At 49.4% G+C, this 142,473-nt stretch overlaps 2 protein-coding genes across 11 annotated transcripts in view; one reads left to right on the forward strand and one right to left on the reverse strand.

The window, feature by feature from the left end:
* RPS14 (ribosomal protein S14) overlaps positions 1–2,595 on the reverse strand; it is a 4,304-nt gene extending 1,709 nt beyond the window's left edge. Inside the window, exons 1-3 of one of the 3 annotated variants that reach the window (XM_036845376.1) lie at positions 2,441–2,595; positions 1,418–1,568; positions 754–915 (exon numbers count right to left, since the gene is read on the reverse strand). In XM_036845376.1, coding sequence (XP_036701271.1) covers positions 754–915; positions 1,418–1,566 — 311 coding nt within the window. In that variant the 5' untranslated portion in view covers positions 1,567–1,568; positions 2,441–2,595. Of the gene's footprint in view, positions 1–753; positions 916–1,417; positions 1,569–2,237 lie in introns of all 3 variants that reach the window. The other 2 variants (XM_036845377.1, XM_036845378.1) reach the window with 2 other exon arrangements.
* An 18,663-nt stretch (positions 2,596–21,258) lies between these two features.
* On the forward strand, positions 21,259–101,375 carry NDST1 (N-deacetylase and N-sulfotransferase 1). 8 transcript variants are annotated; one of them, XM_036845382.1, is made up of 16 exons: positions 27,513–27,648; positions 27,957–28,014; positions 56,892–57,794; positions 64,060–64,554; positions 67,405–67,492; positions 74,499–74,653; positions 75,304–75,489; positions 77,139–77,267; positions 78,892–79,074; positions 80,004–80,100; positions 81,318–81,441; positions 83,357–83,531; positions 86,214–86,384; positions 87,046–87,155; positions 88,849–88,951; positions 93,730–101,375. In XM_036845382.1, exons 3-16 carry the CDS (start codon positions 57,282–57,284, stop codon positions 93,847–93,849), a joined length of 2,649 nt encoding a protein of 882 aa, XP_036701277.1. In that variant the 5' UTR covers positions 27,513–27,648; positions 27,957–28,014; positions 56,892–57,281; the 3' UTR covers positions 93,850–101,375. The 8 variants fall into 8 exon arrangements, with proteins under 8 accessions (XP_036701280.1, XP_036701275.1, XP_036701277.1 ...); XM_036845385.1 differs by lacking the exons at positions 27,513–27,648; positions 27,957–28,014 and adding an exon at positions 21,259–21,392; XM_036845380.1 differs by lacking the exons at positions 27,513–27,648; positions 27,957–28,014 and adding an exon at positions 27,028–27,203.
* Positions 101,376–142,473: the final 41,098 nt, after the last annotated feature.

Raw genomic sequence — 142,473 nt, forward strand, 5'->3', positions numbered from 1 at the left:
CACCCCAAGACCTTTTCCTTCCAGTTGTTCCTGGCTGGTATACTCTCCCCTGTCCTTCCTTCACTGGACCGACTTCTAACACCACAACATTATGTCTTAGTTTAAACTTTATTACCAACCCATCCTTGACACATTTTTACTTCCCAGCACTTGCTGCAAAAAGAAACCACATGCTCCCCTGCTCTATACTGCTTAAAGCCTGACTCTCCACCAGCCTAAGAGCCACGTAGGAGGATGGAGACCATATCTACTTTCCCCCGTCACTCTCTTCTAGTACTTAGAACACAGTACCTCGTATGCTCTGAGTGCTCAATTAACACAGTAAGTTGGGGCAGGGGAGGGTGCAGGAACCAGTTACAGGCATATCTCATTTTACTGCACTTCACAGATAATGCCTTTTTTAAAAAACAAATTGAAGGCTTATGGCAACCCTTCATTGTCAGATGGTCAGAAATTTTTTTTAGCTATAAAGTATTCTTAACTTAAGGTTATGTGCACTGGGTTTTTCTTTTTTTTAAAGACATGATGCTACCGCACACTCAGTTGACTACATACAGTACAGTGTAAACGTAACTTTTATACATGCTGGGAAAACAAAAAATTCACATGACTTGCTTTACTGATATATTTGCTTTAATACAGTGGTCTGGAACCAAACCCACAGCATCTCTGAGGTATGCCTGTATTAATTATGTACACACCTAGGATGTCTCGCCCAAGCCCAGTGACCTCACTACCCAGTCCCAGCCTTACCTATTTCCTCCTGTGGCCCGGAGTTTGATGTGGAGGGCAGTGATGCCCAGCTCCTTGCACCTCTGGGCTACATCCTGGGCAGCCAACATGGCAGCATATGGAGATGACTCATCTCGGTCAGCCTTCACCTTCATCCCACCAGTTACACGGCAGATGGTTTCCCTGGGGACAAAAGCACAGGGTCCTTTCTTTCTTACCCAACAAGGATTCAGAGTGCATACCACATCCTAATGAGTAAAAAGCACTACTGCTCAGGTAGGGCAGAGAAGGAAGGTCAACTTGAACATGCATCCTGATCTGACAAGACTGCCATGGGCTCTGCCTTGATAGGGTTCAGATCCTAGATAACCAAACTCTGTATCGACGATTTACGTGTACTTTTACATTTAATCCTATTACTCCATGAGTAATTCCTCCTCATGTCACATACGAGGTCCCCATGCTGTAAGCCCGTAAAGGCACAAAATGTCTCCTTCTCTCTTAGAACTCCAGTACCTAGGAAATTACACCATCTGTGGACTCATCAACCAAGCACAGATCCTTATTTGAACATCTTACAACATTTATTTCAAGAGATCCCCTTAAACTGCCACCCAGTTCCAGGGTCATTTCTAACCCCAACCCTTGTTAATTGGGTCCTGGGCCTCTCCACCTAGGTACTCACTTGCCAGAAAGATCGGTGACATGGACGAAAGTGTCATTGAAGGATGCAAAAATGTGGCACACACCAAATACATTTTCTCCTTCGGCCACCTGAGGGCCAAGGCTGATGACCTGTTCTTCCTTCTTTTCTTTCCCCTTGCGAGGTGCCATTTCTTAAAGAAAGAAAAAAGAATCCCAGTGTTAACGACAGAAAACCCCAAGGTTTACTTCTCTGAGGACAACTGCTCCCCCGAGAAAGGTGCGCGGGACACGCGGGCACTTGCTCTCCCGCCCCACGCCGCGAACACGCCAGCGTTCAGGATTTCCAGGTGTCGCTTGTTGCAGGCTAACCCTGCGCTGCACCTCCCAACCCACCCTGGCGAGACTTGAGCGCCCCTCGTCTCGGCCTTCAGGGGCAATAGGCGCACGGTAGGTGCTCAGCAAACGCTGATGTTGGGGGAAATTAAGCCTTCCCCTAATTTCTGGCTTTGAGAAACCTGCCCTAAGCACCCAGAAATTAAAACGTGCCCGACTTAGCAGTCACTCAGGCTTAAGAAACACCTAACAAAGGAACGTTTTTTCTCCATTCCCCTCTAGAATCCTCACTACATCCCCACGGGATTCACGCGACGACTATTGCTACTTTCCAGTTCGAAAACAAACTAGCAATCAGGGGACCGGCCTGCGACCGCCCACGAAAAAGCTGGTGGGATAAAGGTGGGAGATCACACAACAAACTAAGTTTCCCGCTCCTTTCCCGCTCAACCACGCTGTGCTGCCGCTTAAGCGTAGGTGTGGTCGTGGCGCGGGGCCTATGCATTCGAGGCTAGACCCGAACTCACCCCTGCTTTACCGGCTTTTCCCTGAAGCAAGACCGCCGCCTCCCGAGACAGGGCGTGAACCAGAGTCTGGGTCGGCCCGCCGAGCTCCTCTCGCCCGGCACTTGGTTTGTCTTCCACGGAAAGATCCCAGCCCCGCGCCCCCGGCCCCGGCGGGCCCCCGTGCCGCAGGATGCCACCCGATTTTCCTCGCCCAGGGATCCTACCTACTTGTCTTCTCCAGAACCAGCCACCAGAAAGAGAGAGAGGGAGAGGGCGGGGCGACGGGTCACGCCCGTGTCCCCGGAAGTGTACGTCTGCGGTCACGGGGCGAGGCCGGCTCCCGGAAGACGCCGATTTTAGCGTTTCCAAGGAGATTAAAACGCCCTCGGGAATACGGCTTACTTAAAGGAGAGCCTAAAGAGGTAAGAGGCTGGGTGTCTTGGCGAGCGGGTCTGCTTCTAAGACTGCACGAAGCAGCCACACACAGTGGGTGAGGAAGGCCTGTGTCCTAAGATGGCGGCGACCGCGGCTAGACAGACTTCCCTGACCCTGAGCCTGGTCAGCCTGGGGGAGGCAGCGCCCCTGGTGGTGTGGAGGCGAACAACAACAACAAAACCACGGTGATCGTAGACTTCCAACTTCTGTGTACTTGGCAAAATAAGAATAAATTATTCAATACGTACCATTGTATACCAGCCTGGGATAAGCGATTCATATGCATTGCCTCATTTAATCCTCACCACATTATCAAATAGATGCTGTTTTGACTTCCTTTTTTTTTTTTTTTTAATTATTATTTATTTATTTATTTTATTATTTTTAGCTGTGTTGGGTCTTCGTTTCTGTGCGAGGGCTTTCTCTAGTTGTGGCAAGCGGGGGCCACTCTTCATTGTGGTGCGCGGGCCTCTCACTATCGCGGCCTCTCTTGTTGCAGAGCACAGGCTCCAGATGCGCAGGCTCAGTAGTTGTGGCTCACGGGCCCAGTTGCTCCGCGGCATGTGGGATCTTCCCAGACCAGGGCTCGAACCCGCGTCCCCTGCATTGGCAGGCGGACTGTCAACCACTGCGCCACCAGGGAAGCCCTGACTTCCTTTTTAAAGAAAGCGATTTTATTTTATTTTTAAAAATTTTATTGGAGTATAGTTGATTTACAATGTTGTGTTAGTTTCATGTGTACAGCAAAGTCATTCAGTTATACACATACATATATTCATTCTTTTTCAGATTCTTTTCTCATATAGGTTATCACAGAATACTGAATTCCCTGTGCTATACAGTAGGCCCGTGTTGCTTATCCATCTTATATATAGTAGTGTGTGTATGTTAATCCCAAACTCCTGATTTATCCCTACACCACCACGTTTCCCCTTTGGTAACCATAAGTTTGTTTTCGATGTCTGTAAGTCTGTTTCTGTTTTGTAAATAAGTTCATTTGTATCATTTTTTAAAAAATTAGTTTCCACATATGAGTGATAGCATATGATATTTGTCTTTCTCTGTATGACTTACTTCACTTAGTATGATAATCTCTATGTCATCCACGTTGATGCAAATGGCATTATTTCATTCTTTTTTTATGGCCGAGTAATACTCTGTTGTATGCACGTACCTCTTCTTCTTTATCCATTCCTCTGTCGAAGGTGGCTTCCATGTCGTGGTTATTGTAAATAGTGCTGCTATGAACATAGGGGTTCAGGTATCTTTTCGAATTATGGTTTTCTCCAGATATATATGCCCAGCAGTGGGATTGCTGGATCATATGGTAGTTCTGTTTCTAGTTTTTCTTTTTTTTTAATAAATTTATTTATTTTATTTATTTATTTTTGGCTGTGTTGGGTCTTTGTTGCAGTGCGCGGGCTTCTCATTGCAGTGGCTTCTCTCATTGTGGAGCATGGGCTCTAGGCGCATGGGCTTCAGTCGTTGTGGCCTGTGGGCTCAGTAGTTGTGGCGCACGGGCTTAGTTGCTCCGTGGCACCTGGAATCTTCTCGGACCAGGGCTCGAACCCGTGTCCCCTGCATTGGCAGGCAGATTCTTAACCATTGCACCACCAGGGAAGTCCGAGGCACTTCCTTTTTAAAAGAAAATAACCTTACAATATTTTTCCCTTATAGTATAAAAAAAATCCATGCTCATTATAAACAATCCACACAATACAGAAAAGTATATAGCAAAAAGAGTAAAAATCATCTCTAAATTTTTTCATCTAGAGATACCACTATTATCAAATTGGAGCATCATTCCAGAAATAACTTTCTATACTTATATCTATACCTATATTTTTAGTATATAATATATAATCTCATGTAAATGAAATTGTATTCTATATGCCATTTGGTAACTTTTTTTCTCACTCAACACTGTGGACATCCTCCCGTAACAACTAATAGAGATCTACAACATTTTTTTTACAGATATTTAAAATGTCAATTATTATTTTGAATATTACATGTATTCACACAAATTAAAAATTGCAGTTATCAAAAAGTATGTTTAGGGCTTCCCTGGTGGCGCAGTGGTTGAGAGTCTGCCTGCCAATGCAGGGGACACGGGTTCGAGCCCTGGTCTGGGAGGATCCGACATGCCGCGGAGCGACTGGGCCCGTGAGCCACAACTACTGAGCCTGCGCGTCTGGAGCCTGTGCTCCGCAACAAGAGAGGCCGCGACGGTGAGAGGCCCGCACACCGCGATGAAGAGTGGCCCCCACTTGCTGCAACTAGAGAGAGCCCTCGCACAGAAACGAAGACCCAACACAGCCAAAAAATAAATATGAATAAATAAATAAATTAAAAAAAAAAAAAGTATGTTTAAAAAAACCCTACTCCAAAAAGAACAAAAAAACCCCCAAAAACCCTACTCCTGTCATTTCTATCCCCAGCAACCCAATCCTCTTCTTTGCAAGCAACCAGGAATACCTGTATTGCATTGCTTTTTATTACTATATGATATTCCTCTCCATAGCTGTACCATTGTTTATTTAGTCAGTTCTCTATTGTAGGACATTTAAGTTATTTCCAGAATTTTCAAATATAAACAAAAGTGTCAGAAACACACTTGTGATATTCTTTCCTTGGGTAAACTGCCAGCAGTCAAAAGGAACATATATTTTAAGTTTTGATATTTGTTGCTAAACTGCCCTCCAGAAAGTTGATATCAATTTTCACTTCTGCTAAACTGAGAAACTAAATCTATTTCCTTGCTGTATTGTATTTATTCCATAATTAATAAGGTCAGACACCTCTTCATGGATTGTTTTGCGCATTTGCATCTCTCTTGTGAATTGTCTCTTTATATTCTTTGAAAGAAAAAACTTTTTTGTTCTCGAACACTGAGTTCCCCAGTAAAGGAGGTTTGTTAGCTGAGTCTGGAGCAGTGTGGAGTAAGTTCCTGCTTTGGATAAGAAGAGTCTTCTTTGACAGCCCTTTCTCTCATGTCCCATGTTTAATCTACCAGGAAATCCTGTTGGATCTACTTTCAAAATATAACCAAATGTTGAGCACTTCCTTCTCTCCCAACTAATGCCACCTTGGTCTCAGGTACCAATTATCTTTCACCTCTTAACTGTGACCCCCTGCTTCAACTTTAGCCCCTCATGCCACCCCCATTGAGAGACTATCCTCCACAGAGCATCCATACTGATCCTATTAAAACATGAGTCAGATTCTGTCAGTCCCCTGCTCAAAACCCTCCAAATGGCTTCAGTCAAAGCAAAAGCCAAAATCCTTACAATGACCTAAAGGCCTATATAATCTGCCCCCACCACCCGTTTTCTCTCATCATTACATCCCCTTGTCACCCACCCATCTCCCCTCACTAACTCTACTCCAGTCATACCAGCCTCCTTGCTCTTCCTAGAATATGTCAGTGGTGTTTCCACCTTTGGGCCTTTGCACATGCTGTTCCCTCTTCCAGTAATAATCTTCCCTTAGATTATCGCTAATAATGGAAAGGCTTGCTCCCTTGCCTCCTTCATGCCTCTGTTCAAATCTCTCCTCAACAAGGCTGTCCTGCCCTCTCTATTTAATTCTGCACCTGCCTCACCCCTTTCCTCAGACCCCTATACCCTTTACCTTGCTTGACTTCTTCTTCTTTCATAGTACTGGTCATCTTCTAACATAATAGGACATTTACTTAAGTACTACGTCTGCCTTTCCTGCCAGAATGTAAACTCCAAGTTGGTAGGGATCATTATCTGTTCTGGTCATCGATGTATCCCAAGTATCTAGAACAGTGCCAGATACCTACTAGGTGATCAGTAAGTATTTACTGAATGAATGAATCACCTATGAGGGGTGGTGGTAGATATGTTTCCTGTGCTCACAGAATTGATAGCGCATGGGGTTGGGTGGGATGGGAAAAACAGACAAGGCAACTGCGAAGTAAGAGCCCGCAGAAAGCGGCTCCTGCCATTCCTCCAGCCTGATCTCCCATCCCTCTTCCCTCACATACAGCGCCCCAGCTGTTTTTAATTCCTTCAACTCTCCAAGTGCCTTCCCAGCCCAGGACCTTTGTGTATACATGTTCCCCACCCAGACCATTCTTTTTGCCTTTGTTTAGGTAATTCCTACTCTGTTTTCAAGTCTTAACTTTGTGTCATTATTATTGTATCTCAGAGCTTGGCACTGAGTAAGTGCCCAATGAAGACATAAGTTTCAATATACATTTCTAAAAAAAATTAACTCCAGAGTCACCATGAGCTGGGGTGGGGAGGCCAAGGGTGGAGTAAATTTGGGGAGGGGGGGGCGGAGATTAGGTGTTCAGTCTTAGGCCTGAGTTTGAGATGTCTATTATGTATCTAAGTGGAGATGTCAAGGAGGTTTTGGGGGTATGAGTTTGGAAGTGAGGAGAGGGTCTCGGCTGGAGGTGTGAATTTGAGAGTCTTCAGCATCTAGATGGTATGAGACTGCTTGTGACCACCCAGGGGCTGAGTGCAGATAGAGAAGAGATACAAGGACGGAGCTTTAAAGTGTGGGGACAAGAAGGAGACAGCCAAGGAGAAAGCAGCGGGGAGCAGTGAGATGGGAGGAAAACCAAGAGAGGGGGTGTCCAGGAAGCCAGGTGAAGAAAGGGAATCAAGGAGGAGGGAGCAGGCAGATGTGTCCGCGTACTGAGAGGCAAAGTAAGATGAGGGCTGAGAATGACCACTTATGTAGCAGCTTGGAGGCCACTGGGGACCTTGGCAAGAGGTCAAGGTGTGTGTGGCAGGGGTCGGGGGAGGGGAGTGCAAAAGCTTGAATGGAGCAGATTCAAGAGAGAAAGGGAGGTATAGACAGCACTTGAGTTTTGCTGCGAAGGTGTGCAAAAGGGCAGAAGAATGAGGAAGCAGGATCAAGAGGCTCTTTTCTGTTTTCTGTTTTAAGATTGCATCAGTCACAGATATTTGTGTACCAATGGGAATGGTCTAGTAGAGAGTGAAAAAAGTTGATGATGGTGCCGTGTCCTTGAGCAGGAAGAGGTGACCCACTCTAGTGCACAGATGGAGGTAGCAGCTTTAGACAGGAGCGTGGATAGCACATCTGTGCAAACGGGGAGTAGGGAGATGCTGGAGGGTTAGCACACTTGGGAGTGGGAGCTTGAGAACGTTCTCGTCAGGGACGTAGGAAGCGAACAGCTGTGAGGCTGGGGGTGGGTGGATATTGAAGATTGAAGGTGGAGAGAAGGTTTGAAACCTCACCAAGAGCTAGGGGACTAGGGGGTGATTCCAGGGCAGCATTAAGGGCCCACCGGACGTTTTCTCCAGCCATGTTCTGCTGCATGGATGCAGGCATGGAGTAGGCAGAGGGCTGGATTTAACCAGGGTTGTGGTTTTTGCCAAGAGAAGACAACTTGAGAGAAGAACAGGGGATTGGAGGCTGAATGTACAGGAATGATTATCGCCACTGAGCAGGCACTGAAGCTGGGGTAACTGGGGTAGTGAGAGCGTCAAGGGGGTGAGGGGCAGCAGAAAGGTGGTGGGAACAATGGATTCGAGGTCCCATTGGGGTAAGGGATGGCTGAAGTCCAGGTACCAGCTGATACTTTGAGCTGGAGATCATGGACAGGGGACGTGAGATTGAGATAATGGTTTGGGGAGGAGTTTCAGACCATGGCAGTGAGTGGCTGACATGGGGGTGGGGGGACAGGATCATTAGGAACAGGTCAAGGGACCAGAGGCCAAGGTGATGGCAGCAGCATCTCTGTGAATATTGGAATGACCAAGAACTACAACAGGAACAAACTGATTGAGAGTGACACTGAGGCCAGGGGCAAGCCCTCAAAGACGGGAGCTGTGCCCCAGAGGCTGGTAGACATCTGCGCCCAGGTGAAGGCGTGGGTGCTGCAGGGTGGAGACAAGACTCAAAACGGGCATCCTTTAGGGAGGTGGGAACGCAGACAGCCTGAAAGGGACGGTGAGGAGCAAGGAGGACAACATGCCTGTGGTTTCTCCCTCCCTCTCTCCATTTTTTGTCCTGTCCATGGGCTATGGAAGAGAAAGGAGAAGCCACTGGGAGGCCTGCAGGGGAACGCAGCATCCTCAGGGGAGAGCGGGTTTCCTAGGGCAAGATGGAAGCGTTCAGAGAAAAGACTGAGAGAGTGGAGGTTCCACTGCAGGTGTTCTGGAATTCCTGAGGGCAGCAGAAGGCCTTAAGGCGTTGAGGAGTCCGACGGGAACTGGGGAGGGGCTGCCCAGGGCCCATAGGGACCGGAGTGCAGGACACAAGGGAGGCCCTAGGTGTGGCATGGAGGAGAGATGCAGTGTGAGATCAGTGACCCGACACACTGAAGTTGCTCCATGAATAGTGGTAGCAACAATAGCCCTCACATTGAACCCTTACGACAGACCAGAGCCGGTACTAAGTGAGTTGCGTATATCCTCTCATTGAATCCTCTCAATAACCCTGTAAGACAGAAATTTTTATCCCCCTCATTTTACAGCTAAGGAAACAAGCAGCCAACAGCCATCAGCAGTGGTGCCGGGATCGGAGCCCAGACAATCTGACTCCAGAGCCCCAATACTTTTAATCTCGGATCCAGACATTTTTTACGTATTTGTTGAGTGGATGAAGGGAGAACAGAGAATTGGCCTTGAGAAATCCAGACCCTTTCCTGCACCCTCAAGGACAACCTGGAAGGCCCCATACTTCCCATTCTTAGCAACAACTCATATTTTAATTTGCCCATGGGCTTCATCCCTTGGAAGGAAGTTCTGCATGAGGGAGCAAGGGGAGAGTGGGGAGAAGAAGCTGTGGCCCAGAGAGGGTGAGTTAGCTCACCAGAGAAACACAGCCAGAGGTCAGAGACTGACGGCAGCTCAGTGGGTGCTGGGGCTTGAAGATGGGGCCCAGCCTGAAGCAGCACTCTGAATCCTTCCTGGAACCCCTCAGTTTCCATCTTACACAGGCTGTGACCCACCTGCTGCAGATTTATTTTTATTTTTTTGCCACACCGCAGGGCTTGTGGGATTTTAGTTCCCCAGTCAGGGATTGAACCCAGGCCTTCGGCAGTGAGAGCCCAGAGTCCTAACCACTGGACCACCAGGGGATTCCCCTGCTTCGGATTTTTACAGAACTCACCCGCAGTCTGAGCTTATGGGCCCCAGACTCTCTCAGCACTTAGCATGCAGAGGGGAGCGTTACAGGGTCTGCTATCAATGTCTTTGTCTAAGGAGGAATGAGGGCAAGAAACACAGTGTGTGGATCTAGTTTAGCAACAGAGGGTGAGGAGGCCCATGGGGCAACCAAGGGCAGATTTAGCTTGGTCAGGGGCCTCTAGGCAGGTACCATTCAAGTAGAGGTGCAGAGTAGTAGTAGGGGTCAGCCAGGAGAGGGAGAAGAGGGTGGGGAGAGCTCCCAGGCTGAGATAAGAGGAAAACTTGGATTATTCAGGATCTTTTGTGGGAAGGTTCTGTATGGCTGGAGGGGAAGGAATGGTGGGAGGTGAGCTCGAAGACTGGGGAGGTGGGCCTTCAGCGGTTCAGGGTTAGGACTTTATGCAGTTGGGGAGAGGCTGAGGGCCCTGATGGGCAGCGCCTCTGTTCCTAGGCCTGGTTCTGCCTGGTAAGGACGGTCAGGGCAGGATCCCAGGGAGCTGCCCCACCCACCCTGAGGAGTGGAAGGGAGGGCTGGAATGCCGGCTCTCGCCTAGGTGCCCGCTAGATGGCGCCTGATCACCACGCTCCTGGGGGAAGGACAGGCCTTGGCTGGGGCTGGTACACTGGGGTGAGGAGGGCCGGGGAGTTAGCTTTGTAGTTTCTGAGCCCCAAGGTTGGCTAGGGAATGTAAGTGTAAGTGAGTGAGTGTGTGTGTGTAAATCTTCACTTCTGTCAGGACGTCCACCTGGGACGTGGTTGTGATGTGGCCTTGGTGTACATTCTCCCTTAGTGCCTCATCGCACCCCCAGGGGCTCAGATTATTATTCTCATTTTCCAGAGTGGGAAGCTGGGGCAGAAGAAGGTTGGGGTTGAGCCCAAGGTCGCTCGGCTGGTGCAGAGTGGAGTAAGTGGACAGAGATTGCCACCAGGCCTCCTAGGACGGATCTGGGCCCCTGTGCCCTTTGCCACATGGCAGGACCTACTTGTGAAGGACCTGCTCTGAGTCACCCCAAATGGAAGAACAGGACCCAACGGGCTGCTGGTACCAGGTTACAAATCCTGGGCATTTATCCATTTAGCATATTTGTTGAGCACCTACTATGTGCCAGGCACTGTGCTAGGCATTGGTGAGTGATAAAGCAATGAGTAGCGTAGACATGAAGGCACAGTCTAGTGGGGGAGACAGCCAGACATCATACAAGTAAGCCAGCTGACAACATTACAGATTATGGTAAGTGCTGTGGAAACAGGCGGACCCGAGAAGGTTATGGGGTGGGCTCACACTTAGAGGGGCAGGGACAGGACTTTGAGTGTGAGAAGTTGCAGACATGAGGCCAGCAGGAGAAACGGCGTTCGGGCAGAGGCGAAAGCTAGTGCAAAAGCTGCCAAGGTGGAAAAGAGCTGAGGGACCGCATGGAGGTGGGGGGCTGGCGAGGAGAGGGAAAAGAAATGAGATCATCCAGGCGGCCGGGAGCCTGGCGAATGAGGAGTGTGGGTTATAATCTACATACCGTGAGAAGGGAAAGGAGCTTTAAGCAGGGCACAGCATGGTGTGATTTGTGTAGTTCAAAGTCCACTCTGGCTTTGTTTAGAGATGCAGGTGAAGATGATCACGCAGGTGAGAGACGTTGATGGCTCGGAGCACGATGGCAACTGTGAAGGTGAAGGACGATATCTAGATTTGAGAGCGACTTTGGAAGTAGAGTCGGTAGGATTTTCATATGGATTGGATGCAGGGGTGAGGATGATTCCCGGTACCAAGCTTGAGCAATGGGTGGACAGTGGGGCCATTTCCCAAGGTGGGAGAGCCTGGGGAGGTCGTGATGTGGGTGGCGGGAGGGAACCAAGCTCAGGCCCTGTTATTTTTGAAGCCACCAATGTGACATCCTAGTAGAAAGATGGGGCAGGCAGTTGGGGCTCGTTGGAAAGGTCGAAAGCTGCTGATGTAACTTCAGGAGCCTCTAGATTGTATTTAATATCAAGGGATTGGATGAGCTCACTGAGCCCAAAGTCCAGGCAGCTCAGTAACGGGAGGTAGTGAGGGTCCCATCGCTGCAGGTGTGCGGGGGAGCCGGGCTGATGTCCCTCATGACTGCTAGAGAGCAGGAGGGGCCTCTTTGAGGGAGGTGCAATGAAATGGCCCCTGAAGGTACGAGAGACCAGGACTCCGGGTGGCCCTGAGGCCACGTGGAGGAGCTGGACATGCCGACTCTGCCTCTTTGCCTGGTGAGATCTTCCTTCCCAGTAGCACTTCCCCCACTGCCATCTGGCAGGGCCCAGAGACACAGACCCTGGGGTGGGACTGGGGGGAGGACAGCCTCTGGGGTGGGGCTGTAATTTCAGCTGGGAGCAGGGCTCCTGGGTTTCAGTGCCACCTGGTGTGAGGTTCCTCTTTCTAGCACCTCCCTCATGACTGTCTCTGCCGACATCCCCACCCTGCACTCCCCAACTGCAGCAACTGAGCCTCCCTCAAGGCCCAGGTAGTGTTCCCACCTGGAACGACACTGAGTCAGGTGACAGAGCATCCCGGGCGAGGGGGTGTAGGGTGCTAATTGGAAGGGGCTGCCAAATTTAATTAGTGGTTGTGAAGCCTTGAAACCTGCATCTGAGAGGCGCCCCCAGAGTTTCATCTTCAAAACCTCCCCACCAGCCTGGATGAAGGGACCAGGGAGGGGCCAGGTATTAATAGTAATTATTAGTTTCACTAATAAAGAGGAGAAATGGGATTATCATCAAGCCCAATGCATTCTCCCCTCTCTGTCTACCTCTTCTGTCCTTCCTCTGGCTCGATTTCCTTTCTCTTTCCACTTTTCCTCCTTCTTCCCCTCTCCTCCCTCCCTCTATCTTCTTTTCTTTTTCTCCAGGCCTTGCCTCTTCCGTCTGTCCTCATTTCAAGGCCTCAGGATCCGCCTGCCCATCTGGGTCTCATCAGCTTTCTGTGTCGGGATGTCTGGAGCACCAGGACATTCAGGGAGAACCCCTGTGCTTATCTGGGGTGCACAGGGAGGGTGCGGGGCAATGTTGCGGGGAGAGGGGGGTGGAAGGGTGTCTGTGTCCATTCATTCATTCATTCATTCATTCACTGTTTTACAAATAGTTATTGAACATCTACTATGTGCCAAGCACTGGCTTGGGCCCCTGGGATTCAGTGCTGACCAGGACAGACATGGCCCTGCTCTGGGGAGCTGACATTCTACCGGGGAAAATGGATAATAAACAGTAAACTGACAAGTACACTTGAGGTCACAGACTGATGCCCACTAGGAAGGGATAAACAGCAGATATGATGAAGAGCTAAGTGGGTGGCCACTTGAGGCTGGAGGACCAGGGAGGCATCCCTGAGGAGGTGGTGTTTGGGCTGAGAGCTGAATAATGAGAAGGACCTCATGAGAGAATGATTGAGAAAAGTGTTCAGGGCAGGGAGAACAGCCTTTGCAAAAGCCCTGAGGTGGAGAAGATCATGGACCTTGTGAGGATGTGAAAGGAGGATGGGGTGGCAGGAGGAGAGGTCCAGAGGGAGAGGCCAAGGTGAGCTGGGGTATGCAGGCCCCCTGTGCACTCACCCGGGCCTCATGCATCATTGAATGCTCTGCTGTCCCTGTCTTTGAATTCTTAATTTTTGAGCAAGGGGTTCTGCATTTCCATTTTGTACTGGGCCCCATCAATTATGTAGCTGTCCCTACTTGGGGAGGTGAGCAAAAGAAGTGAATGTCTTAAAAAAAAAAAATGGGAATGTCTGTGTGTAGAAATATGAAGGTATGAAGACTGGTGCGCTGGCATTTGGTAAATGAATGAAGGAAGGAAGGAATTTGTGTGCACACATGTGCGAGCTCATCTGTGAGGGTGTCACAGGGTCACATAGGCCTAGACCAGGTATGCTGCTCACACACAGACATGGCCCCAACATGTCCCAGAGTCCTGCAGTACCTGCTACATTTCCCAGAGCCCGTTGCCGGAGGGGCTCCCAGGGGCTATGTGCACCAGGCCCAAAGCAGCACCCTAAACAGGGGATGGTGAGGCCAGGCTTGCTCCAGGCCCTGTTTTGGGAAATAAGGTGACTCCTCTACCCCAGGTGGAGGTGGCCCTGTCTTTCCTGTAAGACCTGAGACTTTGGAGCCAGACAGATTTGAGTTCAAATCTCCTTCACACCCTGACTAGTGGATGCAAATAACTAGACTTTGGGCATGTGATTTGCTTCTCTGATCCTCAGTTTCCTCATCTGTAAAATGGGGATCACTACTTAGAATTTCTGAGAGGATTAAATGAGGTAATGAGAGGAAAGTTCTTGGCAGGGTCAGAGCTTGGTAAATATTTGCAATAATAATAATAGTTATTATAATCATACACTCTCTGGAGACTTGGGTAAACATTTGCTCCTGCCCCTAAATGTCTGCATAATCATGAACAAGTCACTTAATCCTCCTGGGCCACAGCTTCCTCTTCTGTTAAATTGGGGTGATAATAAACCTACTCATCTCTAACCAGGGTCGTCAGGGTGGTCCCACACATTCACTGTGGAGCCTCTTTGAGAACTGATGTGCCCATGTGAGTTGTTGGCACGTTCCCAACCCCCACCTCCCCCATCTTGGGGCAGGTTTTCTCCAAATATGCCCCCTCCACGGAGAGAAAATAGCCCCCCCTCCCCCGTTCTTGGCAGCACATAGAACCCAGTCCCTGGATTCCCAGCCCTGAGCTGTTGTCCTCACACTGGAAAGTCTGCCTGGGAGTGAACCTCAGGGTCAAGGTCTGAGGTTGGGCAAGGAAGAGGAAGGTCCACAGCTGGGGCAGGGGAGGGGGAGGATAAGCTAAAGGAAAACAAAGGAGCTGGAGCCCAAGTACCAGGTGGCCTTACTTCCTGCCTCCCTCTGGGCAGGAAGTAGCCAGAAAGCTGTGAGAATTAATCTCTGACAAAGGGCCGGGGTGACAGTCTTGGAGTGGGTAGAGTTCCCACTTCATCTCCCACATACACCCCCAAAGGCTGATTTGCAGGAGCCTCCAAAACCCATGGAAAGCCCTGAACAGCACCCCAGCACTAGCCCGGGAAGGGGAGCGCCCTCCGTGATAGGAGTCCTGGCCAGAGGAGCCTGGAAGGGAGAGCTAAAGGGGTCCTCGGCCATCGGCAAGCGAAGACCATGGGGTCTGGGGGCAGGAAGGCTGGGTCCACGTCTAGGTGCTACGGCAAACCAGCAATGTGACCACGGGGTTACTTAGCCTCTCTGTGCCTCAGTTTCCTCATCTGAAACATGGGGATAATAGTCACACCTTCTCAGAGTGTTGCTGGGAGAACTAGGTGCTCTTAAGGTTCTTAACAAAGCGTGACACATAGTGAGTGCTTCAGAAAGGTTACTTATTATTAAGGGCTTTCAAAAATGAGGCTACCCTGTGAGCTGTGACAGAATCTGTCAGATCTCCAGAGAGACTAGTTCAAAGCCTTCCCCTATATTTTGCTGTATTCTTGGCTGGCAAAAATCATTCATTCATTTGCTTATTCAAAAAATATTTATGGAGCATTTTTATGACAGCGAAGGATGGCAGATGGGGGCCCCCAAAACTGATCAGTTCTTGGAAGGGCATTTGAGCAAGAACTAACTATGGGCTTAGTTTATGTACACTCAGACGCCCACTGCCCTGGAGATGGGTATCAGCCAGTTCACCGCGGAGAGAGCCCAGCTGAAGTCACAGACACAAGATCACAGAGCTACTAACTAAGTAGCAGTGCTGGGACTCAACCCAGGCCCACCTCACTCCAAAGCTGATGCCTTTCCAAATCAGGATTCCAGGGCTACCTTCCTGCGGCACCCCCCTACCCCCCACCTCCGCGCCTCCACGTTGGCAGAGCCAGATCCCTAGAGGCCAAAGGTCGGACTGTTTTCTGCGGCCCTTTGTAGCAGGATTTTTGTCATTTCCTCTCTGGTTCTCCTGACCACGCAGAACAACCTTGGGGTTTTCCTCCGAGGGGAAACCCAGCCTGGAAGCAGCCCAGCCTGGAAAATATGGCTACGGGTAACTCCTGATCTTTGTCTCCTCAGCTGCAGAGCCTCTGGGTGCCTGGGAGTGGAGCAGGTTGGGGGGGCGGGGGTGGGGCGGGTGTACTCCCTGAATGGGTGCTGAGCCAATGATTCCCCAGGGGCCTAGACCCAGCCTCCCTCTGGCTCTATAGTCCGAGACAGGTCATAGCCCCACTCTGGGCCTCAGTTTCCCCACCTGTGAAAAGTGGGACAGTAACAAAGCTCCAGCACCAGGCCCTCTGCATGGCCTTCGTGCTGGGAGTTGATGGGCTGATGGCACATCCTCCCTCCCACCTTTCCTCTTGGGCTCTCATGAGGATAAATGGGACTGTGGCTGTGAAAGGACTTTGAAATAGAGGACAGAACTGGATACCAGCAGATGCAGAAGCTGATTGATGTCAACTGAGACCCTCCCCACCCAGCTCCAGCTTCTGCCTCACCCAGACTCCTGCCTGTGCCCCAGTGCCCATTCTCCGGACCCTTTGTAGGGCCTATGGGCCTGCCGCAGGGGGAGCCTGGGAAGAGCCTGGTTGGAAGCAGGACACTCCAGGCCTTGCACAAGCATCCCGAAGCCAAGAAGTCACCCCCTGGATACAACCCCTGTGGGGCCTTCCAGCAGCCTCGCTAACACCCTGCCATTCCAGGTTTGCGCCTTGACTTTCCCCACGGGCAGAGATGGAACGGGGAGTTTGAGAGTAGGAAGAGGAGGCCTGTGGCTAAGCAGGAGGCATCCTTCTGGCAGATCACAACACTCGACTTATGCCTGGGGGGGAAATCCCTTCTGCTTTTGGGCCGCATTTTCCCTATCTGCATTGTTCAGGCTATATCACAGGACCTCACAGTGAGCCTTCTGAGATGCAATGGGTGGGTCTCTGGGCCCTAGGCTCGAGCAGATGGAGACCAGTTCCATCCTCAGGGGCTTCCATCTGGGATTTGAACCACACTCCCCAGCTCTATCTGCTCCAGCAGCCCCCCCAGATGCTCTCCAGAGTGGACAGAAGCCAAGGCTGGGGGGCAGGGTCAGCCCCCCTCCCCAGGAGGACTCAGAGGCAGGAGTCCCACTGCCAGGCTGGTGCGCATGGATGGAGGAATGACGAGCGGGAGGGATGGTGGGAGAGGCAGCTCCACGTGGAGAGGCCAGCGCCCTGGGCACACGGGCACGCCCACCCCCTCTTCCACCGCCTGGGCCAGATGGTGGGGGCAGCTGAGGGGAGGGTTCCTTGCTCCCCTCTCCCCCAACCCAGGGGCTTTGAAGGGGCCTAGATTTCTTTCCACACAAAAGACACGTGGGGAGAAGCCTTATCCGCACGCAGACTTGGGGCAACATTTTAGTCTGGTGGAATCACAGTTGTAGCATTACAGAACATGAATATGCTGCAGAATTCTAGAATCTCAGAGGCACAGCATCCCAGAATTTCAGCAAAGTGAGTCATAGATTTTAGGTTTCCAAACTGTGCCATCCAACACTGTAGCCACTGGCCACATGTGGTTACTGAGCCCTTGATATGTGACTAGTCTGAATGGGATGAGCCGTACATGTAAAATACACAGTGGATTTTGAAGACTTGGTACAAAAGAAAGGATTTTAAACATCTCATTAATAATTTCTTTATATTAATTACACAGTGGACAGTGTAAAATACAAAGTGGACAGTGGATTTTGAAGACCTGGTATAAAAGAAAGAATTTTAAACATCTCATTAATAATTTCTTTATATTAATTACATGTCAAAATGATAATATTTTAAATATATTGGGTTAAATACAATGTATTACTAAAATGAATCTCACCTTTTTTTTTTTTTTGCTTTTAAAACATGGCTACTGGAAAATTTTTAATTTGATGTATTTCATTTCAGAATTTTAAATAGAATTTTAGAACCAGATTTTCAGATCTTTACATTGCTAGCTGACTTTGAGTCTTAGACACTAACTCTCAGAGCCTAAAAGAATCTAAGAAGAATTCTGATCCTTCTCCCACCCAATGCAGGGATCCTCTAGCCCACCCTGACCAGCACTGACCAGCCTCTGCCTACCCCTTCCCCCCACCTCCCCAGTGGAGAACTCACTGCCGCCATGGCTGCTGGGCTTTTGGAATGGTTAGAGCTTCTGGGTGTCAGGCGGGATCTGCTTCCTGCAGCTTCTTCCACCCTCACGGTTGGTTCCCAGAGCATCTTCCAGGGCCTCCCAGAACAGGTCTGCATCCTTCTCCCCATGAAAGGTGTGGAGTCTGAGTCCTGCCCCTCCCTCCCCTCCCCCCCAGGCCACTGTTCTACAGGCTGCAGGGTCTACCTCGACACCTGTTCCTACAGGTGAGCTTCAGGGAGCCTCCGCTCCAGATGCCCCTCTCTGCTTCCCCATCCCTCAGCAGAACTGTTCCTGGGACGGACCCCAATGACAAGAGTGAGGATCCTTCTAGCCTCTCCCAGTTTGTAGAGTATTCTGTTTGTCTGTCTGGGTAACTGGCCTGCACTGCGTGGTCTCTCGCCCAACCCTGTTCCCAGCTCTAGGAAGATGTGTGATGGGTGACTGCAGGTGCTAGGATGTGGGGTGACACAGGAATCAGCAGGTTGATTTAGGGTGCTTCAAATCTGCCTGTAGAATGCTGTTTTCAATTTTAAGAGATTGTGGGGAGGAAGAAGGAAGAGGCTTTCTTACTGACAGAGTCAGGAATTCCAAGGCAGTACTAAGTGGCAATGACTCACTCAGAGCACCTTAGCAATTCACAGGAGGAAGATCAGAGGTCAGTCAGGGAAGGCGTCCTGGAGGAAGTGGGACTGGAGCTGGGACTTGAAGGAAAGGAGAGGGTAGTTAGAGTTGTGAAGAGGTGGAGAGGAGGGCATTCTGGGCAGAAGGGATGCTGGGCACACATGGCCGGTACCCAGGCCTTGAGGGTCCCAGGCTGCCTGGAGTAGAGGGGTAAGAGGGCAGGCGGTAGGGCTGTGAGGGTGGGCTCAGCTGGCTGAGGGCAGCCTGGGAGTTGGCCTCTGGGGAGGGGTGTGTATGTACAATAGAGGGGGAACCCCAGTGAGCTATAGCGGAGTGCTGGATAAAACAACAGTAACAACTACAGCTATGCCAGGCATGGTGCTAAGTGGCTTCCTAATATTTCCTTTAATCTTCTCAGTAACCCTATGATGTAAGTACTATTATCCCCATTCTACAAATAAACAATTGAAGCCACATTAAGTGACAGTAAGTGAAGGCTGACCTTGGATTTCCACACAGAATAGTCTGGCTCCAAAGCTCTTAAGCAGTGGAAGGAGGGCAGGTTGGGGGAGAGGGGGGTGGGTGGGGTGAGTGGTGTGTGCAGCGGATGAGTGAATGAGTGTGACCATGTTACGTGTGAATGGGGGGCGGGTATCCCTGCCATTTCCCTCCTGCTTCCCTCCCCCAACCCCAGCTCCATCTCAGGACAGACCCAGCCCAGACAGGTCTGTGTGAAGAGGAGGCCTTGGAATGATAAGAATTTCCATGCCTGTTGGAGCAGATAGCCCCAGACAAGAGTCTGGCCACCATGCCAGTTCCAGAGCCAACTTCCCACTGGGGTCAACACTGCCCTTCCCCCCATATGCTGGCACATCTCCAAGGGCCCAGGAATGGTGTCTAGACTTGACCCTGGGAGTCCTTGCCTTACTGGTGCCACCTTCTTCTCAGCTTCTGATGCACACACAGCTGGGCAATGGGGAAGGGTCGTCGTAGCTCGGCTGCATCACTGGTGATGGGGGCAGGCCCCTGTTCCTCTCTGGGCCTCAGTGTCTCCATTTCTGTAAAAAGGCAGTTTGGATTGGTTCAGGAATCATAAACGAAGATGACAAGGTAGCCCAGGAGGAGAATGCAAACGAATGAGGTGGGCTGGGTATGTGTAAGGGGTGCGGGGACCCAGGAGAACTGGACAGCAATCTCCAGACCAGGTGCCGCGCTTTCTTTAACTAGAAAGTGGGGATTGTGGTGCCCACCGCCTACCCCATGGGAGTGGTGAGAATTAACTGGAATAATTGATGGGAATCTTGAGGAGAAATGTGCCCCCTGCCTTTGATGAATGTAATCTTTTGATCTGAGTCATGTTAAAAGGATTTAGCTCCAAGCTCATACAGCTCAATATCAAAAAAACAAACAATCCAATTTAAAAATGGGCAGAAGACCTAAATAGGCATTTCTCCAAAGATGACATACAGATGGTCGACAGGCACATGAAAAGATGCTCATCATCACTAATTATTAGAGAAATGCAAATCAAAGCCACAGTGAGGGATCACCTCACACCGGTCAGAATGGCCATCATGAAAAAGTCTACAAATAATAAATGCTGCAGAGGGTGTGGAGAAAAGGGAACACTCCTACACTGTTGGTGGGAATGTAAATTGGTGCAGCCACTATGGAAAACAGTATAGAGGTTCCTTAAAAAACTAAAATAAAAGTTACCATATAATCCAGCAATCTCACTCCTGGGTATATATCTGGAAAAAATGAAAACTCTAAATTAAAAAAGATACATGCACACCAATGTTCATAGCAGCACTATTTACAATAGCCAAGACATGGAAGCAACCTAAGTGTCCATCAACAGAGGACTGGATAAAGAAGATGTGGTATATATGCACAATGGAATATTACTCAGCCATAAAAAAGAACGAAATAATGCCATTTGCAGCAACATGGATGGACCTAGAGATTATCATACTAAATGAAGTAAGTCAGAAAGAGAAAGACAATTACCATATGATATCACTTATATGTGGAATCTAAAAAAATAATACAAATGAATCTGTATACAAAACAGAAACAGACTCACAGACATAGAAAATAAATTTATGGTTACCAAAGGGGAAAGGGTGAGGGAAGGATAAATTAGGAGTATAGGATTAACACATACACACTACTATACATAAAATATATAAGCAACAAGAATTTACTGTATAGCTCAGGGAAGCATATTCAATATTATTCTTATAATAACCTACAATGGAATATAATTTGAAAAATAATATATAACGGAATCACTTTGCTGTACACCTGAAACTAACACAATATTGTAAATCAACTTTACTTCAATTTTTTAAAAAAGGAGTTAGCTCCCGGTGGTCAAGTGAAGAGAACTGAAGAATGAGGAGGCCAGATAGTGGAGGAGTGGATGAGAAATGGCCTGGGGGTGAGGGCAAGGCCAGTGCAGAGCCCCTCTGGAGAGGTTTGGGAAAGAACAGTTCCGCCGCCGCCCTTAGCTTCTGCCCTCACATTAGGAGGGTTCTGGTCCCAGATTAGCAGGCTGGAACTGAGCCCCAGACCCTGCCTTGCCCTCAGAGGACTTGGAGCTTATTGCGGTAGTGTCATTTAGAGACCACACGCGCTTGTATTTTTCTTTTGCCAGGTTGTAATTAGTGCATCACAATGAACACAGTAAAAAGGGAAATTAACCGATTTACATTTGTTTGCAGAAGCTATTATCTTCTCTGTGTGAGGATTCTGAAGATCTTTCACCCTTCATCTCCGTTCTCTTGGTCAAGTTGAACCTTCCAGGGACTTGGAAGAATGCGGCCGGTGGTCTGAAATGGTGTTTAGCTGCAGCTCGGCTCTCTGATCAGCTGAGGGGATCTTCCACGGTTTGGCCAAACCTCCATTTTCTCATCTTTGGGGGTGGAAAAGCCTCATCATCATCAAATGGGGGTGAAAAAGCCTCCACTGTGAAAAATCCTCGGGACTGCTGTGGAGTCCCCAGGAATTGGTTTACAGAATGGGGAAATGCTTTAGAAAACACAGGAAGAGTGCTGCACGTGCAAGGGATTGTGCTAGCTGAGTCCTTGGCCCAGGCAGCTCCTGGGAGTGAGGAATGGGCTGGGGAAGGCGGGACACACATCCTTGGGTGGGTTCTGCCTGAAACAGGAAACCTGGCCCCAGAGACGGGACTGCTTTGGAAACCAGCTGCAAGTGCTCTTCAGACAGCAGCAGCATAGATGAAAATGGGGGTGCAACAGGGAAGGGTGGGCGAACCCTGTGGAAGCGGGGGAATAGGGCACAGAACCCAGGTGGTCCTGCACAGTTTGGAGACTCACTGCCCCTGGGCACTGGGAGGTGGGGTAATAGTACTAAGAAGTTAACCTTTGAGTTAGGGGGGCCTGGATTCGAAACCTCCTCTGCCACGGCTGTCTGGGTGACCTTGGGAAAGTTGCTTCACCTCTCTGAGCTACAACTCTCTGGGCTGCTCAATAACAAATGGCGGAAAGCAGGTAGCATGCACCAGAGTAAGCAATTATTTGCTGTTAATTACTCCCATTCCCCACCTCAGACACTCTTTGGTTGCTTTTCAGAACAGTTTATATCCATTGTCCATCTGAAGCATGGATAACCTGCCCATTTCACAGATTTTTCTCCTTCATTTGATTAACAGATATCAAGGTCTGCCAGGAAGCAAATAGTCCCTGTCCTTGAAGAACTGCCTGCGTGTGCATGTGTGTGTGTGTGTGTGTGTGTGAGAGAGAGAGAGAGAGAGAGGAGAGAGGAGAGAGGAAACTGTTACACCATGTGGTCAATGCTGTAATTACGGTGACCATGTTCTCCAAACCACAAATCAGGTCACATGGTCTGACAGAGGCTATTTTCTGCCTCCACTGAAGTCCAAACGTGAAATCACATGTAGTTACACATTCATTGAATCACCTTTTACTTTTTTAAGAAGCAAATGACATGAAATTTGGATTCTCTGTGACAAATCCCACCATAGTCCCAGAAAATCACTAGAGCCGTGACCAAGTCCCATAGAGATCCCTGGCAGGAACAGGAAGACTTCCCAGAGGAGGTTCTGCTTAAGTGGGGCCTTGAAGGCTGAATAGGAGGTCTCCAGGCAGGGAAAGAGGGGGTGATCTTAATGCCCTTGGGACAGGACCTACCTTTCCTGCTCTGTTATAGACAACCCTGCTAAGACCTGGGGGTAGGGGCTAAAGTAGGCAACAGTGTCTATTTTCATTTACTTTTCACTTTCCTGTTCCAAAGACCTCCTGGGAAGCAGAATTGTTTCAGGCCAGTATAACAACATGGTTACATTGCATCATATCTTCTGGTGCATTTACATGTTTGTCTCTGCAGTAGACCATACATTCCTTGAGGACAGGGGCCACATCTGTCATGTTCATCTCTGTATCCCTCTGCTTTTCCTCCCCCACCAGGATGGTGTGAGGAAAACTATAGGAGAGGTACTAATCAATGTCAAATGACTAAATGAATGAAGTACCATGGACGGGCATGTTGTACGGAGGCAGTGTTCTTTGTTTTGTGATGAATCTGTTGACTTTCATTTTATCTGTTTAGTTAGCAAATATGTGCTGGTTGCCTGCCCTGTGCCTAGCTCTGTGTGGGGTTCCAGAGCTCAGCTGTGTCCGAGACAAATGTGGTCCTGCTCACACACAGCTTACACTCTAGAGAGAGGCAGCCGACAAGTAACTACAAGAATGATGAAGAGGGATTGTGACATGTAGACCAGGAAGTGGTCTGGGTTAGGGACACAGGAAAAGCCCCAGGAGGAAATGAAATTTAACCTGATACCCGCAAAATAAAAATTAACCATTTAGCTAACATTTTAATAGTGCTTATCATGTGACAGACACCACTCTGAGGGCTTTACATGTTTAACTCATTTAATTCTCACAATTGTCCTAGGCAGTACAGACTATTATCCCATTTTAGAGATGTACACAGAAAGTTTGAAAAACTGACCCACAGGAACTTCCCTGCTGGCAAAGTGGTTAAGAATCCACCTGCTAATACAGGGGACATGGGTTCGAGCCCTGGTCCAGGAAGATCCCACATGCCGCGGGGCAACTAAGCCCGTGCGCCACAACTATTGAGCCTGCGCTCTAGAGCCTGCAAGCCACTACTACTGAGCCCGTGTGCCACAACTAATGAAGCCCGCACACCTAGGGCCCGTGCTCCGCAACAAGGGAAGCCACCACAATGAGAGGCCCACACACTGCAACAAAGAGTAGTCCCCACTCGCCACAACTAGAGAAAGCCTGCCTGCAGCAACAAAGACCCAACGAGCCAAAAAAAAAAAAGATAAATAAATAAATTTATTTTTAAAAAAATAAAAACTGGCCCACGGTCACACAGCTTGTAAGTGGCAGAGCCAGCATTCAAACCCAGGTAGTCCACGCTCTGAACGAGGAATTAGTCAGGTAAAGGGGAAGGCCAGGCATACCACTTAGGACAAGAGATAAGGCTGGACAACAAGGTGGGGAATTTATCCTGAGAGCAATGGGAAGGCATTGGTGGCTTTAAGTAAGAAATGGGCATGATTAGGTTGCATTAGAGGAGGCAAAGTTGGGGGGAGGGAGAGCAGTGAAGGGGCTGTTAACATGGGCCGAGGCAGAGACAAGATGTTGGCTTGGACTAGGGTGGTAGTGATGAAGGGATGGGGTTGGGTTAGAGAAGAAAACTGGAGGCGGAACCAATGGCCCTGGCTCATGGATGGCATGTGGGGACAGGGGCTGGTGACAGATTTCTGGACTGGACATGTGAACTGGACACATAGGAGGAGGGAGAGAAGCAGGTTTGGGTGGATGCAGGTTTGGAAGTTCAGCCTTTGGTTTACGGAGTTGGATAAAGGGGACCTTGGGGCAGCCAAGGAGCATGTCAAGTGGCCAGTGGGGAGGACACTGGACTGAGGAGGGGGTGTGGGCAGGGGAAGTTACCAGCACAAAGAAGGTCCCCAAAGCTCTGGGAGGTGTGGGTGGGTCCTGAGGGGATGGAGGAGCAGGGCACCTCGACAGTCTTCCTCAGAACCTCCCAAGGTATGGTTAGAAACGCGAGTCCTCAGCTTCACCTAGACCCATGGAGGCCAATGCCCAGGGTGGAGCCTGGGCCTTGCCTTTTTGCAGGCTTTCTGGGTAACAGTGAGCTGGAGGGCCTTGGGCCCAACTTGGTGAACGGTAACTGAAGACTTGAAAAGAGTAGGAAGAGCTGTCAGTGATGGGGAGTCACCCCAGCTCACAGCTGTCCCCCCTCCCCCCTGCCAATGCTTGGGACCTGCAACTCCATTGGTGAGATGCTGGCTCTCGCTCAGCTTGGGCAGAAGAATAGCTCCGTGACCTGACCGGCCTCCATTCCCCTCTACCCTCCCACAGCATCGTTCTTATTATCTCCTTCCCCTGCTTATAGCCTTCTCACTCCACCTGGCCCTCAGGATAATGTCCTTTCCTTTGGGCCCCTCATAGAAGGTCACCCATAAACTGCTCCTAACCCACCTCTCCAGTTTTCTTGCTCATTCTTTCCTTCCTGCTTCCTCTACCCTTCCCCCCACCCACCTCCATGCAACACTCAGCTTTTCCTGAACACTTTCCATGTGGCCTGTAACAGGTTGTTCCTTGTACTGGGAATGTCCGTATCCCCGCCCTGATCCCCTCCGGTCCCTCCAGATCCTGCTCAGAGGCTGCCTCCCCCCAAAGTTCCCTTGTTCTGCTCCCCTCTTATTGTGGGCCTTAGCACTTGCCCTGGGCCTCCCCAGCAGGCCCTCAGCTCAGCCAGCCTCTGGACACAGGGAGGGACATGCAGATCACCTCCAAACACACCCCGACACTTCTTGAGAGTGCAGACCCATGTCTCTTTCAACCCTGTATCTCTGTTACCGAGAACACAGTGCCTGGCACAGGGAAGATGCTACAGGACCTCATGTGGATGAAAATGGTCTTCTAAAGCAGAGATTAGCATAAGATTCTAGGGGCTTGTTTAACCTGCCCAAGACCCAGACAGTATTCAAGAACTTTAGATCATTGACCACAGGAACATAGATTATAATGAGAATTTGCTGGTGGATGTTGATTTCCCTGGCTAAATTGGTGGCATGGCTGGAGTATGCACTAGGAGGTCACAAGCCTATCTTTGAACATGGCCTGCAGTTTGGGCCTGTGATCACCACCTTTAGGCTTAGTCCTACTGACTACACTCCATGCAAAGCTGTCACATGGGCATGACTGGGAGTCCAGAGCCTGGTCTCATTCCCCAGCATCAACCTTGCTCAGGCCTCAGCGTCTTTCCTCCTCTGAGACATGAGTGGGCTGGCTGAAACCCCTTCCCCCCCTCCCCCCCAGCACAGGAGGTTACCCTTTAGGGGAATTGGGATGATTCTGTTCCTATTCTTGTATGTCAAGCTTGGCTTTTCTACCTCTCTTGGCTCTGCTTTGGTTGCTCATATTTTTTTTAAGCTTTGCTCCTACAATTAGGTAATCTTGAGCCTCTGAAGGTCCTTAGGAAACCACCAATCCATTGTTTTCCAAATTTGCTAGTCTCACCCCAGGCCCACAGAGCCAGGATCTCTAGGGTGGCCTGGTGATCTACATCATTAGCAAGCTCCTTATGGCTCACTAATCAACCAATCAACTAATGACCCAGTCCCTCATTACAGGCAGGCTCATAGATGGTAAAGAGCCCCACCTGGAACAGTCAGATCTGAGTGCAGGCTGGGGCTCTCAGCCACTTCAGAGACGCCCAGAAATCATTTTGTGTTTCTGGGCCTCGCTGTTCTCATCTGTGTAATGAGGATGACCAGTGTAATCTTGCCTAATTTGCAGGGTCCTTGAGATGGTTGCACTAGGGGTGGGAAACTGAGGCGCAGTGGGAGAAGAGATTTGCACAATGTCATCCACCTCTATCTGCCTGTTATGTGCCAGGCGCTGGGAATTCAGCTGGGAACAACTTGTTGGGGGAGATGACATTCTAGTAAACAATGCAACCAGTAAGTGAACCAGATAGTCACGAAAAAGGAAATAAAGGGGTTTTCGAGAGTAAGGGCAAAGGGGTAGGTGGGGCTGGGAAGGACTGCCCAGGAGGGGTCACTCCAGCAGAGACCTGATTGTTGGGGAGCCGTCTGAGGAGGCCCTGGAGGGTTGTCATCAGCCCAGTGTTGGTAGAGCCAGGAGGCCCCCTCGGGCCAGCCAGGGCGCTCCGAGGACCCTCGGAGGCACGGCGGGCGCGGGTCTTTGTCTCTCTCGGTCTCTCTGCAGCCTCTCCGACCCCCAGTGCTGTTCCCTCTTTGACCCCCGAATAACTTGTTGGCTTCCCCCGGGCTTTGTTTCCCCGGGGTCACCGCCTCCCGGACTCCCGGCAGCCGCCCCGGGCCCTCGTGGGTCCCGCATCTGACACCCCCTCCGGCCCCCGCCCCCTACCCGCTCTGAGACTGGGGTCAAAGGCAGCCTGCGTCACGTGGTCGCCGAGCAGCACCGAATCGGCCGGGAGAGCCGAGGGAGAATCCGGGTGGAAGCCGAGAAATCCAGCCCCGATAGCAGCGCCCGGTCCCGCCCCGGCCCCCGCCCCGGGGTGCTCGCCGCACGCCAGCCGGCCGCTCGGGCCTCCGGAGCCGATCTCCGGCCGGCACCCACCCTCCACCACGGGATCGAACCCCGCTCCCTCCGCCGACATTCGGGGAGGTAGGCGCCAGGGACTGAGGGGGTAAGGGGAGACAGGCTGGGGGCCCCTTGGCGCGCGGGTTCGCCCCTCTGTGCTCCGTGGGCCCGCGGGGAGCGAGGCGGCGCGCCCCAACTTCCAGTCTTCAGGGAGACCCCCACCTCCCACCGCGGGATGAGGGGGGAGGCTGCGCGCTGCCTCAGCGCAGTGCCGGGGACCGGGACTGGGGGCTGGGCACCGAGAGGGAGGGGGAGGGGGAGGGGGAGGAGAGCGGGCGGGAGGCGGGGCGGGCGGCGGCAGCGGCGGCTGCGGCGTGGAGCGGGGGTGGGAGCTGCGGGAGGCGGACGCGAAGGGGTTAAGTCCGGCCCGGGCCACTGCCCGGCAGCGCACACACGGCCCAGGGGACCCAGGCGTCCGGCGGCTCGCCGGGAGCGCCCCCTCCCCCGGGTGGCGCCCCAGCCGTGGCAGGTAAGAGGCTGGGAGGGCCGGGGCGGGCCAGTCCCCTGTCGCCGAGCCTGCGGGGCCCGAGCCGAGCTGGGCGTGCAGGCCGCGCGGGGCCCAAGCGGCCGCCGGCGCAAGTTTGGTGCGGGCGGGCGCCGGGCGGGCTCGTAGAGTCTGCCGGGCCCCGCGCACCCGGGTGGGAGGACAAAGGGGTGGGGGACCGGGCGGGGGCCGGGGGCAGGCCGGGGTGCCGGTGAGGGCAGCGCGGCAGCTGTAGGTCACGGATAATGTCACTCACGAGGAATGCCCCTTCCCCCTCCTCTACTCCCGAACAGGGGAAACTTTTGTCTGGCGAGGGACGGGGTTAGAGGCCAGGTCCCCGCTTCGGAAAGGGTAAGGCAGCCGGACCGGTTTTCTCTGGGCTGTGATCGGCCCGGTCTCTAACTCCCCTCCTCCCTCAGGTTCTCGGGAGCAACGATACCCTCGCTTTGAACGCTGCCCTTTAACACCCTGGGACGGGGTAGGAGGGGGCGTACGCGAACGCGTGGGCTCTGGGACAGACTGGGAAATTGGCTCTTTCCCAGATTTAAGCAAGCGGGTCAGCTAGGAGCCATGCCAGGCCCAGAGGATACAGAATCCCACCATCACACCCGGGTGCTGTAAAACCGCCCCTCCACCCCCTGCCCCAGAGCATTTGGAATGGCCTGGGGCACTATTGTCCCTGGTTTGAGGTTCAGACTGACCTGGGTGTCTGTCACTTCCCAGCTCTGTAGCCTTGGGCTGGTTCCTTACCTTCCCCTAGCCTCAGTTTCCTCACCTGTAAAATGGGCAAAGTATAGAATCTGCCAGAATAAGGATGAAATGAGAACCTGTGGTACCTTAGTAAACGGTGGCATGTTTATGTTCAACAAGTATTTGTTGCATGTGTACTATATGTCAGGCCCTGGGCTAATTGCTTTAGATACATTATCTCATTTAATTCTCCCATGTTACTATTAGCAGCATTTTACAGCGGGGCAAACTGAGGCACAGAATCGTAAAGGTCGCACGGCTGTGATGTGGTGGAACTTGGATTTGACTCCCCTCCCCCAGCCTGAGTCTCAACTACAAGGCTTTATAAGATCCTGCTGTGACCGAGCTCATTTTCCATTGAAATCATGAGGACACAGGCCGCTCTTCCCTTTACCCTTACCCCCAGGTGTTGCTCCTTCTGTCTGGTACTGGTGTGGGCTGAGGTCTTGTGCCCTGGCTCTTGTTATTGTGGGCAGCTGGAGCCTGGGCCTGGAGCTCCGTTAAGGGTCCAAGTTCTGTTGCTGGCTGGGTCCGTGGCAGGAACGCTTTCGTAGTATGGGTGGTGCAGGGAGGAGCACTCCCTGGCTCTGGCTGGGGACAGCTGGTGGCTTTGTCAACAGGCCTCTCCCCAGCACCCAGGGGACCGAAGAGCCTTTCTACTCCATCCAGACCAGGTCACTTTCAGATCAGCAGGGGGCAGAGGTAGGGCCAGGAGTGGAGTCCTTGGGGTGATGGGATTTATATTGCAGGTGTCCTCTTGTGTGACTCATCAGCAGGGTCCTCATTGCAAAAGTAATGCCCCAGCCCCAAGGGTCCTTGAGAACAGTAATGAAGGGTGGACTTTGAGCACATGTCTCGACTGCAGAATCCTTATGGAAAATGCATGCGTGTATGGGTTTCTGAGCCTAGGGCATGCATTTTCCATGTAAATAGCCCAGGAGTGAATGTGGGGTGGTCCAGACTTTCAGTCACCTTAGTGCCCTGTGCTGGCCTAGCCTTTTGGTAGGGTACCATCCCATGACTATGGGTCAGGCTCTGAGTGGGAGCCTTGAGTAATTTCTAAAAAAATGGAAAACAAATTGCTAGTTAGTGAATGACATCTGAAAACAATGGAGTGGGAGCAGATAGCTTAAAAAAGTCCCGGGGAGAGGAAAGTTTGTGCATTACTATTCTAACTTCTCCGAGGGCTGTGCCAGCACTGCTTCTGGAATTTGCAGTGTCCGTAGGCTTTTCCTGGGTCCTGAGAATAGGAGGTCCTCCTGGGCTGACAGTTCACTGCCAGCTGGTAGGAACAAGAGTGGAAATTCCACTACTTAGCTAGACTTTAAGGGGGCTCAGAAATGTGGGGGATTGAGTAGAGGGGCTGAAAAGATTCCTGAGGGATGGGGATGACCCTAGGCATGTGGTCAGACTCTCCTTGAGATCAGAGCAAGAGAATCAACAGGTGAAGGGAGGAGGAACCAGCAAGAATGAAAAGACGGATAATGAGTCTCCTATCACAAGGGGTATACAAAGAACAGTTTTACAATCACAAGTTGAGGATGTGGTTAAGAGTATGAAATCATAGGCTGGGGTTGACCTAGGGGCCAACTGAGAGACCCTGCACGTGAGAGACTTAGAAATGGACTCTAGTCTTAGCAGCCCAGAGCTTTCTCTGCCCTGGGCTTTGGGCCTGCTTGACCCGTGTTTCTGTACTTTGGGGTCAAAGCCAGGCCTGCGAGTCCCTAGAGACTGGGCAGACTTCTGCTGGCTTGGAATTTGGTTTTGGGTATGGCTTGAAATATCTGGACTGTTTGGAGGACTTGGACATTCTTTACTTGAACTGGAACGTTAGGGTAATTTGTTAAATCTGTATGGAAAATGTCTGTGGACGGGGGTGACTGGGAAATGAAATGAGGTGAGATGCTCCTGCTTTCTGGCTGGAGAGGCCGCTAATCTGACAGGGGAGGGAAGGCAAGGATCAAGTGATGGCGAAGAGGCAGGATGGGATCAGTGATAGATGGGCTTTGGAAGGTCAGTGGAGGGGAAAAGCTCTTCTGGTTGTTAATGTCGACAGGGCTTCCTGGGGGAGGAAGTGTTTGTGAGGGTGCAGGCAGTGGGAAAGGGGACTGTGGGAGGCAAGATGGGGTCGTGGGGAGCTTGCAGTGTTCTCCTCGGGGGTTTGCATTTCATTCTGTGGCTGGTGGAGAGGACAGAGGGTTGTAAGCAGCTCGCTGAGTCGAGGCCTGTTACTGTGCCCTGTGCCAGGCTCCTTACAGACGCTCCGTTGAAATCTCGCAGTACCCCTGCGAAGTAGCTGCTGCTGGCCACCCCCAGCCCCACCCCATTTTCAGATGAGGAAGTGGAGGCTCCGAGGGGTCGAGCCACTTACAGAACCGTGTTTGAACCCAGGCTTGAACAGTTTCTGCCCTGTTGTGCTGCTCCTCTCAGGGGTCATTTGGCCAAAGATGGTGCCAAGACTGGCAGGGTTGAGACCAGCTCAGAGATGATGCTAACTGTGGTCTGGCAGAAAGTTGACCAAAGGTCTGACTCGGGCCATGGGACTGAGAGGGAAGGAGAGGGAGGCTGCAGGACTTTGTAGGTATCTTGGGGATGGGGTCATCACAGGTGGTGTAGGGTTTGGGGAAGGACCCTTAAGTGGCAGTGTCACTGCTTTCAGTTCCCTGCAGGGCTGTCTCCTGGCAGAGGGCATAGTCTTGTCCTGTGTGGCTCTCAAGGGCAGAGACAGCACCAAGGGTGACAATGAAGCTAACGGGAATTAACTGCCTGAGGAGGCAGCAAGGTCCCCATTGCTGACAGTATATGCAAAGAGGCCAGAGAGTTGGAGAGGGTGCCGGAGGCGTGTATCGGGAGGGTCAGGCCTGGGTGACCTCTCTCAGTTCCCTTTTCACCCGAGAATCTTGGGGTGGTGCTCGGCCCACTTCTACTACGTTTTTCTCATAGCTTTTCATAGCTGCCCCTTCCGGAAGTTCCCCTGCAGCGCTCTGCCTGGGAGAGCCCTTGCCCCATGGAAAACACTCAGCCCAGCTGATCTTTGAGGGGCCCCTCAGAATTTCTGGATCAGCCACCAAAGTCTGGGTTGCCAGGGACTGTGGTTTCACAGAGGACTGGAACCTTCTGCTTTCGTTTCCCAGTCTGTGAAATGGGTTCAGTCTCTCGTTCCTCAAATGTGAGGAAGCAAGGCTGAATCACAAGTCAGGCTGAATCAGTAGGGGCTGGAGGAAAGGGCTGATGGATTTGAAAGTGAGGAGTGGGAGGGGTGGGGTGCGTGGGCTGGGGGGCAGGGCTGTCCCTCTCCTTCCCCTCATTAGAAGGTAAAGCCGGGGCTCCCGGCCTGAGGGGTCACAGCCAAGGTGCTTTCTCCTGCCTGTGGGGCTGGCACAAAGCTCTGTCCATCAGCTTCAGCTTGGAGGTTGGGAACTTAGAGGCAGGGGTGGATGTGGATGTGTTGGACTGTGTGGCCTCAGGGCTAAAGCCAGTCTGTCACCAAAGGAGTTACAGAGGGGCCTGAAGCTCTTATCTAGATGAAGAAGGGTTTGTGTCAAGTTGCCTCCTGGCCCTTTTTATTCCTACCTGTTTTATTTGTTGATACAGATTGGATTAGTTTAATTTTAAAATGTGCATTGCAAATGAGCATTTATTTATTTGCGGACAAGGCGTGGTAGGTGGCCTGCTATGTGACCACAGTGCCTCACCTCCCAGTCTCCCTCAACCCTCAAAGAGAACCTGCCACTTTTCCCTCCCTGTGTGCGCCCTATCCATTCCTGCCTCCACATTTCTGCTCACAGTGAGGGTGCTGCACCCCAGTCACTTCCGCTCACCCACCCCCAAATCCCCCCCAGCCAGTGCCCAGCTCCAGCGTGACCTCTTCCTAATTCCGCAGAGCTCGCACTGCCTGCTCCCTGCTTTCCATGTGCACAGTCTGTTATCTGGGCCTCTACAGGGCCCTCACACACCTGGCTTTGAATTCCGGTTCCTTCAGGACATGTCTCATCTCCTCCAGGCTCTGTGCTCTGGAGGCAGTGGCTGTGGGCAGCCCATTCCTGCCCCACTGGGTGTGGGCAGCATTGCAGAGCGGAGTCAGAAGTCCTGGCTTCACATCCCAGCTCTGCCACCATTAGCTGTGGGATCCTGATCAAAGTACCTAAATCCCTCTGGGCATCGTTTTCCTCAGCTGCAAAATGAGGATAGTAACAGTCCTGTTTTGCTAGGGAGATTGAGCAGATCAGTTACTGACCCATTGTAAGAACCCAGTAAGTGGGAGCTGTTCAAAGCCAACAATGGTTATCATAATTACTGTTTATACCTAGGAGATGATCTATCCTTTTAGAGATAGAGGGAAGAATCTCTGGAGTTTGAGTTTCTCAACTTTCTGTCTAATGACTTGAGGCATGTATGGATGAGGAAACTGAGGCCTGGAGAGAAAGGGCAATTTGCCTAGGGTGTGGGACCTGCCCGTCTTATCCTGGAAGCCTGGCAGGATTTCCTCTCTCGGTTACACCTGTTTTTCCTCTTCTCTTCTTTCATCAAGGTTAAGGTGCTCAAGTTCTGTAGTCCCAGCCTCCTCCCTGGTGGCCACGTGGAGTGGTATCTAAAACTTGTGCCAGATAAGTTGGCCTGGCTGGCAGGCCTTGTGACTGCCCCCAAGACCAGGGACCCATACCCTAGACTGTGGACACTGTGGAGGCTGCAGCCTCCACAGGCCTCCTGCTCAGCCTCCCTGTGCCCCAGGAAGGGGGAGAGGATGGTGGCAGGGAGAGGTGACCTGGGCTAGATCTCACTCGAGGTGGGTGGCTAGGACACAGATAGAGGAGAGGCTGGGAACTAGGCTCTGGAGCAGGATGATCTGGGTTCAAATCTCTGACGGGCCACTTCGTACTTATGGGACCTTGGGCAAGCTGTTTTTAGTTTCTTCATCTGTACAAGGGGGATAATAATTGTCCCCGTCTCACAGCATTTAGAAAGAAAATGCAGGGAAGGTGCTTAACTACAAGCCCAGTCCATGTTAGTTGTGGTTATTGTTGTAGTTGATGATGTAGTTAATGACTAAGAAGCTTATTTTAATCCTCCCAACAGCAGTAGGAGACGGGCAGTGTTACCACCCCCTTTTAGCAGATACGGTGACTAAGTCCTGGCAAGGTGGACGGCTCGGCCTGCAGAGGTTCAGACTCGGGGGACTGCCATCGGGGTCTGGTGATTTCGAGGGGCTGCTCTGGTCGGATGAAACTGACTTGTCGTGTGAGGCACTGGGAGTGAGGAACCAGAGCTGGCCAGGATGGAAGGGATTGTGTCTGGAGGTGTGGAGCGGAATCCTGGTGCTCACGTGGCTGAGAAGTGGTGGGGAGCCGAGGTCTGGTCCACGAGGCGTAGCTTGGATTCTCCTCACCTGCGGGCTGGCCCAGGCTCGGCCTGTCCGGGCAGGTCCGGGCTGTCACTCGGTGGAGGTTTGCTGTGGTTATTGTGCAGCCGCCGCTGGTTAATGCTACGTGCCCAGGCAGAGGCCAGGTGAGGAGAAATGAATGTCATCATCGCAGGGCCTTCACTCAGGCTGCACCCTCTGCCCAGGTCCCCTTCCTCCTCTCCTCACACCGGGCGGCTCCTGCTTGTGCGTTTACAGGACTGTTAGCATCACCTGTTCACAGAAGCGCTGCCTGATCCACCTGCAGGTTATAAGTCAGTGGTTCTCAAGGTTGGTCTCTGGACTAGTAACATCGGCATTACCTGGGAACTTATTAGAAACGCAGATTATCTCGCCCCACCCCAGACCTACCGAATCAGAAACTGGGCAGGGTGGCGGGGGTGAGGAGGGGGACCCAGCAAGCTGTTTAAGTTCTTCAGGTGATTCCAGTGCATGCTAAACATCCACAAACACTTGGTTAGGTAAAAAAAAAAAAAAAAAAAAATGATGCTTCTTTCTTTGGGCTCTTAACGTATTCAGACACCAGCAAAGGTTGGGGACCCAGAGGAAAGCCCAGTTTCTCTCTACCCTGTCTTCAAAGAGCCACCGTCTTATAACAGCTTCTCCTGCCCAGGAAACAATCTTGTGCCACAGTGCCACAACATGATTACAGGAGACAGTGCTGGGGCCACTTAAAGAAGGTGGGATTGGGGGACTCGAAGGTGGGAGGCTTTGTGGGTGGGAAGGATGAGTGCCGGGAACAAGCTGGCTGTGTTCTAGGGCTGGGGCCAGGGCTGGGGTTAGAGAGTGGGTCCTGCTTCAGAGAAGGGTGTGTGCTGGGGCCGGGGGTATGTGCATGCATGTGTGATTACAGTGACCAGATGTGGTCCAAGAGGGCCAAGGGGTCACCAGTCCAGTGGTTTTAAGCATCTCAGTAATTTAATAATGGTGATCATATAATTGCTGCTCACATTTGTGGAGAGCTTGTCAGTGCTTGATAGGCACTTCCATGTAATCTTATCTGGAGTAATCCCCAGAGTAATCTTATAACGTTGACAACGTTATTGGCCCCATTTTATAGATGAAAATACTGAGGGCACACAGTCATAAGGAGGTACAATCTAGGAATTCTTTAGGGGTGCTTGGAAACAATCTCATTGGAAGAAGGGTGGTGGAGGGTTGTCTTGGAGTGTTTGGGTAGCAGGCTTTATAAAGCTGCAGAAATATATATTCTATCAAATGAGTAAATTGGGCTTTACTGTGGGGGGGGTGGTGATGGGATTGTGTTGGGATGGTTAGGGCTCAAGCCTCCAAGTTGGGGCCTCCACTGCAGACACTGTCATTCTCCTCTTATGGATGGGCCATTTGAGGCACAAAGAGGCACAGTGCTGACTTCAAGGTCCCACAGCTAGGGCAAGAGATAGAATCAGAGAGAAAAAAACCAGGGTCTTCTCTGGTTCTAGCAGGAGAGGTGGGGTATCAAGATCAGTGCCCAGTGTCCACCCTGCTCTTCTCTTCTGCCTCAGTGTCTCCAGGGTACGGTCCAGGAGCCCAAGGGCTTTCCTGACACAGTGCAGGAACCCCTTCATCTCTCAGTGGGGAACAGAGGCCCAGAGAGGAGCAGGGACTCGCACAGGGCCACACACCGTGTCACGATTGGGACCAGACACAGAGCCGTCTCTGTTCTGACCAGGGAAGGGTTTGTTTCCTGAAGACTGTCCCTGCCCCCCACGCCTCCTTTGGCAGGCTGGGTAGCCGTAGCCCTCAGAGTGGCCCAGACCAATGCTGGGGGTAGAGGTGGGTGTGTCCGGGGGAGAAAGCTGCCAAGGAGGGTGGGGCAGCATGCAAGAGAAAGAGCACCAAGAAGCCCAGACCCCAGACGGAAACCAAATGTATTTTCTAGGTCCTGAGAGGATATCTGGAACAATGGAAGTAGAATGGGGGAAGTCAGACTATAAAAAGGGCTTCTTGATATCCTTACAAAAAAAGAAAGTAGAGTCTTTAGGTTTGACTTTTGTTTCTCTGAAGGATGTTTATGTAACTTCCTGAAAGCAGGATCCCAGGGCTCTGTGAAGTTTGTCAGATGCTGTTGTTTATAGACTCAGGGCTGTGGAGCTGGGAAGGGCTTGATAGGGTAGTCTTCCCACTTTACAGTTGGTGAAACTGAGGCTCTGAGAGGTGCGGCGAGGGGGCTGCTGCCTGAGGCTGCACAGTGAGGCACAGAAGACTTGGGATGGGAGCCTGGGTCTTGCGGTGCCTTGTAAGGGGCGGTTGTCTCGACTTACTGCTCCCGTGGCCTTGGCTGGCCTGGAGGCTCGCGGGGATCGTGGAAGGTCCCCTCTTGGAAACACTCAGAGCTGCTAGAGTCAGGACAAGGCCAGGTCCAGTCTGCAGTGAGGTATGCCCATTGGATGGTGACCTGCATGGTGGGGAAGCATGGTGGTATGCTTGGTGATGCCACCCCCGTCCAGATGCTGGGGCCCAGCTGTGCACTGTCTGCCCAGCAGCTGTGAGCTGTGAGTCACACCCAGTGGGTGCAGAGGCGGGGGCTATTGTATATCGTGATTCATTCTGTTCTCCTAGCCCTGACGGGATGACTAGGCCCTGAGCCCTGATAAGTGCCCACGCCTGTGGACTAAAGTGGCCAACCGTTTGGGCTCCAAGTTCAGACATGAGGGGACCAGAGAACCTGGGGGAGTCCTCTTCCTCTGCTACCTCCTGTCTCTGGAGTATTCCATGATCTGGATCCATCTCTTCTCACCAGTGCAGGGGTATGTAAGCCCCTAAAATCTTGTGCGACATTTTGTAGGCATTTCCGTGGATTCTTTCTCTGCAGAGAGAATCTGTAGGTCTCATCAGGTTGTCAGAGGGCTTGGTGTCACCCAAAGTGCTGATGGGAGGGCCGGGGGCCGAACGCGTGCTCTACAGGCTTGAGAGAAGGTTGCTGGAGAGGCGGTATGGTTCTAGTCGAAAGTAGCGTGGTGGCAGTATAGTGTCGTGGTTCAGAGAATGGTCTTGGAGGCCACTGTTGGCTTCTCTAAACTGGCTCCTCCTCTAAGCCAGCTCCTGTGTGACCTTGGATAAGTTACTGTGTCTGTGCTTCAATTTCCCCATCTGTAAAATGGCGAAAATAAGAATAGTTATCTCACAGTGTTATAGGCTTTCAAATAAGATAATGTGTGTGAAGAATTTATCTTGGTGCCTGGTACAAAGTAACCACTTGGTTAAAGTTTGCTATTATTATCAGTTTCAGCTTTGCTGCTAATTTGCTGTGTGATCCTGTTAAGTGCCTTATCTTGGGGTCTTAGTCTCCACCTGCAGCTCTTTTGGGCTTTTCAGGAGCTGCAGGGCGAGGTTGGAGAATAGCGGAGGGAGGAGGAACCTTCCTCATCCCCGGGCTCCCCAGCCCAAGCCCTCACTGGTGCCTTGAACATAGCTTTGTCCTAAGGCAAGATTATGTAACCAGTGGGGCCTGGCCAGGCAGGACATGATTCTCAACCTCGTTTTGTCCTCCATTGTCTCTTCCTCTCCCTTCCCCCCACAGGGCTACTGCATTAGCTGACCTGTTCCCCAAGCTCCAGGGATGAAATTGAACCCGTGCTATTCTGCCACCAATTGATTTAGTCTGGAGGTTTGCTGGGCAAGCGGCCCCTCCCCTGGCTACCTGGGGACAGACAGAGCTGATGCCTCTGTGCCTGCTTTGGGGGTGGAGACAGGAACCCCTTTTTAGGGGGATAGGCAGGCTATAGGCTGGGGGGTGGCACCCTTGACCCATGGCCCCTATGGCTTGAACGGGTACACGCCCCCACCATGACTCCCCACGAGTGGCCTACCCATCCTTGCAGCCCAGCGCCAAGCCTCCTCTCCCAGAAAGCCTTCCCTGGTACCTTGGCTGCAGGGAAGGCTCATCTACTGAGCTTTGCATTCTATTCTCTTTAAGAAAACAAAGGCCACAAACTGGCAGGCCACATACACCCCATGGGCAGCTGTTACTTGGCCCATGCCAAGTCTTGAGCTAGTTGCTAACAGGAGATTTTACGTAAGAATCCCAACTTCTGGCTTTACTTCAAAAATGAGAAGATCATACAACTTTGAGTGTAGTTCTCCAGTGGCCACTGCTGGAGATGAAGCACGTAAGCTCCCCTTTGCCCCATTCCCCCGCCCACTTCGCACACTTATACAGTCTTTCTAGCCCCCAGGCGTCTGAATTTTCGACCCCATCCTGTAGGCACGGCCAGCTTTCTCTCCTGCGCTGTGGTGTGGTCCCCCGTCTGTCTGCTCTGTGGGCTCTTTGGTGGTGGTGGTGGGGGTCTGGCTCATCTCTGTGTCCCTCGAAGCATTGTGCTCAGGCTCAGGACTGCGTACACAGCAGGAGCATAATAAATGCTTCCTTTATGAATGAAGGCGGAGCATTGCTGCTCCTCACCAGCTGTGAAGATTCCATTTAATGGAAGCCTCTGGATCAGCCTGCCCCATGGCCAGAGAATCCTCCTCCCAGATAAGCTGTGGCTGCTTAGCCACTGACCCAGGCAGCTTCTTAAGCTGCGGATAAACAGTCACTCAGAGTGTTGTCCCCATGGTGCAGTATAAGCAAGGAGAGGGACATTTCTCCTGAAGGTGCCCCCACGTTTCACTCTCCCAGGGGGCTTGGAGGAGCTTGCGGGGAGAGGGAGGCTGGGGTCAGCAGCCTTCAGATGGCATCGAGTGCAGACCTCGGCATCCTGGGGAGACAGCGGGATGGGGGGAAGGATCAGTTCAGGTGTTTCATGGACTAGGCTTCCCCTCCTTCAGGCCTGTCTCTGCTTTATTCTTCTCCTAGAGTGTACGCTTTAGCCACCAGCTTCTTTGTCCAGCTATCTGTCTGTCCAAGGCGTATTTCACTCTTAATTGAAATCCGAACCTTCCCTAGAGACCAGCTAAGCTATCTCCTCCTTGAAGAGGTCTTAGCGGAGAGGTCACAATTGTGCTGGGGACAAGAAAAACCTGGGAAGCTTGTAGAAAAAAAAAAAAAGCATGCAGGTTTCTGGCCCCCATCTTTGATTCCTTCAGTCCAGGGTACAGTGTCCCCCTCCCTAGAAGATTCAGACGCGAGGGTCTGTGGACACGCTTTGAGGACCCTGCCTTAGCTCAGGGAGGCCAGGGCTGGTAGAGAGGACCCCTGAGTGGCAGTTGTGTGACATCGCGTGCCCCTTTCCCTCTCTGGGCTTCTCTTTTACCCTGGGTGCACTAATACGCTGGGCTTCTGCTGGTGGTTGTGGCTGAAAGCGTCTGGTGAGCCATCCTTGGAGAGGATGACGGGGGATCCGGGCAGGTGCCAGTGTCTGGGCAGGGCCCACAGAGATTTCACGTTGTTCAGCTAACAGCTCAGAAGAGGAGTGCCCTGATGTCAGGGCAGGAGGCAGGCTGGAAGCCCTGGTCTGAGTGGGCAGGGGCTGTGCCCAAGGAGGTTGGAGGACTGGCCTGGGCTGCCCAGTGACCTGGCCACAGGCTGAGGGGCACCTTGCTGTGTGATCCTGTGGCAGGCAGGCTGAGGCTTCAAGTGCAAGCCTATACAAGCCATTTACAGAAGAGTAAACTGAGGTACATGGAGGGAGGGTCTCCCCCTGTGTCACACATGAGTGTGTGGAAAGCCAGGCTTGGACCCCAGATCTTCTGACTCCCGGGTGAGAACCCACTCCTCTGTCCTCACCTCACTCTGCAGGGTCGGTGCCAGATCACCCAGCTGGGACAGTCTGCTTGTCTGTGACAGCCTTGAGGCTTGGGCCTGGAAAAGTGAAGCCACCATCGTCACAGCCACCCTGGAGGCATGAAACCGGTTGGGTGTGCAAATTACCTCTCAAACATCCTCCATCCCATTTGTTTTTTTTTTTCCTTAAACTGTCTCTGATGGGCCAGCTGCCTCTGTGCCCGTTTCCGCCTGGCACTGGGCTTCATGCTCTTTATTCTGAGAACAAAGCTTCCTTCTGACAGTCCTGCTGCCGACAACAGGAAAAGGGCAGGCATGGCACTGGGCCTCCCTCCTCCGCCTCCTCTAGCTGGGAGCATGGGGCAGCCTTTGTCAGATGCTGGACCCCGGCAGCACTGGTGCGCTGGGAGGGAGCCCAGCTTCAGCCCAGTCCGTGTCCCCGCTGGGGCTGGAGCCGCCCTGTGGGCCCAGCTGTCAGACCCCAAAGTGGCCAAAATGGTGGGCAAAGGTATCGGACAGGGACCGGCGTAAGTCCTGTTCTGGTCCAAGCAGTTACTTGTCCCAGGACTGTTCATGTGACAGCCATCAAGATTCCAGCTGGCACAGGTGGAGTTTCATTTCCGCCTCCAGGCAACCCTGGTCTCCTAGGGGACTGCAGAAACTAAAGTGCTCAGATGAGGGAAGCCATAGTCCCTCATCCAACACATTTTTATTGAGCATCTACTTTGTTCCAGGCACTTTTCTGGGCACTGGGACACAGCAGTGAACAAAACAGGTTAGTCCCTGTTTTGGAATTGGGGGTGACATTCTGGTGGTGGGAGAGAGTCAACAAACCAATGAATACTAGCTATTTGTCAGCTGGCAAGAAGTGCCTGTCACAAAAATAAAGCTGGGTTGGGGGTGGACAGTGTGACTTAAGGGAGTGGCTCTGCTGTGTTGGGGGTCATGGAAAGTCTCTGGTAAGGGGACAGGAGACTCCAGGAGTGTAGCTAGGGAGCCACGGGGTATGTGGGGAAGAGCATTCCAGGCAGAGGGAACAGCAACGCAAGGCTTTGAGGCAAGAGGGTGCAGGGTGTGCTCGAGGAGCAGCAAGGAGGCTGGTGTGGCAGGGGCAGAAGAATAAGAGCAGTCCTGGGAGGAGATGTGGCCAGAGGGAGTCTGCCCAGGGGCGGAGGGGATTGCCTACGGCCTCCTGACCTTCGAGAGGACTTCGCTGTTTGGTCTGAGTAAAGGGTAAAGTAAAGTAAAGCTGCTGAGCAGCTGGGGCTGAGGGCTGCCTTGTTTTGACACATGTTTGAGAGGGATCCTGAGGGCTGCTGCGTGGAGAGAAGCCTGGATGCTGGAAGCGGGATGCCCGCCAGCCAGTGGGTGCCACAGGTGAGGGAGGACGGCTCAGCGTGGGGACGTGGGGAGGCGGCCCGGGGTCAGATTCTGAACTGGTTTCACTGGATGTGCCGATGGATTAGGTGTGGGCTGTGAGAGGAAGAAGGTGTCAACGGCAGGGTTTCTGGCCTGAGGGACTGGAAGGCTGCAGGACAGCAGGTTTGGGGAGAGAAATGGAGATTTCAGGTCAGATGTTTTAGGTTGGAGCATACCTGGTGGGAGGGGAGACACATGGGTAGAGGTTGGTCCTGGGCCTGCACGTTCCTGTTGTTGAAGGGGTGTAAGGGGTGCCCTGTAGGACCTCCCGAACTCTGAGAATCTGTCTGTAAGAATAAGTATTTCCTGGGCCTTTCGTGTTCTTTTTCTTTCTTTGTAAACCTCTTCCTGCTTTTCCCTTCCTCCTGGACAGAGGAAAAAGGCAGATTCTGAGGACTCACTGTCTTGGTGGTGGCCCTGGCCTTTCTGCCTGCTGTGCTTCTTTGGGGGGGGGGTGCCTAGGGGGAGCCCTGGAAGGGGAGGCCAGAGGCCTCAGGCCTTTCCCTGGCTCGGCTGCCAACAGAGAGAGGTTTCTCTCTGTGCCTTGGTTTCCTCTCCTGCACATAGACGTGTTAAGTTGGCCCCAGGGTTCTGAGGGCGGCAGGGAGCCCTTGAGGAGGCTGGATGCACAGAGGTGAAGAACCTGGCTTGAAGGCCAGTGTGGGTGTGAATCCTTGCTCGGCCGCCTGGCTGTGAGACTCTGGGCCAGTGACATAACCTCTCCGAGCCTCAATTTTCTCATCTGTGAAAATGAGCCAACCATAGTACCTGCATCACAGAGTCGCTGTGGAGGGTTAAATGAGAAAATGCACACGAAGCACTTAGCCAAGTCCCTGGCATATACCACACCCAGTTAACAGGGGCTGTTAGTGACTGTGCAGTCGGTCAGGATAAGGGGTTTTGCCTGGTAGGTGGTGGGGGCCGTGGAAGGCTATCGAGTAGGAACCCGGTACTGATGTGGTCTGAGGAGGCTGCTGTGAGTTCAGAGACTTGGGCTGAGCCCCTTCCACCTGCCGGAGTGAGAACTGAGGGCCAGCCCTGATGGACTCTCCTGCCCTTCCTTTAACTACGGGTCTTCACTGACTTGGCATGGGCAACCTCTGTCTTGAACAGGTCCCTTGGGGATGGGGGTGGTCATTTTCCCGAAGATCTCCTACAGAACCCTTTGTCTCTACGTCCCAGTGGCTGACCTTAGGGAATGTGAGTGTGGGGCTCTGAGGGGTGGGTGATGTTGAATGTACTCGAGTTGTCTGGACAGGATCAGCGGGGGCAGGGCAGGCCTGGAGTGACATTCCACTGGGCACTTGGATGTGACCTCGGTTGCTGGTCTGGGTCCCGGCTGGGTGGTGCTTGCTCCAGTGGGGCCATGGAGAGGTTGACAATGGACGGAATGTGGCCCCCTTAGGACCCACACTTCAGTGGTGCCCAGGCATGCTGGCCGAGCCCTGCGCTTTTGCAAGCCTGTTACCCAGCAGTTGAATCGTGCCAGGACGGCCAAGGACATTTCAGGTTCCCCCAGGGCTGGCAGCCAGGCTGTCACCAGGCATTGCTTGTTTTCCCAGGGTCCAAGGGCTTTTCGGGATGGAGAGGGCTCTGGAGGTATTCCAGGAACTTTTCTTAACAGCTGGGTAAATTGAGATCCAGAGAGAGCAAGGCACTTGACCAAGGTCTCACAAGGCCGCCTCCCTCCTTTCTGTCACCTCCCTCTGTTCCCGTGTCCCTTGCTCAGACTCCTGGCCTCCTGCCTGGACGTTTGAAACAACCTCCATCTTCTGGGCTCTCCAAGAGCTTTGTTTGTCTTCCTATTATCCTAATCTTGCCATAACCTGCCAGGCACACATGCTGTTCGAGTGTGTCTGCTCTCCTTTCCCCTCTGGTCCCAGACAAAACACAGAGGTTCTGAGCGCAGGCCCCAGAGCCAGACTGACCTCAGTTTGAATCCCAGCTCTGCCCCTTCCTAACACGGCGGACTGGGGCAAGATACTCCACATTTCTGAGCCTCAGTGTCTCTGTCTACGAAATGAAAACAGTAGCAGTACTTAGTTTATGAGGTTGTCTTGATGGCTAAATGAGATAATACGTGAAGTGCTGGGTATAATACCTGCACAGAATGAGCTCTCAAAAATGGTCTTGTTGGGAGTTCCCTGGTGGTCTAGTGGTTAGGAGTTGACACTTTCACTGCCGTGGCCTGGGTTCAATCCCTGGTCGGGGAACTGAGATCACGCAGCCAAAAAAAAAAAAAGGTCATTGTTACAAAGACCCATCAATGCTGGTTGAACTGAAAAGTCAAGGGCATGGAAGAGTAGACAAAGCTCTGGACCTGGAGGAAGAAGATGTGGGCTCCAAGTTCATTGCCAAACATTGCCTCACCATGTACTTTTGGGAAGTCACTCTTCCTCCAGGAACCCCACTTTCCTCATTTGAGAAAGAGGGAAGAAATCCCTGCCATGATCTTAGAAGCTTGTCATGTGATGCCAGAGCAGCATCTGTGAAAAAGCTTTGCATCTGTGTAATGATTTAAAAATGGCACAGTGGTGGCTGTGGTGTGCTGATGGTGACGAGGACATTGTAGCCACAGCAGTGGACAGCTGGCTGGGGTGGAGGCTGGTCAGTCTGCAAATGCTCAGCACCCACATACGCTTCCCATTCCTGCCTGCCTGCTCCCGCCTCCAGCAGCCCGCCTTTAGCATCAGCCTCAGCATTGCACACTCGAAGATGTAGGAGGTGCAAAGACCCAATGGCATCTTCTGAGCCATAGTGAGTTTTGGGTTATCTGTGGCGGATCCCATGGAATGTAGGATTACAGCCAGGCGCTGGTTCAAATCTCAGCTCAGCACTTCCCACCTGGAAGCTCGAGCCAGTTGCTTAACTTCCACGAGCCTGTTTCCACATTTGTAAAATGAGGCCTTGATGAAGCAGAGGCCAAGCGTTTAGCAAAGGGCATAGCACGCGGTTATATGGAGAGGTTGTTATCATGGTGGAGCATGGTGCCCGATGGGCTTATGGGTGGCGGGAGTGGGGGCCATTGTGCCCATTTCTGGGGATGAGCAGTGGAGGTCAGTTACACTCCCTGCAGAACTGCCCAGCTTCGAGTTAGAAGGGCCCCTGGAGTCATCTGGCGCCATTCCATTTTACTGGTGAGCAAAGCAAGGCCTGACAGGAGCGGGTGCTTGGTGGGGTCACTGGCAGGTTAGTGCAAGGCTGGGCCTAGGGCGAGGCGAGGGAGGCACTTAGAGGCGGACTGTGAGGAGTGCTCGGGGCCGCGGTGCGACTCTCGCCGCCGTCATGCAGGTGCACGCCAGCAGCTGGGAGTGGGCGCCTCCTTCATGTTTGTGCCTGCTGCCTGGATGCCTCACTCTAGCCCAGTCTAGGACTAGAGCGCCAGCCTCCTGACCCCAGGAACTGGTCCCCGAACCCTGGGGGTCTGGGGACACCTGCCAGCTACCTTGCAGAGTCTCACCAAGGTCCCCTGGCCCCTTTAAAAAGGACCTTCGATAAGTAGGTCACCTGCCCGGTGCTTTTTACTCTGTCTCTGCTGTCTAGCGGTCTGTGATCCAGAGAAAGCGAGGTCCTCCCGCCCCCTCTCCCCACCTGCTGCCCCTTCCCCTGCCAGCTGCGCCTCCATGTAAGCATTCGAGCCCCTCACCCTGGAGGGGAGGCATGTCAGCGGCGGGCTCCTGTCACGGCGACAAGCCCCAGCGAGTCTGGAGGGACGAGCTGCTTTCATGCGGGCCCTGATGAAGCTTCCCTGGTCTCAGCAGGCCTGGGTTGTGCCCACCAGGCCTCCAGGAGATTAGGGGGCTTCTGTGGCTCCAAGTGCCTCAAGGCTTTCCCTTCCCCTTTGTTGCCCCCAGTGCACCTGGCTTCCCTCCACTCTGGCCACAGGGCCTGGAGCCTTTTCAGTTTCCCCAAGGCTTCTGGGAAGCCTGGTCTTGGGGTGTCCAGCTGGGCCAATCTCCCCATCACCACCTCCGGGCCTGCAGGCTGGGCCTCAGGTGACTTGTGAAGACGTGGCCACAGCTGCTAATCCCTGCAGGGGTTCCTGGGATCACCCGGGGCTGGCAGGAGCCTAGGCCACCCTCGTGGTTTGACATGAGAGGCCTTGGACAGTCGGCAGTCTCCATCCCCAGGTCCTACATGTACAGACATGCCATTATTTTCCCCACTGCTGCTCTTGGGACCTGAAATTCTGCTACTTAGCAAGTTTCCTTGCGCTCTCCTTGGCATCCTCTAAAAAGGCAAATACCAGGGCTTCCCTGGTGGCGCAGTGGTTAAGAATCCACCTGCCAATGCAAGGGACATGGGTTCGAGCCCTGGTCCAGGAAGATCCCACGTGCCGCAGAGCAACTAAGCCCGTGTGCCACAACTACTGAGCCTGTGCTCTAGAGCCCGTGAGCCACAACTGCTGAGCCCGTGAGCCACAACTACTGAAGCCCGTAAGCCTAGAGCCCGTGCTCCACAACAAGAGAAGCCACCACAGTGAGAAGCCCACACACCGCAACAAAGAGTAGCCCCTGCTCACCGTAACTAGAGAAAGTCCGCGCAACAACGAAAACCCAATGCAGCCAAAAATAAATAAATAAATAAATAAAAAGGCAAATACCCTCGCAGGTGGACACTCTTTCGTGTTTGCTGCTGAAGAGCAAACCCAGGCTAGCCTGGCCCTCATCCAGCTGCCTGTGTGATCATGGCCGAGCTGCTTCTCCTCTCTGGGCTTTGGAAGGCCCTTTTCAGCCCTAGCACCTCCGCACTCTGGCAGTTACCCTTCTTTCTTTGCGGGGGTTGGGGACGGGGCAGCGAGGGCAATGGGAAGGGCCTGGCCACTGAGCTGGGGTTGGGTCAGGGACCAAAAGCCAACATCACAGGCACTTTGACCACCTGCTGGCCTGATAGGAGATATCAGTCCTCCTTCCTCTTCTTCTCAGGACAGGCGGGGAAACTGAGGTCTGGGGTGGGGGAAGGTCCCTGCTTGGATCGCATAGGCAGTCAGGCAGGGCTGCAGCCAGAGCCCAGTTACCCTTGCTGACAGTGAGGGCTCAGCTGCTCCTGGCTGCCACCTTTCTTGAGAGGAAGCCTAGGGCCCATTGGCATCAGGGTCAGGGACATGCTTTCTCCTCTACCATGGAAGGCACCTCTGGCAGGGCAGGGGTGAGCGAGCGGGATCCCTGCCTGCTGAGGGGTCCCCTGGGCATGGGGCAGAGTCAGACAAGACATCCTCTTCCTGAGGTTCAGGAGGTAGGGGTCTGTGGCCTCTGGCAAGGGACATGGCGGTGGGGAGGCCTGGAGGCTTCTGGGAACGTGGTTGGTGGCCCAGGGTGCCCTAGGGCCACCCCCTCCCTCCCAGGGAGGGAATTAGGTGGACAGTCATGCCATTTGTCCTGGCTCTGGGATTAGTTGTGACTGCGTTACGTGAGGAGCGTGAAGCCATTAAGAGGATGCGGTGACGCGGAGTGGAGTGGAGCTGAGCGGCTACTACCTGGAGCTCGGGTGGGTCCTGTCATTTTCTCCCCGGCCTCCCTGTACCCTCTGACCACAGCCCCGTGTCCCCTCCCTCCTGTCCAGTCCTCCCAGGTCTGTCTGATGTGTGTGTATCCACAGTGTGTGCGTGTTCATACCAATGCAGGAGGGGGCCGGGGGGTGCAGGGGTTAGGGCGAGCTGGCCCCTAAGCCTGGCACTGGGTCCCGTCTGCATTCAGGACCAGAAGTGGGTTCCTCAAGTGTCCCAGCCCCCAGTACTGCCCCAGGGAGATGGGCCAGGGCTGACCTGGCAGATTCCTGATGGAAAAGGAGACCATGGCTGAGGGGTGGGAAGGAAGGGCTTAGCTTCTCTTTGAGCTTCTTCTGACAGCTCAGCAAGTTCACAAATCCACCTGAAGCCAGCAGGTCTGGGAGTTAAAGATTTACTGCAAGGCCATCGGGGGAGCTGGAATGATGCGGTCCCAGGGGCTCAGATGTTACATTCATGGCTTCAGTCCTATCTTGACGGTGAGGCTATGGCTTGTCTAAGTCAGAGGGGCTGCTACAGAGTTTCCATGTTCTTAACTTGGCTTTTGGAGAGGGGTGCGGTCACAACCTCCCTGAATTTGTATGGAGTAAGTAAGTATGGCATCTGTCTGGGGAGAGTCCACTAACAGCCTTCATGATACTCTCAAAGGTTCTTTTTTTTTTTTTAATTTTATTTTTTATTTCTTTGGTTTTTTTGCGTTGGGTCCTCGTTGCTGCGCATGGGCTTTAGTTGTGGCGAGCGGGGGCTACTCTTCATTGCGGTGCGCGGGCTTCTCATTGTGGTGGCTTCTCTTGTTGCGGAGCATGTGCTCTTGATGCGTGGGTTTCAGTAGTTGTGGCATGCGGGCTCAGTAGTTGTGGCTCGCGGGCTCTAGAGCGCAGGCTCAGTAGTTGTGGCGCACGGGCTTATTTGCTCCACGGCATGTGGGATCTTCCTGGACCAGGGCTTGAACCCGGGTCCCCTGCATTGGCAGGCGGATTCTTAACCACTGTGCTGGTTAGGGAAGTCCTCTCAAAGGGTTCTGTAACCCCAGGAGGTCACAAACTTCTGATCTAATCTATACCCCTTGCTGTCCAGGTGAGGAAACAGGCTCAGAGAAGGGAAGGGTATTGCCCAGAGGGAGCCAGTGGAAGTGCTGGAATGCTGATGTGGACTCCAGGCGCACATGGAGTTTGCTTCCGCATCCTAGAGATGGAGGGCTTCCCCACCCCCCATACACCTGTTTCTCAGAATCTGTCAAGGATCATACGGCAACCTGGAGTGGGCAAGTAGGAGGGCAGGGGCTGGGGCTGACCAGCATTTCCTGGCTCCTCTGCAGGGGTGGCAGACAGGGGGGAATGAATAACGGTAAACTTGTTTGTACTTCTTTGAGAGAAGATGACGAATAACTGAGGTCATGATTGGGAAGTGCTTGTACCTGGCGTGCAGCAGACCTGTGAGGCTGTCCAGTCACCGCTGTCCTTTGAGTTGGCCCTTTTAGCTGAGATCTCCTGCTTCCGAGCCTCCCTACCTCTCTCTCCCTCCCATTCCTCAGCATGAGACCTCTGCCTGGGGCGTAGAGGCAGCCTCCCTTTCTCATGTGGGGTCTCTGCCTATCTGGGGATGATACAGGCCCCTGGGGCGGGGGAAGGTGAAGACCGTCTGGCTGAGGTCCTGCCTCTGGGGATCTGTGGTGCCCCTGTCTGCCCGTGAAGGGAGGCTTTCCCATTGCCAGAGGAGCCGATCAGGCTGCGCTGAGGCAGCTGGGGCTGGTTACCTGCAGGAAGCCTGTCTCTGGGTACGTTCTGGGCCGCCGACCTGGTTCAGGAATGGTGTGGAATGCTGGGCAGCTGCCCGGAGTTTACAAGCAGGGGCTCCGAGGTGGGCAGGCTTGGGGTTGTCCTAGTTCTCCCCCTGCCCAGCTGTGTGACCTTGAGTCAGTTGCTTCGTACCCTCTCTGAGCCTAGGTTTCCTGTCTGTGAGTGCACGTATCGGTGACACCAGCTCTCAGCGTGTGAGGAGTGGGTGTGATAAATCAGGGAAAGCTGGTGTGGGGCTGGCAAGTTACCAGGAGCTCAGTCAGTGCTGGCTGCTGTCAGCGAGGGAGGTTATGATATTTGCAAAGAAATATCTTTCTGTTTTTTTCAAGTGCCTGTGATCTGAGCCTAAGAAAAATAGCTAGGAATGGATTTGGCTCTGCGTAGATGGATTTGGGGGTTGGGTGGAGAGAGTCCTATTTTGGGGAGTTCCGTGGGCTAACGAAGAGCTTGCCCTGTGAGGGTCCTGCCCACCTTGGTCTTCCCTAGAGCTTCAGTGAGACCAGAGGGCAGCTGGTCCTGACCTGTCTTGTTCCCCACTCTGCAAACCCCCTTGCCCCCAGCTGTCTTGTTTGTTTGCTCAGTAAACTCTTTTTTTCAGAGCTGGTGCAAAGATAAACTCTAAACTCAGGGCTTGTTGGAAGAAACACAAATTCTCAACAAGTGGGGGGTACAAGTTCTTGAGGTTTTTGTTGGGCATTCCCCTCCCGGGAACCCAGAGCAAATCCCAGGTTGAGAACTGGGGAGTGAACCGGTGCTTTATGCTTTGTTTGCTTGTCAATTGATGCGTGATTTGTGGGTCTGCTTCCAAGAAGGATCGTTAGAGGCTGCTTTTGATGTTAAAACACACATAAAATGCATGAAAATAAAAACAGAAAGTGGTATTCAAAGGGAGTGGAGCATGGGGTGTGTGGGCGCTGGCTTATGTCAGCTGTCCTAGGTGAACACGGAGGGCGTGTGTTGCTGAAGGATGATGAGCTGGCGCCTCGGTGCTGAGATTCCCAGTTACCCGCTTGTTAGCTCTGTGGCTGGGCAAGTCACGGGCCCCCTCTGGGCCTCGGTTTCCTCATCTGTAAAATGAAGGGAACGTAGGTCATGGTGCTATTGTAAGGATTAATAGTAGCATGTAGTGCAGGCATATCATGTCTGATAAATGGAAGTTCATGTTTTAATGCATTTGGCTTGGCGATTCCTCATAGCACATTCAAAAAGGGAAAGGTCATTGGCAAGGGCACTTCGCTCTTAAGTACTTGCTGTGGGTGGGAGACCGCTTCTGCCTTGGAAAGCTTTAGGTGAAGTTGGGGACCAGTGTTCTAGTTATAATTGCAGCCGACATCTGGCAGCATAAATCCGGCACTGCATGGTGGGGTATGGAGCAGGAGAACTCATCTAGGACTTCTGAAATCCACAGCTGGCAGAGTCCAGCTCTCGGCTGAGGCTGGCCTTGGAGGAGGACCTGCAGGGTTTTAGTGGGTAAGAAAATGGGCCAAGGCAGGTGAGGGTGGGGCAGGCCTGGCAACGCCACCCGAGGGGGTCCTTTTCGCTCTCTGGGCCTCGGTGTCCCCATGCGCTCACCGCAAGATGGACTGTATACTCTGTAACCCTGAGACCCTTGAGCCAGACTTCTGACAGTCCCTTGGTGGCAACCATGGACTCCGGGGTGACTGATGGGCGGCATCTTAGCCCCCAGCCAGGCGGTACTGCGGGGCTATGGGGGATGGGGTGTGCAGCAGATTACAGCAGAGGAAGGGATTTGCTTCTGGTCTCGGCCTCCCAAGGGTGTAATTGCGCTGGAGAAACTCCTGCACAGCTGGGAAGCAAATGTGGAGGATTTTCTTTGCTGTACGTAGTGGGTGGGGCAGGCTAGGGCGGGGTAGCTGGTGGAGCAGCGTGGCTGTGGGGTATGGCTGGGTAATGGGTGGTGGCGTGACTGTGCTGGGGGTGTGACAGGATGGGAGGGGCCAAGTCAGCTCTGGGGAGTGGCCCTGGGATTGCATGTGGGGCTACCAGTGCCCGGCCGGCAGCCACTCCTCCTCCCCGAGGCCGGGTGCCCATTCACATAATTTTGAGCCTGCTTGTGGGGCTCTCCCTGCACTCCTCTCAGCTCCCCGCCCCATACTTGTGCCTGTGACCCAGATGCCCGTGATGACACCATTTGAACATCTCGGCACCATGTGAGTTTGCCTGTCCATTCGTGTGCCTGTGAGAGGGGAGGGAATAGGGGGCATGGTCAGGAGTGACCCAGGCAGGGTGGGCATGGGCTGGGTGAGCATGCGGGGCTCTGGGGACCTGCTCCATTCGCCCGGCAGCAGCATCACACCAGATAAAACCTTGGAGCCCAAAGGCCTGCATCTTCAGTGCCCAGTGCCAGGCTTGGTACCTGGCGGTGCTCAGGTACAGAATGAGGGAACGGGGAATGGATCCTCTGCTTGTTCCCGACTTCCCGTGTGCTCCCAAGCCTGACGTCTCTTCCTCTTTCTGGATCCACTGTCAATTTGATATGTGGCCTTGGGTCAGTTCCTTCCTGAGCCTCAGTTTCCAACTCCATTAATTAAATGGATAATCATTTTGTTAGCCGGTATCACTGTGTGCCAGGCACTGAGCAGTTTTACGCATATCATCTCTCTTAGTCTTGGCAACAGCCCTGCAAAATAGATAAGTAGTATAAACCCTATTTTATACTTGGGGAAATGGAGACTCAGAGAGGTCGAGAGATTTGCGCAAAGGTCACAGGCTGGTAAATAATGGAGGCAAGATTCAAGACCATGCAAGCTGGCTCCAGTCTGAGCCTTTAACAGAGATGCTAGCAGCCACTGCATCACTGCCCCTCAGACGGTTGGGGTGAAACAGCATGATGCATTCGGCCCTTCACAGGAGCCCTGCTGCACATGGTAGGCAGCAAGTACATGGGAGTTGGGTTGTTAAGTGCATTTTACCATAAAAGGCACAGGGAGCTCTTGGTCTCATTCCTGGAGCCCACCTGTCTATCCATGGCAGAGCTGGACCTCCTCCCCAGTCCTGCTCTCTAGACAGCTTGGTCTCCGAGAAGTCCCTTGTACCTCTGCCTCCTTTTCCTTTGGGTCCCAGAGAGGACTGTCGGGGCACCAGAGCATTTTGGAGTGAGGGGGTGGGGTCGTGAGTGACTTTCAACTCCAGAGCAGTGGCCACAGTTACCGTGGTATTTCCCGAAAGTGCAGTGTTGCCATGGCATCTCCATGACAACCAGAGCATCTCATTCATTATCCCCAGCACCTTGGCAGGGAAAGCTAGGCCTAGGGCTGGGAGAGCACAGTGGAAGCCTGGCTGAGGGCTGGAGGCCTTGGTAGCTGAGGCCCCCTCATGCTCTCCCCTGTCCCTGCCAATATTCCCCTATGGGCTCTGGATCCATCACCATTTCATGGGGTCTGGGTTCAAATTTCAGCTCTGTCACTGACTAGCTGTATGGTTTTGGGCAAGTGACTTAACATCTCTGAGCCTTATTTTCTGCAACTGTAAATGTGAATAATGACAGTACTAGTTGTAAGGATTAATTGAGATAAAGTATGTAAAAGTGCTTAGCACAGTGCCTGGCTCAGGGTAAATGCAGTTAAAAATAACAATGATGATAATTATAATGGTATTATTGCTATTATTTTTAATTATAGAAACACCTGGGCTTCATGGAGGACTGAAAGTCACTTCACCTTGGGCCTCAGTCTCCTTATCTGTAAACTGGGAATAATAACAGCTGCTCATCATTTATATCCTGAGTATTCAATAAGGACCATTGCTGGGAAAAGTGATGGGAGCTTCCACAATGAATCAGACTTGTCCCTGCCCTTTGGGGCACCCAGGCATGTGGGGAAGGCCTCTGTGTGCCAGGTACCAGGCAGGGCCTGCCCATGCACAGGTCAGTATATCCTGGTCCGGCCCCGTGATCTGCAGGTTCCAGGGCACAGAGCCGTATGTAGAAACGCCCCAAGTCTGCTCCGCCTGGACCACACACTCAGGTGTGCTCAGGGGCTGGGCAGGAAGCCAAATGAGAGAGGGAGGTTGGTTATGGGACTGTGTTAACCCATGTGAGGCCGGCACTTTATAGCCTCAGCTGATGGTGGCCAGTGGGCGTGTGTGTCACCAAAATGTGCTCTTTTTATATTTCATGTTTTTTTTTTTTTTTTGGCCGTGCTGTCCTGCGTGCGGGAGCTTTGTTCCCCGACCAGGGATCGAACCCATGCCCCTGCAGTGGAAGCTCGGAGTCTTAACCACTGGACTGCCAGGGAAGTCCCTAAAATGTACTCTTTTTAAAGAAGTCGGAAGTTCTGACTTTTATATGAAATCTCCTGATTTCAAGATGTTGATAGCTAATCTCAAAGAAAAATGCTGTCAAGGAACAAGAATGCTGCATCCTGTTTTAGCCTGAGGGTCCTGGTTTTCAGCTTCCATGCTATAGCTTAGGGATGGGGTGGGAGCCTAAGGAATGGGACATGGGGGCGGGAAACGGGGTGGTGGGTGGAGATGACTTCAGAGAGGTGATGACATTGGAACTGGGGTCTTGAAGGATGAGTAAGTGTCCCAAGGGGTAGGGGGAGGCATTCCAAGCGATGGGAACTTCATTAGCAAAGGCTTAGATGCATGACCAAGATTGGTGACTGGTTGGGCGAGGCTGGAGTTTAGGAAAACGGCTGGTGATGTCGGCAAGGCCCAGGCAGGCCCAGGGCGGGAGGGAGGTGTTGAGGCCTCAGCCCCGCAGCTGTCCTTGAGGCCTGGGTGGCTCCAGAGGGGTTAGAAACCCCCAGTTTGCCATCCCTTGAGCCACAGGGGTGCAGGAATTCAGGCGGGCATGGAGGGCCTTGAATGGCTGGTGCCAGGCCTTTGAGGGGTTGCAGTGGGGCCAGTGCTGGAGGCCCCCGTTGCCAGCTCACGGGTGGTCAGCACTTTGCCAGGGTATTCGGCCTTCTCTGGGGACGGGGGCTAGTTGGCCCACTCTCTTTCTCCCTGTACCCTCTCTCGGGCCTGGGCTTTGCATGGCCTTCTCCCTAGCCTGCTGGCCTCTCTCTGGCCTCTGCTCATCCATCCAGCTCCCGGGCAAGACACGGTTTCTCAAAATGGGGATTTGGGATTCCAAGGGCTGTTTGAGACTTGAGAGAGAGAGAGAGAGCGAGCGAGCAAGGAACTTGATGGTGCTTTGTGCGCTCAGGTGTTACCCACATTGTGAGTATGTTAAATAGGCAACAGGAGTGCATGAAAACAGCGGCTGACCCTTGTTCAGCACTGTGTGCCAGGCATGGCACCACCTATGTATCCACTCATTTAATTTTCACAACTTTGGGAAGTATGTCAAGTTTTCCCATTTTACAGATTAGGAAGCTGGGGGCACTGAGAAGTTAAATAACTTGCCCAAGATTGCACAATTACTGGGTGGTAGGGCTTGGGTTTGAACGAAGCTGCCTGGCTCTAGTCTGCCCATGTAATCCTTAGGCTCTACTACCTAGGGCTTTAGGTCCATGGATGGGGTTGGGGACACGGGGTTTGGACTCTGAAATTGTTAAAACATTTTCTAGCATATGTGCATATTTTTTTTTTTTTTAAAGAAATTCACGTTCTTTTATTTATTTATTTATTTATTTATGACTGTGTTGGGTCCTCGTTTCTGTGCGAGGGCCCCCTCCAGCTGCGGCAAGTGGGGACCACTCTTCATCGCGGTGCGCGGGCCTCCCACCATCGCGGCCTCTCTTGCTGCGGAGCACAGGCTCCAGACGCGCAGGCTCAGTAACTGTGGCTCACGGGCCCAGCCGCTCCGTGGCATGCGGGATCCTCCCGGACCAGGGCTCGAACCCGCGTCCCCTGCATTGGCAGGCGGACTCTCAACCACTGCGCCACCAGGGAAGCCCAAGCACATGTGCATATTTTTTATGGAGAAATGTTGTCAGATTCACACAGGGGTCTGTGACCCCGAGATGCCTGAGACTGCTGGTTGTGTCGTCATTAGCACACATGTTGAAAGGCTGTTAATGCAATAGACCAAAGGCCAGAGACCGCAGTGCCCAGGCCTGCAGGGGTTGTGGGGTTAGGTGGCCCGAGTAGTCAGGTGCCCCCAGGCAGCAGGCAGGGTACCTTCGAGGCAGCTCTGCCTCCCACTCACTGTGCTCCTGCCCTGGCCCCGGGTCAAGGGGTGGGGCTCGCTGTGGCTGCAGGGCAGAGGGCTGCCCTTATCAATGGGAAGTGGGACATGGGTGCCCTTCGGGAATAATTGCAGGGCCAGTCACCTCAGCTCTTCTGGCTTCACCCAGGAAGCCTGCCCCTTCTGGCCCTGCTCTCAGCTGGAATTGCAGGGACTCCCTGGAAAGCTCTGCCTACTCCCTTATCTCCAAGCTGTGTATGTGTTCCTCACTGTTCCTACCCCTGGTCAACCCTTACTCGGTCTTCTGGCCAGTTCTGCTACCACTTCCTCCAAGAAGCCTTCCTTGGTCCTCCCCCTTCCTCCTGCAGGGGGATTAAGTGCCTCTGAGTTCTCTCAAATACCCTCCCTTCCCCTGTCACACTCCCTGCATTGTAGGTGCTTGTTTTCTTGGCTGTCTCGGCTTCCCTGTGATGCTGGCACATAGTAGAGACTGAATTGTAGAATATCAGAGGTGGAAGAGCCCCCAGACACCATCTGGCCCAGGCCTCTCTCTAACAGGCAAGAAGCCCAGAAAGGGGCAGGGTGTGCCTGGGGTCACACAGCACATTATGGCAGAACTGGGAGCAGACCCAATGTCCAAGACATGTCCTCATTTCACACCCCTGCCTCTTGCTTCTGAGCACATCTTTTAAAAACATTTGTTTTCTTATATTCACAAAAATAATAAATGATTATTGTAGAAAATTTAGGAAACAAAGGCAAATAAAAATCAGAGATAATTATTACCATTTTTGTTTTGTTTCTTGGATTAGTACCAGTTTCTGGCTTATGCATAAAGTTTTTCACAAAAATATGACCATGCATACGGTCTTATAAATGTTTTCCACTTTAACAATATATATGGTAATTATATATATATATATTTTTTTTTTGAAAATTTATTTATTTATTTATTTTGGGCTGCATTGGGTCTTCGTTGCTCCGTGCAGGCTTTCTCTAGTTGGGGTGAGCGGGGACTACTCTTTTTTGTGGTGCGCGGGCTTCTCATTGCAGTGGCTTCTCTTGTTGCGGAGCGTGGGCTCTAGGCGCGCAGGCTTCAGTAGTTGTGGCGCATGGGCTCAATAGCTGTGGCGCACAGGCTTAGTTGCTCCGTGCAGCATGTGGGATCTTCCTGGACCAGGGCTCGAACCCATGTCCCTTGCATTGGCAGGCGGATTCTTAACCACTCCGCCACCAGGGAAGTCCTGGTAATTATATTTCTATGTCAGTAAACGTCCTCTTTCAACATATTGTAAATGGCTGCCTGGGATTCCATCACATGCTTGCATTATAGTTGCTAAAGACAATCCCCTGTGGATGGGCATTTGCTATTATAAACAACATCCTTTGCTGTTATAAACAGCACTGGAATTCGTATTCTTGTGGGGAAATGTTGACACACTTCTGCAATTACTCCCTCTAGGATAAGTTCCTAGAAGTACAATTGTAGGGTCTCTGGTATACTGTATCCATACTAAGCATACCATACAGTCTTGGGCCGGGAGGGATTTTGAAGATCTTCCCCACAACCCCGACTCCGGGTCTGAGGCTCACATTCCCTCCCTGGCAGCAGCCCAGTCCCTCACACCTTCTGTCCTTGTCCCCATCTCCCATCTCCCATCTCCAGGGGAGCTCTTCTGCCAGCTTTCAGCAGCGGCCTCCACTCATGTTAAAGGGAGACTGGAGGGCCGTGGTGTGGGGGGGCGCTGTTTGGGTGAGGAAGTTGGGCAACTTGGGATCCTCAAGTTGGGGGGTTCAGTCGCCTGCTGTCCTGTGCCACTGTGGGCACGTACCCTGAGGATGAGAGATGCCTGTTGCATTAAGGGGCAGAGAGCGACAGCTGCGATTTCTTGAGTGTTGCTTATGCCGGGCTCCTCTGACAGGTTTACTCACTTATCCCTTGGCCCCAACCCGATGCTGCAGGGGTGGTGCTTTCCAGATGAGACCACTGGTGTTTGAAAGGGGCTCCTAGCACAGCCAGGCTGCTGATGCCTCACAGCCCTGAGTTTGAATCCTAGCCTGAGCCTTAGTCTTTTCGTCTGTCAGATGGGGCTCCTGGGTGCATTCAGAGAAATGGGTGGGGAAGCACGTGGGTAAGTGCGGGGAAGATGGTGAGAACGTGGTGTTGGGTCGTGATTTAGAATTCCACCTCTAGCTCCTAGGCCTTGCAAATGTTTGTTGTCTCACTTTGTCCTTCCTGCTTCTGGAGTTTTCTTGGTTTAGTCTTGGACTGATCATGATGATAAATAGCAACTATCATTGTAGACATCATATGCTAGGTACTGCCCAGTGTGATTTATACACATTAGTGGATGTAATCTCCCAGCCTCTTGTGAGGCAGGTACTGTTGTCAACAAATGGGGAGGCTGAGGCTCAGAGAGATTGACAAGCTTGCCCCAAATCATGAACTCAGGTTGGGTAGCGGTCGTTGAATCTGGGCCCACTGAGGTCAGGACCTGTGGGTCCACAGTCAGCAGACCCCCGGAGCCCACACTCTGACTTTCCGCCTTCTGACTCGCCTCCTCTCTCCACAGCCTTAGCCCCGGGGGCCCCACCGAGCGAGCGGCATGCGGCACCCCCAGGCATGCCCAGCGTCCTTCGGCCCACTGCCCAGCCCCCCCAGGAGGCCCTAACGCCCTGGGGCACTTCTGCTGTGCACAGGACCGCGTGGGGGTTTGCCATGGTGACATAAAGGGGCGCGGAGGAAGGAAGGAGCGCAACCAGCCGCGGACTGCGCCCCTGGCTGGGAGGAAGGGCCGGGGCCCGGATCCTCCTCTGCCACTGCCACTGCCCGCTTCGGGCCTTGCTCGCTGAGTCTCTGTGAACTTGTTGGTCGGTGGACAACTTGGGAGTCTTCTCCTGCGTGGGGCCTTGGGGCAGCCAGGGCGGCCGGGCCCCCGGTGGCCGAGGTCTCGGGGGCCAGGATGCCCGCCCTGGCGCGCCTCCGCAGGCTGTGTCGGCACATGTCCCCGCAGGCTGTACTTTTCCTGCTCTTCGCCTTCTGCCTGTTCAGCGTTTTTGTCTCGGCCTACTACCTATATGGCTGGAAGCGGGGCCTGGAGCCCTCGGTGGACGCCCCCGAGCCTGACTGTGGGGACCCGCCGCCTGTGGCCCCCAGCCGCCTGCTGCCACTCAAGCCCATACAGGTGGCCGCCCCTTCCCGCACGGACCCGTTGGTGCTGGTGTTCGTGGAGAGCCTCTACTCCCAGCTGGGCCAGGAGGTGGTGGCCATCCTGGAGTCCAGCCGCTTCAAGTACCGCACAGAGATCGCACCGGGCAAGGGTGACATGCCCACACTCACCGACAAGGGCCGCGGCCGCTTCGCCCTCATCATCTATGAGAACATCCTCAAGTACGTCAACCTGGATGCCTGGAACCGGGAGCTGCTGGACAAGTATTGCGTGGCCTACGGCGTGGGCATCATCGGCTTCTTCAAGGTACGTGGGGAGCGGGTCCCCGAGCTGTGGAGAGCTCCAGCTGAGTTTGATTCTCATCCCCATACTTGCTAACTGGATGTCTGACTCTCCTCACCTGTAAAATGGGTGTAATGGTAGTGCCTCCTCCTAGGTTGTCATGAAAGGTAAGTGGGTGAGTGTAGGTAAGGCGCTTGGAGTGCCTGGTGTCTAGTAGGTACTTTTTAAGTATTTGCTTTCATTGGGAGCACACGACAGGGGCATGGCCTTCCACGCATGGGGCCCGGCACACAGCAGGCTCGTGCCTAAGGGAGGCCCCAGGGATGGGTGCAAGGGAGGAGAGCATATGCTCTGCTGGGTCCCTCAAAACCTTTCATGGCAGTCCTCCCAATGGATGGGGTGTGTCCTTGTTTTGCATATGGGCAAACCAAGGCTCAGGAGGATTAAGTTAGGTTACAGGCGGCCATGTAGCCAGTAAGTGGGAGAGCCAGGATCTGAACCCGGACTTAGATGGTTGGGGGCTCTGGGTCCTGCGCCCTTTCCTCTTGGCTGTGGAGGGGTGTGGAGTTTATGTACCTCTTGAACCAGAGCCATTTTGCATTGGAAGAAAGAGGAGAAAGAAATCCCAGTGGACAGGTGAGCTGCTCTGGGCTCCACGGGGTACCCAGAGCAACTGCTGGGACCACAGTCCTTGCGGAAAGTGTCGTGGAGAAGCTGTCCCTGGGGAGGAGGTTGTGAACAGCGGGATGGAGGATCCAGAGGCTCTGGTCAGAGAACTCTGACGTGCATGGCGGGTGGTTGGGACTGTAGTTGGGTGCTCGGGGGTGTTTGTTCCATCATTCAGCAAATACTTACTGAGTGCTTACCATGTTCCAGATCCTTCGCTAGGCACTGGGGACACAGTGGTTATCGAAGTATGCAAAGTCCAGGCTGTGGTGCTGTGGACATTTCAGTGCAGTGGGTGGGGTGGGTGACTAGACAGTGAACAAATAAACATACCATGTGACAGGTGGTGATAAGTAAAAAAAAAAAAAAAAGAGAGCGAGGAAGGGCACGTGGGTGATGGATATGGGCAGTTGGTGCTGGTTTTGATAGAATGCATTACCAGTGATGTCATCTTTGATAAAGTGACCAGAAGGGAGTGAGAGGAGCCCGTGGCTCTCTGTGCAAAGGGCCTTCCAGGCAGAGAGGACAGTAAACACACGGGTCCCAAGGTCGGCTCTTGCTTGGCATGAGTGGGGAGAGGAGCAGGAGATGGGTCAGAAGTGGGCCGTGTCCACCGACGGCTGCTCGTTCGTCCCCAAGCGTTGGCGGCACAGCCTCGCCCTGGACCCGTGCTCCGTGCTGGGAGGAGCCTGGTCTAGCTGAGGGTTTCTCACGGCTGTGTTCTTTCATGCACTAATGGATCGGGTTGCTCTGCCACTAAAACAGGTTTTGTGGGCCAAGAAATTGAAGGCCCTTAGAAGTCCTGCAGTAGAGCAACCTGGTGAGATTTGTTCCCCAGCTGGCTTAATGACAAAACCCTTTATTTCATGGCTCACTGTCTGGGAAACGCTGGCCCGGTTTATGGCTGGGCAGTGGCATAGCATCAGACAGCTTCATTGTCTGTTTCCCTTTGCTCCTGGACTCTGTTCCCTTTCCTGCCATGAACTTCATTAGGCTTGATTCAGAGCCCCAGGCCTGAAAAACATCACAATGGCTGACACTTGCCGAGTGCTCACCCAGCGCCACGCACGTCCTACGTGCTTTATGTGAATTAACACATTTGACCCTCATAAACCATCCTCCAAGCCAGGTGGATGTCATCTGATTTAAGAGAGAAGGAAACTGAGGCAAAGAGGGGTGAAGCAATGTGCCCACACTCACACCTCTAATAAGCACAGACCTAGGATTTGAACCCAGGTGGTCTGGCTCCAGAGGCTTTATTCCTACACTGTGGGATGAGTCCAGGAACTTCAAATACCATTTATTCTATTTAGTAGAATTTGCATCAGAGGCCACAACTGGTGCACAGAGCTCCCACAGTCTGTGGGGACCAAGCAGTGGGCTGTGGTCATTGGGCACAGTCGGTACAACATAGCTTGGATCCTATCAGGCCCCGGTTCCTTGCTCTACAGAAGGTGAACATGAGGCCCAAGGAGGGGCAGGGAGGTGCTCAGAGTCTCCCTGTGGGGTCAGTGGCAATTCCAGGTCTCCGTGCTCTTCCTACCCTGCTGTGTAAGACAAGACCCCTCCTTGGTTTTGATCAGGGGCCTGTGACTTTCTGCTCTAACGGGAGCCATCTGGTGGTCAAGCTGCATCCTTCTGCTTTTCTGCAAGGCCTGCTTCAATGCTGTGCATCGGGCTTGGGACTCCAGGGATCTGGAGACACTCACTTTCCAATGCCCGCTGGCACTGGATTCCCAGGTCAGTGGGAGAGCAGGGGCTGAAAAGTCCAGACTCTGGTTCAACTCTTTCTGTCATTTATAGGCAGAGTGTCCTTGGGCAGGATATTCAACCCATCTGTGAAGTGGGGGCCAATTACAGCACCACCTCACTGTGCCATGTTGGAGATAGGACAGTGGAAGGGAAGCACTAGCACAGTGCCTGGTACCCAGAGCCACCCAATAAATGGCAGGTGGCATGCCTTGTCATCTCACCTCGGCACTCACAGCTGGTGGTAGCTCTTTATCTGTCTTGTGGCTTGGCCAACATGTGCCCCTGAGGACCCTGAGGGTGGGAGCGGGTCTTCATCGGTAGCCCCATTTCCTGGCTCAGCCTTGCAGCTCCAGGTGCCCCGGGGTTGAGCACATCCTGGTGGAGGCCTGACAAGGGCCACTGATGCTTGATTGCACGCTTACTACGTGCCAGACCCTGAGCTCATTGCTTTGCAGGCCTTATCGTATGTAATTCTCACAGCTACCCTGTGAAGTGGGCACTTTATTTTCAGGTGAGGAATCAAGGCTCAAAAAGTTATGTGGCTGTCTAGACCGACACAGCTAATAAGTCAGAGCCAAGATTCGACCACCGCGCTCAGCCCTTCTAAGCCAACCACGGGTGAGCGCGTCGGAGCAAACTGACCGACGGATGCGGGACCTGAGGCCCTGAGAGGAAGCACCACCTTGGAGACCCCAAGGTTCCCAAGGTCATGCAGCCAGTTACTACCTAAGTCTGTACTAGGTCTCCCATTCCCCGATCAGGGCTCTTCCTTCCTCTGCCTGATGACCCCTCTGGAAGATTTGGTGTCTCCTGCGTGGGTCCCCAGTGCTGAAGAACAGGAGGGATTCGCCTCCCATGGGGCGAGGCCCGCAGTGGGGGTCACTCTCTGCAATGCTTAGGCTTACTCTCCATTCCCTTCCCCAGATGGTTGCTTTCACTGCAGACTGGGGTGGACAGTCGGCAACTTGGCTTTCTCCCTTCCTTGATGCCTCCCAGCTGGGCAGCTGGCTGAGCTGCCAGCGCCTGGCAGTCAGCTCGGAATCGGGGCTTTGAAATAGGATCCCTCAGTGCCTGTGGTCCAGTGTGGCCTCCCAGGCCACAGCAGGTGATGGACAGGGCCTGAAATGTCGCTGGCCCCCACTGCCTTTGTCCCCAGTGCCGCTTAGTGGTCTTGGGGAACCGGGGGCTGGGGGAGGGGCCTCTCAGTTTGGGGCTGTCAACACCAGAGGCTGGCTCAGGACAGGGTGGGAGTTGGCAGGTACTCCTGGTGAGTGGAGAGTCAAATGCAGGCCCCTTTTCTCGGTTTACGAGGCAAGGGCCCTGCAGAGCCTTCGTGGGAATTAGAAAAAAGCACTTCTGCATGAAGGTTATTACTAAAAGGCACCCTGGGCAGATGTAGCTCTACTTGAGGCCCAGGGCTCAGCCCTCAGCTGAGTGTCCTTGTTCGGTGCTCACGCGGTGAGCTCTCCAGGGCGGCCCTGTGTACCACTCTGCCTGCCTCTCCAACCTCATTTGCTGCCCTTTGTCCACTCTTGATTCGTCCCACCCCACTCATTCTTCACACAGTGGCCAGATGGATCTTTTTAACATGCAAATTGGAACCTGTCATCCCTCTGTTCAAAACCCTTTGATGGAGTCTTTGATGGCTTCCCACTCAAGCCTCTAGGGTCCTGCAGGTCTGGTCCCAGCTGACCTTTCTGCCTCATCTCCTTTCCTCCCTCTTGATCACTCTGCTGGCCTCTTGATATTCCTTGACTGTGCTGAGCTCTCTCCAACCTCAGGGCCTTTGCACTTGCTGTTCTTTGAACTTGGCTCCCACCTCTCCCCTAGTTGATGCTTGCTCAGTCCCTTTCTCCAGGAAGCCTCTCTTGAGCCAGCTGACTATGCCCACTTATCTACTCTTCTAGGACTATGAACCTCCTCTGTGTAGCATGTGTCACACTGAAGTTTACATATATTTCTGCTATTTTGATTACTCTCTCTCTTCTCTGCTCGCCTTTACAGTTCACAAGGGCAGGAGCCATGTCTGTTTTTCTCACTGTATCCCTGTTACTTAACACAGTGCCTGGCATAGTGAATAATTGTGGGATAAACAAATGAAACCCGTAATGAAAAGCTGTCATGTGCCAGGTATTTGGGATCTGTCTGTTCTTCTTTCTTTTTAAAAATCCAGTTACTCATCCGATATGTGTTTGCTCCCACTGGGTGTCAAGCCTGTGCTGGCACCAGGGATCCAAGGTGGAAGTGACATAGTACTTGCCCTTGAGAGGGTGCAGACTGGTGGGGGAGACTCTGAACAGATAGTGCAGCAGCCAAGGTGAGAAGTGCTACAGCTGAGGCTTTAATGTCCCAGGGAGGCCAATGAAGAGAAGAGGGTAGATGCATGTTTTTTGTTTGTTTGTTTGTTTGTTTATGGCTGCGTTGGGTCTTTGTTGCTGCAGGTGGGCTTTCTCTAGTTGTGGTGGTCGGGGGCTAATCTTCATTGCGATGCGCGGGCTTCTCATTGCGGTGGCTTCTCTTGTTGCGGAGCATAGGCTCTAGGCGCGTAGGCTTCAGTAGTTGTGGCTCTCGGGCTCTAGAGCGCAGGCTCAGTAGTTGTGGTGCACGGGCTTAGTTGCTCCGCGGCATGTGGGATCTTCCCGGACCAGGGCTTGAACCTGTGTCCCCTGCATTGGCAGGTGGATTCTTAACCACTGTGCCACCAGGGAAGTCCTGATGCATGGGGTTTTGAAGGATGAGCAGTTTGTCAGGCCAAGAAGACCAAAAGGAGTTGGCACAGGGACAAGGACAAATTGTACTGTATCCAGAGGCAGGTGGCTGGGAGGGTGAGGGATAAGGAGCAGGGGCTGTGAGTCTAAGGAAGAGGAAAAGGGGGGTGCTGTGGGTACTGCCTGCAGGTGGGTCCTGGGAGGAGAGGGAGGCACAGGGAGCTGGGCTCCTCTGGGGCGTGGCCTTGGGAGTGCGGGGGGCATGTGGGGGCTGGGAGCACTGTGGGCAGAGTGTCTGCTCCTACACTCCCAGAAGATACCTCCTCTTTGATCTCTTCTCTGTTGGCATCAGCCCAGGATTTCTCCTGAAGAAAGGATTGTGACAAAAGCCAGCTTGGAAACCCTAGGCAGGGGAGCCTGGTGGTCAGGTGTGTGGGCTCAGGGGTCAGCCATCTGGCTGTGAGGTGTGGCTCGTCCTGACCACTGTGCGACTCAGGGCAGCACCACCCTCAGAGCCTGGGTGTCCTCCTCTGTGAAGTGGGGATGACAGAGGAACCCTCCTCCTGAGGCTGATGTGAGGACTGAACGAGCAATGGGCGATGCCGCTGGCCCTGTTCTAAGCACTTTGTGGGAGTCAGCGCTCACCCTCCTCCATCACCCCTTGAGGGATTTACCATTCTTGGCCGTGTTTTACAGCAGAGGAAACTGAGGCGCGGGGAGGTTACATAACTTGCCCAAGGCCAGGCAGTCTGGTGGCAAAATCCATGCTCTCCACTGCTAGACTTCCCTGTGTGTGATTTTGGCCAAGTTGCTTAGCCTTTCTGGGCCTAGTCTCCTTGTCTGTATAATGGGACTGAATGGCAGTGATGCCTCCATCGTGGGGTCACTGCGAGGGTTACGGCACCCCTTCACATCAGGTGCACGAGCTTGGTTCCTGGCTTTGGTAAACGCGACATGTGTGTTAGCTGGTCTATTACGATGACAGGTGGAGCGGGGTTTGCACCGCTAGGTCAGCACAGGATCAGGAACGTGCCGAGCCCTCTGTGAATGTTAGTGAGTACTGTTGACATGACTGTTATGAGTCCACAACTGATACTCCATGGTCCCTTGGGGCTGTGGTTCTGACAGCTCTCTTCCCCCTGCCCCGCCCCACCCGGCTGCAGGCCAACGAGAACAGCCTGCTGAGCGCGCAGCTCAAAGGTTTCCCCCTGTTCCTGCACTCCAACCTGGGCCTGAAGGACTGCAGCATCAACCCCAAGTCCCCGCTGCTGTACGTGACCCGCCCCAGCGAGGTGGAGAAGGGCGTGCTGCCCGGCGAGGACTGGACCGTGTTCCAGTCGAACCACTCCACCTACGAGCCTGTGCTGCTGGCCAAGACGCGGTCGTCCGAGTCCATCCCGCACCTGGGCGCGGATGCCGGCCTTCACGCCGCGCTGCATGCCACTGTGGTCCAGGACCTGGGCCTCCACGACGGAATCCAGCGCGTGCTGTTCGGCAACAACCTCAACTTCTGGCTGCACAAGCTCGTCTTCATCGACGCCGTGGCCTTCCTCACAGGCAAGCGCCTCTCGCTGCCTCTGGACCGCTACATCCTGGTGGACATTGACGACATCTTTGTGGGCAAGGAGGGCACGCGCATGAAGGTGGAGGACGTGAAGGTACGGCTGGGGGCGCCAGACCATGTAGGGTGGGCCTCGCCACCTTCAGACCTTACTGTCCCCATCGTGACTTTGCTGTCTGCACCTCCCCTGTGCTGTCAGTCCCCCTCCCTTGGCCACTTGGTTTTATTGTCTTATTAGAAGCAAGTGCCATTTAAAATTATTTGAAGTATTGAATATACAGGAATTTTGCATCTGGTTGTATGGAGCTCAAGAATATAACTATGGAGAGAGAGATGGTAGCTGTGCAGAGAGTACCTACCTCTTAATCCAGACATGATTTTTAACTCTCAAAAATGTTTATGTCAGTACCAAAGCTCCTACAAAACTCATAAAACAAGAATTAGAGTTTGAATCATATACAAAGCATACTTTAACTGCGGTCTATATAGATAGTGAAAGGCATGTGTTTAATTCAAAAAATGTTTACCAAACTAACTGTACGTAAAAGCATTTTGCAAACCATGAAATTTTACACATGTATCACTGTAAAAGAGAAGCCTGCAAATTAAGACCATTTTCATCTACTCACTATTTTACTCAGAGTTGTATGCAAAAGGAACAACATCACTAGTGTAAATGGGGAAATCAGTATCAGTTGCCATACATAGAGGGCAACCATAACAATAGATCCAATGAAAACGAAACAGGGGATTAAATTCTAGCGAAGTACTGCTGCCTACTGCTGGCCTGTCCTCTCTTACACGAGATTAGTGAGAGTTAGAAACGTATTAGCACCAAACCAAGACTTCTTTTTGACGTTAGGAGGAGGATTGAAAAAGAGACTTGATTAAGAGGAATGCTTTCCTCCGTGTGGGCGCTGTGTTGGGATCGGCCGTGGGTCCTGGAAGGAAGGCCCTGGGCTGGGGCAGGGGGCGGGGTACATTGTCCTCCTGCCTTGGTCTAGAGTGAACTCTCTGCTCCTCCTTACACCTCCAGAGGAGAAGGGCAGAGCAGGCACTGTCTGCAGAGTCAAGACCTGGGTTCCAGTCCCCATCTGCCCCTAACTGACTGGGTGACTTGGGCAAGTCCCTTCCCCTGTCTGAGCCTCAGCGGTGAAATGACAAGATGGGGTGGATGGGAAGGGCCTGGATGGCTGGGGTGAGGGAGCATGTGCAGATGCCAGGCTCTGAGCCCTCCCGGCTCTACCTCTGGGACAGAGCAGTGTTGCTTTGATCTGCTTTACCCATTGTGTTTGCTCCTGAGATTTCACTTCCTCAAGGGCTCCGCTATTGAAAGAAAGTTCTGAGGCGGCTCCTGTTGAGCCTTCCAGCTCTGAGGCTTCATGCAATGCCACGACCCACCTCTAGCAAAGAAGATTACTCTGTTTTCTCCTTAGGACGTTCTTCGGGTGGCCCAACCTTGCTCTGTCCTGCTGTAACCTAGGTCTTTGCTTGCTGTCCAGGATGAGTCCTTGAGACTGGTCCAGGGTCAACCTCATGAGGAAATCAGGCTGCCAGGCTCACTGTGTCTCCTGTGAACCCTGGGCTTGCCCTTCTTCGTTCTTATTCTCCCCATTATTGGAATGAGAGGAATGCTAGCAGTTTGGAGCCTTAAGAATGCCAAAAGAGATGCCCTCTTCAGTGTACTCAGCTCAGTGCAGACTGCAGAGCTCTATGCCAGCCAGGTCCCATTTGCCTTAAACATCCTTTTGAGTCAGAAAGGACAGTTGTTTTTTTTTTTTCTTTAATCCCAAGGACTGGCTACAACTGAGCTTTTCTTGCAGAGACATGAATGTTGCCTCATTAACTTGTACAGTACGGTCTGTACAGTGCAACTTAAATGACACCAACAGCAGTGCTTATTCAAGGCTTGGCGAGCGCCAGGCTCTGTGCTCAGCCCTTTCTGTGCGTTGCATCATCTGATCCTCACAGCAGCTCTGTGAGGTGGGTATTGTTTTAAATCGCATTTTACAGAGGTGGACACTAAGACTCAGAGAGGTGAAGTAACTGGCCCAAGGCCACATAGCTAGAGCATGAAGGTCCATCAGGTAGTACATGGCCTTGGTAAGATGCCGGTGGTGGCCCCAAGGAAGGCCAGGACTTTTTGTTTGCAAAGTGTTCTGATAGCGGGCTCTTCTTACAGGTTTCCTAGCAGCCTTGTGCATCATACCTGGTAGGGATTTTTTTGAGTCCTGACTCCAGAGGACAACTGTATGTTTGTTTCACAAGTGTCAGCATCCCTTCATTGACTTGCAAAGCACTGGGTGCGCTGTGCATGGAAACATTGCATTGCTGGGCACACAGTACGTCTCTGGAAAAGTCGTGGTCCTTTGACATCAGCCTTGCAGTCACCAACGAGGTGAAATCCCCCACATTTGACAGATGAAGACATGAGGCTCACAGTGGCAGTGACCACAGACATGATAATGGCACTATTTATCATCACTTACCAAAATGCCAGGCTGTTTTACATGCAGTATCTCATTTAATCCTCCCAAGAGCCCCATGAGGGAGCTATTATTATCCCTATTTCACACCTGGGAAAACTGGGGCCTGGAGCAGTTGCAAAGCTTTCTCAAGGGCATGGCAGAACCAGGCTAGAGTCTATGTCCTGTCTTGCCAGAGGCCTGGTGGAGGTGGCAGCACAGGGCTGGCTTCATGGGTATGGGACCTGTATAGTCACACAGGGCCCCATGCTTGGAAGGGGCCCATTCAAGATAATGCTCTGCTATTTACTTCTTGACATTTTTAACAATCTTTGAGCAAGGGTGCCTATTTTCATTTTTCTATGAGCCCTGCAAACTTTGTAGTTGGTCCTGCAGGAGCAGGACCCTTCTGGACCCTTATGGGAGGAGCGGGGAACTTCTGGCTTCCCCTCACCCCTTTCTCCCCACTCTGCCTATCCTAGGCCCTATTTGATACGCAGAACGAACTACGGACACACATCCCAAACTTCACTTTCAACCTGGGCTACTCAGGGAAATTCTTCCACACAGGTAAGTGGGCCTGGCTCTGCCCCCACTAGCAACTTCCAGGGGCCCTCAACATCCGGACCCTCGGAGTGCTATGCCATGGGGTCAGCAGGTGGGCGGATGGGCCCCCTTAGGGCCACATTTGACCTCTGTGGCCTCTCCCAGAGCCAGACAGCCCACAGAGCAGTCACAGCCCCAGGCAGAGGGCATTTGGAGACAGCAGTGACACACGATGGCCCCCACCCATCTGTCCCCGGGCCTCAGGCTCTGCTGTTCAGGGGGTGGGCATCTTCTCCCTCTTGTCTCCCTCTCACCACCACCTCTTAATATTCTTTATACTACTTCTGCCTTAGAAAGGAATTGGTTGAATTTTAAGAATTTTACAGAAATACATAGCAGAGAAAATGAAAATGCCCTATAATTGTACCCACCCCAGAGATGAGCACTGTCACGAGTTTTTCTTTTTTTTTAAAATTTTATTGGAGTATAGTTAATTTACAATGTTGTGTTAGTTTCAGGTGTACGGCAGAGTCATTCAGTTATACATATATTTATTCGTTTTTAGATTCTTTCCTCACAAAGGTTATCACAGATTTTTTTTTTTTTTTTTTTTGGCTGTGCTGCCTGGCTTGTGGGATCTTAGTTCCCTGACCAGGGATTGAACCCAGGCCCTCAGCAGTGAAAGTGTGGAGTCCTAAACACTGCACCACCAGGGAATTCCCCCATCACAGACTATTGAGTAGAGTTCCCTGTGCTATTCAGTAGGTCCTTGTTGGTTATCTATTTTATACATGGTAGTGTATGTTAATCCCAAGCTCCTGATTTATCCCTCCCCACCATGTTTCCCCTTAGGTAACCATAAGTTAGGTAACCATTTTTGTTATCTGTAAGTCTGTTTCTGTTTTGTAAATAAGTTCATTTGTATCATTTTTTTAAAAATTAGCTTCCACATATGAGTGATACGATATTTGCCTTTCTCTGTCTGGCTTAGTTAGTATGATAATCTCTAGGTCCATCCATGTTGCTGCAAAATGGCATTATTTCACTCTTTTTTATGGCTGTGCAATATTCCATTGTATATATGTACCACATCTTTTTTATCCATTTGTCTGTTGATGGACATTTAGGTGGCTTCCATGTCTTGGCTATTGTAAATAGTGCTGCAGTGAACATTGGGGTGCATGTATCTTTTCAAATTATGGTTTTCTCTGGATATATGCCCAGGACTGGGATTGCTGGATCATATGGTAGTTCTATTTTTAGTTTTTTAAGGAACCTCCATACTGTTTTCCATAGTGGTTGTACCAATTTACATTCCCACCAACAGTATAGGAGGGTTCCCTTTTCTCTGCACCCTCTCCAGCATTTATTATTTGTAGACTTTCTTTTGGTTGCACTGCGCGGCATGTGGGATCTTAGTTCCCTGATCAGAGATTGAATCCACATCCCCTGCATTGGAAGCACGGAGTCTTAACCACTGGACCCCCAGGGAAGTCCCTGTTTGTAGACTTTTTGATGATAGCCATTCTGACCAGTGTGAGGTGATACCTCATTGTAGTTTTGATTTGCATTTCTCTACTAATTAGTGATGTTGAACGTCTTTTCAAGTGCTTTTTGGCCTTCTGTATATCTTCTTTGGAAAAATGTCTATTTAAATCTTCTGCCCATTTTTTGATTGAGTGGTTTGTTTTTTTGACATAGAGCTGCCTGAGCTGTTTTGTATATTTTGGAGATTAATCCCTTGTCAGTCACTTCCTTTGCAAATATTTTCTCCCATTCTGTAGGTTGTCTTTTCATTTTGTTTATGGTTTCTTTTGCTGTGCAGAGCTTTTGAGTTTAATTAGGTCACATTTGTTTATTTTTGTTTTTATTTTCATTACTCTAGGAGGTGGATCAAAAAAGATATTGCTGTGATTTATGTCAAAGAGTGTTCTGCCTATGTTTTCCTCTAAGCGTTCTATAGTGTCTGGCCTTACATTATTTGATCCATTTTGAGTTTATTTTTGTGTATGGTGTTAAGGAATGTTCTAATTTCATTCTTTAACATGTAGCTGTCCAGTTTTCCTAGCACCACTTATTGAAGAGATTGTCTTTTCTCCATTGTATATTCTTGTCTCTTTTGTCATAGATTAATTGACCATAGGTGCATGGGTTTACTTCTGGGCTTTCTGTCCTGTTCCATTTATCTATATTTCTGTTTTTGCACCAGTAGCATACTGTTTGGATTACTGTAGCTTTGTAGTATAGCCTGAAGTCAGGGAGCTTGATGCCTCCAGCTCCGTTTTTCTTTCTGAGGATTGCTTTGGCTATTTAGGGTCTTCTGTATTTCCATACAAATTAAAAAAATTTTTGTTCTAGTTCTGTGAAAAATGCCATTGGTAGTTTGATAGGGATTGCATTGAATCTGTAGATTGCCTTGGGTAGTATGGTCATTTTGACAATATTGATTCTTCCAATCCAAGAACATGGTATATTTTTCCATCTGTTTGTGTCATTTTCAATTTCTTTCATCAGCGTCTTATAGTTTTCAGAGTACAGGTCTTTTGCCTCCTTAGGTACTTTTATTCCTAGGTATTTTATTCTTTCTGATACGATGGTAAATGGGATTGTTTCCTTAATATCTTTCTTTTCTTTTTACGTTTTGGCCGTGCCATGCGGCATGTGGGATCTTAGTTCCCCGACCAGGGATCGAACCCGCGCCCCCTCCATTGGAAGCATGGAGTCTTAACCACTGGACTGCCAGGGAAGTCCCATTAATTTCTCTCTCTCATCTTTTGTTGTTAGTGTGTAGTAATGTAAGAGATTTCTCTGTATTAATTTTGTGTCCTGCAACTTTACCACATTCATTGATGAGCTCTAGTAGTTTTCTTGTAGCATCTTTAGGATTTTCTATGTACAGTATAATGTCATCTTTAAACAGTGACAGGTTTACTTCTTCTTTTCCAATTTGGATTCCTTTTATTTCTTTTTCTTCTCTGACTGCCGTAGCTAGGACTTCAAAAACCATGTTGAATAAAAGTCATGACGGTGGACATCCTTGCCTTGTTCCTGATCTTACAGGGAATGCTTTCAGCTTTTCACCATTGACAATGATGTTAGCTGTGGGTTTGTCATATATGGCCTTTATTATGTTGGGGTAAGTTCCCTCTATGCCTACTTTCTTGAGAGTTTTTATCATAAATAGGTGTTGAATTTTGTCAAAAGCTTTTTCTACATCTATTGAGATGATCGTATGATTTTTATTCTTCAGTTTATTAATGTGGTGTATCACATTGATTGATTTGCAGATACTGAAGAATCCTTGCATCCCTGGGATAAATCCCACTTGATCATGTTGTGTGATCCTTTTAATCTGTTGCTGGATTCGATTTGCTAGTATTCTGTTGAGTATTTTTGCATCTATGTTCATCAGTGATATTGGCCTTTAATTTTCTTTTTTTGTGGTATCTATGCCAGGTGTTGGTATCAGGGTGATGGTGACCTCATAGAATGAGCTTGGGAGTATTCCTTCCTGTGTAATTTTTTGGAAGAGTTTCAGAAGGATAGGTGTTAACTCTTCTCTAAATGTTTGATAGAATTCACCTGTGAAGCCATCTGGTCATGGACTTTGGTTGGGAGTTTTTTGATCACTGTTTCAATTTCAGTACTTGTGATTGGTATGTTCATATTTTCTATTTCTTCCTGGTTCAGTCTTGGAAAATTGTAGCTTTTTAAGAATTTCTCCATTTCTTCTAGGTTGTCCATTTTATTGGCCCATAGTTGCCTGTAGCATTGTCTTATGATCCTTTGTATTTCTGTGGTGTCCAGTGTAACTTCTCCTTTTTCATTTCTAATTTTATTGATTTGAATTCTCTCCCTTTTCTTCCTGATGAGTATGGCAAAAGGTTTATCAATTTTGTTTATCTTTTTAAAGAACCAGCTTTTAGTTTCATTGATCTTTTCTATTGTTTTCTTTGTCTCTATTTCATTTATTTCTGCTCTGATCTTTATGGTTTCTTTTCTTCTACTAACTTTGGGTTCTCTTTGTTCTTCTTTCTCTAGTTGCTTTAGGTGTAAGGTTAGGTTGTTTATTAGCCTATTAATCTCTGAATAACCTTTTTTCAGAGATTTTTCTTGTTTCCTGAGGTAAGATTGTATTGCTGTAAACGTCCCTCTTAGAACAGCTTTTGCCGCATCCCATAGGTTTTGGACTGTTGTATTTTCATTGTCACTTGTCTCTATGTATTTTTTTGATTTCCTCTTTGACTTCTTCAGTGATCCGTTGGTTGTTTAGTAACATATTGTTTAGCCTCCATGTGTTTGTGTTTTTTAAAGTTTTTTTTCCTGTTATTAATTTCTAATCTCATAGCATTGTGGTCAGAAAAGATGCTTGATATGATTTCAATTTTCTTAAATTTACCAAGGCTTGATTTGTGGCCCAAGATGTGATCTATCCTGGAGAATGTTCCATGTGCACTTGAGAAGAAAGTGTATTCTGCTGCTTTCAGATGGAATGTCCTATAAATAACAGTTAAGTTCATCTGGTCTAAGGCTTGTGTTTCCTTGTAGATTTTCTGTCTGGATGATCTGTCCATTGGTGTTAGTGGGGTGTTAAAGTCCCCTACTATTATTGTGTTACTGTTCATTTCCCCTTTTATGGCTGTTAGCATTTGCCTTATATATTGAGGTGCTCCTATGTTGGGTGCATATATATTTACAATTGTTATATCTTCTTCTTGGATTGATCCCTTGATCATTATGTAGTGTCCTTCCTTGTCTTTTGTAAGAGTCTTTATTTTAAAGTCTATTTTGTTTGATATGGAGTATTGCTACTCCAGCTTTCTTTTTATTTGCATTTGCATGGAATATCTTTTTCTGTCCCCTCACTTTCAGTCTGTCTGTGTCCCTGTGTCTGAAGTGGGTCTCTTGTAGATGACATATATATGGGTCTTGTTTTTGTATCCATTCAGCGAGCCCATGTCTTTTGGTTGAAGCATTTAATCCATTTAATTTAAGGTAATTATTGAAATGTATGTTCCTATTGCCATTTTGTTAATTGTTTTGGACTTGGAGGTCTTTTTTCTTCCCTTCCTCTTTTGTTCTCTTCTCTTGTGATTTGATGTCTATCTTTAGTATTGTGTTTGGATTGCTTTTTCTTTTTTGTGTGTGTGTCTATCATAGACTTTTGGTTTGCAGTTCCCATGAGGTTTTGATATAGCAGTCTATATATGTACAAGATTGTTTTAAGTTGCTGGTCTCTTAATTTCCAATGCATTTCCAATATCCTGCATTTATACTCTCCTCTTCTCACGATTGCTGGTTTTGATATCATATTTTTGTGTGGATGATTTCCTACCTTTACTTTATGTTGCCTTTACTGGTGAGCTTTCCTATTTGTAATTCTCTTGATTCTATTGTGGCCTTTTCTTTTCTGCCTAGAGAAGTTCCTTTAGGATTTGTTCTAAGGCTGGTTTGGTGGTGCTGAATTCTCTTCGCTTTTACTTGTCTGTAAAGCTTTGATTTCTCCATCAAATCTGAACGAGAGCCTTGCTGGGTATTCTTGGTTGTAGGTTTTTCCCTTTTATCACTTTAAATATATCGTGCCACTCCCTTCTGGCCTGCAGAGTTTCTGCTGAAAAATCAGCTGATAACCTTTTGGGGATTCCCTTGTATGTTATTTGTTGCTTTTCCCTTGTTGCTTTTAATATTTTTTCTTTGTCTTTAATTTTTGTCAGTTTGATTAGTATGTGTCTCGGCATGTTCCTCCTTGGGTTTATCTTGTATTGGACTCTCCACATTTCCTGGACTTGAGTGACTGTTTCCTTCTCCTGTTAGGGAAGTTTTCTGCTATAATATCTTCATATATTTTCTCAGGCCCTTTCTCTCTCTCTTCTCCTTCAGGGACCCCTATAATGCAAATGTTGGTGCATTTAATGTTGTTCCAGAGGTCTCTGAGAGTGTTCTCATTTCTTTTCATTCTTTTTTCTTTATTCTGTTCTGTGGCAGTGATTTCCACCATTCTGTCTTCCAGCTCACTTATTCATTCTTCTGCCTCAATTATTCTGCTGTTGATTCCTTCTAGTGTATTTTTCATTCCAGTTATTGTATTCTTCATCTCTGTTTGTTCTTTAAATCACTAGCTCTTTGTTAAACATCTCTTGTATCTTCACAATCTGTGCTTCTACTCTTTTTCCAAGATCTTGGATCATCTTTACTATCATTACTCTAAATTCTTCTTCAGGTAGGTTGCCTGTCTCCATTTCATTTAATTGTTCTTGTGGGTTTTTATCTTGTTCCTTCATCTGGAATGAGTTTATTTTTTATTTTTGAGTCTTAAGGGTTGAGGTTGAAGGCTCAGGGTTACCTGGTTCATACTTGCCCTCCTCTTGGCGGCTTTCCCAAGGTCCTCACAAGCTGCCCCTTGGGACTGGGCAGGAGGGAACAGCCTCTGAGTAGTCATCTGTAGTGAGCATTCCCTCGAGCTGCCTTTTGCATGGGCCACGGTGAGGACAGCCTCTCTTGAATTCTTGGCAAACCCTATTAGTCTGAAGTTCTGGGAGGAAAGTCTGCAGCATAGCTCCAAAGCCAAATAAGAGCAACACTTGTTTGTCTGTGTGTATTTTTATATTCTTAACCCTTAGTATATCAGATGTAGTTGTAGTGATATACACAAGACAGAGTTAAACATCTTGTACATATACAAAGAGCATCTACAAGTCAATAAGTAAAAGACAAATGACCCAGTAGAAAAATAGGAATAGGATCAGAGTAGGCAAGTCAGAGCTAGAAGAAACCATTAGAATCATTGCCTCTGAACTGCATATTGCATAGACAGGCCCCAAGGGCCAGAGGTGGGGAGTACTTGGCCAAAGTCACCCACTGAGTCAAGGCCATACTCGAATCCAGGGCCCTGGACTGGGGCTCTATCTACCCCACACTGTAGCTCACGGAACTACTCTAAGCAGCTCTCAGGTGGGCTGTGGCCGTGCACACCCATCCCCGGGCCTCGTGGCAGGTGGGCCGGGCTGAGCTGCCTGTGCTCGGGCTGTAGGTACCGATGCTGAGGACGCGGGGGACGACCTGCTGCTGTCGTACGTGAAGGAGTTTTGGTGGTTCCCCCACATGTGGAGCCACATGCAGCCCCACCTTTTCCACAACCAGTCTGTACTGGCTGAGCAGATGGCCCTGAACAAGAAGTTCGCTGTCGTGAGTAAGATTCCCTACAGGGCAGAGCCGGGAGGGCTCGGGGCTGGGCTGGGGGTCAGAACTACTGGCCTTGTGCTGCTTTTGCAGTTCGTCTGACAGCTTTTTATTAACATCTTTATAGCTGCTGTCTCACTGAAGCCTCACAGGGATCCCAAGAGGCCGGTATCTCAATAGCCTCATTTTAAACAAGAAACTGGAGCTCTGGGAGGCCACACCAGCTAATAAGAGGTCCGTGCAGGACTTAAACCCAGGCCTGTTTGCTTCCTGAGCCCAAGCTGTCATCTTCAGGCTAGAGTGGGTACCCCAGAAGGCTGGAGGAGATGCCCAGCAAGGAGGGGATGAGGCCTGCTTGCTGGCTCAGCCTGAGCCACCAGCCAGTCAGAGGCCAAGAGAGGCAGGAACAGCACCTGTCCTTGTTCCTCACTCCTGGTGCTGGAGGAAGTGAACGCTGGGCCGAATTGGAGCCCTGGCTCGGCTGGTGCCTCTTTCCGAGACTCTGGGCCCTGAGCCTCAGCTTCCCCATCTGCACCTCAAGGGCTCAGACCCACTGCTCTGCCGTTCTAGCCTCTGATTTTTCTCTGCAAAGGAGAGATAAAGCCCAGAGGGGAAGAAATCCTGTGCTCACCCTGCCCTGGCCCTCCTCTCCCCAGGAGCACGGCATTCCCACAGACATGGGGTACGCAGTGGCGCCCCACCACTCGGGCGTGTACCCTGTGCACGTGCAGCTGTACGAGGCCTGGAAGCAGGTGTGGAACATCCGCGTGACCAGCACGGAGGAGTACCCCCACCTGAAGCCAGCCCGCTACCGCCGCGGCTTCATCCACAACGGCATCATGGTGAGTGCGGCCCAGAGCCTGGGAGGCAGGTATGCACATGCTATCCTGGGAAGCATGAGTCTGGGGAGCTGGTTAGGGGTTTCAGGCCACTTTCTACTGTCCCCTCTGTCACCTGAGGCTCTCTATCCCAGGGAAGGAGGACTGCCAGTCTGCCTCTTTCATGAGCTACTCCTATGCTTTTGTGACAGGGGATCAGGAGATGAGCATTCTTTAAGGGGCCTCTAATGAGGGCCTGGGATAGGCCTCTGTCTCATCCATTTGTTGGCTTATGTAAAATGTGTGTCTGTCCCTTTTCTACAGAATACTGAAGTGCACAAAATCTGGGAATACTGAAGTGCACAAAATCAACAAAAGTCCTCACCTTTGTAGACCTGACATTCTAGTGGCAGGAGACAGTGCGTTCATAACTGTGTAAAGTATACAATGGTCAGATGGCATAAGTGCTGTGGAGAAAAATCAAGCAGGGAATGGAGACAGGGGGTGCTGAGGAGAGGAGAAGCTTAAACAGGATGGTTAGGGAGAGCCTTCCTGGGAATGAGCCATGCTGCTACATGAGGAAGAGCGTGCGTGGCAGAGAAAACAAGTGCAAAGGCCCTGAGGCAGGCTTGTGCTGCGTGGTTTTGAGGACCAACTAAGAGACAAGTATGGCTGGAAGGGAGCAAGTTGGGAGGAGGTGGTAGGAGATGAGGTCAGAGGGGTGATTGATGGACCAGATCATGCAGGGCAACATAAGGCCACTGGATGGACTTCAGCTTTTAGTCTATGATGGGAGGGTTTTGAATGGAGTGCTCTTATGATCTAACTCATACTTTAAGAGGATTTCCATCATTCTGGCTGCTATGAGTTGCAAAGCCTGTAGGGGGCCAAGTGGGGAGCAGGGAGACCAGTTAGGAGGCCGCTGCAGTCTTCCCGTTGAGGATAGTGGCTTGGACCAGGGTGCAATGCTGGGACGTGATAACATTCTGGACATATTTAGAAGTTAGAGCCAACAGGAACTGCTGATGAGTTGGATATAGAGTATGGGAGAGAGAGGTAAGGCAAGGATGACTTCAGGTTTTTGGCCTCAGCCACTGGAGTGGCTAGATGGTTCTCATCAGTCCAGATGGGCAGCTATGGGAAGGCCAGATTCAAGCCTGCATCCATCTATCCACTGACCTCCCAGGCGTTCCTACTGACTCTGGGGATGAGGAGGTGACGAGACGGGTGAGTTCTCTGACCTCCTGGATCGCATACTAAACAGCTAAACCAGTGTACAACCAAGAGTGCTACGAGGCAGGTTCTAAAGCCAGGAGAGAAGTCACAGAGTGTTCCTGGGAGAGCTGCTCTAGAGAGGGGCGGGGACCCTCGCTGGGCACACAGTCCAAGTTTCCAGAAAGATTCTCACTTGCCTGCCCCTGTTACTTTGGAGTCTGCTCATTTTGTGGAGAGAAATATGTAAAGTGTGTACATATGTAAAATGGCAAGGGCCCGTGGGGTCACTTGGGGGAGTGTCACAGGCTGCAGGTCTTTGGTGGAGAAGACCCCCAAGGGTTGGGGGGCTGTGTGGTCACACAAGAGGCTGCCTTTCTGAGGTCACCTTTCTGGTGACCCTGCTCATCACCATCTGTCCCTGGAGAAGCCATAGCTCCTCTCTCCCGCCCCATCCTCAGGTCCTCCCGCGGCAGACCTGCGGCCTCTTCACACACACGATCTTCTACAACGAGTACCCAGGCGGCTCCAGTGAGCTGGACAAGATCATCAACGGGGGCGAGCTCTTCCTCACAGTGCTCCTCAACCCTGTGAGTGCTCCACAGCCCTTGGCTGGTGGTGAGGAGCCAGGGAGGACAGTCGTCTGCAGCTGAGGCAGGCCTTCCCAGGCCTGGGGGGGCGGACAGGAGCAAGTATGCGGCCAGGAGTTGGGAAACCCGCACTCTAGCCCTGGCTGTGTCCCCGCTCCGCTGCATGACCTTGGTAGAGAATCTGAGCAGTCTTTTTTTTTTTTTTATGAAAGACTTTATTTATTTATTTATTTGTTTGTTTGTTTATTTATTTATTTACTTATGGCTGTGTTGGGTCTTCGTTTCTGTGCGAGGGCTTTCTCTAGTTGTGGCAAGGAGGGGCCACTCTTCATCCCGGTGCGCGGGCCTCTCACTATCGTGGCCTCTCTTGTTGTGGAGCACAGGCTCCAGACACGCAGGCTCAGTAGTTGTGGCTCATGCGCCCAGTTGCTCCGTGGCATGTGGAATCTTCCCAGACCAGGGCTCGAACCCATGTCCCCTGCATTGGCAGGCAGACTCTCAACCACTGCGCCACCAGGGAAGCCCCTGAGCAGTCTTTGTTTTCCTTTTATAATCTTGCACTTCCATACAATAGTGTTGGCACTTTTTTTTTTTAATAAATTTATTTATTTATTTATTTATTTATTTTTGGCTACGTTGGGTCTTCGTTGTTGCGCACGGTTTTTCTCTGGTTGCGGTGAGCGGGGGCTACTCTTTGTTGCGGTGTGCGGGCTTCTCATCGCGGTGGCTTCTCTTGTTGCGGAGCACTGGCTCTAGGCACACAGGCTTCAGTAGTTGCAGCACGCAGGCTCAGTAGTTGTGGCTCACAGGCTCTAGAGCGCAGGCTCAGTAGTTGTGGCACACGGGCTTAGTTGCTCCACGGCATGTGGGATTTTCCCAGACCAGGGCTTGAACCTGTGTCCCCTGCATTGGCAGGCGGATTCTTTTTTTTTTTTTAACTTGTTATTTTGTTTGTTTATTTTATTTCTTTTTAATTTTTTAATTTTATTTTTTTATACAGCAGGTTCTTATTAGTCTGTGCCACCAGGGAAGTCCAATAGTGTTGGCATTTTTGTCTGTTCTTTTTCCAGTCTTTGTGTGTGTGTATAAATATATAAATATTGTATATTAATATACATAGTAAACTGAATTTGTTAAGGTATATATTAAACTATATATCTACATAGATAGATAGTTTAAAATGCACTATATATATAGTTCAACTGAAAGTTCAGCTGAACTTTCTGGGTCTCTCCTTATCTGTAAAATGGAAATAATCATCCATGCTTTAATAATAATAGATAGATATCAAGTGGTGGTGTTATCAGCTTTATGGGGTAACCGTGTACCCCTTATCTTCCATGCACCCCCTCACCCTCCTGCCAAAAAAGTACAAAAGAGCACCCATATGGCTGCACAGGAGGTCAGCTTCCCCTTTCAGGTGTCAGTCAGACCAGATCCACCTGGCTGTACCTAGCCCAAGGTCACACAGTGAGTTTATTGATGGCCCCGGTGAACCTTGGACTGGTCATTGAGTGGCCCTACAAGCTCAAGCAAGACCAGAGGGTCAGAAGTGGGGGTGAAGGTAGTGAAAGGGGCTCAGAGGCTAACTGGCCCCGCCTCGCATCTTCCCTCCCTGGAGCAGATCAGCATCTTCATGACGCACCTGTCCAACTACGGGAACGACCGCCTGGGCCTGTACACCTTCAAGCACCTGGTGCGTTTCCTGCACTCTTGGACCAACCTCCGGCTGCAGACACTGCCCCCGGTGCAGCTGGCCCAGAAGTACTTCCAGATCTTCTCTGAGGAGAAGGACCCGCTCTGGCAGGTGGGTGGGATGGGTGGCCTGGGTGCCTCATTGCAGGGATGGAAGGCCTACCACCCACGGGCATGCACCCCAGGTATGGTCTCAGGGACTCAGTCCTCAGGCCCTCATGCTCTCTCAAGTGTAAACTCAGGTGCACACTTGCTCACCAGCGTGGGCATGCTTGCTTGCTCTTGTGCACACTAGACCTCCCACGCAGACCTATGTGCATGCATACTCACAGCCTCTGAAAAACAGCACCACAGAACTGTAGGTGAACACAGTGTAAACAAGTGTGGAAAGCAGCTGCCCTGCCTGGCATGTACCTTCTCACTCCAGCAGGCTCTGAGCGTGGGAAAGGGGACTGATCACAGGGCTTGGGGGACAGTTCTTGGGGAAGTTGCCCCAGGGCGCTGTCAAAAACTGGAAGCAGAAGCTGGAATTGATGGTCTCAGGGGTCCACAAACCATGGCTTGTGAGCCAGTCTGGCCTGCAGTCTGTTTTTGTAAATAAAGTTTTATTGGAACATGGCCACACTCATTCTTGTACATACCATCTGTGGCTGCTTTCAATCTACAACAGCAGAGTTGAGTAGTTGCAACAGACCGGATGGTACCCAAGCTTAAAATACAATATTTACTAAACATTTCAAAAGATTTACTAAACTTTATAGAGAAAGTTTGCTGACCTCTTGCTGAACTTTTAAATTCAACAGTAGGAGCTCATGAGCCAAGTGCTGTGCTGAGCATTTTACTAGGCTATGTCTGGGAGCGTGAGACTGACTAGACATGGTCGCTGCCTGCCAGCCGTTCAGTGTCCCAAGATGGGGATGTGACAAGGACACATGCAGTTACACTTGTCATTCAGGGCTGTAAGAGCCACATATCCATGTGCAGTGGGAGTCCAGTGTCCATTCTTGGGCACCCCTGACATCTCTTCCCCTGTTGTTTTAGGATCCCTGTGAAGACAAACGCCATAAAGACATCTGGTCCAAGGAGAAGACATGTGACCGCTTCCCAAAGCTCCTCATCATTGGCCCCCAGAAAACAGGCAGGTCTCTCCACTCTTGACCAGCCTCTCCCAGTGCCTGCTCTCTCAGCCACAGAATTCTGAGGGCCACCATGCCCTAGTCCCACTCCCCAGTAATCTGCCCCCTCTTTCCTAGGAAGTGAGAGTGAAGCTGGGGTGAACATGAATTGCCCATCAGTGTGGAGGTGGGAAGAGGATAGAGGTTGGGCATTGGATTCTCCTATCTGTCCTGAACCACAGCCTCAGGGAGCTCTCCCTGTGTCCTGCTGGGAGTCTCAGAGTCAAATCAGAGAAGCCCAGATCAGCAAGTTGGAGCAGTGCCAGGCAAAACTGGTTCAGAGCAAAGAAGACTATGATCAATTAGTCATGTCTGCCAGAGGTGCAGGAGGGAGCAGTGGAGAGATGGTTGCTAAGTATTTACCATGCGCACTATATGGCATGGATGGGTACTCCCATCTTACAGACAAAACACTCAAGGCTCAGAGAAGTTAAGTGACTTTCCCTAACACATTTAGTTAGGAAATGGCAGATCCAGGTCTGGAACCCTGGTCTCTGTGACCCCAAAACTTATACTCTTGATCACCAAACTCTGTAGTCTCCTTCTCTTCTAGAACCTCTCATTATAGCATATTAACTGTAGACTCACACGTAGGAAAGGAATGAACTCTCTAAAGCAGGGGGTCGGTCCTGTACTGTCAGTTAGGGGAGGGAGTATGAGTGAAGGAAGGGTACCCAAAGAGGAGGCATCTGAGCCAGATTTCTTAGCCCTTCAAGAATTTCTTATCAGCACACAAGAGTCTGGAACTCCCTTGTCCTTGAGTTCCTCCCAAGTGCCATAGAGCACAGAGGCCCAGAGCCAGAAGGGACCAGCAGAAACCGTCTAATTCCTGGATTATGAGGAGACAGTAATCAAGTGGACATGACTGCTGGAGTACAGTGGTGAGAGGATTCTGAGGCCAAGTCTTTGTTTAGTGATGAAGAATGCCGTGATGGATTAGTGACGTCTGCAGTGGATGCAGGAGTTGGCATGCCCACATGCAAGCCATGTATTTGCCCATCCTGAGTTTAGTATGATTCCTTCATGGTAGAGATGAGGAAACTAAACCCAGAGAAGGGAAGGGACTTTTCCAGTATCTCCCAGTGAGTAATGGAGAGCCAGGACCAGAACCCAGAATTTCAGACTCCATCTTTGTGTTGGGGTGCTGGGCCCAGGTCTCACCTACCTTTCCTCCCCCCAGGCACCACGGCCCTCTACCTGTTCCTGGGCATGCACCCCGACCTCAGCAGCAACTACCCCAGCTCCGAGACCTTTGAGGAGATCCAGTTTTTTAACGGCCACAACTATCACAAAGGCATCGACTGGTGAGTGGGCCTTTCTGTCAACAGTGGGATGGGATGGTCACCATGGAGTCTGCCCAGGAGGAGGTCTGCTGTGGCCATAGCAGGAAGCAGCTGGAGCTCGCTTACACACAGCTAGTTCCTGTAAACAGGGACAAAACACACTGACCCTTGAGTCATGATGCTGGAGCCTGGTCACAGATGGGATAGTTGATGGGGAAGCCCTTTTCCCCTTTACATTATTGCCTGGGCTCAGAGAATACTAGAAATCAGAGCCCAGCCCCTCCCTTGCCTGCACAGAAACACCCTGAGTCCCAGAGGAGAAGAGGGACATGCCCGAGGTCCCGAGAGCTGGGGCTAAAATCCAAGGGTTCTGACCCGAAGGCTGGCCCTTCCCACTGTGGATGGCTGACTGTGGAGCAGGAGGTGTTCTTGTGAGCCCTTCAGAGGTGGCTTGCTAGCCTTCAGGGAGTCTCCTGGGGAGGTGGTTGAAATTGCAGATTCTCACCAGCGGTTGTAACACATGTATTACTCTTGTTTATTATTTTTATGTCAGTGGTTTCCCTGAGTAGAGATATCATGGGCGTTCTTCTGTTTGTGTTGTGGTATTTTTCTGTGTGTATTTCCATCAGTCTCTTTCTAGCTGTCTATCTTTCAATCAGCCAATCATCTGTCTGTCAATCTACCTGTCTATTTCTCGCTCCAATATTGCCACAGTCTCTTATCTAAAACCCACTGTAGCCAGATGCATTATTGAAAGTCATCTCTTTCTGGATTTAGAGAGACACAATATATTTAACAGCACCTTCACCAAGGTCTGGGGCAGTGCCCATTAGCAAATACATTAATATATCTGTAGCAAAGTATGTGAATATTTATGCCAAGTAAGATTCATAAGTCAGGTTTTGCTGCCAAATGTCTTTGCTACAAACTGAGGAAAAAAGCTTCTTTCTCAGAGCTTTCTCCATTTAGATATAACAAACAATGGATTGTGGACGTAAAAATGCTATTTTGTAAAGAAAATTCAGAAATGTGAGAGAGCTAGCAGTTTCTCGGCTCCATTCTCAAGATTTTGATTTTGTTTGTAGGGGTGCAGAAATCTCACAAGCCCCCAGGTGATTCTGATTTCCGATAAAGGGGTCCCTGGGACCACCTCAGAGAAACCCTGTCTCACAGGATAGAGTAGGGATCCTACACCCTTAACTAGGGTAGGCTTTGTGGGTTTTGGTTCCCACACACCCCTGAAGTTGTACCTCTATTTTGCCTCAGTAGGTGCTCCTGGGAGGGTCTGGAGTGTTCACCTAGTTTTCTGAGGGGCCCTCAACCTACAGGTGGTCTCACAGGACTGGTGTGGACAGTCACTCTGGGTGGGACGTGGGAGGTTCATCTGGGAAGCTATCAGGTTCTCCCGCATGAGGCCGGGGAGGGGGTATGGGTGGCAGGAGGTGAACCCCGTCCCCGCCTTGTCTCCTGGTCCACAGTAGCAGCTTAGAAAGCACCATCAGAAGTCAGTCTGGAGGCAGCAGAGGGCGTCCCTCCCCTCAGTGCTGGCGTCCCCGGGTCAGAGGCATCCCCGCGTGCCCCCTAGCGGCAGTGAGAGTTAGGGCCCTGCCAGTTTCACTCTGGGACCATCCCATTTAGGATGGAAAGATGCAGCCCCCTTCCCATACGCTGCCACCCATACCACACCCACAAGTCTTCACATCCTCCTGACCCCAGAGTCTCCCCGAAAAAGGAATGAATTCATAAAAGGGAGACTGCCAAGTGGCCACTCCGTCTAGGACCCCTGCCAGAAGTGAGTCCTTGTTTGACTGAGAGCCATGTGCCTGCTTGCTTTCTCAAGTTCCACCCCCAGCCACCGCGGCCCTCCCAGCTGCGTCCCTCAGACCCCTTCATCCTGGGTCTTGCCTGTGAGCCCTCCTCTCTGGGCTTCCTGCAGGTACATGGAGTTCTTCCCTATCCCCTCCAACACCACCTCTGACTTCTACTTTGAGAAAAGCGCCAACTACTTTGATTCGGAAGTGGCTCCCCGGCGGGCGGCTGCCCTGTTACCCAAGGCCAAGGTCTTGACCATCCTCATCAACCCAGCAGACCGAGCCTATTCCTGGTACCAGGTGAGCCGGGGTGGGGGTGGGGCCCTGGGTGGGGGTACGGGCTCTGTCTACCACTCAGCCACCAATAAATACCAGCAAATATTTATTTATTTATTTATTTAAATTTATTTTATTTATTTATTTTTGGCTGTGTTGGGTCTTCATTGTGGTGCACGGGCTTCTCATTGCAGTGGCTTCTCTCGTTGCGGAGCACGGGCTCTAGGCGCATGGGCTTCAGTTGTTGTGGCTTGTGGGCTCTAGAGCACAGGCTCAGTAGTTGTGGCGCATGGGCTTAGTTGCTCCATGGCATGTGGGATCTTCCCGGACTAGGGCTCGAACCCGTGTCCCCTGCATTGGCAGGCGGATTCTTAACCCCTGGGCCACCAGGGAAGCCCCTCAGCAAATATTTATTATGCACCTCCTTTGTGCCAGCCCTCAGTAGGCTCCTGGAATGCTGTGGTGGGTAAGAACGGTCCCGCCTCCACTGCGCTTCTAGCCCGGAGGATAAGCCAGGCAGAAATCCATGTTGAATCCCAGCCGAGTTACCTGCTCACCCTCCCAGCTTCATCTGGGGACCTGCCTCTGACACCAACAAGAGGTGGAGGCTGGTTCCATCTTGATGAAGCCTAGATTTGGTGAACAGTGATCTGGGCTCATACTAACCGTGGCCTCCTTGCTGGGCACGGGGTGGGAGGGGGGTGGGAAGTCAGAGAAGAACAAGACACAGGACCTGCCATTCTTAGTGGAGAATGCAAATGCCCGATCAGGTAAGGAAGTTACGTGGACTGCGGTTTGTGCTAGAGAGTGTGACTCCTAGTTCCTACTTGACTATGTAAGAACTAGAAGGTTCTTTAATTTCAATGACCTGACTTAATTTTTTCTGAACATCATTCCACTGGGCTTACAGGAAAGCTTAGGCTCTGGCCTTTTGGGGGTTTCCTCCCCTGCCTACCAGTCTTCCTAGGATTATGCCACAGTGCCAGGGTGTGGGGCTTCCTCATCTAGAGCCGGTCCAGGAAGGCCCCTCTAGGTCTGGCCACCCTCTGAGCCGCGTCTCTGGGGCCTCATTGTGGCCACAGGCTGGCAGGAGGCAGGTGCAGACCTTCTTTGCTCCCTGTTCCCACAGACCTCTCTCTCTCCTCTCACTCCCCAAGCCTGGGGACCCTCCTCATCTGGTGGGCAATCTCTCTCTTCTACTTGCTTCTCTAGGACTTTCTGTCTATATCCCAATATTCTCCTTCCCTCTGGGCTTTGTCTGTGGGGGAACAAAGGCCACTTCTCTTTTCTGCTCTGCCGAGTGCTCCCCACCTCCTGGCAATGAGCAGAGATTGGCTGTCTGCGCTTATGGGGGAAGGAAAGAGGAAGGAGAAGGCTGTAGCGGGAAAGCGGCCCTGGCTGAAGTCCGTCCCCATTCTGTTCTAATGCTCCTGCTCTACATCTTCACCTCATTGGAGTGTCACGGCAGTTTTCTAGAGGGCAGAGGGCTTTGTGCATGTCCCCTCTCACAGATGAGAAGACCAAGGTTCAGCAAGCCAGGTGACTAGCTCAGGTTCATGTGCTGCCATTTTGAACCCAGCTCCTCCAGGTCTAAGACCCTGTTCTTTCTTCTGTCCATGGTCGAGGCGGGATAAGGAGAAGGGGGACTAATTCCTACCAGGAGGATCCAGGAAGGTGCTGGAGGGAGAGGAAGGACAGTGGCCTGCCTCAGAGGGGAGGTCAGGAGGGGGAGCTGTTATGCACCATTATTGCACCTCCCCCACCCGAGCTCTGTGTGGTCCTCAGTGGAGGTGTAGGGGCTCGTGAGGGTTACCCCTGGTGGACAGGTTCCTGATCTCTGGACTTGGGAATTCTGCAGATGCTGACTGCCCGTGGCATTATTTTAGGTGGTTCAAACCTGGTGTTTTCCCCTTTCCAATTCTTCCCCAATCCTCCTGTCTTAGACTGCTTGGGCTGCCATAGCAAAATATTATAGATTGGGTGGCTTAAACAACAGAATTTTTTTCTCACAGTTCTGGAGCCTAGAAGTCTAAGTCCAAGATCAAGGTGACCGTCGGTTTGGTTCCTGGTGAGAGCGCTCTTCCTGGCTTTTAGACAGCCACCTTCTCACTGTGTCCTCACATGGCAGAGCAAGCAAGCGAACTCTTTGGTGCCTCTTCTTACAAGGGCACCAATCCCATCACAGGGACCCCACCCTCCTGACTGTATCAGGGCCAGTAGCAGACATTTGTATCTGCCTGGTGTTTGAGAACATTGCTTTATTTTTATTGTATTTATGAATGATTACCTTTATATATGACAACTGATTCTAGTTTTCTATTTATGGAGGCAGTATTGAGTTTTATTTTGAAATACATTTACGTGAATAAGAAAGATGATTCAATGTAAAGAAACTTAGGTTGACTTGGCACGTACAGGTGGTTTGTGGATATGGCAGAAATTGCATAGATGGTGTGAAGCAACCAGCATTTGGAAGCTCTGATCTAGTCCAACTCCCATCTCGCAAAGATGGGGAAACTAGGGCTCCGAGGGGCTATGACTTCCCTGAAGTCAAAGGGTAATGACAGGTAGAACCAGAACTTGAACCCGGGGCTCCTGGTTCCAGCTCAGGGTCTTCTGGCTGCCTCCTGGTTTCTGTCCCACAAAAGCCTCTTCCTTTGGTCCCTCCACGTGACATGCTGACCCTCTCTCTCCCCTTGTCTGCAGCACCAGCGAGCCCATGATGACCCGGTGGCCCTGAAGTACACCTTCCACGAGGTGATCACAGCTGCGCCCGATGCATCCTTGAAACTGCGTGCCCTCCAGAACCGCTGCCTGGTCCCCGGCTGGTATGCCACCCACATCGAGCGCTGGCTCAGCGCCTTTCACGCCAACCAGGTAGCTGCCTGTCCCTGACCCTCGGGAGGGCAATCACAGCCCTGGCTCTGGGCGGTTAGCAGAGAGCCTCAAAATCTCTTTTACCAGTTACAGGGCCAGACATGGTGTCATTGGAGAGTTAGATCTTTGGGGTCTTCAAAGGTTTCAGTCTTGTTTATCCCAAGCCCTTGTCCCATCACAACAGGCTCTGTATCCCTAAGGGGACCCAGAAAGTTCTGGGATAGGCCCCTGGGAGTGAGGGAGACAGGCGTGTGTGACGGAGGGAGAGCCTGGTTGCAGAGGTAGATGGGGCCAGATTGCTGAGGCATTTTAGGGAAACCCTTGGAGGATTTAGCCAGGAGAGTGACATGTGGTCCGGAAACTTGGAGAGAGGCAGAGAGGGGATGTCACAGGGATATGAGGGGCAGGCAGGGTTTTGCCGATAGCCTAAACCCTAGGAGAGGATGGCACGGTCAGAGGAACCCGGCAGAAAGCAGGGAGTTAGACTGCCCAGGACTGAGGCATGGGGACATCTCCCGTCCACAGGTGGAGGAAGAAGCAGTCTACAGAGTGTGGGGTCCCCAGTTTATAACCATGGCTGCTGACCCAGAAGACTGGGGGCCTGTTTGCCACTGGAGTGAAAACAGGTTCAGATCACACTCTCCTTTTTCTTTTTTTCCAGATTCTGGTCTTGGATGGCAAACTGCTGCGAACAGAACCTGCCAAAGTGATGGACACAGTGCAAAAGTTCCTTGGGGTGACGAACACCATTGACTACCACAAAACCTTGGCGTGAGTGTTACCTTGGCCTTTCAACAGGGGGATGTCCTGAGCAGGCACCTGGGCCCAAAAGCCAAGGGCTTGAATGATTAGGAGAAAAACACAGATTAGTCAGCAAGTGTGAGAAAGTACGCATGTCCCTGATGGCAGTTTAGCAGGAAAGTTAACATGACTTGAGTCATATTAATAAAGATATTGACTCAAGAAAAAGTGATGTGATGACTCTGGTCAGTCCTACACCTGGGGTGTTCTTTTCACTCTGGGCTGAACATTTTCAGAGTGTTTTACCTAAGTAAGTTAGACCAGCAATGAGCAACTCCAATTCCCACAAGGGTTTCTTATCATTAGATTATGACTTACATATAATTTAAGGAAAAAGATACTATAAATATTGTCATTGACTAATCATTCCCATCACTCAAAACCCAGTGCAAGTGCACTGAGAACGCTGTCCCAAGATGGATAAGTGCCAGCCTATGTTGAGGGGCTCAGGGCTGGGGAGAGGCTGTCTCCGAGGGTCACAGACAGGTGACACACACATCTGAATGAGGGAGTCTCAAGAGAAGGAGAAATAGTCACCTTCCCCAGCTACCTTCTTAGGAAAGCCCTTCAGCAAGAATATTCCCTTCTCCTTACTTTGGAAGTTGAAAACGGAAGGTGGAGAACGGTAGTCAGTCCTTCCCTTTGAGGGTAGAAAGAAGCAGCAGCTGAGGGTATGGCTGTGGCAGTAGAGGTGCCTGGGTTAGGATCCCAGACATCTTCTTTAACTGTGGACCTTGGACACGTGTCTTAGTTCCTTCAAGCCTCACTTTCCTTCTCCGTAAATTGGGGATAAAGGTAATAATTCCTACCTCCGGAGAGTCACTGTCTTGAATGAAAGCATGTGGGTGGGGCTCTTGGCTCAGTGCACGGGATGTACTAATCTCAGTAAATGATAGCTACTCTCATCATCATCACCACCACCATTACCATCACATGTGCCTACCCTGGGACCCATTCAAAAATCGCTGTCTCCCTCTCCTGCCAAATGTGAACTCTGTTTTCCTTCTGTCCTCATGCCCAAGAACCTCCTAATGGTTCCTGATCTGGGACTGAATTCTGATGCCATTATGCCTCTCCTCCCCATGACAGCATCAGATGTCCTCTCCCAAAAGTACCTTTGAAGGTCCAGCATGACTTCAATTCTGAAGGCAGTCTTGCTCTATCATTTCTGAAATTTATTTAAAAAAAACACAACATTCCAGTGACGCACATGCTTAAATGCAACTGTAGATACAGCATTTCTTGATAAAGATTGCATTTATTAAAAAGCAAAAGAACCTCCACTAAACTTTTTTCCCCCTACTGGGTTCTCACCCCTAAGTTCTAAGAGGATCCCCAGAATAAGGAAGGATGGGAAGTGTTCATGTTAGGGATTTGCTGCAGGAACTGAGCCTGCCCAGTCAGGAGAAGAGAGATCTCAGAGCATGCGGCCTGCCTTCTGCTGGGAAGAGGGGGCAGGTGTGTTTAGTGGAGCCCAGAGCCAAAGCTTGGGCAAACAAATGCAAGTATCAGTCCCACAGACCAGAGTGTGCATATGGGAGTGGATCCTGTGATTTTCTAGTAGGCTCTGCCATTCCTGAGGTCTGTGAACATTGCCTGAAGTGGGAAGGGGCTGGGCTGGGCCGGGCCAGCTCCCATCCACAGGCTTTCCCCACCTTCACAGGTTTGATCCAAAGAAAGGATTTTGGTGCCAACTGCTCGAAGGAGGAAAAACCAAGTGTCTAGGCAAAAGCAAGGGCCGGAAGTACCCAGAGATGGACTTGGATGTAAGTAGCAGACCTGCTGCCTGCGGCAGGGGAATAAATGATGGGGGTCCCTGTACTGGAGGGAGTCTTCTCTTTACCTGACACCCAGCACTCAGTGGCTTTGGCATTTCTTGGGTGGTGTTCTTAACAGGAGGAAATGTGGGCTAGGGGATATGGTGGATCAGAATTGATTTAGTCAAATGAGTATTTCTTCTACACGGGCTGAATGCTATGGGGCTTTGAGAATGAATCAGACCTGTTCTTTGCCTTCAAGGAGCTCCTAGTCTAGGAGGGAAATGAGTCACATGTGCCAATAAGTAGAATACAAGGGAGGAAGTGTTTTGTGTAGTTAGGTATGAACAAGTGCTGTGAGACTTCAGAACAAGGACATGCCACTTGAAGTTGGATGGGTAAGAAGGCTTCTCAGACGAGGTGGGGGGTTGGGGGGGGGTGTCTCTCGAGTTGGGCCTGGAAGGATGGAGTAGTATTTGGACCTATGGCATGGAAGGATAAGGCATTCTTGTAGGAAAGGACGGCATGTATAAGGATATAGGGGAAAGGGCACACACTGTGACTCTGGTTACATTTCCCTTTGTTTTCCATTACCCCTTGATAATTTTTTAAGAACTGAAGTATAGTTGATTTATAATATTGTGGTAATTTCAGGTGCACAGCAAAGTGATTCAGTGATATATATATATTTTTTTCAGATTATTTTCCATTATAGGTTATTACAAGATACTGAATATTGTTCCCTGTGTTATACAGTAAATTCTTGTTGCTTATCTGTTTTATATATAGCAGTATACCTGTTAATCCCATACTCCTACTTTGTCCCTCCCCCCTCCCTTTCCCCTTTGGTAACCATAAGTTTGTTTTCTGAGTCTGTTTTGTAAATAGATTTATTCTTTAGAGTCCACATATAAGTGATATCATACGGTATTTGTCCTTCTCTGTCTGACTTCACTTAGTATGATATTCTCTAGATCCATCCACATTGCTGCAAATGGCAATATTTCATTCTTTTTTATGGCTGAGTAATATTTCATAGTGTATATATATACCACATCTTCTTTATCCATTCATCTGTTGATGGACACTTAGGTTGCTTCCACATCTTGACTATTGTAAATAGTGCTGCTATGAAATTGGGGTGCATGTATCTTTTCAAATTAGAGTTTTTGTCTTTTCTGGATATATGCCCAGGAGGAGGATTGTTGGATCATATTGTATCTAGTTTTAGTTTTTTAAGGAACTTCCATACTGTTTTCCATAGTGGTTGCACCAATTTACATTCCCACCAACAGTGTAGGAGGGTTCCCTTTTCTCCACACCCTCTCTAGCATTTATGGTTTGGAGATTTTTGATTTTGGCCGTTCTGACCAGTGTGAGGTGGTACTCATTGTAGTTTTGATTTGCATTTCTCTAATAATGTAGTGATGTTGAACGTCTTTTCATGTGCCTGTTGGTCATCTGTATGTCCTCTTTGGAGAACTATTTAGGTCTTCTGCACCACTCCGTTTTTTTTGTTTTGTTTTTTTAATCAGTCATCAATTTTATACACATCAGTGTATACATGTCAATCCCAATCGCCCAATTCAGCACACCACCATCCCCACCCCACTGCAGTTTTCCCCCCTTGGTGTCCATACGTTTGTTCTCTGTGTCTCAACTTCTGCCCTGCAACCCGGTTCATCTGTACCATTTTTCTAGGTTCCACATACATGCGTTAATATACGATATTTGTTTTTCTCTTTCTGACTTACTTCACTCTGTATGACAGTCTCGAGATCCATCCACGTCTCAACAAATGACTCAATTTCGTTCCTTTTTATGGCTGAGTAATATTCCATTGTATATATGTACCACAACTTCTTTATCCATTCGTCTGTCGATGGGCATTTAGGTTGCTTCCATGACCTGGCTATTGTAAATAGTGCTGCAATGAACATTGGGGTGCATGTGTCCTTTTGAATTACGGTTTTCTCTGGGTATATGCCCAGTAGTGGGATTGCTGGGTCATATGGTAATTCTATTTTTAGTTTTTTAGGGAACCTCCATATTGTTCTCCATAGTGGCTGTATCAACTTACAGTCCCACCAACAATGCAAGAGGGTTCCCTTTTCTCCACACCTTCCCCAGCATTTATTGTTTGTAGATTTTTTTTTTTTTTTTGGCTGCATTGGGTCTCCATTGCTGTGTGTGGGCTTTCTCTAGTTGTGGCGACCAGGGGCTACTCTTCGTTGTGGTGCACGGGCTTCTCATTGTGGGGGCTTGTCTTGTTGCAGAGCATGGGCTCTAGGCACCCAGGCTTCAGTAGTTGTGGCACATGGGCTCAGTAGTTGTAGCTCACGGGCTCCAGAGCACAGGCTCAGTAGTTGTGGTGCCCGGGCTTAGTTGGTCCGTGGGATGTGGGATTTTCCCAGACCAGGGCTTGAACCCATGTCCCCTGCATTGGCAGGCAGATTCTTAACCACTGCACCACCAGGGAAGCCCCTGTTTGTAGATTTTTTTTGATGATGGTCATTCTGACTGGTGTGAAGTGATACCTCATGGTGGTTTTGATTTGTATCTCTCTAATAATTAGTGATGTTGAGCATCTTTTCATGTGCTTTTTAGCCATCTGTATGTTTTCTTTGGAGAAATGTCTGTTTAGATCTTCTGCCCAGTTTTTGATTGGGTTGTTTTGATATTGAGCCGCATGGGCTGTTTATATATTTTGGAGATTAATCCCTTGTTGGTCACTTCGTTTACAAATATTTTCTCCCATTCTGAGGGTTGTCTTCTTGTTTTGTTTATGGTTTCATTTGCTGTGCAAAAGCGTTTGAGTTTAATTAGGTCCCATTTGTTTATTTTTGTTTTTATTTTCATTACTCTAGGAGGTGGATCAAAAAAGATCTTGCCACGATTTATGTCAGAGTGTTCTGCCTGTGTTTTCCTCTAAGAGTTTTATACTATCCGGCCTTACATCTAGGTATTTTATTCTTTTTGATGTGATGGTAAATGGGATTGTTTCCTTAATTTCTCTTTCTGATCTTTCATTTTTTGTTAGTGTATAGGAATGTAAGAGATTTCTGTGTATTAACTTTGTATCCTGCAACTTTATCGAATTCATTGATGAGGTCTAGTAGTTTTCTGGTAGCATCTTTAGGATTTTCTGTGTATAGTATCATGTCATCTGCAAACAGTAACAGTTTTACTTCTTCTTTTCCAATTTATTTCTTCTTTTTCTCTAATTGCCGTGGCTAGGACTTCTAAAACTATGTTGAATAATAGTGGCAAGAGTGGAATCCTTGTCTTGTTCCTGATCTTAGAGGAAATGCTTTCAGCTTTTCACCGTTGAGAATGATGTTAGCTGTAGGTTTTTCATATATGGACTTTATTATGTTAAGGTAGGTTCCTTCTATGCCCACTTTCTGGAGAGTTTTTAATCATAAATGGGTGTTGCATTTTGTCAAAAGCTTTTTCTGCATCTATTGAGATGATCGTATGGTTTTTATTCTTCAATTTGTTGATGTGGTGTATCACACTGATTGATTTGCAGATATTGAAAAATCCTTGCATCCCTGGGATAAATCCCACTTGATCATGGTGTATGCTCCTTTAAATGTATCGTTGGATTCAGTTTGCTAGTATTTTGTTGAGGATAAAGATCAGAGCAGAAATACATGAAATAGAGATGAAAACAATAGCAAAGATCAATAAAACTAAAAAGCTGGTTCTTTGAGAATATACACAAAATTGATAAACCTTTAGCCAGACTCAAAAAAGGGAGGGCTTCCCTGGTGGCGCAGTGGTTAAGAATCGCCTGCCAATGCAGAGGACATGGGTTCAAGCCCTGGTCTGGGAAGGTCCCACATGCTGCGGACCAACTAAGCCCGTGCGCCACAACTACTGAAGCCCAGGCGCCTAGAGCTAGTGTTCCGCAACAAGAGACGCCACCATGATGAGAAGCCCGCGCACCACAACGAAGAGTAGCCCCGGCTCGCCGCAGCTAGAGCAAGCCCACACACAGCAACGAAGACCCAACACAACCAAAAATTAAAAATAAACTAAATAAGTATTTTTTAAAAAGGGAGAGGACTCAAATCAAAATTAGAAATGAAAAAGGAGACGTAACAACTGACACCACAGAAATACAAAGGATCATAAGAGACTACCACAAGCACCTATACGCCAATAAAATGGACAAATTCTTAGCAAGGTACAATCTTCCAAGACTGAACCAGAAAGAAAGAGAAAATATGATCAGGCCAATCACAAATACTGAAATTGAAACTGTGATTAAAAATCTTCCAACAAACAAAAGTCCAGGACCAGATGGCTTCACAGGAGAATTCTATCAAACATTTAGAGAAGAGTTAACACCTATCCTTCTGAAACTCTTCCAAAAAATTACACAGGAAGGAACACTCCCAAACTCATTCTATGAGGCCACTGTCACCCTGATACCAAAACCAGACAAAGATACCACAAAAAAAGTAAATTACAGGCCAGTATCACTCCTGAACATAGATGCAAAAATCCTCAACAAAATACTATGTTTCCCTTTTCTTGTTTGCTCCTGGTTTTAATTCTCTCTTCTCCCTATCACAAGAATTTTGACCTTGTGTGCTATATTTTGGTGCTCCTACTATATGAGTTTTCTTTTGAAGGCTGTGATTTTGAAGAAGATTGTGAATAAATAACGGGAGTGTGGGAGGATGCCAACAGGATGGTGGTTTTAAAGAAGCGGGGGCGGGGGGTGTCGCTCTTGAGTCAGCACACGACCAGGATCTGAGCTTTCCTTCCTGTTACAGTCCCGCGCCTTCCTGAAGGACTATTACCGGGACCACAACGTCGAGCTTTCCAAGCTGCTGTACAAGATGGGCCAGACACTGCCCACCTGGCTACGGGAGGAGCTCCAGAACACCAGGTAGCCATGGCCACCACTGCCAGACTGAATGTGACGGCAGGGACGTCCCGCCACACGCTGAGCCAGACTGACCTGCAGAGTGGGGAGCTGGGCCCGGGCTGGCCAAGCACTTACAAGCAATACTCTGCTGCGGCCCAGGCAGGGCCAGGAGAAGAGCCCAGGCAGGTCCACATGCGCCTCAGAGCGTCGAGTGCTGGGTTGGTGGCCTCTAGGACCTCCTTCGCCAACTGGGGTCCATTCTGCTCATAGTCTTTCATGAGGAGGCCACTTCCTGTTGGTGGAAGACCACAAGCTGGTAGGAAGGAGTCCACAAGACTCTGTTTTCCGTCCCTGTGTTCTACCCACCGTACCCTCTCCATCCCATCACTCCCTGCTCCAGTAGGGTGTCCACTCAGTATTAGCTGCCCTATTTTCCCTGTCCTCCAGACAACGAGGAGAAGAGCCCAGCTGGGGCTTTTGCCAAACCAGGGAGAGAGATTGGACGTTTCCCTGATGGTTCAAGCCAGGCTCTTCAGAGGGGTCAGCTGGGAACCCAGAGGTCGTCCCTAGGCTGGGTGTGAGTGTGTCCACCTCGAGAGAACGCTTGACCTCCACACCCATTCTGCTTCATACCTTCCCATCTCACCTTCCCTCTTTAGAGAAAGAATCGCTGGTTCCTACAGTACCCACCCAGTCCTAAAGGTCTCCTTCAGGGCCCTGGGGCACTGCCATGCATTTGGACCCAGAGACCCAGGCCTCAACCCTACCCCGTTTCTTCCCCCTGGGATATGACATGTGTGGTGTTTCCTGTGGTAAAAGACTGAGGCGGTCATGGAGTCGTCCGTATACATGTTCCAGTGTACATATGTTGTCCCTAAGCCCACCTGGCCTTGGCCTCTGGCAGATGCTGGGCAGAGTTGAGGAGACCGCCATCCCTGCTTTGCGCCAGCTGCCTGTGGCCAAGGGTTTCTAGAGAGCCCCTTAACCTCCCAAATACTAAGAAGCTAAAGTATTTTAATATTTTTTTTTCTTGGTGCCAGAGTTTATACCCTGGGTGCTGGGGTCGCACTGTGTTACATATATATATATAACATGTATATATATATATATTATATTTTTTTTGGTTGGGTTTGTTTTTAATTCAGTCGTACAAAATGGTGGCAAACCCCAGTCCCAAAGTGCGTCATATCTCAGTGCTAGAGAATGGGATGGAAGGGCAGGGGGGCCGTGTTCATGTGTGGAGGCCTCAAGGACACAGTATGGAAGTGCCCTGGGAGAGGTCAAGTGCCATGGCTGCCCCGGGTGAACAGGTGGCGAGATGCATAAGCAAGACCTACTCTTTCCAGGAGATCTGGCTTCATGAAGCGTGGTGACCCTGGGGCACTTTTGGCCAAAGGAAACAGCCAGGATGGGGTAGGAGACCCCAGGGCTTAAAGGCTGGCCTGTTCCCCTTTCCCTCACATGGTGCTAGGTTGGGAGCTGCCCTGGGAGCCACAGAACTGCCTCCAGGCCCCCTGCAGACAAGGGGATCTCTGGGCTATTTTCTGGTTGGGGCCTGCTCCTACCCACCCCTCCCGCCCCCATCTTTTAACAATGTGAAGTGACTAAGGCTGGGGTGCCTTTCCCCAGCCCCTCCCACTGCCAGTTCAGCTTTGAACTGACACCTGGGAAATCCTTTCTGGAGAGCCTTGTCTTGTTCAGAAGACTCTAGCATGTTGGGGCTGAAGGGTCCTTCAACGGGTATGGACACAGGTCCAGAAATAGGAGGTGGCCTCCGGGGCTGATGTCACAGAACTGATGGGGAGCAGGGCCCAGAACTGAACTCGAGGCTCCCTATTCCGAGCCCAGTGCTCTTCTTCCAATGCCACACTGCCTCTGAGCCCATCCTTGGGACCCTACTCTGTGCCAGGTTGCTGTCCCTCCTTTAGTCACGCCCTTGGTCATTCCAGGATATGGGGACAAACCACTCCTTCCCAGCCAGGGTGCCTTTGAGCCTTCTCAGTTGCAGATCTGCATTTGCATCCCTGTCGTGCTCTCCCCACCTCAAAAGGTCCTTTCCCAGCCTGGGAGCCTGGGTCTTAGTTCCCAGGGTCTCCACTGGGATGGAGAAATGGAATGTCCTACGGGGCCGGCTGCATATGGCTCTGCTGTCTCCTGAGTGAAGCGTTTCCATCATGCTTCTCACTGGGGCCTTAGAACCCGGGAACCCTGGGCGCTGCTAACCCTGCAGGGGATGAGGAGCGGAGTATCTGAGGGCAGGGTGGCGTGTCTGCGTGTACGCTTGTGAAGACTTACCTGCACCAGGAACCAGACTCCCAGAGCGGGCAGCGGCTTCCGCAGTGCAAAACCTGGGCCTCACTTCCCATCTGTCAGCGCGGGGCTCTGCTCCGTGACCCGTGAGGACGTCACAGCTCCCACCGTCTGAGATCTTCCCTCTGGGCCTGGACACCTGGGCAGGCTGCCCGGAGCCTGTCCTCGTGGGGCGGGCAGGTCCGCTCCCCTTGTCCTCCGGCCTGAGGAAGAAACAGGCAGGTTTGAGGCCCTGTGGTAGCAGAGGAAATGCTGGAGACTTTTGTCCAGGCCCTTCTGGGAGTCTGGGGACTTGACCTGTCACATGTTTTAAGTCTGTCTTGTCACTGCTACTTTTTCCCTTCCCACTAATGAATCTCTCTCGAGAGCCCACTTCCAGGACCGGTAGGTACTGGGGAGGGGAGAGAAGTCCCTCTAGGTTCTCTCAGCCACTGAGCACACAGACCCCCCCCCCCCCCCGCAACGAGAGGAGAAAACCAGAGGTCAGTGGGCGCAGTATCCTCAGCATCTTCCATGTTTACTAAGTCACTGGCCAAAAACAAGAGAAAAAACTCTACCATCCCTTCTGCCATCTCCTCCACGCACCTGTGCCTCAAGCTCAGTGCAGGTGGCATGAGTCACCTGCAGCTGCCTCCGTCACTGGGGGCTCTAGAGCTGCCCACAGTGCGGGCCTCTTGTGCCGGGAGAAAGAGTCTGAGGTTTAAAAAGACTGGTCTCTTTCGAGCCCCTAAGTAGGAGCAGCCAGTGCCTCTGGGGCCCAGCTGGGGGAGCAGTGGTCTGTCCCCAGTAGAAGAATACCGCTAGGTTGACTCGCAGAGATTGCCGGTCCCAACATCGAGCTGTCCCCGCAGGTTTGTTAGGAGAAAAAGCAAGTAAATAAGTAAATGTTGTACCAAATATTTTATAATGAACTCCCACTGCCCACCATTCAGACTTAAAATTAATGTTTTGCCACATTTTAATCTTTCCTTCTGTACAAGCATATTTTTTCTGAACTAGTTTAAAAGTTGCAAATATAATGAGACTCCACCCCAAATGCATCAGCCTGCATCTCCTAAGAGTTAGGACGTTCTCCTACAATTGGCCCAGTATCACACCCAGTATCACAACAGTAATTTCCCAGCAACGTCTGCTAATCAATCCATATTCACAGTTCTCCCAAATAACTTATACCTGGTTTTGGAATCGGGAACTAGTTAAGGTACACATGTTGCATCTTGGAACTGTGTTCTCTAAAATCTCTTTCAAGTCAGTAAACTTTCCCTTCTGCTCACTCTGGTTGTTTGAATGGCATTGTTTCGGAGGCTAGCAGGCTGCTGTCTCACAGAAGCCCCACACGCTGGATTTGTCTGTTTCTTCATGGTGTCATAGAACAAGTTCCTCTAACCCCTGTATTGGCAAGGGTAATTTAGGCTATGGGGATTGGTACCTTTTGTGCTGACTTGAAAACTTCAGTCCATCCTAAGATGCCCCTCTGCTGTCACCGGTACCAAGTGCCAAATCAGCAGAGGGGCCGGCCAGAGCTGGAGAGGGCGAGGGGGGAAGCATCACAGCCGCGCCTGGGAGGTTCTAGAAAGAAGAGGCTGGACCACACAGTGTGGGCCTGTTGGGAATGAGATATCCCGGACTCAGAAGATCCTGTGCTGCCCGCTTTGCTCCTGGTGATGGCACACAGGGCACCAAAGAGCATCTCTCTTTCTCTCTGTTTTGTGGTCTCTGGGTTTTCATTTCCTGGAGGCCCATGGTCTATGTGCACTGGAGCAGAGCCAGCCCCTGGGATGCACCAAAGAAGGGCTCCGCGGGGGCGCTGCCCCACCCAAGCTGCGGTTGCGGAGGAGAGCACTGGGCTGGAGGCAGGAGATGTGAAATTTTGTCCCAGTTGAGTACACTGAGTAGCTGAGTGACAGTTTTCCTCCCAGGGACTCAATTTCCCCATCTAGAATGAGCAGATGGGCCTACAGCATGGATTTTCAGACGTCAAAGAAGGAAGCAGGTCTGCTCTAGTTAAAGTGAGGATGGAGGTCCCAGGGCCCCCTCACCGCTGCTTGCGAGGCACTGCTGGGTCCCCAGGCTGCTCGCCCAGGGCTGCCTGCCCCCAGAGGCTTCCCCTCGCCAGCTCAGACAACCAGAGACATTTTTTAGTTCCCACAAGGGAGAGGCATGGGCTTTGTGTGGGGTCAATGTCAAGGGCCTATGGGGAGACTCTGGCTGTGTTTTATCCTAATAAGTTCATCCCTCCCTCTCTCCTTCCTCTCTGTGGCCCTTGAGGAGAATGAGGGCGGAGAGGGTTTTCTATGACTGTGCTAGCTTTTCTTATCAGCAAGAGGGCTCCTTTTGTAATTTGTGCATGAAATTCATGTCATTTCCTGGAGAGAGGAGAGGGCTGACTGGAGAGGGTGCGGGGCACATTACGAGAGCAGGCAGAGGTTTCCTTCCCTTGTGGGAGTGGGGAGAGGAGTAGAGAGGGGGGCGCTACCCCGCTCACCTGGTCAGGGCTCTCAAACCAGCCGTTTTGGGTTGTGTTAAAAGTGGGAACCTTCCCTCCATTAATGTACAATCTTGAACTAACTGCTAATAAAGTGGGGTTCTGTTTGTACACGTTGGTCATGTCTGTCCGTCTGTCTGATGCTTTTGCCAGGCCCGCAGGGGAGGGTGGAGAGAAGGATGTTCACATGCACAGCCAGTCTGGTCGCCCCCGTACACACAAGGTGACTTTGTCAAATCAAAGATCAATTCAATGGATTGTAAACTGAAGCTTTTCTAGATAGCAGAGGCCTGTCCCAGGACAGCCAGGTGGGGTGTCTCAGGTGACAAAGGGCCCTCAGCCACGCTAGATGGTTGAGAAGTGCTGGGGATGGAGCACTGAGAAGAGTCTCAGTCTAGAATTAGTTCTGCTATCAGTGTGTGATGTGACCAGGCCAAGTCACTCTTACCCTTTGATCCTCAGTTTCCCTCATCTCTTAGGGGTGTGGAAGGAGTTGGACTCAGTGGCTACTCTGGAGAACTTGCTTAAAATGCAGACTCTTTGGCTGTGCCCCCAGAGATTCCTCTCTGGCAGATGTGGGGTGCAACCCGAGCACCTGCATTTTAACAACCTCTCCAGCACTTTGGGAAACACTGGCTCAGATAGACGGCTTCTACGGGTTCTAATTACTTCAGAGTCCTGCTGTCCGAGGAATGAAAACTTTGGGTAAAAACAAATGACTTCCTAGCCCTCCCAGCCTGGTTGAGCTTGAGATTTGCAGGGGGTGGGGGGCAGAGGCAGGGAGCAGAGAGGCAGGAGCCTCTGTGGAACTTTATGAAATGCACATTCCCAGGCTCCCCCAGTCCCGTCCACTCAGTCAGAACCTCTGGCAGAGAGACCCAGAAATGTGGCTTTTAAACAAACTCCCTGCCGCACAGGAAAGTGTGGGAACACTGAATCAGGCCACGAAGGATGAGCCACAGAAGCTCCACAGAACTGTGGACGGCTGGGCGTGCTGGGACACAGCCGGGAGCACAGTGAAACACCAACCCCAATGGTACAAGGGCGGCACTTGCAGACGCCTGTTTGGGGTTTGTCAGCTGGGAGCTTAGTATGGGTCGTGGGGCAACAAGAACACGGGTGGAGGCTGCATTAATGGGAGCAGTGGATCTGCATGATACAGATAGGATTCCGGTGCTGGGTAGGTGGTCAGGCTACATCAGAGATTTTTGAATTTTAAAACAGCCTTTTGTTTTTTAAAGAGAAACTTAATTGAAAACCAGGTAGAGGCAGGAAGGGTGTTTCTGGTTGGATTTGGGGTGAGTATCTGGGCTGTCATCAGTTCAACTCCTCTCTGTCACCATACTATCTTGGAACCCTAGGAATCCTTGAAACACATTCTGAAAGCCTAGCCCAGGTGCTCTCAGAGGTCCCAAGAGTCCTGCAATTCTAACAGGTTGAGTGAACAAAGACACATCGAACCCTCCTCATCCCCTAAGTGAGGAGACCACTCAGGGGACATGGTGCCTCAGGAGCAGTGTTGGATCCTGGAAGTGGGCATTTCCCTCAGAGAAGCCCTGGATCAGGTGCACAGGACAGTGTGTTCCATAATAGCAAAGCCCTAGAAACAACTTAGATGTCCACCTAGAGGGGATCAGCTAAATAGCCACTCGTGTGGCCACATGCTGAAACATGATGATGGAGGAGAGAATAATCAGCTCAGTCTCCAGGTCCCACCAGGAAATATCTTTGAGACTGACCTAAGTGTGACCATTTGTGGAAAGAGAATACTACGTAACTAAGTACACATACATACTCTGCTGGCTCGTACTGCTTATGCTATTCTGCATTATTTTTCCTGGCAATGTAGCTAGCTATCTCTATCTCACGCCAAACTGATAACTCGTTAGCTCTGGTAGAGGGGGCAGGGAAAGGGGAGAAGATTTCAAAGGGGACTTTAGCTTTGGCTGAAATATTTTACTAAAAACAATGAAAATGCATGTGTCGGTTGTGGAATGAAAAAGTCTTAAAAGTAATTAGAAATGGGTGAAGCAGAAAAGGGGTCCAGGCAGCTGGACTGTTGTGGGATGCTACCATAAAAGCAACCCTGCTGTTCCCCCAGCCCATAGTCACCCAAAGTGCAGGGCCAGAGGAGGCCCTGGCTGTTGGGGGGAAGCTCTTGCCTTGCTGCAGGTATCCTGAGCGCTTGTCAAGCCCCTGAGCTGAGGATTCCGACTCGCTGTGTGACTGTAGGTGACTCCCAGCTCCCACATGCTCACAAATGGGGGAGTTAGAGTGAACACCAGTGTTGGGACAAACCAACATTGCTTGCCTGAGAAGGACACAGCCTAACACCTGTGAAATTCCTGACAAACACATTAACATGAATCTACCCAAGGAGAAAACAGTGGCACATTCATGTTGAGGGACATTATGCAAAATAACTGGCCTGAACTCTAAAATTGTCAGGGTTATGGAAGATAAAGAAAGGCGGAGAAATGGTTCAAGATTAAAGGATACAGAAGAGACCTGGCAATCAAATGTCATTTATGATCCTGGAGGGGTCCTAGACCAGGAAAGAGTTACCTATAAAGAACACCATATTGACAACCGGCAAAATGTGAATATGGACTGTGTACATTGGATAATAGTATTTTATCAATGTTAAATTACGTGATTTTGATTACTGTTCTGTAAGAGTATGTCATTGCCCTTAAGTCGTACATGCTGAAATATTGATGGGTAAAAGGGAAAAATAAAGCTGAATTTTGACTGATGGTCTTTTTCCAATGGGTCAGACTTATCTGGTGCAGTTCACAACATGTCCACCAGGGGACACTGTCATCCCAGTCTCTGACAGGCTAGAGTCGGTGTGAGCCTCCCCGGGAAAGACTGGGCTGGTAGTTAATGGTGGTGAGGTGATGATATTATAAAGAATTCAATGACATGGATAATAAAAACTATTTCTCACTCTGTCGGGAAGGCCTTCTGCTTGTCAAGTGCCGTCTCTCTTCATCCTTGCCACAACTCTGAGGTAGGGATGGTCATCATTCCCATTATGTAGATGAGGAGTCTGAGATTCAAAGAGGTTAAGTGATTCTGCCAGGGTCACAGAGCTGCGAGTCCTTGGTCTGTGAGACTCCACCGCCTTAAGCCCCCTGGGTAGTCCTGCCTCCTGTCATGAGGCAAAGTGGGGAGAACTCACTGAGCCTGACCCTGTCCCTCTCCAGGCTGGACATTTAAAAGTATGTATGTATGTATGTATGTATGTATGTGTGTGTGTGTGTATGTGTGTATATATATATCCACGAAGATAAAACACAACACTGCCTACAGTGAGATCTAAGTCCACCTCTAAACAGCTCACCCCACCCCCGACCCTCACCTCTAACCCACCCCCCTGACCCTCACCTCTTCCCCACCCTCCTGACCCTCACCTCTTCCCCACCCTCCTGACCCTCACCTCTTCCCCACCCTCCTGACCCTCACCTCTTCAGGGGAAACCACTACCACCAGTTTCTGTGGATCTTTCCAGAAGTATTTTTTTTACAAATATGAGTAGCTAAGTACACATACATCCTCTGCTGGCTTGTACTGCTCATGCTATTCTGTACTTCACTTCTTCACTGGTACTGGGGACTGGGTAGAGGGGTATTTGCTGCTTTGTGTAGTAACAGATGGAGGTTCTCCTCTGCTAGAGGTACCTGGGGAGGCTCCACTCTGCCAAACCTTTAGGGAGGGAGGGAGGGATAGGCTGGAGCTTAAATTCTCTAGCCTTTGCCCCATTCTAGGGCGTTGTCCCTCAGGAAGGGAGGAGGCTGCATAGCATAGTTGTTGAAATATGCACAGATAGGCAGACCTGATGTCAGATAGGTTCATGTTGGTTATGTGATCTTGAGCAAGTACCTCATGTCTCTGAGGCTGACTTCTCATTGGTGAAATGGGAATAGTAATGGGTGGCAGGTGCCAGGGCTATTGTGAAGATTAAGGAGTGCCTTACTTTTCCAGTGCCTGGAAAGCCCTCACCTGAACCTGCTTCATGCTGAGTGCTCAGTAAAGCCTGATCCAGTTCTTGTCATCAGACTCATGCAGCTCCCATGCCTCAGCCTGGGGGTGGCACTGCCACCTTTGTCCTGAGGCTGATGAAGATGGGGCTGAAGGGCCAAGAGGCACACCCAAAGTGGAAACTCATTGCATATGATTGTTCTTTCTGGGACCCTTGAAATCAAATTGGTTAGGTGATCTAGGACACTGAGAATGACCCCTCAAAATATACATACAACTGCCAACTTCACAGAAATACAAAGGATCATAAAAGGCCACTATGAACTGCATGTCAACAAATAGGATGAACTTAGATGAAATGGGCAAATTCCTAGAAATACCCAAGCTAACAAAAGTGACTCAAGAAGAAATAGAAAATCTGAATAGACCTACAACAAGTCAGGAGATTGAATCACTAATCAAGAAACTCCCAGCAAAGAAAAGCCTAGGATCAAATGGCCTTGCTGATGAATTTAACCATGTATTTAAAGGGGAATTAACACCAATCCTTCTCAAACTCTTTCCAAAAAAACAAGTGATGGGAACACTTCCTAACTCATTCTGTAAGTCTAGCATTACCCTGATACTGAACTAGACACAGACTCTACAAGAAAATAAAACTACAACATCCCTTATCAAAACAGATGCAAAAAATTCTCAACAAAATAATAATAAAGAAAACTCAGCAGCTAACTAGAAGGATTATATGCCAGTATCAAGTAGGATTTATCTCAGGAATGCAAAGGTGGTTGAATATAAGAATCAAGGTAATATACCACATTAATAGAATGAAGGTAGAAAAACCACATGATCATCTCAACTGATGCAGAAAAAGCATTTGGCAAAATCCAACACCCTTTCATGATAAAAACACTCAAACTAGGAATGGAATGGAACTTTCTCAACATAACAAAGGCCATATATGAGAAACACAGCTTGGATCATTCTCGATGGTTAAAAAACAGAAAACTTTTCCCCTTGGATCGGGCAAGACAAGACTGACTGCTTTTTTCCCCCTTCTATTTAAGATCAGGAATTTCTATTCAGTGTACTGGAATTTCTAGCCAGAGCAATTAGGCAAGAAAAAGAAATAAAAGACACCTAAACTGGAAAGGAAGTAAAACTATCTTTACTTGGAAATGACGTGATCTTATATCTATAACACCCTAAAGAATGTACACACAAACACCGTTAGAACTAATCAATTCAGTAAAGTTGCAGGCGACAAAATCAACACACAGAAATCAATTTTACTTCTGTACACTATCAATAACCCAAAGGAACTTAAAAAGACAATTCCATTTATAATACTATCAAAAAATAAAATATGTCAAGTAGGAAATCATCCACACACAAATATGATATCAAAACCAGCAACTGTGAGAAGAGGAGAGTACAAATGTGAGAAATGGGAGTTGCATTTGAAATTAAAAGACCAGCAACTTAAAACAACCTTGTATATATATATATAAACTGCTATATCAAAACCTCATGGGAACTGCAAACTAAAAAACTACAACAGGTACACACACAAAAAAGAAAAAGCAACCCAAACACGACACTAAAGATACTCATCAAACCAAACGAAAGGAGAGCAAAAGAGGAAGGGAAGAAAAAAGACCTAAAAAAATAAATCCAAAACAAGAAAATGGCAATAGGAACATACATATCGATAATTACCTTAAATGTAAATGGATTAAATGTTCCAACCAAAAGACATAGACTGGCTGAATGGGTACAAAAACAAGACCTGTATATATGCTGTGTACAAGAGACCCACTTCAGGCCTAGGGACACATACATACTAAAAGTGAGGGAATGGAAAAAGATATTACATGCAAATGGAAATCAAAAGAAAACTGAAGTAGCAATACTCAGACAAAATTGACTTTAAAATAAAAACTCTTAAAAGAGACAAGGAAGGACACAACATAATGATCAAGGGTTCAGTCCAAGAAGGAGATATAACAATTGTAAATATATATGCAACCACCATAGGAGAACCTCAGTATATATGGCAAATGCTAACAGCTGTAAAAGGGGAAATCAACAGTAACACAATAATATTGGGGGACTTTAACACCCCACTAACACCAATGGACAGATCATCCAGACAGAAAATCAATAAGGAAACACAAGCTTTAAATGACATATTAGACCAGATGGACTTGATATTTATAGGACATTCCATCCAAAAGCAGCAGAATACACCTTCTTCTCAAGTGCACATGGAAGATTCTCCAGGGTAGATCACATCATGGGCCGCAAATCAAGCCTCAGTAAATTTAATAGAAATTGAAATCATATCAGGCATCTTTTCTGACTACAAAGCTATGAGATTAGAAATCAAAGACAGGGGGGAAAAAATGTAAAAAAACACAAACACGTGGAGGCTAAACAATATGCTTCTAAACAACCAATGGATCACTGAAGAAATCAAAGAGGAAGTCAAAAAATACCTAGAGACAAATGACAATGAAAACATGATGATCCAAAGCCTATGGGATTCAGCAAAAGCAGTTCTAAGAGGGAAGTTTATAGCAATACAATTTTAGCTCAGGAAACAAGAAAAATCTCAAATAAACAGCCTAACCTTACACCTAAAGCAACCAGAGAAAGAAGAACAAATAAAACCCAAAGTTAGTAGAAAGAAAGAAATCATAAAGATCAGAGCAGAAATAAGTGAAATAGAGATGAAGAAAACAATAGAAAAGATCAATGAAACTAAAAGCTGGTTCTTTGAAAAGATAATAAAAATTGATAACCCTTTAGCCAGACTATCAGGAAAAAAAAGGAGAGGGCTCAAATCAATAAAATTAGAAATGAAAAAGGAGAAGTTACAATGGACACCACAGAAATACACAGATCATAAGAGATTACTACAGGATGGTTCAAGATGGCGGAGTAGAAGGATGTGTGCTCACTCCCTCTTTCGAGAGCACCGGAATCACAACTAACTGCTGAACATTGACAGGAAGACGCTGGAACTCACCAAAAACGATACCCCACATCCAAAGACAAAGGAGAAGCCACAATGAGATGGTAGAAGGGGCACAATCACAATAAAATCAAATCCCATAACTGCTGGGTGGGTGACTCACAAACTGGAGAACACTTATACCACAGAAGTCCACCCACTGGAGTGAAGGTTCTGAGGCCCACATCAGGCTTCCCAACCTGGGGGTCTGGCAATGGGAGGAGGAATTCCTAGAGAATCAGACTTTGAAGGCTAGCAGGATTTGATTGCAGGACTTTGACAGGACTGGGGGAAACAGAGACTCCACTCTTGGAGGGCACACACAAAGTAGTGCACACATCGGGACCCAGGGGAAGGAGCAGTGACCCCATAGGAGACTGAACCAGACCTACCTGCTAGTGTTGGAGGGTCTCCTGCAGAGGTGGGGGGCGGCTCACCATGAGGACAAGGACGCTGGCAGCAGAAATTCTGGGAGGTATTCTTTGGTGTGAGCCCTCCCAGAGTCCGCCATTAGCCCCACCAAAGAGCTGCGTAGGTTCCAGTGTTGGGTCGCCTCAGGCCAAACAACCAACAGGGAGGGAACCCAGCCCCACCCATCAGCAGACAAGGGGATTAAAGTTTTACTGAGCTCTGCCCATGAGATCAACAACCAGCTCTATCCACCACCAGCCCCTCCCATCAAGAAAATCGCACAAGCCTCTTAGATAGCCTCATCCACCAGAGGGCAGACAGCAGAAGCAAGAACTACAATCCTGCAGCCTGTGGAACAAAAACCACATACACAGAAAGATAGACAAGATGAAAAGGCAGAGGGCTATGTACCAGATGAAGGAACAAGATAAAACCCCAGAAAAACAACTAAATGAAGTGGAGATAGGCAACCTTCCAGAAAAAGAATTCAGAATAATGATAGTGAAGATGATCCAGGACCTCGGAAAAAGAATGGAGGCAAAGATCGAGAAGATGCAAGAAATGTTTAACAAAGACCTAGAAGAATTAAAGAACAAAAAGCATGAAAAATACAATAACTGAAAGGAAAAATACACTAGAAGGAATGAATAGCAGAATAACTGAGGCAGAAGAACGGATAAGTGACCTGGAAGACAGAAAAGTGGAATTCACTGCTGCAGAACAGAATAAAGAAGAAAGAATGAAAAGAAATGAAGACAGCCTAAGAGACCTCTGGGACAACATTAAACGCAACAACATTCGCATTATAGGGGTCCCAGAAGGAGAAGAGAGCGAGAAAGGACCCCTGAAAATATTTGAAGAGATTATAGTCGAAAAATTCCCTAACATGGGAAAAGAAATAGCCACCCAAGTCCAGGAAGCTCAGAGAGTCCCAGACAGGATAAACCCAAGGAGAAACATGCCGAGACACATAGTAATCAAATGGACAAAAATTAAAGACAAAGAAAAATTATTGAAAGCAACAAGGGAAAAACGAGAAATAACATAAAAGGGAACTCCCATAAGGTTAACAGCTGATTTCTCAGCAGAAATTCTAAAAGCCAGAAGAGAGTGGCATGATATATTTAAAGTGATGAAAGGGAAGACCCTACAACCAAGATTATTCTACCCAGCAAGGATCTCATTCAGATTCGACGGAGAAATCAAAAGCTTCACAGACAAGCAAAAGCTAAGAGAATTCAGCACCACCTAACCAGCTCTACAACAAATGCTAAAGGAACTTCTCTAAGTGGGAAACACAAGAGAAGAAAAGGACCTACAAAAACAAACCCAAAACAATTAAGAAAATGGTCACAGGAACACAAATATTGATGATTACCTTAAACGTGAATGGATTAAATGCTCCAACCAAAAGACACAGGCTTGCTGAATGGATACAAAAACAAGACCCATATATATGCTGTCTACAAGAGACCCACTTCAGACCTAGGGATACACAGGGACTGAAAATGAGGGGATGGAAAACGATATTCCATGCAATTGGAAATCAAAAGAAAGCTGGAGTAGCAATACTCATATCAGATAAAATAGACTTTAAAATAAAGAATGTTACAAAAGACAAGGAAAGACACAACATAATGATCAAGGGATCAATCCAAGAAGAAGATATAACAATTGTAAATATGTATGCACCCAACATAGGAGCACCTCAATACATAAGGCAACTGCTAACAGCTATAAAAGAGGAAATCGACAGTAAAACAATAATAGTGCGGGACTTTAACTCCTCACTTACACCAATGGACAGATCATCCAAACAGAAAATTAATAAGGAAACACAGCTTTAAATGACACAATAGACCAGATAGATTTAATTGCTATTTATAGGACATTCCATCTAAAAACTGAAGATTACACTTTCTTCTCAAGTGCACACAGAACATTCTCCAGGATCGATCACATCTTGGGTCACAAATCAAGCCTCGGTAAATTTAAGAAAATTGAAATCATATCAAGCATATTTTCTGACCACAACGCTATGAGATTAGAAATCAATTACGGGGAAAAAAATGTAAAAAACACAAACACATGGAGGCTAAACAATACGTTACTAAATAAACAAGAGATCAGTGAAGAAATCAAAGAGGAAATCAAAAAATACCTAGAGACAAATTACAATGAAAACATGACGATCCAAAACCTATGGGATACAGCAAAAGCAGTTCTAAGAGGGAGTTTATAGCAAAACAAGCCTACCTCAAGAAACAAGAAAAACTCAAATAAACAATTTAACCTTACACCTAAAGGAACTAGAGAAAAGAAGAGCAAACAAAACCCAAAGTAAGTAGAAGGAAAGAAATCATAAAGACCAGAGCGGAAATAAATGAAATAGAAACAAAGAAAACAACAGCAAAGACCAATAAAACTAAAAGCTGTTTCTTTGACAAGATAAACAACATTGATAACCATTAGCCACACTCATCAAGAAAAAGAGGGAGAGAACTCAAATCAATAAAATTAGAAATGAAAAAGGAGAAGTTACAACAGACACCACAGAAAAACAACATCCTAAGAGACTACTACAAGCAACTCTATGCCAATAAAATGGACAACCTGGAAGAAACAGACAAATTCTTAGCAAGCTATAACCTTCCAAGACTGAAGCAGGAAAAAATAGAAAATATGAACAGACCAATCACAAGTAATGAAATTGAAACTGTGATTAAAAATCTTCCAACAACAAAAGTCCAGGACCAGATGGCTTCACAGGTGAATTCTATCAAACATTTAGAGAAGAGCTAACATCCATCCTTCTCAAACTCTTCCAAAAATTGCAGAGGAAGGAACACTCCCAAACTCATTCTAAGAGGCCACCATCACCCTGATACGAAAACCAGACAAAGATACTACAAAAAAAGAAAATTACAGACCAATATCACTGATGAATATAGATGCAAAAATCCTCAACAAAATACTAGCAAACAGAATCCAACAACACATTAAAAGGATCATACACCACGATCAAGTGGGATTTATCCCAGGAATGCAAGGATTCTTCAATATACGCAAATCAATCAATGTGATACACCATATTAACAAATTGAAGGAGAAAAACCATATGATCATCTCAATAGATGCAGAAAATCTTTTGACAAAATTCAACACCCATTTATGATAAAAACTCTCCAGAAAGTGGGCATAGAGAGAACCTACCTCAACATAATAAAGGCCATATACGACAAACCCACAGCAAACATCATTCTCAATGGTGAAAAACTGAAAGCATTTCCTCTAAGATCAGGAACGAGACCAGGATGTTCACTCTAATCACTATTATTCAACATAGTTTTGGAAGTCCTAGCCACGGCATTCAGAGAAGAAAAAGAAATAAATGGAATACAAATTGAAAAAGAAGAAGTAAAACTGTCACTGTTTGCAGATGACATGATACTATACATAGAGAATCCTAAAGATGCCACCAGAAAACTACTAGAGCTAATCAATGAATTTGGTAAAGTTGCAAGATACAAAATTAATGCACAGAAATCTCTTGCATTCTTATACACTAATGATGAAAAATCTGAAAGAGAAATTAAGGAAACACTCCCATTTACCACTGCAACAAAAAGGATAAAATACCTAGGAATAAACCTACCTAGGGAGACAAAAGACCTGTATGCAGAAAACTATAAGACACTGATGAAAGAAATTAAAGATGATACAAACAGATGGAGTGATATACCATGTTCTTGGATTGGAAGGATCAACATTGTGAAAGTGAATATACTACTCAAAGCAATCTACAGATTCAATCAATCCCTATCAAATTACCAATGGCATTTTTTACAGAACTAGAACAAAACATCTTGAAATTTGTACAGAGACACAAAAGACCCCGAATAGCCAAAGCATAATTGAGGGGAAAAAACGGAGCTGGAGGAATCAGACTCCCTGACTTCAGACTGTACTACAAAGCTACAGTAATCAAGACAATATGGTACTGGCACAAAAACAGAAATATAGATCAATGGAACAGGATAGAAAGCCCAGAGATAAACCCACGCACCTATGGTCAACCAATCTATGACAAAGGAGGCAAGGATATACAATGGAGAAAAGACAGTCTCTTCAATAAGTGGTGCTGGGAAAACTGGACAGCTACATGTAAAAGAATGAAATTAGAACACTACCTAACACCATACACAAAAATAAACTCAAAATGGATTAGAAACCTAAATGTAAAACTGGACACCATAAAACTCTTAGAGGAAAACATAGGAAGAACACTCTTTGACATAAATCACAGCAAGTTTTTTTTTGATCCACATCCTAGAGTAATGGGAATAAAAACAAAAATAAACAAATGGGACCTAATGAAACTTAAAAGCTTTTGCAAAGCAAAGGAAACTACAAACAAGATGAAAAGACAACCCTCAGAATGGGAGAAAATATTTGCAAATGAATCAACGGGCAAAGGATTAATCTCCAAAATATATAAACAACTCATGCAGCTCAATAGTAAATAAACAAACAACCCGATCAAAAAATGGGCAGAAGACCTGAAGAGACATTTCTTCAAAGAAGACATACAGATGGCCAAGAAGCACATGAAAAGCTGCTCAACATCACTAATTATTAGAGAAATGCAAATCAAAACTACAATGAGGTATCACCTCACACCAGTTAGAATGGGCATCATCAGAAAATCTACAAACAACAAATGCTGGACAGGGTGTGGAGAAAAGGCAATCCTCTTGCACTGTTGGTGGCAATGTAAATTGATACAGCCACTAAGGAGAACAGTATGGAGGTTCCTTAAAAAACTAAAAATAGAATTACCATATGACCCAGCAATCCCACTACTGGGCATATACCCAGAGAAAACCATAATTCAAAAAGACACATGCACCCCAGTGTTCATTGCAGCACTATTTACAATAGCCAGGTCATGGAAGCAACCTAAATGCCCATCAACAGACGAATGGATAAAGAAGATATGGTACATATTTACAATGGAATATTACTAAGCCATAAAAAGGAAGGAAACTGGGTCATTTGTAGAGACGTGGATGGATCTAGAGACTGTCATACAGAGTGAAGTCAGTCAGAAAGAGAAAAACAAATATCGTATATTAACGCATATATGTGGAACCTAGAAAAATGGTACAGATAAACTGGTTTGCAGGGCAGAAATAGAGACACAGATGTAGAGAACAAACGTATGAACACCAAGGGGGGAAAGTGGCGGGGGGGCTGGTGGTGTGATGAATTGGGAGATTGGGATTGACATATATACACTAATATGTATAAAATGGATAACTAATAAGAACCTTCTGTATAAAAAAAATAAAATTTTTTTAAAAAAGACATTACTACAAACAACTATACACCAATAAAATGGACAACCTAGAAGAAATGGAGAAATTCTTAGCAAGATACAACCTTCCAAGACTGAACCAGGAAGAAATAGAAAATATGAACAGACCAATCACAAGTAATGAAATTGGAACTACGGTTTAAAAACTTCCAACAAACAGAAGTCCAGGACCAGATGGTTTCACAGGTAAATTCTATCAAACATTTATAGAAGAGTTAATACCTATCCTTCTGAAACTCTTCCAAAAAATTACAGAGGAAAAACCACTCTGAAGCTCATTCTACGAGGCCACCATTAACCTGATACCAAAACCAGACAAAGATACCACAAAACAGAAAATTACAGGCCAATATCACTGATGAACACAGCCGCAAAAATCCTCAACAAAATACTAGCAAACCGGGCTTCCCTGGTGGCGCAGTGGTTGGGAATCTGCCTGCCAATGCAGGGGACGCGGGTTCGAGCCCTGGTCTGGGAAGATCCCACATGCCGCGGAGCAACTAAGCCCGTGAGGCACAGCTACTGAGCCTGCGCGTCTAGAGCCTGTGCTCCGCAATGGGGGAAGCCACGACAATGAGAGGCCCACGCACCGCGATGAGGAGTGGCCCCCACTTGCCACAACTAGAGAAAGCCCGCGCACAGAAACGAAAACCCAACACAGCCAAAAATAAATAAATAAATAAATAAATTTATTAAAAAAACATACTAGCAAACCAAATCCAACAGTACATTAAAAGGATCATACACCATGGTCAAGTGGGAATTATCCCAGGGATGCAAGGATTCTTCAATATACGCAAATCAATCAATGTGATACACCACATCAACAAATTGAATAAAAACCAAACGATCATCTCAACAGATGCAGAAAAAGCTCTTGACAAAATGCAACACCCATTTATGATAAAAACTCTCCAGAAAGTGGGCGCAGAGGGAACCTACCTCAACATGATAAAGGCCATATATGACAAATCCACAGCTAACATCATTCTCAGCGTTGAAAAGCTGAAAGTATTTTCTCTAAGATCAGGAACAAGAATAGGACATCCACTCTTGCCACTTTTATTCAGCATAGTTTTGGAAGTCCTAGCCTCAGCAGTCAGAGAAAAAAAAGAAATAAAAGGAATCCAAACTGGAAAAGAAGTAAAACTGTCAAGGTTTGCAAATGACATGATACTGTACATAAAAAAATCATAAAGATGCTACCAGAAAACTACTAGAGCTCAATGAATTCGGTAAAGTTGCAGGATACAAAATTAATACACAGACATCTCTTACGTTCCTATACACTAACAATGAAGGATCAGAAGGAGAAATTAAGGAAACAATCCCATTTACCATCACATCAAAAAGAATACCTAGGAATAAACCTACCTAAGAAGGCAAAAAACCTGTACTGAGAAAACTATAAGTTCCTGATGAAAGTAATCAAAGATGACACAAACAGATGGAAGGATATACCATGATTTTAGACTGTAAGAATCAACATTGTCAAAATGACTCTACTACCCAAAGCAAAATACAGGTGCAATGCAATCCCTATCAAATTATCAATGGCATTTTTCACAGAATTAGAACAAAAATTTTTACAATTTGTATGGAAACAAAAAAGACCCCGAATAGCTAAAGCAAACTTGAGAAAGAAAAACAAAGCTGGAGGAATCAGGCTCCCTGACTTCAGACTATAGTACAAAGCTACAGTCATCAAAACAGTATGCTACTGGTACAAAAACAGAAATAGAGATCAATGGAACAGGATAGAATGTCCAGAGATAAACATACACACCAAAGGTCAACTAACCTATGAAAAAGGAGGCAAGAATATACAATGGAGAAATGACAGTCTCTTCAATAAGTGGTGCTGGGAAACTGGACAGCTACATGTAAAGAATGAAATTAGAACACTATCTAATACCATACACAAAAATAAACTCAAAATGGATTGAAGACCTAAATGTAAGGCCAGATACTATAAAACTCTTAGAGGAAAACAAAGGCAGAACACTCTCTGACATAAATCGCAGAAATATCTGCTTTGATGCACCTGCTAGGGTAATGAAAATCAAAACAGAAATAAACAAATGGGACCTAATTAAAAGCTTTTGCACAGCAAAGGAAACCATAAACAAAATGAAAAGACAACCAACAGAATGGGAGAAAATATTTGCAGATGAAGTGACCAACAGGGATTAATCTCCAAACTATACAAATAGCTCATGCAGCTCAACATCAAAAAAACAAACAACCCAGTCATAAAGAGCAGAAGATCTAAACATTTCTCCAAAGAACATACAGATGGCCAAAAAGTACATGAAAATATGCTCAACATTGCTAATTATTAGAGAAATGCAAGTCCAAACTACAATGAGATATAACCTCACACCATTCAGAATGGCCATCATCAAAAAATCTATAAAGGATAAATGCTGGAGAGAGTGTGGAGAAAAGGGAACCCTCCTACACTGTTGGTGGGAATGTAAATTGGTACACCCATTATGGAGAACAGTATGGAGGTTCCTTAAAAAACTAAATATAGAACTACCATATGATCCAGCAATCTCACTCTGGGGCATACATCTGGAGAAAACCATAATTTGAAAAGATACATGCACCCCAATGTTCATTGCAGCACTATTTACAATAGCCAAGACACGGAAACAACCTAAATGTCCATCAACAGACGAACAGGTGAAGAAGAATTGGTACTTATATACAATGGAATATTACTCATTCATAAAAGTGAAGGAAATAATGCCATTTTGCAGCAACATGGATGGACCTAGAGATTCTCATACTAAGTGAAGTAAGTTAGACAGAAAAAGACAAATGTCATATGATATCACTTATATGCAGAATCTAAAAAAATGGCACAAATGAACTTATTTACAAAAAAGAAATACAGTCACAGATGTAGAAAACAAACTTATGGTTACCAAAAGGGAAGGGGGTAGGGGTCAATTAGGAGATTGGGATCAACATATAAACACTATTATATACATAATACATAACTAATAAGGACCTACTGTGTAGCGCAGGGAACTCTACTCAATATTTTTAAATAACCTATATGGGGAAAGAATCTAAAAAAGAGTGAATATTTGTATATGTATAACTCTGCTATACACCTGAAACACAACATTGTAAATCAACTATACTCCAATAAAAATTAAAAAATAAAATAAAAATATTACAGAATTTAATCAAGGAGGTGAAAGACTTGTACACTGAAAACTACAACACATTGCTTAATTTAAGGAGGACCCAAATAAATGGAAGCAACCCATGTTTAAAGATTAGAATGCTTAATATTGTTCAAATAATACAACTACCCAGAACAATATACAAATTAAATTCAATCTCTATTAAATCGCAGAGTTGTTGTTTTCTTTTCTTTTCTTTTTTTTAGAAATGGGAAAAACAATGCTAATATTCATATAGAGTTCCAAGGGAGGCCGAAGAGCCAAAATAATCTTGCAAAATTGTGGTACTGCATTAGCGTAGACGTATAGACCATGGAATACACTTGAGACCCCAGAAACAAACCCTCACATCGATTTTCACTTGATTTTTGATAGGAGTGCAAAGACTGCTCACTGGGCAAAGAACAGACTCAACAAATGGTACTGAAAAACCTGGCTCTCACACGCAGAACCTTGAGGTTGGACCCTACCTCATACCATATACAAAACTTAACTCAAGATCAACCAAAAGCCTAAATTTTAGAGCTAAGCTATAGAACTATTGAAGAAAACATAGGTGCACATCTCCATGACCTTAGATTTGGCCATGATTTCTTAAATATGACACCAGAGGCACAGAAAACAATGAAAAATAGATACATTGGTCTTCATAAAAATTAAAAACTTCCGTGCATCACAGGACATTATCAACAGAGCAAAAAAAATCCTACAGAATGACAGAAAATGTGTGCAAACGATAGGTCTGCTAAGGGTTTAATATCCAGTATATGTAAAGAATGCCAACAACTCAATTCAAAAATTGGCCAAAAACCAGAACAGACATTTCTCCAAAGAAGACAAACACATGGCCAACAGCACTTGTAATGATGCTCAACATTGCTGTTATTAGAGAAATGCCAATCAAACCTACAATGAGATATCACCTCACACCAGTCAGAATGGCCATCATCAAAAAATCTACAAACAATAAATGCTGGAGGGGGTGTGGAAAAAAGGGAACCCTCCTGCACTGTTGGTGGGAATGTAACTTGGTATACCCATTATGGAAAACAGTATGGAGGTTCCTTGAAAAACTAAATATAGAACTACAATACGATCCAGCAATCCTACTCCTGGGCATACATCTGGAGAAAAACTATAATTCAAAAAGATACATGCACCCCAGTGTTCACTGCAGCACTATTGACAATAGCCAAGACATGGAAGCAACCTAAATGTCCATCAAAAGACAAATGGGTAAAGAAGTGGTACATATATACGATGGAATATTACTCAGCCATAAAAATGAACAAAATAATGCCACTTGCAGCAAAATGGATGGACCTAGAGAGTCTCATACTAAGTGAGACAAATGTCACATGTTATTGCTTATACGCAGAATCTCAAAAAAATGGTACAAATGAACTTATTTACAACAGAGAAATAGAGTCACAGATGTAGAAAACAAACTTATTGTTACCAAAGGGGGCAGGGGGAGGGATCAGTTAGGAGACTGGAATCAACATATACACATTACTATATATATATATATATATATATATATACACATAATAGATAACTAATAAGGACCTACTGTGTGGCACAGGGAACTCTCCTCAATATTTTTGAATAACCTATATGGGGAAAGAATCTAAAAATGAGTGAATATATGTATATGTATAACTGAATCACTGTGCTGTACACCTAAAACTAACACAACATTGTAAATCAACTATACTCCAATAAAAATTTTAAAAAATATATTACATAATTTAATCAAGGAGGTGAAAGATTTGTACCCTGAAAACTACAACACATTGCTTAATTTACAGAGGACCTAAATAAATGAAAAATAACACATGTTTAAAGATTAGAATGCTTAATATTGTTCAAATAATAATAACTACCCAGAACAATATACAGATTCAATTCAATCCCTATTAAATTTCAGAGTTGTTTTTTTTTTAATGGGAAAAACAATGCTAATATTCATATGGAGTTCCAAGAGAGGCCAAAGAGCCAAAATAATCTTGCAAAAATGTGGTACTGCATTAGCATAGACATCAAGGAAATTTATTATTAGTCATAAGGGAATTCAAATCAAAACCACTTCACACCTGCTAGAATCACTATAATTTTTTTTAAATGAAAAGTTTTGCTGAGGATGTTGACAAATTTGAACCCTCAAACGTTGCTGGTGTGTCTCTAAAATGGTACAGCTGCTATGGCAAACAGTTCCTCAAAGAGTTAAACATTATTCACAATAGCCTAAGATGGGAACAAGCTAAACATCCATCAACAGATGAACAGATAAACAAAATGTGGTATATACCTACAGTGAAACGTTTCTGTCAAAAAAAAAGGAATGACGTTCTGGTACATGTTACAGTGTGAATTAACCTTAAGAACATTATACTAAGTGAAATACGGCAGTGTTGGGCTGTACCCTACCAGCCAGCAAGCCTTGTATTTGCCCAGCCTCGAGACAGAAGAAAGAGCCTTGAGACGGTGACAGAGGTAAAGATTTTGTGGACAGGGCATCTTCCACCTCCAAAACTAAGGGTCCTAGATGGATAGCCCACCAAGTACGGCAGATGGCAGGCAGGCCATGGCAGCAATTTGCTACTCGGGGGCAGAGGCCACCATTTACAGGGAGAATTGACATTAGGTTGGCTCACTTGTTACCAGGGAAACCAGCAGCCTGGGCACCTCCCTCACAGCCCCTCAGGTTAATGACCGTCACGAGGGCAGATGTTTCCCTTTAACAAACTAGCAGGTGGAGCGTCTCTGGCCTGGGGATTAGAACAATCCCCAGCTGGGGCAGGGGGCAAGCACGTTCACGTGAGTAAGTGTAGGAGAAAAAGGCACTGGTCGAGCAGGGGGATGTACAGAGAGCAAGAGAACAGCCATCTTGAGTGGCCTGACCATACACTCCACCACTATATGCCCTGCACGACCCTTACCATCTCAGTCCGCCCGTCTTCCACTCTATCCATGAGGTCAGGTGTGCAGAGGGGCACTGCAGCCAAATACCACAAATGCAATACAGACACCAGCAGCTAGAGAGTGTCTAGAGTCTAAGAGGTGGGCAAACTTTGGAGCCAGGCGCATATCGGGTCAATTTTTCATGGAATTCGAGGAGGACGACAACAGCATCTCACTGTAGACCCAGCAAACAGAGTCTTTTCGCAGTGAGGCCACCGTTGTCCCCCAGTTGGCCAACAGATTCCCTCCCCTCAGACTGTGGACTGTAAGTGAGCAGGACCCAATGGGGCCTTCCTGGGACAGAGCCCCCTCTGAGTCCTCCGCCTATCTCTTTGTAGAAAAACTTGAGCCTCCTAGGCCTTCTCCAAGTTCCATAGCATAAATTTACTCAGAGAAGTAAGAAAATGCAGAAACAAAAGGAAAACAGTCAAGCAAGACAAAATAATAATTTAGCTATTAAACAAAGTCAAGGACCTTTAGCCCCTCCTCAAGGGCTATAGATAATACTCTGAGCCAAGTCCTTTGAGCTGTTTTGCAGATACTGAAACCCCAACCAGGTGGAAGAAGTTAACTGTATGCTGACCACAAGCATGTAGACACCAGACCCATTGGAACCAGAAGGTTGATGGTGTTGACTCCCAATTACCTCTCCACAACCAATCAGAAGAATGTCCATACCCAGTAACCCTCTCCCTCACCCTGTCTTTAATAAACCTTTCCCTGAAAGCCCTGGGGGAATTCGGGCCCTTTGAGCATAGCTGCTGTACTCCTTGCTTGGTGCCCTGCAATCCGCACTGCACTTTCCTTCATCACAACCTGGTGTCAGTAGATTGGCTTTGCTGCAATGTGGGCGAGCGGACCCAAGTTTGGTTCTGTACTTTGGTTCATCACAGGACGAAATGTGAGCTGTTTAACAGGCACAGCACAGGGACGGTCATGACCATTAAGCAAAATACAAGCAGTAAGAGGATTCTGAGATAATAGCAGCCCTGCCTGTGGTTTTTGTGCTGGCCTGCCTTACCATACCCTCTGTCCACCCTCAGTACCCACAGCCAGTGCGGAATACCGGGGCGGTCGTTTAACAACAGACCACAGGGTTAATATAATGGTGCCTTTCTCCGGTGAGGGGCCCAGATTAATCACCTTAGTAGTCTCAGGCGGGGCCAGGTAGAACACAGGTGAAATCTGTAAGTCCCTTTCTAATCCTATTCCCCACGAAGCGGCAAACCCAAACCACCAGACACTTACCTGCCAGTTCCAGGGCCATTTTATAACATCTTCCCCTGGGGGCAGATGCTGTGGCAAAGGGCAAAAGCTAGTTGTTGTCCTGATGAATAGTTGGCAACGGTCCTTTGGTGGTCAACAGTTGAGCTCTGATTGTGTTGACTGGTTGCCTCTGGGTTAACATGGCATGAGCACTGGGAGGAGTGCTCCTGGGATGTGTCCATGTGTTGACAGAGCGGGTTTCCCATCTCAATAGTTGTTTCAGTCCATTCATAGCCCGGCAGCAGTGGGGTTGTAAGGCAGGTGGAAGTGCCAGTGTGTCATTTTTATCGGCCCATTCCTGAACTTCACGGCTGGTAAAGTGGGTTCCTTGGTCGCTGTCAGTGTCTGTGGAGGTCCTGTATGTCACGCACAGCCGTTCTAGATCCAAAATAGTGGCTTTTTGCATTGTTTGACTTTTGTCATGTCTTTCACCTGTTGTAACACATTGTAGACCGCGTATAGCTAGTGTTCCATCACACTATACCACTGCTCTGCCCCCTTCCATAGCTGGGACCAGAAGCCCAAGGGTACTCATATTATTTTGCCACTGCTGCAGGCTGCAACCAAATCCTTCCAGGTAACTGGCCATGTCCAGTTCACAAGCTTGTCCCTGAGTTAATATCCCTAAAGCCTGTGTCTGTAATCGTTTAGGGATGCTAGGTCGGGGGTATGCTTGTTTTACCCAACCAGTTAACATCCAGGATAATCCAGGTCCTTACATTTTGTCTGTATTCACCAGCCAACCTCATGTAGTCAGATGAGCCACGAGCACAGGGCTGCTACTTTTAAACTGGGAAGGTTTAACAGGATAGCATCAACATGACGGAAGAGAAAGACGTTTCTCATGGTAGTCAGCTGCCACAGGGCTCCACATGCAAGTGGACGGCCACCCCGGGGATCACTCTCACAACCTTCCGTTCCCCATCCTCATTTCCGGACCTCTCAACGCTCCCAGGAGTTTCCTTGGCCGGCTCGCCAATTGTTGGGCTGCACCCCAGCAAGTGTTGTAGTTGCTCAGCCTCAAGACCGAAGAAAGGGCCTGGAAACAGTGACAGAGACATCAATGGTTTATTGGACGGGGTATCTTACGCATCCAAAACAAAGGGGCCTGGAGCAACACCCCCACTGCGAACGACAGCCGGCAGGCAGGACCTTGCAAGCTATCTGCACTGCTATGGGGAGATGGAGGTTGCCATTTATAGGGGGAAGTGATGTCACGTTGGCTCATCAGTTACCAAGGAAACCAGCGGCTGGGGCACGTCCCTCACAGCCCTCAGGTTAATGACCATCAGGAGGGCAGACGTTTCCCTTTAATAAACTAGCAGGTGGAGCCACTCTGGCCTGAGGATTAGAACAATCACTAGCTGGAGCAGGGGGCAAGCACGTTCGAGTGAGTAGGTGCAGGAGAAGCAGAGACTGGTCAAGCAGGGGACGTACAGAAAGCAAGAGAACAGCCATCTTGAGTGGCCTGACCATACAGGCAGACACGCAAAAGGACAAATATTGTATGATTCCTCCTATATGAAATATCTAGAATGGGAAAATTCATAGGGACAGAAAGTAAATTAGAGGTTACCAGAGGTTGAGGGGAGAGGGAATGGGGAGTTGTTGCTTAATGGATCCAGGGTTCCTGCTTGGGGTGATGGAAAATGTTAGAAATAGAGAGTGATGGTTATTACAACATTGGGAATGTAATTAATGCTTAAAAGTGGTTAAAATGGGAAATTTTATGATATATATATTTTAGCACAATAAAGATACACACACAGCATTAAAGGCAGCTCTGATTTCTAAAAATTGAGATAAAATTCACATACCATAAAATAATCCTTTAAAGTGTACAACCAGTGGGTTTTAGTGTTCACAAAGATGTGCAGCCATCACCACTATCGAATTCCAGAACATTTAATCACCTCAAAAAGAAAGCTCATATCCATTAGCAGCCGTTCCCCATTCTTCCTTCTTCCCAGCCTCTGGCAAACACTCAGTTACTTTGTTTCTATGGGTCGCTTATTCTGAACATTTCACATAAATGGAATCCTACAATTTATGGCCTTTTGTGTCTGGTTTCTTTCACTAAAACATAATGTTTTCAAAGTTCATCCACGTCGTAGAATGAATCAGTACTTCAAACTGTTTTCCACAGTGGCCAAGCCAGTTTGCATTCCTGCCAGCAATGTACAAGTGTTCCAGTTTTTCCATATCCTTGCCCAAACTTCTTATTTTCCATTTTTAAAAACTGTATCTATCCTAGTGGGTGCAAAGTGGGTTTTGATTTGCATTTCCCTGATAACTAATGGTGTTGAGCATCTTTTCATGTGTTTGTTGGCCATTTGCATATCTTTGGAGAAAGGTCTATTCAAGACCTTTTCCCATTTTTCTAATTCATTCTTTTTTTAATGTAAATTTATTTATTTTTTTAATATTTATTTTTGGCTGCATTGGGTCTTTGTTGCTGCGCACAGTCTTTCTCTAGTTGTGGTGAGCGGGGGCTACTCTTTGTTGTGGTGCATGGGCTTCTCATTGCGGTGGCTTCTCTTGTTGAGGAGCACGGGCTCTAGGCGCGGGCTTCAGTAGTTGTGGCACGCAGGCTCAGTAGTTGTGGTGCACAGGCTTAGCTGCTCCGCAGCATGTGGGATCTTCCCGGACCAGGGCTCGAACCCGTGTCTCCTGCATTGGCAGGCAGATTCTTAACCACTGCGCCACCAGGGAAGTCCCCCTTCGCCTGTTTTTGAATTGGGTTGTCTGTTTTTTTTTCTTGAATTGTAAGAGTTCTTTATATATTCTGGATACTGGACCCTTAACAGATAGGTCGTTTAGGTCTTTGATCCATTTTGAGTTGATTTTTGTATATCGTGTAGGGTTGGGGTCCAGTTTCATTCTTTTGCATGTGGATAGACAGGAACAGAGGAGGATGTGAGAACTGTGAGTGACTCCCCACCCCACGTTCTATCCACAGACACTGGGAACTCTGGGCCAAGGTTCCCAAACACCCACCTGTGCCAGACACAGACACTTCTGGCCTCAGAATCAATTGGGCAATTTCCAAAATTCAAATACCTGGTGCTGCTGCTCCAGATTCTAATTCAGGAACTCTGCAAAGGGCCCAGGAATCTGTGTTTTACCAAGTTCCCCAGGGTTTCTGTTGTGCAGCCAAGTTTGGGAGCTGCTGGGGCTGGCAAGTCTTGATCATTTTAATCCAGTGTGCTTTCTTCCTGCCCTCCACTATAACAGGCTGTGTGTTTCCGGGGTGGAGTATAGACATGGATCCCTGTCCCAGATGACCACCCCCCAGAAAGACCCATAAATCTCTCTTTCAACTCTCTTTCTTCCCTTTCTGCTCTCCTTTCCTCTGCCTGTCAAATTTATAGCCCTTAAATCTCTCTTCCTACAGGAAGTCTTCCTGGCTTGCCTCTACATACTCTCTGATCACAGATATTCACAGTCACTTTAAAAATATAGAAATATAATATTAAAGAGTATGATACAGTAATATATAATGTATGGGTTATACTGGAGATAATTTTATTATACCATATGTTTATAGTATCACATGGTATACATTTTTATTATATTACAGACAGATAATTACAGGCATTTAGTCCCAGTGCCTAGATTTATGAGTCAAGCATGATGTGGTAGGGCTGAGAAGGCTCGTCTAATCTCTTAGTTCCTCTCTCCCCCATTTTACAGAAGGGGAAATTGAGGCCAAGGGGCATAGATAGTAGAATTCAAATGACTTTGAGGATGCTTGGCCCCCACACCCCCAGCTCACTTGGATGTAAGCTCACCCACGATTGACCCACCTAGTTCTCTAACTGCCCAGCTCATAGCAGCTTGTGGTCTAAGGAGGTGAGGCCAAGGCAAGTCCTCAACGGTCAGCCCAGCCCCCATCCAGCTCCCAGTGTGCACGAGGGCCAGGGCCATCTACACAGCTGCAGTCAGTTACCCAGATGTTTATAGTTCTGGTGTTTATAGTTCCGCCTTTGGGTCTGCTTTGCATCCCCACTCTAATTAGAACAATACTCCTGGAGGCGGCATGGGGTGCTGGGGGACCACTGGATGGGAAACCATCGGCTGGACCTGAGCCCTGGCTTCTGCCTAGCCTCGGTTTAACAAGGATTTCAGACCTCTTTCAAGGATGCAGGAAGGACAGCAAGATGGCACCAATTAAAAGTGGGTGAGAAAACAGGCACACAGAGAAGGAGGAGAAAGTAGAGGCAAGAAAAAGGCTAAAAATGCAGGCTGCCGTGACTTAGACACTTAATGCAGGCAAAGCCTTGGGCCAAATCTTTCCTTTTAAGAAAATACATGTTTTTTAATCACAAAAGTTATAGATGTCCATTGTGGAAAATTGAGAACATACAGACAAATTAGAAGAAAATGAAAATGTCTGTACCCCATGACTCCAGGATAACCACTGTTCATATTTTAGGACTTTTCCTTTCTGTCTGATGTATAAAATCGTTTTTGTAGAAATGAGAATATACCAACATTCTATCTTGCAAAACTCTTTTTAATCGTGATAAATTGTCAACATCTTTACATGTTACTAAATATTTTTCTACTACATCAACTTATTTCCATTATTGTTGTGATACAAGATAATTGTGAAAGAATTGTAGTCATCAGTGAAGTGCACAAAATCTAAAGCATAAGTGTCTCTCTTGCCCCGGTCCCTGGGCTAACACTTCTAACTCTTTGGTGGGACTCCTTCACACGTTCTCTTCACACGCTGTGTTGTAGTTTATTTAAATGATCCCCGCACGTTGAACACTGAGGTTAGGTACCTGGCTGTGGCTTGAAGCCCACGGGCAGCCAGTGTGATCAGGGAAATCACCTGGTACCGAAAACAGATCAGTTTCTCCCAGAAAATCTCATCAGCGCATCATAATGAGCAACGTCCTCAACAACATGCTGGCAGGAATCACAGGCATGAGTCCCACTGGTCTGGTTCCTTAGGAAGTCATGTTTGTTTTTATTTTTCAAATTAATACACGTAATACACATTCATTACAGGAAAAAAAGTTAAATACAAATAAGCAAACCTAAGAAAATTAAAATCACTCATAACACACTTTGGTGTCTATAATCATAAAAGCAGTGTCATCCCCGTCTTACAGATGATGCAACTCGGTTCTGAGGTTTGGTGCCTTGTCCGTCGTCTCCTGGCTACAGGGTGGCAGAGTCTGCCTTTGGACCAGGCCTTGTAGCTTCTGAGTCTATGCTTTTACACTACACCTCCTGCTTCTTTTACATGTCTGCATGGGGGTTTTCCTCTTTTGCTTTTTTTCTCTGACTGTCTCCTGGTATCATTAAACATTCTTGGGATTCAGTTTTGTGACTGTCCCATTCTTACTTAATTGTTGAACATGATGGATTTTTAGTATCATAAACAAAGCCACTTGAATATTTTTGCGGCCTAACTCTTAAGCACATCCATAGTTATTTCCACAGGGCTGCTTTCTCCAATGGCCCTCACTGACCCTTCACACCAAAGGGCATGGGGGTCAGGGTGAAGGGGGACAACCAGTGAGATGCGAGTACCAGCTGTTGGCTCTTCAGCTCACTTTGAGGGAGACAGCGTAGTATATGGAGCAGACAAAAGTGACGGCTCATCATAAAACCATCCTCCAGAAGTGGTTTCTCAGCAGAGCCGAGAGAATCACTGAAAGGCTAGGAGCTAGAAGTGACCCGTTCAGCAAATGACGCCCTGGACTCCCTAGATGGTTGAGTTAGAAGAGGCACAGAGAAGACCGATCTAAAGAGGCAGTGCCCCATCTTTAACAGAGGGGAGAGGAAGCCTCTCAGTCCTCCACAGAGATAGATTCGGAATTTGGGGCCAGGCCCATAGCATGGCCCACGAGGCCCCAGGGCTCTGCTCCTGGCCCTCGGAAAAGGGGGGAAGGCATGCCCCGGAGCCCAGTGGGGCAGGTGGGGCAACCTGGTGCACCGGGTTCTTAGCTGAGTCTTGAAGGCCTGGTTAGCCTGGGTGGAAAAGGAAAGGTTCCAGGCACGTGAAAGCAGGAGCAAAGCCTGAAGGTGAAGGACAGAGGGCCAAGGGCTACCGAGAAGCTGAAGGCCTTAGCCTGGGGAGTGGAGGTTGGGGCAGGGGTGAGGGAGGAGGGATGATGAAGCTGGAGACTTTTGCCAGGTCCTTGGGGCCTCGTCCAAGGGGCAAGGGATCTGCGCTTTATCCCGACGGTGGCAGGACTGCCACCGTGGTTTGGTACAAAGAGACGTGACACGGTTTGCGCCTCCCCTCGACACTTCCTCCCTCCCCTCTGTTCTCAGACGCCCAGGAGCCTCTCCTCTGTGCCAGGCTGTGCTGGGTGCTGGAAGGAGGACATGGGTCCTCGGGGCCTCTAGACTGGGCCTTGGGAAGCTCTGTGGGTGGGAAAGGAATCTGAGCTGGGAGCACTGCCCTCCAGAAGCCCCAGGCACTGGAGACCCTCAGGGAAGGAGCTCTCAGCTCCCTCGGGCAGGCCGCCCCGTGCCGGCCACCCGTGCAGCAGGTGGTGTGGAAGCTCCAGCCCGGGCTCTGGAGCTCGTTGTGTGCTCGGCCTCTCCCCAGCTGTGTGGCTGCGGCCTGGTTGCTTACCCTTTCTGAATCCGTTTGGCTCTGTGTAATGCAAACATTAATCGAAGGAGGAGGAGAATTAAGTAAGACGCTGCATGCAATGCACGGAGCGCCGCGCCCAGCAAGGGCTCAATGAACATTCGTTATTCCCATCCTGTTTGCCCTGAGCCTCTCCGGCTGCAGTGGAGGTGGGAGGCCAGCCAGCCCCTCCCGGTCCGCCTCCTCATGGAGCTGAGGTCTGCTTCTAAAGCTCCCTGGGTGAGGCCTTTTGAAGTGTGGAGGGAGCTGATGGAACTACAGAGGGGACTGTAGCCTCCCCGCGTCACAAAGGAAGTCACAACGGAGACCAGCCCCCTTGCTCCAAGCTGGGGTCCTTACCCTTCCTCATTAAATTGAGTTTGCGAGCCCCTGACAGGCTGGACTCTGGGTACAAAGTGCACACTATGTGCCAGACCCTTTCTCCGCGCCAAGCCCCGTCTCACTGAATCCTCACAGCCCCGGGAAGGGGCTCTGTTACCCCCCTTTACACCGAGGGTGGTGCCACGGCCCAGAAAGCTTCTGTGTGTCGCCCAGACGGAGCCTGTGGGTGGCAGGCCCAGGACCCGGCCCTCCTCTGACCACAGGCCCCGGCTCTTTCCTGTGGTGCTGCCCTGTCCCCCCCAGCACAGCCCCCACTGAGGTCCCCGCACTCCTCCCTCTCCAAGGCTGCCCACCTGGCCCAGCCTGTGCGCAGGTGAAGCCTGCCTCCCTCTCACAAGGCACCATTCATCCCGGCAGGCTGCTGATTGAAACCATGTGTGGTGAGGCCGGCCAAGGTGGCGGCAGCTCCGGAAGCCGGGCCTGGCCCGGGGCCTGGGGGCCCTGGGGGAGGAGGTCCAGCTGACCCACAGGCCTGGCGGGCTGGCGGGAGCTCCAGGGCAAGACTGACCTCCCCGCTGCTATGCACACAGCAAGGGGACCCTGGGCTGCGGCCCTGACTCCTGTGCCCAGGCTAGGAATGTGGGAAGTAGAGAGGCCCCTCCAGGTGAGGGTGGGGAACTGGGCCTGGAGCACCTCAGGGTCCTTCCCAGGGCTGTCCTTGGCAGGGTTTGGCAACTGAGGACTGTGTGCTCGTGTGTGCCTGTGTGTGTACCCGTGTGTGCCTGCGTGTGTGTGTGTGTGCGCGCACGTGTGCTGACCTCCATGGAGGGTGCCCTGAGCCCTTGGACTCATGATCACTTCAGGGTTTCCACAGGGCGCTCTGATGGACTCTGGAGGCTCACAGGCCTGGGTTTGAGTTCCACCTCTGCTGCTTCCTGGCTGTGTGACCAGAGGCACGCTGCCCAGCCTCTCTGAGCTCCTCTCCTCATTCACCAAGTGAGGCCTGGGCCCTGGTCAAAACGCCCGAGCAAGGACACCCTGGTGTGGGGTTTTGGGCCCTAGCCCCCAGCCCCAGGGCCTCTGAAGTCATTTCAGCCCTGACTCCTGACCTCTGAGCTGTGGCCTGTCTGGGAGTTGGGAGGGTGCTTAGCACAGGGTGTCTGGCTTTCCTCTGAGGCCCAAGGTGCCAGTTAGTGAGGGTGAGCCGGGAGCACTGGATCCCCAGCCAGTGTGAGTGCGGCTGAATTAGCCGCCCCCTCCCGGGCCAAGAACAGAGTGGGGCATTGTTCACAGGGCCTCCTCCCTGGCACCGAGGCCCCCAAAGGAAGGGGTGGGCAGGCCAGGCCACGGCCAGCACTGACCGCAGGCTTGGCTGAGCTGGGACCCTTCAGGGGCTTGGTGTCCCAGAAGGCGCCCTGGTTTCCCAAGGAATGCACATTCTGCTGGGCAACTCAGGCGAGCCTGAGGCTCGGGAGACAGACACTTTGAGGGCATTTGGTCCTGGCTGGGCATCTCCCACGGGATGCCCTTGAGACATCCCCAAGGATGAGACTAGACCCAAAACAGAGCTCCCTGGAGACAGGGGTCCCCAGACTCCACCCTCTACTCCAAGGCCAGGCCTTCCAAGGACAAACCTGGAAGAGCCCTGCCCCTCCTGACACAGGGCAATGCTGAGGCCAGGAGGGAGGGGGTGCCCGTGTCACACAGAGCCTTCAGGGGCAGAAGCGTTTTCCTTTGGGGTGGGTGGCTGAGGCAGGGGGAGCAAGCAGAGGGCTGTCGTGAAGAGGGGAACCTGAGCTGATGTGGAACAGCCCTCCACTTCCCAGCTGAGTGCCTGGGGCGGACACGTACCCTCCTCTGGGCCTCCAGCTGCTTCTAAAGCAGAGAAGAGAATCCACCACACAGGGCTGTAATGAGGGCTGTGATGCAGAACCCGAGAGAGGTGGGAGCATGCGCTGGAGGGAACCTGGGTGCAAGCCCCAGCTCCTCCCTCTCTGCTGTGTGAGCTCGAGCAAGTTACTTTCTTCTAGAAAAAAAAGAGTTTAAAAAAATCTTCCTTATGGGATTGTTGGAAAAGCAAACCAGCTAGCTTGGGCTTGGCATTACATCTGGCCAATGCTGTGGTGGTCAGTTTTATGTGCCAACTAGGCTGGGCTGCCGTCCCCAGTTATTCAGTCAAACACTAATCTAGGTGTTGCTGGGACAGTATCTTATAGATGTAATTAAAGTCCATAATCAGTTGAGTTTAAGTAAGGGAGATTATCCTAGATAATCTGGGTGGCCCTGATTGAATCAGTTGGAAGGCCTTAGTAACAGAGCTGAGGTTTCCCTGAAGAAGATACTCCACCTGTGCCTGAGAGTTCCAGCCTGCCCTTCCTGACAGCCTGCCCTACTGTATCAGGCAGAGTCCTCCAGAGAAACAGAACCAATAGAAAGTATACATACATATGTACACACACACACACACGTCTAGTGAGTTGGCAAGCTCAGGAGAGCTGATGGTGTAGTTCTAGTTTGAGTCTAAAAGCCTGAGAACCGGGAGAGCCAATGTTTCAGTTTGAGTCCAAAGGCAGGAAAAAGCCAATGTCTTAGTTCAAAGACAGTCAGGCAGAAAGAATTCTCCCTTACTCACAAGAGCAGCAGCCTTTTGTTCTACTCAGACTTTCAACTGATTAGATGCAGCCCACCCACATTAGGGAGGGCAATCTGCTTTACTCAGGCTACTGATAAAATGTCAATATCATACAAAAACATCCTCACAGAAATACCCAGAATAATGTCTGACAAAATATCTGGGCACCAGATCAAGTTGACATGAAATTAACCATCACCTATGAATTTCATACTTGCCTAGCCAGCTGCTACAGTTGTGTAAGCCAATTCCTTGTAATAAATCTCTTAATATGTCCCTCCTACTGGTTCTGTTTCTCTGGCTGAACCCTGACTCTTGCACATAGTAAACTAACATAAGAATAAAACAGTTACTATCATCTTCTCTGAGAAGTCCCCAGCAGTGGGCCTGCACATAGTAGGCTCTTGGAAAATGACATGGAGCCCTGTCTTATAAGGGAGCAGAAGTCATGTCAGTTTCTTTCATGACTCCAAAGGGGCCCAAGCAGCAAGGACAAGACCCTTCCCAAGTCCCCAGAAACAAGCAGCTTCATGACCCCATACCATAACTAGATTGGCATCTATGGGTGCCAAACACACACACATAGCTCCACTGCACACCAGGACCTCTACTAAACACTTAACATAGTAACTAATTTAATCTTCATAACAGCCCTCTGAAGTAGGTACTATAATTCTCCCCATTTTACGGAAGGGGAAACTAAGTCACAGGGAAGCTCATTGTGTGCCCAAGATCCCACAGCCAGGAAGTAAAGGAGCAGGGCCCCAACCTGAATCAGATTCTTCCTCCTGCTGCCTTCATGACAGCTCTGGGCCTGCCACTTCTAGAAACTAAAAGAGGTTTTGGAGTGACGATGTTAGGTTCCTTTTATGTTTTCCCTCTTTACGAGATGGTAAAGTGGGTTTCCTTGAGCTTTGATCTCAGTTTGAATTCTGGCTTTGACCCTTCAGTGCCTGATTCATCTTTATATTCTGACTACTTGGTACATAGTAGGTGTTCAATAAATATTATTACATCTTTTTTCTGGGCCTCAGTTTTCTCAGTTATACAGTGGGGATCCTGATATATTCCTTGAAGTTTCAGGTGTCCAGTTGATTTCCTTTTTTCTCATTTTACACTTGTCACCTACCTGTACATACATTCTTCTCTCCTGATACCCCTAAACTCACCCCTGTTTGGGGTGGGAGGAGAGGAAAAGGCAGCCTGAGAAAGGAAGGGGAGACACGGCACAGACAGAAGAGAAGGGCCAAGGCAAGGATGCCTGCTCTTGCCTCTTCTCTCAGTGTTGTACTGGATATTCTAACTGGGACAACTAGACAAGAAAAAGAAATAAAAGACATCCAGATTGGAAAGGAGGAAGTAAAACTAATCTTCTTTTGCAAATGACATGATCTTGTATATAGACAGCCCAAGGAATTCACTTAAAAACTATTAGAGGGACTTCCCTGGTGGCACAGTGGTTAAGACTCCGCACTCCCAATGCAGGGGGCCAGGGTTTGATCCCTGGTCTGGGAACTAGATCCCACATGCATGCCGTAACTAAGAGTTCACATGCCACAACTAAGGAGCCAGTGAGCTGCAACTAAGGAGCCCACCTGCCGCAACTGAGGAGCCCACGTGCCACAACTAAGAAGGCGGCAAGCCGCAACTAAGGAACCCGCCTGCCACAACTAAGGCCTGACACAACCAAATAATAAATAAATAAATAAATATTTAAAAAAGAAAAATTATTAGAACTAATAAACGAGTTCCACAAGTTTGCAAGATACAAGTTCAATATACCAAAATCGATTGTATTTCTATACATTTGCAATGAACAATCTGAAAATGCAATTAAGAAAACAATTCCACTCACAATAGCATCCAAAAGAATAAAATACATAAGAATAAATTCAACAAAAGAAATGCAAAATTTATCTCTGAAAGCTATAAAACATTGCTGAAGTAAACTAAAGATCTCAATAAGTGGAAAAACTTCATGGGTTGGAAGACTCCATTAACATTATTAAGATGGCAATACTCCTTAAAGTGATCTACAGATTCAATGCAATGCCTATCAAACTCCCAGCTGACTTCTTTGTACAAACTGACAAGCTGATGCTAAAGTTCAAGGGATCCAGAATAGCCAAAACAACCCTGAAAAAGAAGAATAAAGTAGGAGGACTCACACTTCCCAATTTCAAAACTTACTACAGAGCAATGGTAATCCAGGTGGTGTGGTATCAGCCCAAGGCTAGACATTTAGATCAATGGAATAGAAGTCAGAGTCCAGAAATAAATCCATACATCTGCGCTCAACCGATTTTTGACAAGGGCACCAAGACCATTCAATGAGGAAAGAGTAGTATTTTCAAGAAGAGAAGAGCAAGGAAAGAGTTTGGGTTTGGGGATCAGGCAGACTCTGCCACTGTCTTGCTGTGTGACTCTGAGCAAGTGAGTTAATCTCTCTGAGCCTGACTTTTCTCATCTGTTAACACAAGGATATGAGAGAGCGCCCATCTCACAGGTATGGACATGCGAGATAACCTTATGTGAAGTGCTTAGCTTAGATCCGGCCCCTTGAGCAAACCCACGGACAGGGTGGGACATGCTAGTGAGGGTTAGGGTCTGGCGTTCCTCCTAGGTCCCCCCTGGGGAACCCCTTTCCCCAGGAAAAGGCAGGGCTGCTGAGGTTTGAATGTGCAGACTGTGCTTGGCAGAGCTCTGCGGGTTGGTAATAAATGGACAGGAAAGGAGATTCCATTACGCAGGAATGTCTGGGGAGGAGGTGGGAAGGAGCCGGCTCCCTTCCCAGCACCAGCCAGCCCTGCAGCCTTGATTGATGTGCCTTGCATCACAGCAGCGTTAGGGCCTGGCGGAAGGAGGCCCCTCCGCCGCTCACCCCTCCTGGAGCAAGGCCAGCAGCCAGATGTTCCTGGTCTTTGGGGACCGGGGATGGGGGCAGGGAAGGCTGGCAGTGGGCCAGGGGGCAGCCGCCCAGAAGTTGAGCTTCTGCCTCCTTCTCTTTGGCAGCTGGACTCAGGTGGCTTTGGTTCTGCTTTGAACTTTGGCCAGTGGCCACGTCTCCCTGGGACTTGACTCTGTTCAGAATTGGGGATGGTGGTCTTCCCCTACACTGTCCTGCTGGGAGAGACACATAGCTGCCCAGGAAAGGGCTTTAAGGTCCAAAGAGAAAAATGTCCCCAAAATCCTGCCCAAGGCTCTTGTGTTATTCCGCCCAGAGCCATATGGAGAGGTATGACCGGGGCCTGAGCCCTCCATGGGGTCAGGAGACCACAGTGAGGCCCCCGGATTTGTGATTTGGGGAGTGGGTCTGAAGGCAGATTCTGGGCAAGAAGGTGGTTCCACCAGCACTAAGATAAGACACAAGGCTTATTGCCTCGTGCTCCTCTCAAGTCCCATGACTGTAGCAAAGACTTACACGGCATCATCTCCAGGCCTGCTAATGATTTGTAATATTAAACATGTAATAATTAGAGGAGAACAGGAAAAATATACATATAAGGAACAACAACAAAAAAGAGAACATCACCCCAAGATTCACCATGCAGAATAATTAACTGCTAACATATTTGTGTAAACTCTTCTCTTACTTATATTCTGGGGCTTATGTATATAAATAGTTACGTTTGCACAGTTTCCCAAAAAGTGGGCTCATCGTATACATCCAGCTTCCTGCACCTGTAACCTGCCTTCCTCCACTCAGCAGCCCACGATGACCACCTGCCCGCATCCAGGACTGGAGATCCACAGCAGCCGTGTTGGTGCCTTTCCATTGTGCAGCTGCCCCATGTTGTCGGCTTTGGGTGATTTCCAAAATCTCCCTAATATGGACAGTGAGACACTGAATCCCTCTGTACAATACCTATACCTTTGTACGCATGTGGATTATTTCCTTAGGATAAATTCCAAGAAGTAACATTGGTCGGTTGAAGAGTATGCTGTATGGGGTTTGGGGGACGCGTGATGAAACTGACTTCCTGAAAGGCTGAGCCTATTTCACGCACACGCGCAGGTCCTTGTTCCCCCAACTCGGGTCACCTGCTTCATCCCGGACCTGCCCTCCATGTCCACCGAGCCTGACCCCACCTTTGGAGGAGGGTGGTTGGCCGTGCCTGCAGTGACCAGCTGGGGTCTGCCTGTGGGCCCAGAAACACATCCTTCCCTGCTGTTCTCAAGAAGGCAGCTAGGGGTCGGGGAGTCCTGGATGGGAACTGAGGGGACCTTGGAGAAGTCCTGTCTGGTCCTCGCTTTGCCCATCTGCAAACTGGGGGAGCCGGTATCACCGTTCTCTTCTAGCTCATAGGGTCTGTGAACCACAGCATCTCCACTATAATCCCGTCCAGCTGGCAGGGACTTCTGTGACTCAGGTGGGGACTGTGGCAGCCACGAGGGCAGGACATCATCTCCTGAGCACCTACCCCAGGCCCGGGCCTGGGTACTGACAGGCCTGCTTACCCCCGACAGACACGGAAGACCAGGCTGGGTGAGCAGAGCAGCCTTGAGCGAGCCGCTGAGGAAGACTCCTGGGGTCCTTGGGGAGAGGGGCGTGCGACAGCTCGGCAGGAGCCGTGATCTCTTGGAAAAGCACTGGACGAGGCGAATGGCCTTGGAGGTGACCTCTCAAGGGTTCCTGGAACCCAAGAATCCCATGAACTGCGTGGACCCTGCACCTTTGGTGACACACTCCCACTCAGCATCAATTACCCGCACCTCTGGTGACACATTCCCGTGCACACTCCCACACAGCGTCAATTACTCCCGAAGCATTCCAGCCATCTCTTTCCTTCACATGTGCGCATGTGCACACACGCTGAAGCCTATACTTTCCTTGCCTCGCACGCTCGATCGTGCTGAGACACACAATAAGAGTAATAATAATAATAATAATAATGATTAAAAAATATTTTTACTAATACATTGATTGAGCGTTTACTACGTGCCGCACTTCCCAGGCACTGTTTGATCCTCCCAACAGCAGGCACCATCACTGGCTCCGTTGCACAGATGAGATGAATTCACTTGCCTGAGGTCACAGAGGTGGTAGGCAGAGGAACCCCGCCCTCGGCGCACACACACTTGGCCCACTCCCGTTCCCTGACTGCTGCCTTCCTGCCCAGGCTGGGTGCTGGCCACACAAATCCCTCCACACCTCTCCCAATCCTTGGTACACAGTGAACAGACCTGGCTTGTCAAGATTCAGGCAGCTGGAGATGCAGTAAATCCAGGCTGTAAGCCACCTCCTCGCCTTCTTGTGTAGACCCAGCGTTTTCCCCAGCCCTGTGCTTCTGAGCTGGAAACGGGCAGCCCTACCCGCCCCCCAACCCCGTCCCTGAGTCCTTTACCTTCCCAGGCCTCCCCCGCCTCCTTCCCTTCTCCCTTCCTCTCCCTCCCTCCTCTCCCCTCTTTCTCCTCCTTTGCCCTCTCAAGCCAACCTTGAGGACCTACTTCCCGTGTGCCTGGCACTGAGGTCAATGCTGGGCTATAGTGGGGAGGGTAGCCCAGGTTCCCATCCCCGAGGGACTGACAGCTCCGTCAGTCATATGAGGCCCAGAGGACGGGCTTGCTCGAGGTCACACAAGGAGTGAGCGGCAGGGCCAGGCCTAATAGCGAAGTCTCCCCATGCCCAGGCTAGGGCTTTTATTTGAGGAGACATAGCACAGCCTCTCCCCGCCAGGAGAACTAACGGTGGTGTTGCTTTCCGAGTATGGGGCTCGGACATGGAACACTACAGGAGATCAGAGCAGCACTAACGCTGATTGTAGCTGGGTACAGCTGGGTGGCAGGTACTTTTCATGGCTTCTCTTATTTACTCCTCCTAGGAACCCACTAAAGTAGATATTATTATTACCATCTTTCCCCCATTTCACAGATAAGGAAACCAAGGCTTACAGCCAGTCAGGACTCAAACCCAGGACTGTTTCTCCAAAACCCAAGTTCTCTCACTAGGCTGCACTCACTGGCTTGAACGAGGAAGAGACTGGGGCACCAAACAGTTGAAGGCTTTGAGAAACTGGGATTTGAGCAGTCTTTTAAAAGGATGGGGGGAAGGATGGGAGGAGAGAGAGGAGCATTCTAGGAAGTGGGCGCGGCTCGAGTCGAGGGATGGGGGTGGAGTGTCCCTGTGAGCCCCGCACCAACCAGGGGACAGATCAACCTGAGGGGAGGCTCGTGGCTAAGGGAGCCGCACGGACCTTTGTCAATCCTCCTTCTTTCTTGAGGGCAAGCCTGGCCCTGGTACCCTGGTCTGGGTTGCTCCTGGGGACTCTGCCAGGGTTGGCCCTGGAGGAGCCACAGGAGGCCCTTAGCCAGGCAAAGGTCTCCCTGGTGTCACTAACCAGGACCCATGGAGGGAGGAGCCAAGAGGCCCCTAGTGGCTGTGTCACCCCCAGAGAGGGACACTGCCGGGTGGTACAGATACCAGGCTCTGAAGGTCCTTGGGACACATTGGCATCAAGCTCCCTGGCACAGGGCTGACTGCAGGCCAGTGTGCCAGGCAACAGAGGTGAGTGCCAGGCAAAGGCTGGAAATGAAGGAGGGAGAAGGGGAACCCCACCTCCCCAGTTGTCTCCGTCTAGGCCGGGGCAGCTGAGACCAGCACTGTGATGCGTGCTCAGCCAGATCCCCAAACCACAGGGTTTAGAATCCATCGCACTGTAGGAGAAGCAGACAGCGATTCAGGCAGGAACCTCCTAAACCACAACCTGTGGGGTCACTATTCACCCCGATTTCCCGTCTTCTGGTTAATGCCTCCTCCTCTGTCAGGTCTCAGCTCAAGCGACCCCTCCTTAGGGAAGCCCACCCTGATACCTGCCCGCAAGCCCCACCACACACTGGAGGTGCAGCCAAATTCCTCTGGAATAGCATTTACAGAACTGGGGCTTCTCCTAGCATGGTTTGTAATTATACTCTCATCTGTGGGATTATTTGGTTGATATTGGGTACCTTCTAGCTTCAAGCTCTGAGAGGGCAGGAGATGTGTCTGTCATGTTCACTGGTGTACCTACAGGCCCTGGCAAATAGTTAAAACCTGATAGATATTTGTTGAACAAATGGGTGGGTGGACGGGTTGTATGTATATATGGATGGATGGATGGATAGGTGGATGGATGGGTCCTGGATGGGAAGGTAGATGAATGGGTGGATGGACAGAAGCACAAGCAGAGGATGGTTAGGTGGAACTTCAGAAGTTAGATTGTTAGAATGTTTATAATCATAAAACTCTAGATTGCTAAAGTCAGATGCTTTTTATTTATTATATCATTAGAATAAAACAGCTCAGCATTATAATTAGAAGGGACAATTCCAGAGTTCAATTCCCTCTTATAAGAGATGACAGGCTCAGAAAGGTAAAGCAGATTTATCCAAGATCACACAGCAAATTTGGTGACTCTAAATCCCTGTTTTCTAACTATCATACAAAAACAGCCTCTGAAAATGGGGTCAAAATCCCTTGTTCCAGTCCTGTCTCTTCTGTGGTTTCTGTGTGATCTGGGATGAGTCACTGGACCTCTATTTTCCCTTTAAAAGAAGAGGTTGCAAAATCTAGGGTTTCCTTTGCATTCTTGGGAAGGCCAGCCTCACCGGATTTTGTCAGGCCTGGTACAGATACCCTCCACCTTCCTCAAGGCCCGGTGGAGCTGTCAGGGTGGACTCCAAGCCCCTGGGAGTGTGGTGCATGAGGCCCCAGGTCTGCAGGGCGAGGACCAGCCTCCCTCTCCCTCTTGAGCCGGCCTGCCCATCAGCCGTATCCCAGCGTATGATTTTCTACTCTCAGGTGTGCCCCGAGGGCTGCAGGTTGTGGAAGGGCCCCCCAGTGAGTTTCCGGCTCCACACATCCTGCCTGGAACTTCCTCACCTACTTGGACACCTGCACCCCGGCCCCTGAAGCTGGGGGGAGTGTGCTTCATGGAGGAGAACTCCCCTAGAGCTGGCCTTGGGGTGCCTGGCCCAGCCCCAGCCCCAGGGAAAGGGGATCCACGTGTCGGCAAGGAAGGGGCTTTGTGGCTGCACCAGAAGAAGGTAGGTCTTAAGTGGACTCAGAGGCCCCAGACACAGGACTGCAGGAGTCAAAAGAGGAGGAGATCTCGTTCTCTGTGTGTGTGTGTGTGTGTGTGTGTGTGTGTGAGAGAGAGAGAGAGAGAGAGAGAGAGAGGAGACAGCCCCACGCCCCGTGGCAGAGGTGTGGGGTGGAGTGCGGTGTAGGAAGGGGCCGAGGAGAGGAGGCTGGGGCGGCAGTCATGGGGGTTCCTGGGGCCATAAAGCCAGGTTGAGGCCTTTAGACTTCATCCTCTAGAATAAGGAATCATTCTCTTAAAAAGGCTTTCACATTTTTTTTTTGACACTAAAAAAATTTATGTTGCACACTTATTGTAAAAAAGAAAAAACCAGAAAATAGTACAACCGAATGTTTAGTAAAAAATAAATTTCTCTTCTCTGCCACCAGTTCCCTCCCTAGAAGGCAGCCTTATCGTCGGGTCTTATATATCCTTGAAGAGGTATTCTAGGCTATATTTGTTCAATGTATCCATCCCTCCTTTTTACACAATGGAAGTCTACCCTACACACCATTCTGTTGGGTTGTATGTTTTGCAGATCATTTGTTAGCACAGATCTTACCACCATGTGCCGCGGTCCGGCTATGCAGACACTCTGCACTTCATTACCTAGTCCCTACTGATGGACAGTGACATTTGTTTCTAGACTTTTGCTTCCACAAACAGTCCTGCAATGAATATATCCTTGTACCTCCACCTTTGAATACATGGGCTAGTATATGTTGGATGAATTCCTAGCCGTGGTATTGCTGGGTCAAAGGATACATGCATTCAGTGTTCAGTACACTCCCCCAATTTATCCCCTCAGAAGGTTTCAAGCAGGGGAATGACAGGCCTCTACAGTCTGGTCAGTAGCTCCTGAGGCAGGGATGGAAATAGCAAGGTATTGGATTATGAGCCGCACACTTTCGAGGTCTGAAATGGGCTAAAGGATCTTCAAAGGAAGGTCCACTTGTGAGCTCCCAGCTCCGTGCTCTCCGCAGTGCCTTCTGGAGCCTGGGAGAAAGGGATGACATGTTCCTTTGCTGTGGGGAGAGGCCTCCAGACTGGGGGCCGTGCATAGGACCCGCTCCCCACCCCGCCCCTGAGGGGGGCTGCAAACAGCCTAGCGGGGAGAGGACAGGCTGCCGGCAGCTGTGAGGGGCACGAGTTCAGCCAAAGCCCGTGCAGAGGGCTGCCAAGAGTTTCTTCTTTTCATTTTTCCAAGTCCTGCACTTTGGGCTGGGCACAGTGTCATCCTCATGTTTCCTATTACTTTACAAGGCTCAGCATCAAAGCTCCAGCCGTGCAGGCCCTTTGATGTCTGAGCCGAGCCTGCCTCTGCGTTTGGGAGAAGCATCTTTGCTGAGGATCAAGAGGGGAGTCAAACTGAGATGGTCCCCAGGCCTTCCCTGCCCAACGTGTTCACCTGGCTCCACTCTCACTGAGACCAAAGGCTCCTGGAGGAGAGTGGAGGGACCATCACGGCCTGACCAAGACCCCTGTGATCGAGCCCAGAGGGGACACAGAGGCCCAGAGAAGGCAAGGGGCTACCCCAGGCCACACAGCGATTTGGTGAAGCGCTCCCTTGCAGGCGGAGCAGACACTGGTGGAGGGGATTCCGACTGGATCGGCGGAGACCAGCGGCCCCTTGGTTGTTGGTCTCTCAGTTTCCCACTTTGCTTCCTAGAAACTTTCTGGTACTAACACCCTGCAGCTGAGGCGGGTGGTTCAGTGAAGGTGTCTGCAGTCACCCTGCCAGGGTTCAAATCCTGGGCTCGTCCCTTTTAGCTGTGTGACCGTGGTCAAGTTACTTAACTCCTTTGAGCCTCAACTGTCTCCTCTGTAGAACAGGATAAAGACAATTCCTACCTCAGAGGGTCCTTGTAAGGGTGAAATGAGAAGATTCAAGAAAGTACTTAGCGGGCTTCCCTGGTGGCGCAGTGGTTAAGAATCCGCCTGCCATTGCAGGGGACACGGGTTCGAGCCCTGGTCCGGGAAGATCCCACAGGCCGCGGAGCAACCAAGCCCACTGAGCCTGCGCTCTAGAGCCCGTGCTCCGCAACAAGAGAAGCCACCGCAATGAGAAGCCCACATACCGCAACGAAGGGTAGCCCCCGCTCACCGCAACTAGAGAAAGCCCGTGCACAGCAACGAAGACCCAACGCAGCCTAATTAATTAATTAATTAATTATTTAAAAAAAGAAAGTACTTAGCACAGTGGTTGATACAGACTCTCAAAAAAAATGAGCTCTTACTACTTGTTGATGATAAAAAGACCGGGGAAGGGCTTTCTAAGTAGAGGGGGCTAGTGTGAAGTAGACTTGCTAATACAGGTCTCCACTCCTGCCCAGTGGTGCTCTAACGAGGTGCTGGGGCCATCACTGCCATCCAGGGAATTAGGTTCTTCTCTGCTCCTCTCCCAACTCCCCACCTCCAATTCCAAGGCTCTCTTCTGAGCCTCAGCTGGGGGGTGTGGATGGGAAGAGGGTGCCAGGCCTGGGGTGGGGGCACCGATGGGGTCTGGGCCGGGAGGCCTGGGGGAGGGTTTTGTGGGAGGATGTGGCCCTGCAGGCCCGCTCCTCCCTCCCCCCCCAATGCAGCCCTGACTCCAGGAGGCAGCCAGAGTGGGAAAGGAGGGGCGGTTTCCTGGCACAGCTGAAAAGGTCTGGATTTGACTTGGAAACACATTGAGAAGTCCCTGGCGGCTGCCTCCACAGAAACAGCCTCTCTGAAGTTGAGACCGGACTGGGGAGGCTGTTTTGTATAAAGGGGCTCCGGGGACCTCAGAGATGGAGGATGGGCTGAAACCTCTCCCCCAGAATTGCAACACCACACGGATGAGGGACGGAACCGCTGCACTTCCCAAGGGCCTGCCCTGGGGGTGGGAGAATTCCATCCTCCAGCCGGTGCCAGCAGGGGACCAAGGACTGAGCCAGGGAGGGAGGGACCCTGCCCCTGGGAGCCCACTGATGGGGAAGGAGAGAAGCACCTTCTCAGGTAGCCCCAAGACTTATCCCTTGTTGCCACCTTACTGGTTTTTGGTCATATCTGAGTTTAGCCTGTGATCTTATTATATAACTTCTTTTCTTTAAATTGACTCACTTTTAAAAACTTGAATACGTTTCTTTAAAAAGGAACTTCGTATTTGCTACTGTAAATGGAAGACTTGTATCACTTGTTATACAGAGTAACCATATAAATAAAGTACAATAAACAATGTTAAATTCTAGCTAGAGCCTGAGACTTGCTTTCTTTGATTAAAAAAAAAAAAAAAAAGGTAGGGGGAGATAAGCAAGTATGATAGCTGTGTTAATGACAGGCTAACGCCCAACTAAGACTTCCTCTTTGATTAGTGCTGCCAGATAAAATACAAGATGCCCAGTTAAATCTAAATTTCAGATAAACAATGACTAATATTTTAGTATAAGTATGTCCTAAATATTGCATAGATCATACTTAGACTAAAAAAAAATATTTGTTGTTTAACTGAAATTCATATTGAACTGGGCATTATGTATTTTTATTTGCTAAATCTGGCAACCCTATCCTTGATGAGTTATTCTTTTATCCTTTTCAAAGAAGAACTTTCTCACTGCTGAGAGATTAGATGTTTGCATGTGGTGTCCCTATGCCACCAAAAATAATCTTGAGAAAAACTGTTCTGATTCAAGGTGGAGTTAGAGCAACAAAACACATTAGTGTGGGAATTTGGAGGTGGGGAAGAGCATTGCAGTTGGGGGAAATTTTGAGAGGCTCCCCGGAGGAGAGGGAGGCACTGGGGCTGGACTCTACGGGCCAGCGAGGGCAGGGCAGCAGTCTTGTTGGAGTTCTGGGCACCCCTCCCCCCATCGGCCAGGGCTTGAGTGACAAAGGACACTCCTCAGGGATAAAGTCTTGACTCTGCTCTCAGAGGACAGAGGGGCTTGTGTTGGCGTGACTGTGGCTTGTGAGTATGAGCGACTATGTGTGTTTGCCCAAATCACACCCTCTCAGGGCACAAAAGGGCTTTTGAGGGCCTCTCCTCTAACACCACCCCCAGTCCCTGCCCGCGCTATGGGGAAATCTGAAACTTGCTTGCATTTCTCCAATGATGGGGCACTCGCTACCTCCTAAGGAATCTCTTTCATCGTTAGGCAGGTTGATGGTGAGAAAGCTCTTCCTTAGCCTGAACAGAAATCTGCCCTCCTGTAGACTCACTCTGACCCTCTGAACGAAGTGTTCCCCTCTGCCCCATGACGGTCCTTCAGAGGTTTGTCATCCATAATGATAGCCCACTGGAGTCTGAATAGACCCATTTCTTTGAACTGCACCCTTTATGGCTTGGTTTCTGGCTTCCTCATTTGTAGGGAAATGCCTGGGTAGCCCTGACTTGTGTACAGGCAGGGAGCAAGGGAAGAGGCTGTCTGTGGGGAATGCTGGGAGCTGAGGCGAGGACAGACCAGGACAGGGAGGGAAGTTCCTTTCTTGCAGATGTTCAGCCTCGGGGGAGCTGCAGGAGAGTGCTGGAGCCCTGGGCTCCGTTCCCTGTTCAGTCCCTAACTTGCTGTGTGGCTTCAGACAAGTGCCCTCTCCTTTCTGGGCCTCAGCTCTCTGCTTTATGCACTGTGAACGGCTTGGCCTGTTCTTACTAGTAAAAACATTTGTGCCTGTTCTGATCGACTGGTGCTGTGCTGGCTTGGATTTCTGTGATAAGAAGGATCCTGAGGCAACGTCTGGATCCAGAGGGAAATCAGGCCACATGTGTAGGCAGTGGCATAGTAGTCCAGGAGCTGCATACGACCAACTGTGGCCTTGAGGGGGCTGCCAGCTCTGGCAGTGCCTGGCTCTGGAATGACAAAGCAGGACAAAACGAGGTGCTCGGTGAACTCAGATACGGGGCAGTGGCCGTCCCTGCTGGGAGGAGGGAGGTACCTTGCATGATTATGCTCGCCTTGGCCCTGTCTTTCTCCAGCCTGCAGACTATCACACATGTGTCAGCCCACGCCCTGCCACCCAGAGGGCCGGAGGACAGAGGTGCTCTGTGGAATCCTGTGAGCAGGCCAAGTCTCAGGGCTTGAAGGTGGTGTGGAATGTGGCAGGGGAGGCTGGCGGGGTGGGGCACAGGGAGTGCAGATGGGGCTCCTCTGCCAGGGGGCAGGTCGTTAGGAAACAAAAACACCGGTCAGAGCTGGGGCTTGGTTTCGACACAAAGGGGCTTTCTCCCCTTCTCTGCCCTGCAGGGCCAGGAGGCTGGAAAAAGGGAGAGCCCAGACTCTGAGTATCTCAGAGGGCTCAGATTGAATTTCCAAGCTGGGTAAAATCTCTACAAATCGACAAGTCCTCCCTCCAGCCCGCAGAGAGGCTTTCCTGACAGATGGCATCTCTTACTTTGCAGATGGTCAAAGAAGGGGGTCCCGCCATCTCCCTGTCTCTCTCCTTTTGACCCCTGTTCTGCGGCCATCTCACCGTGTGACCTTTGTCAAGTTCCTTCCCATTTTTCTGGGCTTGATTTTCCCCAACTGTATGAGGAAGGACTTGGATACGCAGTCTCTAAAAGCCCTGCCACATTTACAGACTCAACACATTTAAGACCCACATTTAAGTTCTCAACAGTGATGATGATGAGGAGGAGGAGGAGGAGGAGGAGGAGGAGGAGGAGGAGGGGGAGGAGGAGGAGGAGGAGGAGCTCTTACAGTTTACAGAGCACTTCCCTATTTCCCACTTAGTTTATCTCGCAACAGCTGGGTGGTTAGTGAGGTGGGCATGGTGAGTGCTATTCCCCTATTTTTTTTCAGATGACAGACTGAGGCTCAGAGAGGGCAAAAGGGTCGTTCAAGTTCGCACAGCAAGGTGGTTGCTGAGCCAGGGCTCCCATGGCTGTGTCCAGACCTCCATCCATGTGAAACACTGGTTTGCACGCTCCCAGAGTGTGGGAGACATGGGGCCTGGGTCAGAATGGGCACAATTGCTTCACTTATCTGTTTTCCATGTGGATTTCTATGTAGGAAATATTTTGAGGAAAAAATATTTGTGTCTAAAAAAGAAT

The sequence above is a fragment of the Balaenoptera musculus genome, chromosome 3 (assembly GCF_009873245.2).
Source record: "Balaenoptera musculus isolate JJ_BM4_2016_0621 chromosome 3, mBalMus1.pri.v3, whole genome shotgun sequence".
In the NCBI taxonomy this organism is placed as follows: Eukaryota; Metazoa; Chordata; class Mammalia; order Artiodactyla; family Balaenopteridae; genus Balaenoptera; species Balaenoptera musculus.

Coding starts and splice junctions, on each gene's coding strand:
- NDST1 (XM_036845385.1), top strand. CDS start 57,282: ATGCCCGCCCTGGCGCGCCTCCGCAGGCTGTGTCGGCACATGTCCCCG. Junction 64,555..67,404: donor TGAAGGTGGAGGACGTGAAG/GTACGGCTGGGG, acceptor TGCCTATCCTAG/GCCCTATTTGATACGCAGAA. Junction 86,385..87,045: donor GCGCCTTTCACGCCAACCAG/GTAGCTGCCTGT, acceptor CTTTTTTTCCAG/ATTCTGGTCTTGGATGGCAA.